At 39.7% G+C, this 144,179-nt stretch overlaps 4 protein-coding genes across 4 annotated transcripts in view; 2 read left to right on the plus strand and 2 right to left on the minus strand.

Moving 5' to 3' along the window:
• The first annotated feature begins 740 nt into the window (after nucleotides 1-740).
• Gmps (guanine monophosphate synthase) lies at nucleotides 741-50,217 on the plus strand. The gene is made up of 16 exons (XM_051198670.1): nucleotides 741-853; nucleotides 10,331-10,512; nucleotides 16,304-16,418; nucleotides 19,379-19,476; nucleotides 21,349-21,452; nucleotides 24,503-24,696; nucleotides 24,982-25,147; nucleotides 26,198-26,349; nucleotides 26,945-27,118; nucleotides 29,216-29,321; nucleotides 31,829-31,944; nucleotides 38,919-39,044; nucleotides 46,006-46,121; nucleotides 47,704-47,834; nucleotides 48,820-48,992; nucleotides 50,097-50,217. Exons 1-16 carry the CDS (start codon nucleotides 827-829, stop codon nucleotides 50,196-50,198), a joined length of 2,082 nt encoding a protein of 693 aa, XP_051054627.1. The 5' UTR covers nucleotides 741-826; the 3' UTR covers nucleotides 50,199-50,217.
• Nucleotides 50,218-63,011: 12,794 nt separating this feature from the next.
• LOC127232568 (vomeronasal type-2 receptor 1) lies at nucleotides 63,012-92,300 on the plus strand. Its single transcript, XM_051198665.1, has 6 exons — nucleotides 63,012-63,250; nucleotides 67,861-68,152; nucleotides 72,359-73,231; nucleotides 84,291-84,521; nucleotides 89,746-89,869; nucleotides 91,297-92,300. The coding sequence occupies exons 1-6, from the start codon at nucleotides 63,012-63,014 to the stop codon at nucleotides 92,277-92,279; spliced, it is 2,742 nt and encodes a 913-aa protein (XP_051054622.1). The 3' UTR covers nucleotides 92,280-92,300.
• A 13,948-nt stretch (nucleotides 92,301-106,248) lies between these two features.
• On the minus strand, nucleotides 106,249-106,787 carry LOC127232559 (60S ribosomal protein L24). Its single transcript, XM_051198658.1, has one exon. It carries the CDS (start codon nucleotides 106,749-106,751, stop codon nucleotides 106,287-106,289), a length of 465 nt encoding a protein of 154 aa, XP_051054615.1. The 5' UTR covers nucleotides 106,752-106,787; the 3' UTR covers nucleotides 106,249-106,286.
• A 30,351-nt stretch (nucleotides 106,788-137,138) lies between these two features.
• LOC127232570 (vomeronasal type-2 receptor 1) overlaps nucleotides 137,139-144,179 on the minus strand; it is a 12,362-nt gene continuing 5,321 nt past the window's right edge. Inside the window, exons 3-6 of the mRNA XM_051198668.1 lie at nucleotides 142,284-143,153; nucleotides 140,775-141,005; nucleotides 139,493-139,616; nucleotides 137,139-138,121 (exon numbers count right to left, since the gene is read on the minus strand). Coding sequence (XP_051054625.1) covers nucleotides 137,139-138,121; nucleotides 139,493-139,616; nucleotides 140,775-141,005; nucleotides 142,284-143,153 — 2,208 coding nt within the window. The remainder of the gene's footprint in view (nucleotides 138,122-139,492; nucleotides 139,617-140,774; nucleotides 141,006-142,283; nucleotides 143,154-144,179) is intronic.

Here is a 144,179-nt window from a genome sequence, read left to right on the forward strand (position 1 = left end):
ATGCTGGTTGGTATTCAGGAGTGAGCCAGGACACTTAGTGTTTTCCCTCATCCCTGATTCAGTCTTTCAGATAACCACTTAAAAGTAACACTAGCCCAGATGGGTGTCAAGGGGCTAGCTGGAGGAACTACATACAGTTCCTCCCCTGGAACAATCCTAATGAAACCACTGCTTGCTATGTTTGCTATACTGCGCTCCAGGACCAGCCAGTTTGTGCAGCTGCCAATCAAGTGCTGCTCTCAAACTCCTTTCTTTTTTGGAAATCCTGCAGGCGCTGTAGACCTTCTGATGAACTTAGACCTTTGCCTCTCCTATGTCCTGCAACTGGGTCCTGGCTACCTAAGAAGGCCCCGGGAGGCCTGTTCCTCTGTGCCACCAGCCTTTAGCTGCCACTGAAGTCAGGTGGCCCTTCACCGCAAAGGGCCTCCTGACTGTGTTTCTCTTGTAGTCTTGGTGACAAAACCAAGCAATGCCGTGGGTTCCTCCAAGAAGGCGAGCCAGGCGACAGCCACGTGGCGAACGCTCTCCTCCATTCGGGTAGGCGGGGTGGGGGGTGGGGGGACGGACTCACTTCCCTGGGTGACGGCAAGGGCGGGGCTTTGGTGGCCCGCCTCCGAGGGCGGGCCGGTTGGCGGCGGCGCGACGGAAGCTGGAGGCGGGAGTCGCGCTCGCTGCTGCTGTGCTCGAGAGCTGCCTCAGCATTCCGAGCTGCTGCTACGCTGCACGCTTACGGAGGTTATCTGGTCCCGGCGCAGTGCTGCTCGCCTCCAGGCCTCTCTAGCGCCGGCGCCGATTCTTTCGACGTCTTCCCGCCGCGACTGCCGCGATGGCCCTGTGCAACGGAGATTCCAAGGTCAGTCTGTGATTGGGGTCCCTGCCGCTCTCCGGAGGCGTGAGAGACCCAGGGGACCGTCCGTGTCCCTTGGCCGAGGCATCGGCGCTCGGCGTGTCGCAGCCCGGCCTGCGGCGCGGCTTCCCGCTATCGGAGGCGCCTTGTTGGCTTTGGTAGTGTGAAAATCCGAGCTGCGGGAGCGACCCCTGCGGCCGTGGGCGCCGAGCTCCAGTTCGGAGGCAACCTGGCCATGGGCCCCGGTTCTTAGGGACGCCGAGGGCCTTTAGCCGCAAGGCAGACTCGAGGCCTCGCGTGGGGCAATAACGCTGGCGGGCCTGTGGTCTTTTCTCCCGCCTGGGTGAGGGCCTCTCTGTTTCCCGCTGCGGTGGGGCCTTAGCGAGCCCTGCTGACCGCAGCCTCTGCTCCTGGTCCCAGGTGTGCTCCGTCGCCCGGCTCTCCCGCCATCCTCAGAGGGGAAGAGTGTGTGAGCAGGTTCCGTTACTGCGCACCCTGCCTCTTTTTTCACGTGCTAGTTTTGGGGGACCTGTTTTCCCGCTTCTGCGAGCCGGGACTCAACGAGTGCTGGAAAAGTTGACTAAGTGCGTAAGCCAAAACCGAGAGCATTGGGCCGTTGATGAGCTTCTCGTCGCCTTCAACTCCCAGCCTCATTAGACCTCTTTCTCGCCCAGGCTCGGAATTGGCTCCCCTTTCCCTTCCGAGTTAAAGTCATCTTTGGCCTGGACATCAGCCAGTTTTGTCAGCGGGAAACTGTAGTGTTGAAATGCGATTTACTTTAGCGAGGTGTTCATCACCCTCTGCGTTGTTGTGGCCTAGCTTTAGGAAACTGGTTAAATTTCTTTTCGCGTGTATGAAATTCCAAACTTTGGAGTGGGGATCGTGTTCTACAGCCATGAATGGAGTTTAAGTGTCACAGCTTCTTGAATGACGGTTTAATACTTAGTAATCGTTCAAAACCTGCATTGAACAAATGAATAAACATTGTGCGGTAGCTCCTATCTATATTCTTAAAGGCACCTGTTATGCTCTGAAGACTTAATCTCATCATATACTTACGTACATTTATTTGTCTTTAATTTTGAACCTTGGAATTAAGGAGAAGAAAGCATCTTTAGGTGCTTGAATCCGTTGAAGTATCAAAAAATTACAACCTACTTTACAAACTTTGAAAAATACATACTACGATAGAGTATTTTCATGAAATTAAGCCACACCAGAAAGTTAAATTTTCAGTCTTCAAATTATCTGAATAGTATGAGTGTATTTTTAAAAACTTTTAAAAAGAATTTTGGTCACCAGTCCCAAATGATCCAACGCCCTCTTCTGTCCCCTGTGGACACTGCATGCACATGGCACACACAGGAATGCACCCTTATGCTGGGCGTTGGTGGTGCACGCCTTTGATCCCAGCACTTTAGAGGTAGAGGCAGGAGGATCTCTGAGCCTGGTCTACAGAGCTAGTTCCAGGACAGCTAGGGCTGTTACACAGAGAAACGTTGTCTGGAAAAACAAAACAATCCCTTATACGGAATTAAAAAAATAAAATGAAAAACAAAACCCAAAACACCTAACGTAATTCTTGAGCTGGGCAATTAGAATTAACCGTGGAAGACGTTATCCCAGCGCTTTCCATTGTTAGTTGAAGACTAGCCTCCTCTACATGCACAAACTTTTAAAATGTTTATGAATGTTCTACCTGCATGTGTGTGCCCGTTGAGGCCAGAAAATGACACCAGATCGCCTTGAACTGGAATTACAGGCTCTTGTGAGCTGCCACATGGGTTCTGAGAATCGAACCTGGGTCCTCTGGAGGAGCAGCCAGTGCTCATAATCACTGAGCCTGCTCGGCTCTCCAGCCTGGATTTAAAACTTAAAAATTCTGTTATTTTATGTAAATGTGTGTTCTGGTGTTGGCCTTTTGTTATCTGGGAAGATGAACTCAGTTGAGAAAATCCCTCCCAAATTGTCTGTAGGCAAGTCTATAGGGCATTTTTTTTTTTTTTTTTTTGATGTAAGTGGAAGGGCCCCCACCTTGTGGCCAGTGCCAGCCCCATCCAATGGTCCTTGGTTGTATAAGACAACATGGGGAGCAAGCATTCTTCATTTATGGTTCTGCTTCACTTCTGGCCTCCATATTCCTGCCTTGGGGTTCCTCCCCTATTTCTCTGATAATGGACTACCACTGTAAACGGAAATAAACTCTTACCTTTCCAAGTCACTTTTGGTCATAATATCTTATCACATACAGCATTAGAAAGCTAAGAAACTGGTATTTTGCCTTCGTGGAGGTTTGGTTCCAATAGCTAGAAGAGGGTATTGTATCCTCAGAACTGGAATTATAGATGGTTGTGGGCCACATGTGGGTTCTGGGAACTGAGCCTAGATATTTTGGAAGAGCAGCCAATGCTCTTCTTAATGGTGGAGGCATCTATTGAGCCCTAATGTATGTGGTTTTGGAGACAGGGTTTCACACTGTAGTCCAGGTTTGCTTGGAAATCATGACAACCCACCAGCTCCAGTCTCTTCAATGCTAGGCTGGGATTAGGAGTGTAAGCCACAACACTCAGTTTACCTTTTATAACTTTTTAATATACTTGATACAGACAAAAACAAAACAAACAAAAACACCATGTAGGCTTAGGTTCCAAAAGGCCCTCTATGAATCAGAGACTGTGTCTTTGCAGTGGGCCAAATTGTCACCAAAAAAGGGGGGATGATCTCTTGTAGGTATGTGCCCATTCAATCATAATTCAGTAGATTTAATTTTTTTAAATCCATGAACATGATCCAGGAACTCAAACTTTGAATATGTTAACTTTCTTCTTCTTCTTCTTCTTCTTCTTCTTCTTCTTCTTCTTCTTCTTCTTCTTCTTCTTCTTCTTCTTCTTCTTTCTTCTCCTCCTCCTCCTCCTGCCTCCTCCTCCTCCTTCTTCTATCATCATCTCCCCCCCCCCCTTTTATTGGAGACAGCATTTCACTATGTAGTCCTGGCTGTCCTGGAACACAACTCTGTCTGTAGATCAGGCTGACCTTGAACTCAGATCCACCTGCCTGTGCCTCCCTGGTGTTGGGATTAAAGGCTTGTGCCATTGCCTGGCTGCTTTTCATTTTGTGTGTGTTTTATCTTTCAGTGTCTCATTATCTTGTGATATTAATTGTGAAGACATTTTACTTTGGAGGGGCTATGGTGTATGAAGGGAGAGGATCTCATGTATCTCAAGTCATTCTTAAATTCCTCCAGCCTTCATTTCCTGAGTGTTGAGATTACAGATCTGTGAATCCACCCAACTGATTTTTTACTCTGGATAATTGTTCTATATTAAATAAGTCTTTAAAAACACGTTTGAGTTATTTATTTACATTCAACAGCAGTACTGATTTTACCCAGATAACAACTCCTGGCCATAGGTGCTCAGCAAATTATGGTTTTTTACTATGTGTATAAGCTAGACCAATAAAGGGCCTTTCACATTGCAGACAAGTACTGCCTACTGAGCTACATCTTCCTCTTTTGTTTTCCCTGCTTCTCATCTCCTTTCTCTCAGCCCCTTCTCTTGATCCTCTCCCTAACCCCAGGTCTTGCAAATGCTAGTCAGGTACAACCTTAGCTCAGAATTGTGATTTTGCAGCAAGCAAACTGGCTATTAGATTTGAATATTGACTCTGGTAATGACTCTGACATAGAGTTTCATTATCTAATGCCATTGAAGATTGGGGGGGTGACAGTCATTGGTTGTGATAGCATCTTTTGGGTTGGCGAGTTAGGTAATAAGTTTGGAATTTTTAAAATTTTATGTTTATTTAAAGTAGATGTATTATGTAGTAACCTGTACAGATCTCTAAGTATGTGGGTTGAGTTTTTATAGTGTGTATCACTACTACCCCAGTTATTTTATATAAACATTTCCATCACTTCCAAAGATCCCTCATACGCTGGCAGTTATTTGTAGTGTTGCTTAAAGAATCAGTCATGTAGTGGTTGTAGCTCCCGTCACTCAGTACAGTGCATTGTTAAATGTGGTGATGGATATTACATGCCAGTGGTTGTCTTTTTTTTTTTTTTATATGTATGGGTGTTTTGCCTGCATGAATATCTAGACCACACATATGCCTGGTGATCATGGAAGTCAGAAGAGGGTGTTGATCCCCTGAAACTAGAGTTGGAGCTGATTGTGAGCTGCCATGTAGGTACTGGGATTTGAACCTGGGTCCTGTGTAGGGACAGCCAGTGCTCTTAACTACTGAGCCATCTCCTTAGCCTCTATTCCTCTTTATTATTTTGCTTTTTACAATGCATGTATACCTCAGAATTTGTCTTCTCCATTCACAATTTGATAGCTATTTGATTTTTGTGCTTAGTTTTTGTGGATATAGGCATTCATTTCTTTTGGATTAAAGCCAAGTGTTGAACTGCTTGGTCAGGATAGCTGTTATTGGTTTTGATACTTCCCATTTCCCAGGTTGGGATATATAGGTTATAGTCCTTAAAAGATGCTCATTTTGGCAAAAATAGCAAGACATCCTTGGTTTGTTTGTTTGGTTTTTTAGGCTGAGTCTCACTAGCATGGACTGGATTTGTAGTTGAGGATAGCTTTGAACTCCTGTTCTTGCCTACACCTCCCAAGTGCTAGGATTATTTAGTGTTTCACCACTATACCTGGCTAAAACTAGATTTAAAAACAAAACACAAACTTTGAAGACAGGTGTGGTGATGATCATGCTGATAATCTCAGCATGTCGATTGTGGATGTAATAAGGTTGAAAATTTATTTTGTTTTTATTTTAAAACAAGGTTTATTGTAGCCCAAGATAGACACCTGCTGTAAGCTGAGGATGACCTTGAAGGACCAGGCCTCTTGCATCTCACCCTGTACATCACAAACTTCTGTTCATGCCCCATTGGGGATTATGCTGTACAGGAGATTGAATCCATGTTTCTTCATTTCAGGCAAGAGCTCTACCAGATAAACCTCATTCCTAGCACCTAGGTTTTCTTTTTTTTCCTTTTTTAGTGAAGTAAAAGCTGTTTTCAATTATTTAATGTTACATTTTCTCTGTCATCTATTGGGCTTATCACCTTATGCACTGTGGAATATCGTTCTTGGATTTGTTAGGTTTACCTCTAGAAGTTATAGTCCCTCTAAGTGATTCCTTCTTTGTGATACCTTTCTTTTCCTAGTTAGTCTCTTATTAAGAAAGTGTGCATATAGTTTAATGTCCAAAGCTAAAGAATCAGTGTGTAGTGGGGCTGGAGATATGGCTCAGTGCTGAATAGCTTCCTCTGGCTGCTCTTCTAGAGGAGCTGTGTGCTGGTCCCAGTATCCAATGGCAGCTCACAACTGGCTAAAATCCCATCCTCTTCTGACCTCAGGCACCAGGCATGCACATGGTATACATACATCTATGCAGGCAACACTCATAAAAAAATTAAAAGAAAAAAAAATTCAGTGTGATGTATATCTTAAAGACCAGGTTACAAGCTACACCCACAAAAAGTCTCACCAACATGATTAACTGAACAAGACTTGAACAGTGAAAGCACCAATAGGTGTGCTAACTAATGATGCCTCAATCTCAGGCATCTAAGAATTCTGAATGTAGGAGAAATAGTCTTCCCTAGGGAAGAGTATACAAATTGGCCCTGAAAACATGTACATACAAATTATAATATATGGACTAAGCAGATTGCATTCATATACTTAGGGATGAACACACACACAAAGAAAAAGACCACTAATTTGAAAGAGAACAAGGGTTGGACACATGGGAGGGTCTGGATGGGAAGAGGCAAATAGTATGATCTTAAAAATAAATTTTTATTTCATTTGTATTCATGTTTTGCCTGCATGTGTATAAGTGGGAAGGTGTCTGATCTCCCGAAACTAGAGTTATATTCAGTTATGATCTGCCACATGGGCACTGGGAATTGAACTTGGGTCCTCTGGAAGAGCAGCCGGTGTTCTTAACTACTAAACCATCTCTCCAGACCCTTAAAAAGAAATTATTAAAAAAGAGATCACAGAGCTAACGATTAACATTTTGTATAGTTCTGACTAAACTGTATATTTCTGGTATATACCATTATGAAAAGCAGAATCAAAATCCTTTTCAGAAAGGCATTTGATACTTTTTATTTTTTAAACAATGCTATGGATAAAACCAAGGGCTTCATGTGTATGTACTACTACACTAAGTAATGATTTTTAATGTTAACTGTGACATCATTTAGCTATAGCACCAGGAATGGTAATTAGCAGTCACAAAAATAAGGAACTTAAAACTATCATTATTTCTTCAGAAATGTGTGCCACCTTTCATTGTCTAGCCTCTTTTTATCTTGTCTATTCTTGATGTTCCCTTAATGGTGGCAAAAGTACAAGAACCAAGTGTAAACATTAAGACTACTGAGGGCTCAGCACAGTATTGCTTCTGCTGTCAAGACAGTGGCCAAAACAAGCCTCACGCTCAGTGTCTAAGGTAAGGAAATATCAAGAGAAGTCTAACTGAAGTCAAGCCAGATGGCATACATAATAGGGAATGGTGAAGAATGAGTGATGTAGTCTGAAAAATTAGGGGAAATTATAAACAAAAGTGCAAGTGAAGAACCTAGTGAGTCTTTGGGCCCCTTACATCTGGGGCCCTCCGGCAGAGCAGCAAATATTCTTAACTACTGAGCCAACTCTCTAGCCTCTCCTTTGTTTTTTTTATAACTAAAATAATATATTAAGGGTTGGAGAGATGGCTCAATGGGAAAAATGTTTAAATTTCTAGAGCCCACTGACTCCCACAAGTTAGCCTCTGACCTTCACACGCACTGTGGCATGTACATGTATGTGTATACTCATACACTAAATAAATACAGAAATTTTAAAAAATAGTAATTTGTTAAAATAATTGTAATATAAGCCCATGCATTATGCACTCTGGTAAAGGAGGTAAAGAAATGATCTCAGATCCCGTGTACTATATTTTTACTGTAATTGGATATATAATGTCTAGTCTTTTCTTACCAACATTATTTCCTAAAGCTACTCCATGCATTATATAAGATGAGCAACTGTGTTGCTGTCACCTATAGTTAGCGTCATATGGATACACTAAAACACACCAAGATAGAATATAATCCTTCAGTTAGATCCAGAAAGGACTTTTATGTGGCTGTGTCCCGGTTCGTGCTTAGGTTGGCCTCAAAATTACTGTGTAGCTGAGGATGACCTTAAACTAATGATCTGCCACTATACAAAATGTTGGCATTATAGATTTGCTGTATATCTGCAAAGTACTGGAATTAAAGGCCTGTGCCACCCCGAATAATAAACTAGAAGAGTTTTTGCAGTATGTTGCAAATAAGTTTGAAAATCTAATTAAACCAAACTTGATGACTGCTTTGTCTGAAAGGAGTGTGAATAATACAGAGATTGACGAGAAAAGAACTTCCTTTCACTACTGGGTGCTGTTCTTTTTGAGTTACCTTAGTTGTTGAAAACTGTTGGATAGGAAAATTGGTAGTCAACGGTTCAGTGTCTTGCACCCACGTCATACAATTCACAAACTGCCACTATCTCCAGTTTCTAATGCCCCTTTTTGGCTTGGGTAGTATACATTGTTCTAGTTTTTTGTTGCTGTGGGCTCTGGGGATCCAAACTCAAGTCCTCATGCTTTTGTAGCAAGTGCTTTAGTCACTGACCAATGATGAGGTTCTTTTAAAAGACCACTTAGTACACTGTATACATTTTACACTCGGTTCCATTAATTAGCTCATTCACAGGTTTTTTACTAAGAGCAGCAAGTAAATAGACATTACAGGAAGGTTTTGGCTTTACGGTTCTGATAAGGAACAGCACTCTCCACTGCGTCCCAAGACAGGGTATCTCTGTGTAGCCCTTGCTGTCTGTAACAGTACTGTGTACACCAGGCTGGCTTCCATCTCAACAGAGATCCATCTGCTTCTGTTTTCTGAGTGCTGGGATTCAAGGTGTTTGCCACCACTGCCTAGCTGATTTGGTCATATTGTAAATGCAGTCCCAAGTGGATTTCCAGAACACAAGCATATTTTTAAAGCATTTCCATAGGTGAATTTGAAACACATAAAAAAAAACCAAAAAACAAAAAAAAAAAATAAATAAATAAATAAAAAAAACCCAAGATAAGTAGTACACTGGATTTATCATCAACTTGATTTTTGGAACATGGGAAATTTTGTTGCATCCATGCCCTTTCTACCTACTTTTACATTATTTTCCAGATAGATATTTCATAGAACATTTGTTCTAGTTTCCTTCTCTTGCTGTGATAAGGTATTCTGACCACAGGCAACTTGGTAAGGAAAAAGCACTGTCCGGTTTACACTGTAAGTGACAATCTATCATTGAGGGAAGTTAAGGCAAGAACCAGGAGGAATGTTGCTTGCTTCTTTCCTGGCTTCTTTCCAAACTTAAGTTTGGCTAGCTTTCTTTATCCCCAGGACCATCTGCCTAGTTATGGATGGTATCCTTACTGTGGGCTGGGCCATCCTGCATGAATTAGCCCTTGGACAATGGACCAATAGAGAAGCCAGACAGGCTAAATCAGATATAGGCAGTTGTGGTTCTCTCTTCCCAGGTGATTGTAGGTTTTGTTAAGTTGGCTGTAGAACCCAAACAGCATCTCTTTTTAGCTAAATTACTTTCTAGAAGTCTTAAAAATTATTGCGTGATAGTGATAAAAGTTTGAAAAATTTTAAAAAAATATATTAGTGTTCTAGGTTAGATATGTCTGTTGCAAAAGATTTTAATTTAAGTGAATGTAGCCATATTTAAACTTGAGTGGTAGGTTTTAACCACCTCATTAATATGCTTCTCAGAGGAATGGCATGCCTATTGGGGCAATCATGACTGACTGTCTAGAGGAGGCACAAGTAATATGAATGCTGGCATAACAGGCTGCTAGCAGAACAGGCCTGTTTGCCTGCAACATAGTTAACAAGTTTATTTCTGTGTGATTTTGGAGCTAACAATGACCCTCTGTTTTTTTAAGATGGTATAATTAACAAAATTGTATTGTGTATGTTGAGGCAGTGACAGTGCCACAGCATGCATAACTTCTTGTTTCTATATGTGTGTGTTGTGTGTTTTCTTTTTTCTTTTCTTTTCTTTTTTTTTTTTTCTTTTCTTTTCTTTCTTTCTTTTTTTTTTTTTTTGACACAGGATTTCTCTGGGTAGAAGTTCTAGCTGTCCTGAAACTCACTTTGTAGACCAGGCTGGCCTTGAACTCACAGAGTTCCACCTGCCTCTGCCTCCAGAGGGATTAAAGGTGTACACCACTACCTCCCAGCCCAGAGAACAATTTGTAGGAATGATTCTCTCCTGCTGTGTAGGCCTCAGGGATCAAACTCAAGTCCTCAAGCTTGGCTACAAGTCTTTTTCTGCTGAGCTATCTTACTAGCCCTAATAAGTAAAATAGCTTTTGTAAATAAGAATTTCTGTTTGTTTTTACTTGTAGCCAGAAAATGCTGGAGGAGACCTAAAGGATGGCTGTCGCCAGTATGAAGGAGCTGTTGTCATTCTGGATGCTGGGGCTCAGTATGGAAAAGTCATTGATCGCAGAGTGCGGGAGCTCTTTGTGCAGTCTGAAATCTACCCATTGGAAACACCAGCCTTCGCCATAAAGGAGCAAGGATTTCGGTAGCCTTTGACTGATGTTTTTTTTTTTTTTTTTTTTTTTTTTTGCATATAGAGTATTTTTTATTTAATTTTATATAACAAAGTCCAATTAAATGAAAACAAACATTTATACACAATATTTGGGAATTTGGGTGTCGTTCTTTCCAAACTACTTCCTGCTGGTAAGGGGCGCTGTCTTGGGGGATTCGAAGAAGATTCAGATATCCTAGCTGTAGTCTGTAGGGCTGTTTTGTCCAGCTGTTTGGAATGTAGGATCAGCTTGTACTCTGTTTCAGGCGGTCTGGTGTGATCAAACCACATTATTGACTGATGTTTTATGATTAGTTTACTTGGACATTGTGGATTTTTCTGTAAAAACTCAAAGTAGTTTTTAAAGAAATTTCCTATAGGTTTGATTTGGAATTGAAAAGGAATAATTTTTTTATACTTTCACTGAAAAAGATTAACTTGATGTCTTAATTCTTTTGTTTGTTTCGATGATGTTGGGGAGTTTACCTTGAGTTTCATTATATAGCTAGGTTTATATTTTATATGATTTGTGGGTAAGAGTTAGATGTGGTTCTAGTGGTCATTTGTTCATTGGCCCTGTAGCATTTAATCAAAAGAAAAATGTACAAATAATTGGGTAGAATAGCTGAAAGGGAGGAAGTATTTATACAGGATGTCCCTTTTGTTTCTAACTCTGAAAAACTGGTTGCTAAAGGACAAAACATTTCTAAGTCAAATAGGGCTAATTCAAGTGGCTCATATCCCTAGTGGTCAAAACAGCCAAGTTACATGAGGCGTTTTGGTTCAATCTTTAGCTAATGTTCTGCCTTTTCCTATGGGTTAGTGCTAGGTAGGTTTTTCCCTAAGTGAATGTATTATCTGTACTTAATTGACTCTTAGACCTTTACAGTGGGTGAATGAAAACAAAAAAGGAAGGACATGACAGCTCCTAGGTTTGGTAGAAGAGAAAGTTTACTGTAGATACATGGAGAGCATAGCCACTGGCAGGGATACCTGGGAGATTCCAGAGTGGACATGACCCGTAACAATGTGAGGAGAGTGGGCAGGGAAGAGGAGCCTGCTAAATGAGAGGGGCAGCTTGGGCCAAGAGACTGGTTAAGAAAGTGAAGGATAGACCAAAAGAGCAGATAACCAAAATGGCTTGGATTATGTAGGGAAGGACAGCTGGGGGAAGAGCAACCCAGCATTCCATTCATGCCTGATGCTTACAGAGGCCAGAAGTAGATAGGTCTCCTGGAACTGGAGTGACAGATGGTTTGAGCCACAGGGTGGTGCTGTGACTGAATCCATGTCCTCTGGAAGAGCAGCAAGTGCTTTTAACCACTGAGCTGTAACAGCAATTTTCTGAAAAACATTTTTCTTTTTAAATTGAAAAATGGTTAAAAGAATTCTTAAAGATTCTTAGACATATTTACTATATTTGGAGATTTGTTTTCTGAAGTAGAGGAAATTGCTAGTTAGAAAAGGTAACTTTAAATGTAAAGGCATTCTAGTCTCTTCCTCTTCCTCTTTTTTTTTTTTTTTTCCCTCCAAGATAGGGTTTCTCTGTGTAGGTGTGGTTATCCTGGTGTCCTGGAACTCACTCTGTACTCAAAGGGATCTGCCTGTCAGCCTCCGGAGTGCTGGGATTAAGGGCATGCACCACTGATACCTGTGCATTCTAGCCTTAGAATAAGGTTAAATGCACTTTGTTGGCCTGCTTGTTTATGGTGCTGGCATTGAAATGTATACATGCAAGGTAGTTGCTCTTCCATAGAGCTGTGCATGTTATTTGTGTGCACTGAGACAGTCTTACTCTGTAGGGTAGGCGGCCTCCAGACTTGTGGAAATATACCTCTATAAGCGTCCATGTCCAAGTGTGCTAGGATTGTAGGCATATACCACTATACCTGTCTTGGTGAGTTTCGTCATTATACATGTGCATCATTATACTTTGTTCTAATTCTATCCATTTTCCTGCCACTGCTCCTTTCTCCTCCATGCAGGGTTTCCTTCTGTATACCAGAGGACTGCTGCACACATTTTGTTCCCTACCCAGACTCCCTTCATATTCCCAGGGTAGCTAAGGTAGGGCTGACTTCCAGGTGTGTTGAGTGTGGAGAACAACTACTGTATTGAGATTTGTACAGACAAAGGGTCTGTATTTGTACTTTCAAGACCTCCTGTATGTAAATTAATCACCCTGTTGGAGGGCTGCAGTTGAGGTTATCAAACACCAGTGCCATTATAGTAGGATTCAATATAGGACTTAACAGCAGTGAATAGCAGGTGGCTTCAGAGTTTCATCTACCTGCTGGCTTCTGGCTTAGTTATCAAACTTGATAGTTATTCTCAGTGAGATCTGCTCTTGGCCATCCTTAAATACTTTATAGCTGGAGTCAGCCTTCACCCTTCTTTTCTATGTGTTCTTGTTTCTGTTTTTCCTACTCTCCACAGTTGTCTCTCTGGGGGCTTTTCTTGGACAGGGCTTCCTGACCTGTGGGTGAATGTTTACTACCCCAGTTCCTCGGCCTAGGCCTAGCTCAGTTACTTATTATTCATCGTGTATTTATTGAGTTGAGGCACATAGAGGTCAGAAAAAGTTTGAAAGATAGTTGGTTCTTCCCTTGGACTATGGTGATCGAAGGAATTCAGGTCACCAGGCTTGTATGGCAAGTTCTTAAAGCCTTCCCAGGAGTCGGTTTTTTTTTTTTTTTCTTCCAAGACAGAGTTTCTCTGTGTAGCCCTAATTGTGCTGGAACTCCCTCTAGACCAGTCTGGCCCAGAACTCAGAGATCCTGCCTCTGCCTCCCTAGTGCTGGGATTAAAGGTGTGTACCACCACCACCACCATCACCACACTAGTTGAATAGTCAAATTTTGACAGGAGAAAACTCAGTCCTTTTTTAAAATATAATTTGTTTTAATTTTATATCCATTGCATGTATGTTTGTGTCAGGTGTCAGTAGCTCTGGAATTATAGTTACATACAGCTTTGAACAGCCATGTGGGTACTGGGAATTGAACCAGGATCCTCTGGAAGAGACTTCAATGTTCTTTATTCGAGGTTCCAGCCCCCAAACTCAGTATTTTATATGCTATATCCTCAGTCTTGGTCTCCAGAGAGTTCTTCCTCTAACCCAATGGCCTTTATTCATGACCCTCCTGCGCTATTATGTATTACTGGGAATTCAGCTGTTTACTACCAGTGGATATCCTTTTGTTTATTTTCTGTGTATAGATGTTTGTCTTTTTGGTTTTTTGAGACAGGGTTTCCCTGTATAGCTTTGGAGCCTGTCCTGCCTGGCACTCACTCTAGCCCAGGCTGGCCTTGAACTCACAAAGATCCACCTGCCTCTGCCTCCCGAGTGCTGGGATTAAAGGTGTGTACTACCAAGGCCCGGCCTGATGTTTGCCTTTTGTAAGTGCACCATGTGCATTCCTGGTGCTCCTGCATCAGATCCATTGGGACTGGAGTTACAGATTGTTCTGAGCCATAATGTGGGTGCTGGGAATTGAACCTTACTCCCTAAGAGCCAATGCTCTTACTTGCTGAGCCATCTCTCAAGTCCTCAAAGCTGCTTTCTTTTTTCATTAAGTATTGAAAATATTTTTTTTCACATAATAAATTCTGATCATAGTGCCCCCCCAATAACAACAACAACAACAAAAAACCTCCCCTCCCATCCAACTCTACACCTTTCTCTTTAGGAAAAACAAAACATTAAAAATAATAATAATAATAAAAAAGAAAGAAAAAGCACAAGAAACAAAGAGACACAGACGCAAAAAAGCTCAAAACCCATAAAACAAAACTGGAAAGTATAATATTACAAGCAAAAGACTAATGAGACTTTAAAAATGCCTGAATAAAGCATTATGATTTTGTGCAGCCATCTACTGCTGGGCTTGGAGCCTGTCCTTCAGTGTGGTTTGAATACCACCATTGGAGAAACTTCCAGTTTTCCTTTGCAAGTGGTTGTCAACTGGAGGTAACTTCCTGGCTAGGGTCAGGGATAATAATGTCCATTTCCCTTCTCAGCTCTGGGACCCCATCTGGCTTGGACCTGTGCATGCTGCCTTAGTCTCTGAGTTCATATATGTGCCAGTCCTGTTGCTATCTGGAAGATACTGTTTCCTTGGTGACACTCATCCTCTCTTGCAATCTTTCTGTATAGTTCCCTGAGCCCCCTGGTGGAAGGGTTTGATGGAGATATCCTGTTTGGATTTTTTTTTTTTTTTTTTCTGTAGAAGTGGCATAGGTATTTATCACTGTGACTTTTATTTCTTTGATCCTTTCTGCTGGAAGTTATATTTGCCCATTTCTTTTTTGTTTCTTTGTTTTTGTTTTAGAGACATGATCTCTAAATTCAGTATGTAAACCATACAGAGATCCACTTGCCTCTCACGGCAGGGATTAAAGGCATGTACTACCACACGCAGCTTGACTGTTCTTTTAGTTAATTTTGTATCCTGACAAACATGTTACCCACTTTTTGTTTATGACCTTCACCTGCATGACACATATACCTTGTTGGTTATTTAAAAACTCAGAGTATGGTTAAATAAAGTTATTGAGGGTTTTCATAATTGGTTTTACCCTTATTGAATCTGTCTTCTTAAAATTTATTTTCTGTTTAATACTACTAAGATTCTTATAGCCTGAAGTTGTTTAATAGACAAGAATAGACTAAAATGAAGGATCCCAGGCACAGTGTTTATTGTTTTGTTGACAGGGTCTCACTACGGCTCTAGAGGTTATCTAATAGACTTAAATATGGAGCTTGCAAGATGACACAACAGGTAAAGGTGCTTGCCATTCAGTCCCGATGTGATCTGGATTCCATTCCTGCAATTCACATGAAGGTAGAAGGAGAAAACTACTCTGTGTGTTAGCTTCTGATTTCTACAAGTGCTATGGTATCTGCAACTCCCACCCGTCCTGCACATACACAATATTCAGAAATTAAAAAACAAAAATCTAAACACTATTGAGATCCTAGAGTTCCTGATTATTAAGTGTGCCTCCTTCTCCCTGCCTGTTCTCTTCTGTTGGTGCCAGGACTTTTTATAAGCTGGGCAAGCACTAGGCTTTATCTTTGTTAGGAATTAGGTTATATATCTGTTCTAGTGCTATCCTAAACTTTTTTTTCTCCTCTAACGTTTATATGTCACAGTACTGAACTGTACTCGGTCGCTAAGATTATTTTGTACATTTGGTTCATAGTGCCCCAGCTTCCAGCTTTTTGTTTCCCTGCTATCTAAAATAGGTACTCCTCTGTAGGCCTGTTTGGCATTCAACGGCGATCTTCTCAGATGCTGTGATTACAGAAATGCTGTGGATTACAGTGCTTGCTTGTTTCTGATTGTAGCTGTTCATAGTCATGCAGGAGTAAATGCTTAATGTCTAGCTACTTGAGGTAGTGTGTGCCTATTTCCCCAGCACTCATGAAGCTGAGGAGGTAGATAGTGAGTTCCATGTATGTTAGTTTTGGCAACAGTGGGACTGTATCAAAAAATTCCAAGTCAAAACAAACCAAATAGTAAAAGTTAGCTTTAGTTTTTAACCCCCCCCCCGAAATACCAGTGAACATGAATTTCTCATGGTAGTCCCATTCCTGAGACATTTTTAGGTTTTTAGAATATGCAGAATGTTTTGTCGCCAATTGTAACTTAGCTAAATTAGATGATAGTATTGGGCTAACCTTTAAGAACTGGGCATATGGTGCAAAATGGGACAGACGTTGAGGATATTAATTAAAGATTAGCAGTCACATTCTGTACTGACTCCTTTCAATCCACAGGGCTATTATCATATCTGGAGGACCTAATTCTGTGTACGCAGAGGATGCGCCCTGGTTTGATCCAGCAATATTTACCATTGGCAAGCCTGTACTTGGAATTTGCTATGGCATGCAGGTACAGCTGCAAATTGAATTTGGGAGTTGACTCAATGTTTTATTTTTGTGATTTAAACACTATCTCTTTAAGATAATTTGGGCATATTACTACTGTGTATTAATTGCTACATATTGTGGTGGAGTTGACCTTATAAGAAAACCTGTTTATAAGTAACTAGACTTCTTAACAAATCACCATCTGTCTGTGTGTCTGTGTATCTATCTGTTTATTTGAGATAGGGTCTCACAATGTAGTCCTGGCTAGTCTAGAACCTGTTATATAAACCTGGTTAGCCTTGAACTCAGAAATACCCCTGCCTCTGCCTCCCTAAGTTCTGGAATTGAATGTGTGTTCTACTCTGTCCCACTACTGTCCATTTTTGAACAGTGAGAGTTTCACTTGGCGTTGTGTTCTTCATTGGCCATTGTAGTCATTTACCAGACAAGTACAATATCATTGACTATGATAACAGATGTCATTAAGTGAAAACATGCTAAAATCTCACTTATCAAAAAAATCAGTTGTACTACACAAGTTCTAAAGGAATAGAAACATAAACTAGATAAAAATTTAAAAATTGTCCAAAAGATTATCGAATTTTAGTATTTAAACATTGTCTTGATTGGGTCATCTAGAAACAGAAAGCACCCTTTAATAATGTATTATGATTAGTTGCATATTAGTACATTTTATGTGCCTCCTTTCCCTTCCCTTTCCTTTCCATTCTCCTTTCCTTTCTCCCTCTATTCTCCTTCCCTCTTTCTGCTTGCTTAGGTACAGAACTTTTTGCTTCATAGTCCAAACTGTCTACAAGTCCTCTTGCTGAAGCCTCTTGAGTACTGTATGTAACATTTTCACTTAAAAAAAAAAAAAAAACAAAAAAACCCAAAACCTCTCACCCCTCCTTCCCCCTATTAGTCAGGGTTCTCTAGAGGAACAGAACTGATAGAGTGGATATATATGGAGTGGGAGAGACAAAGCGTTTCTTAGAGTGACTTATAGACTATGGTCCAGCTAATCCAACAATGACTGTTTCCCAGTGGAAAGACTGAGAATCTAGTAGTTGTTCAGTCCATGAGGCTGGATGTGATGTCTCAGCTGGACTTTAGTATATAACACAATCCCAAAGAAGTAGGCTCTAATGCTAGAGGTGAGCAGGCAAAGAAAAAAAATTTCTTTCTCCTTGTCCTTTATGCTTTATGCTGCCAGGAGAAGGTGGGGCCCAGATTTTGTGTGTGTAGGGGTCTTCAACCTCAAGTGGATTTAAGGTGGGTCTTCCTGTGTCTAATGATTCAGTTAACTACAAATTCCACACAGGTGTTCCCAGCAACTTGGTTTACAGTTAATTTTATTTGTAGTCTTAAGTATTTTTTCTATGTCAAGAATAGTCAAGCTGGAGAGATGATAAGTGGTTAAGAGCAGAGCACCTGGGTTTGAGTTCTAGTACCCACATGACGGTTTAAACCAGCAGTAACTAGTTCCTGGAAATCTGCTCACTCTTCTGAATTTCGAGGACACAGGAATGCATGTGGTACATACATGCATGCAGGCAAAACACTCACACATAAAAAAAAAAAGTTTTAAGAAAAGCCAAATTGATATATAACCATGGATTCATGTGTTCAGTTTATAAACTGTCTTTTTTCCCCTTTGAGACAGGATTTCTCTATGTAACAGTTCTAGCTGTCCTGGTGCTTGCCCTGTAGACCTTGAACTCACAGATATTGACCAGCCTTCCTCTACTTCCTGAATGCTAAGATTAAAGGCATGCACCAACATTCCCAGCTATAAATTGTCATCTTATGCTTTCCCTTTTGACTTTAGCATGTAATGAAGGAAAAGAAAGGAGAAGTTTTTATAGCAAATACACAGAATAAATATTATAAAAACAGGCTTTCATGGAGCTTATTCTGGCCTTAAAGCCTTTCCTTTGTGGCTAAGAGGACCTTGAACTCTTGATTCTTTGGCCCTAACTCTTTTTTAATGCATTTTTTCTAGCTATTGAAAGGGTAAAGATTATTCTTTGACTGCAGGGGAAGTTAAAACAGATTGAGTATACATACCATAGCTGACCAGTTTTGTGGTTTACAGATAAAGTTCATGTCCTTTATATTATTATTTGTAGTAGCAATATTATCCTCTCACCTTGCGCCCACCAGACAGGGTTTCTCTACATAGCAACCCTGGCTGTCTTGGAACTTGTTTTGTAGACCAGGCTAGTCACAAATTTAGAGAAATCCACCTGCCCTTGCCTCCCGAGTGCTGGTTTTAAAGATGTGCTCCACCATGCCTAGATGCCCTTTATATTAAATACAAGACTTCATTGCTTATCTAATGTCTAGTTTTGCCTCTCATCTGACATTTCTTTAATTCAACCATTCAAACTTGTTTTATCAAAGTGGATCATATATTTTTCCTTCATGCCTTTTAGGCATCTTTATAGAACTCCTGTGTTGATGCTATAGTTCTTATCGGCTGTGGTTTTTTAACTCTCGGAGTACCTTTGCAGGTGGTTTTAAATTAATTCTGACCTGAGGGAAATTTATATCTCTTTCTTTTTGAGACAGGGTGTCACTATGTAGCTATGCTATCCTGGAACTCAATTATGTAGAATAAGCATGGCTTGGACCCACATAACTTCAGTTGCGTCTATCTCCTGAGTGATGGGATTAAAGACATGCTACTACACCTGGCTGAAATTTCTCTTTCTAATGTAGATTAAAGTATACCAAATGGAAAGTCTTATCAGTGTTTAACAGAAATTGATATCAGGCCAATTCCTTGTCAAAATTTGCTGTAAATTCATGCCTCTTAATAATTTTATAATAGTGATTATAGTTACCTACATTTATTAAACACTATGTACTCAGATATATTTATGTTACAAAAAAAAGATTTTTGAAAGCAAAGGATATGAATAATTTTTAGCATACAAAATTCTTTTGACTCATTAACATTCATCTTTTTTTCTTCACTAGATGATGAATAAAGTTTTTGGAGGCACTGTGCATAAAAAAAGTGTTAGAGAAGATGGAGTTTTTAATATTACAATGGATAACACATGCTCATTGTTTAGGTATTATTTTTACTTACATTAATTTTTGTGTCGACTTATACATGTATGCCATGATGTGTGTGTATCAGAAGAGAACAGCTTTTGGGAGTTGGTTCCCACCTTCATTAGGCTTGGTGGCAAATGCCTTTTTCAACCCAGCTATCTTCTTAATCCCATATATTTTATTTATATAAGTATATATTAAATTTTTGTTATTTTTGTGCTTGTGTGTGTATATATGTGTATGTGTGTATGTTTATGTATGTATGTATATATGTGTATGTATTTGTATATGACATAGGGCATGTGTGGCTGTTAGAGGATAGCTGGGATTTGATTTTTTACTTCTATGTGGGTTATAGGGGTCAACCACTTCAAACACTGTGTTTCTTTTTTGTACTAGAGCTCCACCTTGTCTTCTGGTTGTATTCATTTCTAGGTGTTTTGTGAACAATCAGGCAATGTATTTTTTTTTTGAGTAATCAGTACATTTCTAATTGCTTTGAGAGATTATAGGATTTTCATCCTATTGTTTTGATTTCAATGCCTCTTGCTCTTAAGCTATATTTATTTGTGTGTGTGTGTGTGTTTGTGTCTATGTGTGTGTTTGTGTTTGTCTGTGTGTATGTATGTGTGCGTATGTGCTTACCTGTTGAGACAAGAACAGGTAGTGCTATAAGTGATTGTGAGCCATCTAATGTTGGTACTGGGAACCAAATGTGGATCCTCTTGAAGAGATGTGAGTGCTCTGAACCACAGAGCTGTCACTGCAGCCCCATATCTCTTACATTTAATCTGAAAATCTTGTTTACTGGCTACATAATAACCTGCATTTTACTGTACATATAGCTGCAGAATAACAGTATCAATATCATTTTAGGTGTGTATGTATTTGTGTGTGCATGCATAGGCACTGTATATGGTCTGTATAGTGTGTATATGCACACATGCACAGAAGCCAAAGGAGAATATTGAACACCCTACTCTCTGCTCTCTGCCTTATTCTCTTGAGCCAAGGTCTCTGACTGAACCTGGAGCTAGGCCAAGAAATACCTGTGACATTTCCTGTTTCATTAACCCACAGGAGTCCCAGATCCACATGTGGCTGCAACTGGCTTTTTATGTGGATACTGGGGATTTGAACTTAGATCCTTGTGATTACATTAAGTTACCGAGTGAGCCCTCGTTATCCATTTTAGTTGCCCTCTTTGAGATCTAAAATCCTTTATTGGCTTTACTTATAAAAATGTTATTTATATAAATATAAAAATAAATTATATAAGTTTATATATAAATTTAATGTTCATATAAATTTAATATATGTATAAATTCTAACAGTTGCATTGCTATGTAACTTTTGCCCCCTAAATTTTCTTAAGCTACCATATAATAAACTTCTATTTTTGAACAAAATGACTGTCTTAGGGTTACTATTACTGTGATGAAACACTATGAACAAAGAGACTTAGGGAGGAAAGGGTTTATTTACCTTAGGCTCCCACATCACTGTTCATGATCAAAGGAAATCAGAATAGGAACACATGCAGATCAGAGGCCTAGAGGCAGGAGCTGATGTAGAAGCCATGGAGGAGTGCTGTTTATTTCTTGTCTTGTGCAGCCTGTTGCCTTATAGAACCCAGGACAACCAGCCCAGGGATGGCACCGTCCATATTAAGCTGCCCTGCCTCCCCCTTAATCACTAATTAAGAAAATGCCCTACAGGCTTGCCTCCAGCCTTATGGAGGCATTTTCTCAATTGAGGTGCCCTCCTCTCTGATGACTCTAACTTGTTTTATGTTGCCATAAAACTAGCTAGTACGATGACTTGTTGATATGGTTCTTATTGAGGTATTTATGTGTACATTTGAAAAATCTTTGTTTTTATATGTTTAGGGGTCTTCAGAAGGAAGAAATTGTTTTACTTACACATGGAGACAGTGTAGACAAAGTAGCTGATGGATTCAAGGTTGTATCACGTTCTGGGAATATTGTGGCAGGTAAAAGTTTTAAATTTGGAGTTTCATCTAAAAAAATTTTAAGAGTAATCATGATGAGATACTTTCGTAATCTATGTGAGATACTTTTAAATAAGTTTTCATTTAAAATGTTTATTTTCAGATTTATTGTGTTTGAGGGTCAGAGGACCTGTTAAAGTTCTTGCTCCCCCTATTTGTATCCCACTGATTGAACTTAGTTTGTCAGGTTTGGCATCATGCTCCTTTACCCACTGAGCTATTTTCTTTCTTATTTTTTCTTAGCTGTTGTCAACATGGTAGAAATTATTCAGAAGTCACATAGTGCTTTAAAATATTTAAAAATAATTAATTTATTCACAAATGCATGTGTCAGTGTATGTGCCCAAGAAAGTATGAATGGTGGGAAAGAAAAATTAAAGTGACTGCTGTCTGGCTCAGGCATAAAAACAGCAGCAAATAACCATGTGTATAAAAAACCAGGTGCTTGGGTGTGGTTTGTGTCTAATCCACTGAGCTAGGGGTGGGTGGTGTCTCCTTATTTCAAAAAGCAAGCAGAAGTAGTGAGCCTTAGTGTGATTAGTGTTGCTACTGTTTTGAAGTGTTAATGGCAAACAGAGGTCCTGTGCTGGGACTATAGTGAGAAACACAAGTAGAATATGCATAATTTGAGCAAGGGTAAATCTGACACAAGAGTGAGGTAGTGGAGGCTTTGAGTGATTGTAAAATTTTGGCTTTATTCCTGGGTAAGTGGTGGTCTGAATAAAGGATAGTTATGATCTAATTATGGGATTATGTTACCGCGAGGAAAAAAATAGACTGATCATAGTAGAAACAGGAAGGTGGTATATTCTGGTGATCAGAGGAGAAAAGGTGAAGTTTAGAGCAGGATGGTAGAGCAGGATTGTGATAATGCTCTGAATGGATAGATAAAAGATTTGTTTCCTGGATTGAGTATGGAATAGCAAAGGTAAAACAATCAAGTTTTAAATACTGGACACCCCCCCTCCCCCCGAGTAACAGATGGGTATAATTTCTGTTTTCCTAATGGGAAAGAACTCAGGAGTTTAGGTTTGCACACAAAACTCAAGATGATGGGTTAAACACCAAAACAGGGGTGCCTTCAGAGGAGAAAGCTAGTCTGGAGGTATACAGATGAGCTTAAGAATGGAACATTAGGAACATTAGAATGTCGATTCATGCGTGTATGAGGAAGACGGCTTCCATGCAGAGGTAGGCCAGGAGAAGAGGGACGAGCAGCCAAGAATAAGAAGTAGCAAACAGTGAAATAAGTAAACTGAGAGTGGTATCCCAAAAGCCAAATAAAGTATGGAGTGCTTTGATCTTGAGCCTGCCATGTAGTGCCCGCCCTACGATCTGTTCCACTAATCGGGCGAAGGCCTAGAGATTGAAATAAAGACAAGACAGCTGGTCATTTGTTCAATGGCAATGTCGGAATGCCAAATGCCGAATGCCATTTATTAAGGGGAAAGAACGGGTTTAAATACTGACTTACAGCTCAGTGGAAAATTACAGGAATTTTAGGCTTAGCTCCTCCCCACGAAGTATGTGTTGCCATGAGGTGTGTGCTGTCAGTCACGAGGTGTGTTTTATCAAAACAGGAAGAGTACCAACAACAGCCTTGGGGCAAGGAGTTCCAGCCAACAGCTTCAGGCTTGCTCAGGCTGCCTGGGGGGAGGGGGTTCATGCAGGGTCCTACACTGCCAGGCACGAGTTAGTTACTTAAGAGTTGAGGCGAATTTCTTGATGCATGGATCATTAAATATGAATAGTAATGCCCATGTGAAATCCCTAGCTCAGCACCTGTTGCTTGATAGATGATTCATTAAGCACTATAGTCAAGTAGGTGAAATCAAATAGCAAATATCCCTAATGTGAATATCTGAAATAGTCCAAAACCATTTGATTACTGACTTGAATTCACAAGTTCCAAATTTTTTGAGTGCCCCCAAATCCAAGTTACAGTCAAAATGCAAGTACACTTAAAATACTGTGTTATTTTAGACCATTTGTCTATGATGCATATCAGTGACTTTTATGTTTATACTTGGGTCTCATACAAAAATTAATGCCAAACTATTTGTGTGTGACAAACTTTTTCTGATAAGACACACCATGCATTTCTACTTACCACAGATAGGGAATCCATGATACACCAAAGTATAAATAACACCAAAGTCCAGTTTAGTGAACTCATAAGTTTCACTGGATTATTACTACATTAATATGAGTGAGGTTACTTACAGGAACAGAAATGACTTAAACAGCTGCATCACCAAAGTCTACCCCAGCATGGGTGACACCTCATAAATCTGGGAACCTGGAGCACACTGCACACTTGTTGGCATCTCAGCAGGTTGGAGAGTGTCTGTTCTAGGTTCCTAAACTGTCTAAACATCTGTCCAGGCAGCTGGGTTGTTTTCTGCTTCTTCCAGGCAGCTGGCCGGGTCTCAGCCTTCTTTGCAGCTCAGCTTCTCCCATTTTGGAGGGACTGATTTTATTGCTTATTATGGCTGGTCTAGTCAGTCTGGTCAAAATTTCAGGGACTTCTGAAGCTGTTGAAGTTGTTTACCTTCCTGCTTAAGGTACTTCCTGTAAAATGGAATGTTTCAATCTTAGACATCTTAAACACTTCTGGACCCAAACATTTCTGAATAGGGTTGTTCAATCTGTATTTGTAGTTAATGAATCTCAAAAAGGAAATAATAGAAAATACTGAAAAGTTTGATGTGTGGTTTTTAGTTTGTTTGTTTGTTTGTTTGTTTTATGTTGGGAATTGGGGGTTGTCGAGTATATGTGGAAGCCAAGACTGAGTTGAAAACCAAAGTAATGGTAGAGAAGTGAGAATCTAGTGAAATAATCTCAATCCTGTCCTTCAGCTAATTTTTTTTTTGCTGTATACTTTATAAAGATTGTGACAACATATTTCTCTGTAATTAAAAGTTGAAGTAAGGCATGTACTTTTAACATAGGAGAAAGATTCTGAGGAATTGTGACTCTTAGTTGTCGTTTCTTCAACATAAAATTGTTTTGTGGCTGTTTTCTCCATGAAGGTATAGCCAATGAATCTAAAAAGCTGTATGGTGTACAGTTCCACCCTGAAGTTGGCCTTACAGAAAATGGGAAAGTAATACTGAAGAATTTCCTGTTTGAGGTAGCTGGATGCAGTGGGACCTTTACTGTGCAGAACCGAGAACTTGAATGCATTCGAGAGATCAAAGAGAAAGTAGGCACATCAAAAGTATTGGTAAGCAGTTCATCACCTGGGGCTCTAAAACTTAAGCCAGAAATACTGGAACCCAGTGCTGTGTTGCTTAACCTTGACAACTGACAAGATATATATATGTGTGTGTGTGTGTGTGTGTATATATACATATACATATATAGTGTGTTACATCATTTATGATGCATAGCTTTAAAATAATACTCTACATATCTTTATGGAGCACTTTTAAATACTTATATAAGGTGACAGTGTTTATTTCTTGTTTGTTTACCCTGTTTGATTTTTTTCCCTTCATTTTATTTACAGGTTTTACTTAGTGGTGGTGTAGATTCAACTGTTTGTACAGCTTTGCTGAATCGTGCTTTGAACCAAGATCAGGTTATTGCTGTACACATTGATAATGGATTTATGAGAAAACGAGAAAGCCAGTCTGTTGAAGAGGCCCTCAAAAAGCTCGGAATTCAGGTCAAAGGTATTACTTATATACCACACCATGAATTATCTCTTCAAGCCTACTTTTCCCTATAAACCTATAAAATACCTTTTCCTTCACATGTATAATGTTCTCTGTTTCAAAAAGGGCCCAGTCACTTCTTGGCCTTTTGATAAAGATTAAGTGTAGTATCAAGAAGTGTTCAATATAAGACTTAGATTTTACTGACTATTGTACCATTTTGCATCTACCATTCTATCCTCTTTCGTTTGTCTTCCCTATCCTCTCAAAATCTCCCTTCTCTCCCTGATTTCATAGTATTATTTTTGTAAGTATCTGAGCTCCTCTATAAATATAGGTTGTTTTGCACACAAGCTCAAACAGAGAAAAGTCTATAGGTAGCCAGACATGCTTATTGTGTGTATCTGTAATACTAGCTACTTAAGAGACTGAGGCAGGACAAGCATTTGATATGTTGACAGGAAGGAGCTTGAGGGTAACTTGACTAGGTTAAGAGGACTTACAGGTCTTTGGTGGACCCTAATTAAAATAGCTGGCTACTTACGGAAGCCTATCAGTAGTTATGTTCTATTACTAAATAGGGGTCATAGCTTTTACTCCTCAACTGCTTCCCATTTGACAGTACTGGGAATTAAATTCAGGGTCTTGTTTAGGCAAACACTTTGCCATTGAACTAGCATGATCTCTTGCTCTTGTGTAATAATAAATAAAGGGATATTCAGGTCATTCTAAATGTATGGTTATCAGCCTTTGAAAAAGTTTGGTTTCTGTGAAGGAGCCACTGCTTTTAACTGTCTTGGGGCTATATATATTGCTAAGGTGTTCATTTGTTCTAGTGGAACATTAAACAGACAAAGCAACCAGGACCATTGACAGTGTTGAGCCTCATCTAAATGTTACAGGATTCTCTTAATGTATGTCCAGATCTGAACTCTTACTGCTGATTTATTGCTAGTTATTTATTGAACACAGGGGCAAAATAAGGGATATCAAAGGGTCTATCATGGTTTTCTTTCTGTGCCTTCATATGTTTATGATGTAAAGAAATACTTCTCCCATCTCTCCCAGTGATAAATGCTGCTCATTCTTTCTACAATGGAACAACCACTCTACCAATCTCAGATGAAGACAGGACCCCACGAAAAAGAATTAGCAAAACATTAAATATGACTACAAGTCCTGAGGAAAAAAGAAAAATCATCGGTGATACTTTTGTTAAGGTACCTTCCTGTCTTTCTTTCTCTTTTGGTTTTCAAGACAGGATTTCTCTGTGTATTTCTGTCTGTTCTGGAACTTGCTTTATAGACCAGGCTGTCTTCAAACTTACAGAGATCCACCTGTCTCTGCCTCCCGAATGCTGGGATTAAAGGCAGGCACCACCATGCTTAGCTAAGGAACCTTTCTTTTAATGTGTGCAATGTTCATTGTTTTATGTGAATTTTAGTGTGTTTTTATGATATCAACAGAATTAGCTAAGATACACATAAAGTGTGTTTGTGTGTGTGTGTGTGTGTCTGTTTCCTACTGACAGAAACTATTTTGGTTTAAAAAGCATGCTTGTTACTATGATGACATTTTAGCTATTTGCTGGCCCTGCACTTCTCCTGGGTTTACCAGTGGCCATATTTCAGAGAGTGCTGAAGGGAATATTCACATATTTTTCAGTCACACACAATGTGTATTTTCAGAAATTTAGTTTTCCTAGTTTGATGGATCCAATTTTCTGGTTGGTACTGCAAAGATTCAAATTTCATTAACTTTGTTGAAAAAATTATTTCTTAGAAGACTGTTCTGTTCTGCTTTCATTGATAACAGATTGCCAATGAAGTAATTGGAGAAATGAGTTTGAAGCCAGAGGAGGTTTTTCTTGCCCAAGGCACTTTACGACCTGATCTAATCGAAAGTGCATCCCTTGTGGCCAGTGGCAAAGCTGAACTCATCAAAACCCACCATAATGACACAGAGCTTATCAGAAAGCTGAGGGAAGAGGTAAAGGCTTGTGAGAAATTTTTCCATAATGTGTATACAGGGAACATTTCTCTTTTCCTCTGTCCTTTCTTTCTCCTTCCCAGTACTTGCAAAGGTAACTAGCTATCACCACTAATTGCAGAACATGCTTATTCTCACAAGGAGCCCAGTGCATCTGCTCATTAGCAGTCATTTTTCTTTCTAACTGTACTCTACCCAATCTTCTCTTGTCAACTCTAGACAACAACTGTCCACCAGTTTTGTTTTAATTTAATTTTGGAGAAGTGGTGTTTGAATATAGCCCTGGTTGACCTGGGACTTGCTATTGCAGGTCAGGTGGGCCTCAGATTTAGAGATCTGCCTGCCTCTGCCTTCCACATGCTGGGATTAAAGGCCACTATGCTTTGCAAACCACCAATTTCTGCTTCTGTAGTTTTCCTTGTTTTAGACACCATGTGGTCTTTTATGATTGGCTTTTTGCTTTGTTTTTTTAAAGATAGTCTCATGTATCTCCTGCGTCTCACTGATTATATAGCTAAGGCTGACTTTGGTGACCCTCCAACCTCTACCTGCTGAATGCTATGGTTATAGACATGGTCAACCATGTCAAGCTAGTATCTTAACTTATATATTTTCAAGGTTCATTTATAATGTAATCTAACCTCCCTTTTTACAGCCAAACAGTTATGTATATGTGTTCACATTTTTCAGTTGGTGGACATTTATTTCCCATTTAGGCTGTTAGAAATGATGGTATAAATACTAGTTGCAAATTCTTCTAGACATTCATTTTCTTCTGGTGGATACCTAGGTATAGAATTGCTAGAATAGCATAGTGTAGTGCTGCATCCCTGTAAACCCATCACTCAGGAAGTCTAGATGGAGGATCTAAAGTTGCATGGTCATCTTTAGCTACATACTAAGTTAAAATCCAGGATTACTTTGTTTCAAAAACAAAGTAATTCTTAAATTATATGTAATGACTTCAACATTTTGATTTCCTGGTAGACTGTTGTCCAAAATTCTGAGTTTATACATTCCCACTGGAATGATTTAAAAGTTTTCTTTTTTCATATCTTGTCAAGACTTACCTGGTTTTTTAAAAAAAATGTTATAGAAAACATAAAATAAATCCCATCATCTAGAGCAGACTAGTGGACTCTTTGTAGAGATTCTGGGTAGATTCTGTAACCTGCTCTGCTTGCAGAATTCACACTTCCTATCAAATGCCTTCCCTTTGTTCCTCCCCTACAGCCTGATAACCAACCACCCTTCACAGTAAATTTCTATTTGACTACCTTATATACTTGATACAGTGCTATCATACAAGTGTCTTCTCTTTGCTCATATACTGTGTTTTAATTTGATATGAGTTAGAATTATTTTTTCCTGGGGCTGGAGAAAATGGCTCAGCAATTAAGAGCACTTGGCTGCTTCCAGAGGACTGGAATTCAATTCCCAATATGCACATGGTAGTTCACAATCCTCTGTAATTCCAGTCCCAGGGGATTTGATGGTCATGCAATTAGTACATGTACATACATGCAGGCAAAATACCTTGACAGATCAATATATATATATATATATATATCTGTCAATATGTATATATCCATCCATCATTTTTTTGGTACTGTTTAGAAAACTTTTTTTCCTTGTTTTTATATTTTTTCTTTTAGACAGGGTTTCTCTTTATAGATCAGGCTGGCCTAGAACTCAGAGATTTGCCTTCTTTTGCCTTCCAAGTGCTAGGAATAAAGGTATCCAGCTCATTTGGGAAAATGAATCACTAGCATTAATTTTTCCAATTGTTTTGTGTTATATAAGAAATAGATGAGAGCTTGGGGGTGGGGGGTTGTTTCCCAAATACTGTGTTTTTGAGATTTTCTATATGTGTTTGGGTATTCTGTCTATATGTATGTCTGTACATTGGTGAGCCATCTCTCTCACCCCTGAATTGGTTTTTGTTTATAAAACTTTCAAGGCTTTTACTTTAAAATCTGTTTACAAAGAATATAAATGCCACTAAAAATATTCACCTTATACCTTCTAAGTCTCATTGGAGAAAATATTTTAAATGAAAAAGTTCAATTTTTAATTGGTCCTGTTTTCTCCTTGTAGGGAAAAGTAATAGAACCTCTGAAAGATTTTCATAAAGATGAAGTGAGAATTTTAGGCAGAGAGCTTGACCTGCCAGAAGAATTGGTTTCCAGGCATCCTTTTCCAGGTAAAAACACCCTTGGGTTTTATTTGTCTGTACACCTTGTGGTGGATTCAGTTCAGACCATTCTGAGTCAATTGTCTTTTTCTGGACTATGTGACATGACAAAAGGGAAAGGATGACAGGGAATAAATCCTTTGAAGTGTCTACTGGGTTTGTATCATTATATGACTCATTTTCTTCTGTCTTGTATTTAGATACTGTGTGATTCCTGGGAGTCTGGCAGATGACATTGCTGCCAGATGAGGAGATAGAGCATAGACATATTTTGATAACATTTCTGTATAATTCTTAGTTGTAGATCTAGTGTTTTTATACCATAAATGATATATTGTAAAGAGTACTGTTTTTCTTCCCGCCACCTGGTCTTGTCCCGCCGCCACGCCAGCCCCAATTAACACACAGAAACTCTGTATTTGATATAATCCTGTTGGCCTGTTACTAGTTTCTTATCAGCTAGCTCTATCCTAATTATTAACCCATTTCTGTGTATTTCCACGTGGTCTTACCGAGATCGGAGGAATGGCGGTTCTGTTCTCTCCAGACTATCTTGACTCTCCTTCCTACTTCCTCTTTCCTCCTTGTCTCTTAGTCCCTCCTGTCTTCCTTTCCTATTGGCCAACAGTGCTTTATTCATTAACCAGTATGAGAAACAGAATGACCTCTCCCATCAATATATAGTGTATGTATCATTTATTTCATGGAAAGAAGAGAGAATTAAAATTTGTGTTCTTCCTCTCCCTCCTTTTAAGGATAGGGTCGTTAAAAAAGAATTTGTTCTCTTTACGGTAGGTTCCTGTCACCCCCACCTCTCCCAGGTTGCCTTGGATACCCTGGGTTCAGGTGTTCCTCCTACCTTAGCCTCTCATGTAGCCACTGCCAGATCCTCTCTCTTAAGTTTTCTTATGTAGCATCTTGTTTGAATGCAAGAACTTCTTCCTTCATATTGAAGCACTCTTTGCACTATGCTTGTTCTATGTTACTAATTCACGGACATCAAGAAAGTGTTAAATTGTTATTTATTGTATCAGAAAAAATAGTGATATTTAAAGGTAGCAAAAAATAGTGATATTTAAAGGTAGCATTGTGACACTTGATCTGTTTTATTTTGAGATGGTTTAAGACAGAAACCTGTTTAGCTCTCTATAATAGGTGGTGGAAGAATGGTCTAATTAATTAAAAACATAGTAGTACCCTAGCGTGATGGCATATTTCTTCAGTCCCTGCACTTGGGAGGCAGAGGCAGGCAGATTTCTATGAGTTGAGGATAACCTGGTTTACATACCAAGTTGTAGGCCACCCAGGGCTATGTAGTGAGACCCTGAAAAAAAAAAATAGCCTCGTAGTTTGGAAGTACTGTAACACATAGTGCTCAGTGATATTCTTAAAGTACTCTTTTACTTGATCCTCTCACACACAGAAAAACCTTACTTTATTGTGTTTCATGGATGAGAAAACTTCTGGGTGAGGCAGTTTTCTAAAAAGTTAGTCAGAAAGCACTATTTTAGAGTTTTACCTCTAACTGCCTTCATAAACCGTTTTAGAAATAATTAGCCATTGTTGTAAAAATCTAGTAATTCAATATCTTCAGTCCCTAAGTATATACCAACAGAAGATGGTAGGTGGAAGTTGGCCCTGTGCCTTTGGTCATCATTTTAGCTAGGCAAAAACATTTCAGCTACTTTAAAAACTAATCTTGATGTTTATTCTAAAACTAGAAATGAGACTGCAGACTAATAGCTTTCATTTTGATTATAGGCATCTCAAGTTTTTTTTTTTATTATTTATACTTTCTGTTTTTTGTAAAATTTATTTTGTTTTTGTGTGGTTTGACTACATGTACGTGCACCATGGGTGTGCCAAGTGTCTGAAGTCAGAATAAGTTAGCCTCTGAATTTGTGGTGCTGGGAACTGAAACCCTGTCCTCTAAAGAGCAACAGTGCTCTCAACTGCTGAGCAGTCTCTGCACCCCGCCATCCATCCATCCATCCATCCATCCATCCATGAATGACTTTTGTATTTGGTAACTAGAATTATATCTTGGCATTAGGCAATATTTTCAGTTTTATGTTTTTGTTTTCTAAATTTTAAACAACATATGAATCAAGGTTGCTCATTATTTCTTTTTAAATTTATGTATGATGGAAAATTCCCTTAATAAAGAGATTTTCAGTAAATTGGCGTATATTGTGTTAATTAAAATACTTGCTGAGGAAAATTTTTGTGAGACTATATAAGTTAGACAATTGGGATGGGAAATTAACACCAACACTTAAAATGAAATGCCTGTGTTTATTTGTTTGATTTCATTTGAGATTGAATCCTAGGTCCTTGTACATGCTAAACATTGGCTCTACCAAAGAACATTCTCAGCCTTGAAATTTAGTGCTAGGAGTCAATTAAAATTAAATACCTTGTGTTCATTTAGAGGGTTTTATGTGTTAGAGTTACTTTCAGTTTTCAATTCAAATTTCATTATGAATTTTATGTTCAAAATTGTTATTATTTTGTAGGTCCTGGTCTGGCAATCAGAGTAATATGTGCTGAAGAACCTTATATTTGTAAAGACTTTCCTGAAACCAACAATATTTTGAAAATAGTAGCTGATTTTTCTGCAAGTGTTAAGAAGGTAATAAATTATTTGATATATCTGGTCAATACAAAGAACAAAGTAGATGGCTGTTAATATTCTTGTTTTAAAATGAAGTTATTTGTTTGAAAATTCAGAACAATACTTGTAGTAACTGTAGAAAGTATGACACAGAGACTACTAGTGGGATCTGTCTGTCTAACCAAAATATTGTATTGCTCTTTGGGACCCTTTTCCTTCTCCTTGACCAGCCCTGATAGGACAGTTTGTAACCTGTTATGCTCTGTACAGATGATATACCTGGGAGGAGGCCTGTTCTTTTCTAAAGGGAAATGGTGGAGGAGTTGATGTGGGCAAGGGGAGGGTAGTGGGAGGACTGGGAGAAATGGAGGGAGGTGAAACTTAAGTTGGGGTGTATTGCATGAGAGAAGAATGAAAACAACAACAAAAAACCAGGGTACTCATTGTTTAGAGGGATGGCCATGGTGCACACCAAGCTGTCTTAAAGAACTAGAGCAATAAAGTCATGTATAGATAAGAGCATTTACTATCAGCACACCTTGACTTGAGCAATTAAAGGCACTGTTTTTTTCCTAATGTTTTGAAGTAATTTGAACGAGATGAGATTTTGTTTTTTGTTGCTCTTTTTATTCCTTTTTTCTTTTAAAATCTGTATTACAAAAACTTGGAATAATGAACATCATCCACTGAAAGTAATCAGACCCAATGTCTGTATACCTCAGTGAGTGAACTGTGTAATTATAATATCTGTTTTAAGGTTGTGGCTTTAGCCACTTATCTAACACCCAAAATGAAGTCCAGAACATCTAGAAAAACAGTTAACTTTATTTTTTTTAAAATATTTTATTTTCTTTTTTTTTATTTATTTTATATTACAAAGTCCAATTAAATGAAAACAAACATTTATACACAATATTTGGGAATTTGGGCGTTGTTCTTTCCAAACTACTTCCTGCTGGTAAGGGGAGCTATCATGGGGGATTTCGAAGAAGATTCAGAAATCCTGGCTGTAGTCTGTAAGGCTGCTTTGTCCAGCTGTTTTGAATGTAGGATCAGCTTGTACTCTGTTTCAGGCGGTCTGGCATGATCAAACCACATTAGTCTGGAAGGAATCCACATCTTTTCATTTTCTGTGGAAACAAAAATAGAAATCCTTTTCCCCAGTAACTTGTCTTTGAACTTAAATTTTTGAGTCAGAGCATTTTTTATATTTAATTTATTGTTTTACATGTCAATCCCAGTTCCGTCTCCCTCCCTTCCTCCTTCCCTCCCGTTTACCCTCTCTGCCTTCTCACATGCACTCTAACCACCCTCCCCTCCCATCCCCCACCCCAATTCATATGTAGGGGAATGCCATCCAGTTGGGGTCATGTAGATCTGACAGGTCATGTGAAGTAGGGACTAGGGCTTCTCTCCTGTCTCTAGATTAAGGCAGTTATCCCTCCATGGGAAATGTGTTCGCACATTTGTGCACCAGGGATACATCCTGGCTCCACTGTCTGAGGTCTCTTAGACTGCTCAGTCCTTCTGGCTGAGAAACATATTCGGGGGGGCTGAGTCAGTCCCATGCTGGCTTCCCAGCTATCAGTCTGGTGGCCCATTAGCTCCTTCTTGTTCAGGTAAGCTGTCTCTATGTGTTTCTGCCGCCTGGTCTTGTCCTCTCCATCTGCATCTGGGTTCTAGTTCGACTCAGTGTTTATGTATGGGTGTTTGATCCTGTTTTCAACAGGCATTAGTTGAGGGCTCCATGGAGAAGTTAGTTATTGATCTCACTCTCCGGGAAGGGCATTTATGATAGCCTTACCACGGAAGCTCAAATTGTTAGTTGGGAGCAGTCTTGTAGTTCTCTCGACCTTTCTTTGTGTTCAGTTTTATCTTCAAACCAATATTGGCTCCCTCTTTTATGTTCTGTCTCTGTCTCTCTCTCCCTCTTTTCCTGTCTTCTATTCCTAACCAGGCTCAATCTTCCTGGTCGCACATGTTTTCCTTTCCTCCCCCTCGTTTTCTCCTACTTCTCTCTCCATTCGCTGCCCCCCCCCCCCGCCCCACTTCCCCTGAGCTCTGGGGGACTTGTCCCTTCCCAGTTCTGTGAGGGACTTTATATGAATCTCTTAGAATACACCTTGTATCCTGGTTCCTCTGGTGGTGTGAATTATAGGCTGGTGATCCTTTGATCTAGGTCTAAAATCCATATATGAGTGAGCACATACGGTGTTCCTCTTTTTGTGACTGGGTTACCTCATTCAGGATGGTTTCTTCAAGTGCCATCCACTTGCCTGCGAATTTCAAGATACCATTTTTTTCTGCAGTGTAGTATTCCATTGTGTAGATATGCCACATCTTCATTAACCATTCTTCAATTGAGGGGCATCTAGGTTGCTTCCAGGTTCTTGCTATTACAAATAGTGCTGCTATGAACATAGTTGAACAGATGTCTTTGTTGCATGGATGTGAATCCTTTGGGTATATGCCTAAGAGGGGGATTGCCGGGTCCTGTGGTAAACTAATTCCCATTTTCCTGAGGAACTGCCATACTGATCTCCAGAATGGCTGTATGAGTTTGCACTCCCACCAGCAGTGGAGGAGTGTTCCCCTTTCTCCACATCCTCTCCAGCATGAGTCATCACTGGTGTTTCTAATTTTAGCCATTCTGGCAGGGGTAAGATGGTATCTCACAGTTGTTTTGATTTGCATTTCCCTGATAGCTAAGGATGTGGAGCATTTTCTTAAGTGTCTTTCAGCCTTTTTGATTTCCTCTATTGAGAATTCTTTCTTCAGTTCTGTACCCCATTTTTTAATAGGGTTATTTGGTGTTTTGTTGACTAGTTTCTTGAGTTCTTTGTATATTTTGGATATCAGCCCTTTGTCGGATATAGGATTGGTGAAAATCTTTTCCCAGTCTGTGGGTTGCCGTTTGGTCTTGTCCACTGTGTCCTTTGCCTTACAGAAGCTTGTAAGTTTGAAGAGGTCCCATTTATTAATTGTTTCTCTCAGTGTCTGTGCCCCTGGAGTTCTGTTCAGGAAGCGGTCGCCTATAGCAATTTGTTCAAGGGTACCTCCTAATTTCTTTTCTAAGAGGTTCAATGTGGCTGGATTTATGTTGAGGTCTTTGATCCATATGGGCTTGAGTTTTGTGCATGGTGAAAGACATGGGTCTATCTGCAGTCTTCTACACACCATCGTCCAATTGTGCCCGCACCATTTGTTGAAGATGCTGTCCTTCCCCCATTGTATTCTTTTTTGTATTGTTTTCCTGGTTTCTATTTTGTTGATTTCAGCCCTCAAGTTGATTACTTTCTGGCATCTACTCCTATGGGGTGAATTTGCTTCTCTCTGTTCTAAGGCTTCCAGTTGCGCTGTTAATTCTCTTATGTGACTATCCTCTATTTTCTTCATATGGGCACTTAGTGCAATGAACTTCCCATGTAGCACTGCTTTCAAGGTGCCCCATAAGTTAGGGTATGTTGTATCCTCATTCTCGTTGAATATTAGAAAGTCCTTAATTTCTTTCTTTATTTCTTCTTTGACCCAGGAGTGGTGCAATTGCACATTGTTCAGTTTCCATGAGTTTGCAGGTTTTCTGCTATTTGTGTTGTTGTTGAATTCCAATTTTAAAGCATGGTGGTCCGATAAGATACAGGGTACTATTCCTATTCTCTTGTATCTGTTGAGGTTTGTTATGTCACCTAGTATGTGGTCGATTTTAGAGAAGGTTCCATGTGGAGCAGAGAAGAAGGTATATTCTTTTGTGTTTGGGTGGAATGTCCTATATAGATGTCTGTTAACCCCAGTTGAGACATAACTTCTGTTAATTCTTTTGTTTCTTTGTTTAGTTTCTGATTTGTGGTCCTGTCTAGTGTTGAGAGTGGTGTATTGAAGTCTCCCACTATAAGTGTGTGAGGTTTTATATGAGCTTTGAGTTTTAGTAGTGTTTCTTTTACGAATGTGGGTGACTTTGTATTAGGGGCATAGATGTTCAGAACTGAGACTTTGTGTTGATGGATTTGTCCTGCGATGAATATGAAATGACCGTCTTCATCTCTTTTGACTAATTTTGGTTTGAAGTCTAACTTGTTAGATATTAGGATAGCTATGCCTGCTTGCTTCTTATTTCCATTTGATTGGAAAATCTTTTCCCAACCCTTTACCCTGAGGTAATGTCTGTCTTTGAAGCTTAGATGTGTTTCTTGTATGCAGCAGAAGGATGGATTCTGTCTTCGTATCTATTCTGTTAGCCTGTGTCTTTTTATAGGTGAGTTAAGACCATTAATGTTGAGGGTGAGTAAGGACCATTGATTGTTGATGCTTGTTTGATTTTGGTTTGTTGTTGGCAGTGGTATTGTGAATATATTAGTTCTGTTTCACCCTTGGTTTCTGGTGTAGTTGGATTATCTGTTGCCTACATTTTTGTGGGCGTAGTTAACTTCCTTGGGTTGGAGTTTTCCTTCCAATACTTTCTGTAGGGCTGGATTTGTAGATACGTATTGGGAAAATCTGGTTTTGTCATTAAATATCTTGTTCTCTCCATCTATAGTGATTGAGAGTTTTGCTGGATATAGTAGCCTAGGCTGGCATCTGTGTTCTCTTAATACTTGTTGAACATCTATCCAGGACCTTCTGGCTTTGAGGGTTTCCTTGGAGAAGTCAGGTGTAATTTTGATAGGTCTGCCTTTATATGTTACCTGTCCTTTTTCCTTCGCTGCTCTTAATAGTCTTTCTTTATTTTGTATGCTAGGTGTTTTGATTATTATATGTCGAGGGGTCTTTTTTCTTTGGTTCAGCCTATTTGGCGTTCGGTATGCTTCTTGTACTTTCATGGGCATGTCCTTCTTCAGATTTGGAAAGTTTTCCTCGATGATTTCGTTGAATATGTTTTCGGCACCTTTGAGCTGGGCTTCCTCACCTTCCTCTATGCATATTATTCTTAGGTTTGGCCTTTTCATGGTGTCCCACATTTCCTGGATGTTTTGTGTTAAGGATTTATTGGATTTATGACTCTCTTTGGTCGATGGATTATTTCTTCTAGTTTATCTTCTTCGCCTGAGATTCTCTCTTTCATCTCTTGAATTCTGTTGGTTATGCTTGTGTCCGTCATTGGCCCAGCTTTTCAATTTCCAGCATTCCTTCCGTTTGTGTTGCCTTTATTTTCTCTATTTCAGTTTTCAAGTCTTGAACTGTTTCCTTCACCTGCTTAATTGTTCTTGGCTTTCTGTACTTTTCTTAAGGAATTTGTTCATTTATTCCACATTGTTGTTTGTTTTTTCCACCATTTCTTTAAGTGATTTTCTCACATCTTCTTTGAGGGCCTCTATCATTTTTATGATGGTAATTTTTAAGTCGTTCCCTTCTGCTTCCTGGCCTCTATCATTTTTATGATGGTAATTTTCAAGTCGTTCCCTTCTGCTTCCTCTGCTTTGTTGTTGTGTTCCATTCTAGTTGGTGTAGATTCCCTAGATTCTGGTGGTGTCATGCTTGTCTTTCTGTTGTTTGGTGTTCTTTTGTATTGCCTTCTTCCCATAGCTTCTTCCAGTAGGTGTTGGTGGGGTCTCCCCCTATCTCTATGGTACTTCCCCGGTGGGCCTATTTGGGTCTGAGATTCAATATCTGTAGCTCTGTGTGGTCCAAGCTCTCTAGGAGGTTTCTCTGCAGACAGGGATCCAGGGATGGGGTCAAGGATGAGGATCCAGTAGAAGTTGCGAGCAGGTACTCACAGTGGTCCTGCAGCAATAGGCGGATCTCTGGGAGGGGACCAGGACTCCAGCAGAGGACTGGAGGTGGGGTCAGAGACCAAGCAGGTGGAAATTACAGGTGGTCCCACGTGGATAGTCAGGTCTCCTTTGTTCAGGGTTGCTCAGAGAAGTCTCTGAAGTAGGGTGGACTGTTGGCTCCACCCTCTGTCCCAGTGCTCAACCAGAGTTGCAGGACCGTGGGTAGGGTATGGCACAGGGTATGGGGGGGTAGGCTGGCGGTGGGGATGGTTGGGGGTGTATCAGAGCTCCAAGGGTGCTCTCTATGGGGACTAGAGACCAACAGTTAACTTTATATCTTCTTTCATTATTCATGTGCATTATCTGCATTTACTCCTTCATCTAGTATTTAGTCTTTCTCGTAGCAAAGAGGACAAGAAAGTCTAAATATAAATATTAATTATCTTATGAGATATAGTCATGGTCCTCTCCTTCCTTTTCCTGAGCGCTAGGACTCCAGGTGTGTGCTACATCTGGCTGTAAGAGAGCTTTTGAAGTATATGCTTGCCCAGCACTAGAATTTCTGACATTGTTAGTCTGGGATTTGTCAATTGCTTAAGAAATACCCCCAAGGAACTGGCTGTAGGAAGAGCATTGACAGAGAAGATACTCAATGTACTAGAGGTATTGATAAGCAAATAAAGTTATGAGTAATATGGTCACAAACTTGGACTTCATAAAATAGTTAACTACAATAATGTATTTATTACTTTTTTTGTTTGTTTTTTGTTTTTCAAGACAGGGTTTCTCTGTGTAGCTTTGTAGACCAAGCTGGCCTCGAAGTCACAGAGATCCACCTTCCTCTGCCTCCTGAGTTCTGGGGTTAAAGGAGCGCCCCACCCCTCATCCCGGCTTATTTATTACTGTTTAAAAACTAAGAAAATATAAAGCATTAAAAATGTTTGTATTGACAAAAGGATGGAAAGGTTGATTCTTTTTCAGAGTCCATATTAATACTTAAAGGGAACTGTATGAGTTGAAATCAAGGATCTAACTTCAAACTAATAAAGGAGAAATAAATAGCTGGGAGAAAAAGAGCACAGAGATAAAAAATAGGTGATAGAAAACTAAAAATCTCAATATATGTAAATTTAATTTCTATTTTTTATCCTATTTCTGGTGTAGTATGTAGCACAAAGAACACACTACATGATCTGCTCATGAAAATATTGGTACAAGTACATAAGATTATAGAGGCCTTATTTCTTGCAACGTGAAAAAAAAAATGTCTGTTTCTTTTCTCAGCCTCATACCCTGTTACAAAGAGTCAAAGCCTGCACAACAGAAGAGGACCAGGAGAAGCTCATGCAGATTACGAGTCTCCATTCACTGAACGCTTTCTTGCTGCCAATTAAAACTGTGGGTGTGCAGGTGAGTTAGTTCACTCACTGGGATGGAACTTCTGCTGCTTGTTTTCACACAGTTGGAATTTGGAATTTCTTTGGAGATTAAATGTAAAATTATATTCCAAGTGTAAAAAGATAAAAAATTTTAAAGATGGTTATAAAGTGAGTGAGCTCTAAAGAACTGAACACTTGGCAAAGATTTTGTACATTTTGTTGTTGTTGTTTTTCTCCTAGCCAAAAGTAAAACATACAGAGAACCATTTACTTCATTGGTGGCTGGTTTATTTTTCTTTTAGAAGCAGAACCAAGAGGTTAGGTCCTTATTTATGTGTACACTTAGGAGATACACTGTGGCTTGAGAAACAGATGTGTAAGTACATGTTTAGCTTGTGGTCTCTAAGCATAGACTGAGGATTGACTAAAACACAACACAAAAACATAAGTTTACTTTAAACTCTGGGGATTTTTACTATGGTTTTTAAGTCATTTTTAATTTTTGAGTGTGTGTACACAGTCATATGACTGTGTTACATTCATATACCACAGTATGTGTGTGTGTAGATCAATTTTGGCCCTCAGTTCTCTCCTTCCATGTTGTGGATTGGGTCCTTTGTTGCCACATTTCATACTTCAGGATAGCAGACTGAATGAGTGATTCTTTCCCATCTCCTGTAAGAGTGGGTTGATTACACATGAATACCACCATATTTATTTATTTTTTCATAGCACATGAATTCCAGGGATTGAGCTGAAGTTGTTAGGCTTGCATGGCTAGCCACTTTACCTGCTGAACCATCTCACCTGCCTCTGTTGTAATTTAATTGTCTGTAATTCAAATGTTTACTGTGTTGATGACAACTATTGGGCTGCAGTGTCAAAAGGTTGATATGCCTGAATGCTCTAAGGTTGTGATAGAAGGTTATCTAGGCCAATGTTATCTCCTCTTTGTGTCATCTCTTCCTAGATTTTAAGTTTCTATTCTGACTTTCTAATTGTAAAATACGTGAGATAATAGCTGGGTTTTGTAATGCTGTTCATGCAAACCATATTAAGTGTGACATCAGGATCCTTCAGGGAGTTTCTGGTCATAAGAAGCTAAAGAAGCTTCTTTGCTGTTACTTTGGTGTTCAGTGTAAACTAGAAAAATAGACGTAGCTCAGACTGGTACTTCCCTTATAGTTTTCTGTTGTGTGCAAGGTTTGTCCACATCAGCAGGAATCACAGCATTGGATACAGTTTTGTCACAGTGCTTTTGTAGTGGAATGATTTATAGAAACAGATTATATTACTATTTTTTTCTAATGCTGGAACTCTATCTTAGATGCATTGGTCTGAGTTTTAAATCCTTTATTGAAATCCATGTATAGTTTTCATATTAAAATGACAGTCCAGCAAGGTGGCTCAGGTAGTAAAGGCATATGCTGCCAAGCCTAATGTCCCTGCAACCAAAATGGTCAAAGAGGAAAACCAAGTGTGCTTTAGCATATGTTCACTTGCAGATAAATGCAAACAAAGCTAGCACGTTAAAGTTGTACTTGTCTAGTTTTCTTTCCTTTTAAAAAGTTGCACTTGCAGCTTAATGTTTTTAAATGACTATTAAGTATTAGAATTGGTTGACTGATTTTCTTTCAGTGGTTTATGCATTGTTTCATTTATCATACTTGTTTGTTTTGAGGTTTACTTTGATATTTACAGGCAGATATCTGCAATGTAAAAGTAAAAGTGTAGGTAGGTTTTTCTTTAAACTTTCTTCAGTTCTTATGTGACACATCAGGTTCAGTCCCAACATAGTTACCAATAGTAGTAAAAATTTGAACTCCTGAGTCTACTCAAGAAACTTACATATTTGCAACTCCTGCAAGATAAGGAATTGTGTTGAAATAGTTCCCTTTATGTTTTTTTTCAAAGTTTTTAGTTGTTAATATAATACTCATTTGATGCATTTGTTTGATGACTGATTTCTTTTTTAAAAATGTATTTAATATGTATGGGTGTTTTGTCTGCATGTATGTCTACACAACATGAATTCAGTATCCTCAAAGGCCAGTAGAGGGAGTTGGATCCCCTGGAACTGGAGTTCCAGGTGGTGGTTAGCTGTGTGTGGGTGTGGGAACTGGACCTGGGTCCTCTGCTATAGCAGCCAGTGCTCTTTAACCACTGAGTCGTCTCTCCAGTCCTTATTTCTTTTTTGAAATGAAACTTACTGGGCATGATGGCTCATGCCTGAGGTCCCAGCACTTCAGAAGCTCAGGCAGGAGGATTGTGAGGAATTTGAGGTTGACCTGGGCTACAAAGTAAGATTGTTTCAATGTTCCGTCTCTAAAATAAGAAATAAAATTTACTCAGGGTATTCTACAGTTCTTAACAAAGTTAAGTTGCTTTAGTTGTTAGGTACTCAATTTTATTGTTCAAATAATCCATGTAGGCCCAGATAAAAGTCATATGTCATGATTATTCTGGCATGGGTCCAATTTATTTTTTATAAGTGCCAAAGTTAACTGACTTTGTAAAAAACATAAATACATTAAAAAAAAAACTTGTATGCTATTGAGATTTTTTTTGTGTGTGCCTCTAGCAGTAAAGCTAAGATGGTATTGTAAATACATACCTCTTCCCCCCTTTCAAATCACATTCTTTCAAGAGAGTTGAGATTCTTGATGTAAGAGAAAACATGCCACATTTGTCTGCATTTGGTTTATTACACTTAATGTGAAGATCTTCACTTTTATATACTTTCCTGAAAATGTCATTGCTCATTCTTCATTACAGTAGAATAAAATTTCATTATGAGTAAATATCAAATATTCCTTTTTTAAAAAGATCTATTTAATATGTATGTAGTGTTCTGTCTGCATGTATGCCTGCAGGACAGAAGAGGGCAGCAGATCTCATTACATATGATTGCTAAGAATTGAACTCAGGATGACTGGAAGAGGGGTCAGTGCTCTTAACCATCAGCTTGCCCCCTATTCTTTATCCTTTCATCATATAGGTTACTTCTGTACTTGCCTGTGCATTGTATAGCATAAACATGGTTGTGTGAATATTTCTGTGATATTGTTGAGACAGGGTTTCTCTGTATAGTCCTGGAATTCACTTGTAGATCAGGCTGGCCTCAAACTCGTGTGGATCACCTGCTTCTGCCTCCCAAGTGATGGGACTAAAGACATACACACTACTCTGGGCTGTTAATGTAGTTTTAAAAGTTGGATTTAACTGATCAGTGATTATAATTCTCTGAAAATTGAGTTCAGTAACCCATTTATTGAGTGACTGATTTGTGGTTTGCTTTTTATATATAAGATATTCTACCCCATTCTATAAACAGTTTATTCATACCACTTGTTTCCTATATTGTATAGAAGCTTTTAAATTTAATACAGTCCCATTTGTCAGTTAATGGGGATTATTGCTCATATGTTGGGTCCTATTAATAAAGTTCTTCTCTGTACATGTAGCCACTTTCACCTGATAAATTTTCATCTGTGTGCACATGGATGGTCTTTCCACCTTTTGTTGTCTGTTTCTTTTTTTATTCTCTCTTAATTTTTATCATAGATATCCTTTATGTTCTTAGTTAGTTTGGTTCCTTGGTCCTTAATTTTTATTATAGATATCCTTTATGTTCTTGGTTAGTTTGGTTCCTAGGTATTTATGCTCTTTTGAAGTTACTGTGAATGGGTCATCATTGTCATTCCTATGGCCTACTCCCTATCCCTGATTTCCTTGTCAACAAGTTTATTTTTAGTTACTGGTTTTTATGTGTTGGTTTTGTATCCTGTTACTCTGCAAAAGTGTCGATCAGATCTGATAGTATTGTGATAGTCTTTAGGATCTTTTCAGTATTGGATCATCATTTCTAATTTGTTTTCAATTTGGTTCCTCATTGAATATTTCTACATGATTGCTGAGTTTTTCATCCCTTTTCCTGCTCTTTTTTTTTCTCTACATTGAGTACTTTTCCCCCTCTCCGGGTCCTAGATGGAATTCCATCAGCTTGCCTTGAATAGCCAGCCTAGTTTGTTTTGTCTTTGTGTTTTTTGTTTTTTGTTTTTTTTGACTAAGGAACTCATAAAGTCCAGGCTGGCCTTAGAGACTATGTAATGGAGGCTGTAGTTGAAATACAGCCATTTCCTATCTCTACTTGCAAATGCTGGGATTATAAACAAATGCCAGCACACTTAATTGAACAGCCTACTCTTGAGTCTATTCTAAGTACCACCTAGAGAACGAAAAAACTACTTATTGATTATCTGTATTAAATGGTACAATATATAAAAGTACATTTATACTTGAGTGAAGCCCATTAATATATCTTCAGTGATGATAAAACTGGGAAAAAATGGTAAAACTATTGTATAGTATGCCATGGAATTAAAATCATTTAGGGTAAAGGAAAAATAGTGAATGAGATAAAAAGAGGCAAGGAAAGGAGAAAACCAAAAGAAGTAAGGTTAAATAAAAGAGAGAAATAAGAAATAGAGAAGAATGTTGTGAAGCGGAAAAGCACAGAAGAGTATTTTTAAAATCAGCAAAGAAAAACCAAGAATAGATTTCCTAATAGTGAGGGGAAAGATGCATGATCAATTTTATATAACTAAGAGGGAAACTAAAAAACAAACAACAACAACAAAAACCCCAAGCAAACAAAAACAAAAGACTGGGTGGTGGTGGTCCTCTCCTTTAATCTGAATCTCTGGAGTTTGAGGCCAGCCTTGTCTATAGGACAGCCAAAGCTATATAGAGAAACCTTGTTGAGGTGTGGGGGGTTCATAAAAGCAAAGAAATAACAAGCCTGAACCCCAGTGAAACAAAATTGGAAAAACTACTATAAAACACAGGGACAAAAATAGAAGATACAGCTTTTTTAGTGGAACTTCCTAGGCAGTTGGCTATGTCAAGATGAAGCTGAATATATCCTTCCCTTCCATTGGCTGAAGTGGACAATGAGTGAAAGCGTCATATAGTCGATGAGAGGCGCATGACCACAGAAGCAGCTGCTGATGCTCTAGAGAAGAGTGGAAGGATTACGTGGTCTGAGTCAGTGGTGGGAATGGCAAATGAGGTCTTTTCATGAAGCATGTTATCTTGACTCACAGCAAAGTGTGCTAGTTGTTGAGTAAGATGCATTCTTGTTATAGACCAAGGTGAACCGAAGAGGGGAAATGCAAGTCTGTTTGCAGATGCATTGTGGATGCTAATCTGAGTGTTCTCATCTTGGTTATTGTGTTAAAAAAAGAGAGAGAAGTATATTCCTGGACTGACATACTATTGTGCCTTGGCAGTTAGGGTTCAAAAGAACTAGCAAGATCCAAAAGCTCTTTATCTCTGCAAAGAAGTTGATGTCCAACAATATGTTGTCAGAAGGCCCTTAAACAAACAAGGTAAGAAGCCCAGGACCAAAGTACCCAAAATGTATTGTCATATCACTGCATGTGTCCTGCAACACAAGTGCTAATGCACTTCTCGGAAGAAACAATGCACTAAGAAAAATAAGGAACCTGCAAAATATGCTAAACTTTTGGCTAAGAGAATGAAGCCAAAGAAAAACACCAGGAACAGATTGCAAGAGATGTAATGTAGCCTGTCCTCGCTGAAGAGCTTCTACTTCAAAGATCGAGTCCAGTTAAAAACAAGTCTTTAAAAGGAACAAATAAATAATTCCTTGAAAAAAGGGTATTAAAAATGTCTACTAAAAGTAAAAAGAAAAAATGGAAGCACCGTGGACAAATAAAAAAATAAAGATAAAAAATATTCCAGAGAACCCGAACAGATTCTGTCACTCTATTCAAGATGCCCTATAACTCTGTGGCCCCTGGAGGTTTCCCCCCCAGCCCCAACAAAAGTCATTTTAGGAAGATGAAGTATTGGATTATCAGTCTTGGTTTCAGTTTGGAGAAGAGTAGTTGCACATGGGAGGTGAAGCACTAAAGCATGTGGACTATGTCTCCTGTTCTTAAGCAGGTGTGGTACGCCGCTATACTTTGGAATTGGTCTAGGCAGGGTCTTCCACCCTCTCTTAGGTTCTTCATTGTACGTCATACGATGTTCTGGAATTCTCTCTCAAGTACAGATCTGTGCTGTGGAGGATTACTGCCTTCTTGCCACCATGCCCAGCTACTGCCATGTTTTGATACACATGCATATTGTATTTCAAATCTGCTCTTGAAACATTTTACTATTTCTATGTATTCGGGTTATTCAACTTTAACTTTGTGAGTTTATATCCTTGATCAACCCTTCCTTAACCTTCTTGAAGCTCCCTTCTTGCACCACTATTGTACTCTCAGTTTCTGTAAGAGAAACATTTAAGATTCTATGAGTGTGATCATGTGGTACTTAATCTTTTGGTGCCCATCTTCATATAATATAAAGATATTCAGTTTTACTCTTACTGTTTGTTACAAAGGAAAATTTTTTTTTTAATGGCTGAATAGCATTCATTGTGTGGAGGTCACTTTCTTAATCAGTTCAATTGAATAGTTCAGTTGCTTCCAATAGCTAAGTATTTTAAATTTACTTTTAAACAAAAGACTTATGTACTAAGCTAAATGTACTGGTTTGCCATAGTTGGGCAGCCATTTGGAATGACATCCAAGTAGACCTCTGACACGTTTCATATAAGTTCTTGAAATATCCAATAATTGTTCCTAACTTGATCCAGATTGAATTTTTGTTGTTGTTGTTTGCCGCTGAGACAGGGCTTCTCTGTGTAGTTTTAGAGCCTGCCCTGGCACTTGCTCACATAGGTCCATCTCCCTCCACCTCTCTGTCATTAACGGTATGAACCACCACCACCCAGCAAGGTAATTTTTAATAAAGGGTGTTTTAATTTGGGACTTACTTGTATCACTAGACAGATATCTAGAATATATTTTATATATATGTTTTAAAAAGCAAGACAAATTACTACTAATAGTGTCACTGTAGAAAATAGTTTCTAACCCATCTTTTAACTGTTAAAAATTGATATTTCTATTTTTCAGGGTGACTGTCGTTCCTACAGTTATGTGTGTGGAATTTCCAGTAAAGATGAACCTGACTGGGAATCTCTTATTTTCCTTGCCAAACTTATACCCCGAATGTGTCATAACATTAACAGGTATCTTCTGCATGTGTCAGAGGAGTTGGGTGTGTGTGGATGGTATAATGGAGGATGTGCATTTTAAGGTCTTTGGTTAAAGAAAGACTAAAAGGCTTGATGTACATGTATGTAAGAGATAACAGATGAGGGAGAATGATTCTGTAGTGTCAGCTCTTTGTAGTAATTATGCATGTTGGTTAACTTGCCTTTTTCTTGTGCTTTGGTTATGGTTAGGGGAATATTTAATATTCTATGTTTTGGCTTCATCTCTGTTTGAGTTCCTGCCCTGCCTGCCTTTGGTGATGAACTGTTACCTGGAAGTGTATGAAATAATCCCTTCCCTCCCCAAGTTGCCATTAGTTATGATGTTTTATCATAGTATTGGAAACCCTAACAAAGACAGCAGCAATTGGTGTATACTTGGGCTAGAGAACTAGGTATGTGGCTTTGGACCAGTGATGTTTGTGGTGTTGGCTATTGGAAAGCAAATTTAAATTGGGTAATGTTGAGAAAGGCAGGAAAATCTTTGTTTGGAATTGTGCAATGCTGTACTGTGAAAAAGAGAGAGAATAATTCGGTTAGATTTATTCTCCATGATCTGTTTGTTTAGGAAGCCATGACAGACCATAGGACTTTGAGAATCCCATCAGTACAACCTTGGAACAGCAGTAGTGGCTGCTGGAATTATGGAGTTTATTGTAAAAAGGGCTACTAATGAATAAGAGCCACTGTTTATTACAAAATAAATATCACATTTCTTTTAATGTTTACCATAATGTAGTTTGCATACTAGAGTTCAGATCATAAAAAGCTTACAGGACAATTTTCATTTGACAGATTTAAGTAAAATTGGCTTACAGTAAAGTGAATGTGATCTCTCAAAGTAGCAATCTTACTTCCATAAATACTATTATTCTTTTTGTAAGAGGAGTCTGGACTTCTGATACTCACCTCATCACAAAGATAGAGGATGTTATCTTAGATTGGGTAATATTCAAGTTTCTGTCATGGTTATGTCAATGTGCTTACTAATCCTTGGGAAGTCTCACTGTCTCAGAACCTGTGTGTCTGTCTGTGATGATTAGCCTGTCACAGGCAATGGTTAAAGGTGAGGTAGCATCTGTCTGTATTATTCTTGACTATGCCAATTTAATTAGAATCCCCTGAATTCAAAGTTCTTACTCTTACATACAGAAAGGCAGTTTAGTGTAGTGTGGTTTGTATGTAATATCAAATAGAGGATATTTAACACTTCTTACTAAAAAAAACTCAGTTTAGTTTCAGAAGTGCTGATTAAGTCCTGTTTTATAGTTTTTTTCTTTCCAGTTTTCTCATGAATATTACTTGCTTAACCAACATGAATTGCTTAGACTTCTTTTGTCTTTAGTTTGCTACAAAAACTTGAAATGTACTTGTTTGTGTGTGTGTGTGTGTGTGTGTGTGTGTGTGTGATTGGTGTATTAAAAGATAAGGAGAGAGTTGGGAAAGCCAGACTTCCAAATTCATGGGAACAAGCAACCCAGAACTGTACTGAGGTGAACCAAAGTCCCAACCACAATTTCTCACATTAGAATGTTTTCTCTGATGTTTTTTCATCTAGAGTTGTCTATATCTTTGGCCCACCAGTTAAAGAACCTCCTACAGACGTTACTCCCACTTTCTTGACAACGGGGGTGCTCAGTACTTTGCGCCAAGCTGATTTTGAGGCCCATAACATTCTCAGGGAGTCTGGTAAGTGGCTCATTGTGTCATCACTGTACACTATAACAACATTTTCAGATGTTTGACCTTAATTTCTAGTAGTAGGATATAGCTTTTGCTTTTTCTTATGGTAGGTTCCATAATGTTGCCTTTCAAATATAATTAATTTATCTTTGCGGTCATTTACAGACAGACACCCAGAGTAGAAAACAAATGTGTCTCACCATATATTTATTTCCAGCTGCTGAGGTGGACCACAGCAGTGCTCTTCTTGTTTCAGCTTGCAGACAAATGTTGTTGTTGCTGCCTACATGCTGTTGTACTTTTAACATTTTCAGGGGATTTTGTTGATGATTTTTCTATTGAAGTGATAGCTGGACCCCTAAACACAAGAAAGGTGTGGTGTACCTCATCTGAAGATCAGTGTGTTAAATTAAGTCAAGGCAGGTGTCATAGTTCCATTGGTTGTGAGTTCCATGTTGATGGATCTAAAATAAATCTTAAATTAGGTGTCTTTAAACAGAAATATACTTTAGCTTGGTTTTGCATAGACTAAAATTTGACTGGAGGTTTATAGGAACCTATCTTTATATTTCCTCTAGGAAAAGTGGGCTGGTGTTTACAGTATAGAATGTGGGACTACCTAGATAACAAAAATTTATTCTCCCTTCGTGTTTGTCTCTCATAGCTGCAATATTGCCTTATTTTCTTTTGTGATGAGCTCTCAGTATACAGTTTGGGTAGCTCTCACATTGGAAGTCTCTGTCTCTGTCTCAGCCTCCCACATGCTGAGAGTACAGATTTGAACTATCACATCTACATAAAATCCTGTTGCATTCACTTTCAGTGCTTAAGAGCATTTGAATTCATGTGTGATGAGTGTCTTAATGTTTGCATGTAGTAGGAGGAGAAAGATGGAGAGATGCTGGAGATGCTTTGTAGGGGTTTCTTGAGCTAGTTTAGAATATTTTCCCATAGTGTGGTGATGATAAACACTATGTGTTCCTTTCTCTAGGGTATGCTGGGAAAATCAGCCAGATGCCAGTGATTTTGACCCCATTACATTTCGATCGAGATCCACTTCAGAAGCAGCCTTCATGCCAGAGATCTGTGGTTATTCGAACCTTTATTACTAGTGACTTCATGACTGGTATACCTGCAACACCTGGCAATGAGATTCCTGTAGAGGTAATTTATGATACTTTTTCTAATATACCTGTCAGTGTCTCATACTACATAGTACAGTGTCACAGATAGGCTGTGACAAAGTTTATGTTTTTTGGCTTGATTCTTTATAAAATTGATTCTCTCATTTTTCCTTTCTGCCTCCACTTAATAGTATAGCTGAAAGGGACTTTAAAATCTAATACACTTCCTGATGTCTGCTCATTCTGATTATTACAAAGAAAGTAAACGAGTCCCACTGACTTTAACTGCTATAAATAGTTTTCTTAAAGGACATAGTCCTAGGAGTTGGGCTTTTTAAGAAATAAGAATGAGATTTGATGGTATTAACAATTATATTTTTTAATTTAAAGATGGAGTCTTATGTATCTTAGGCTGTTCTTGAACCTCTAGATGAGGATGATATTGAACTGATTCTCCTGTTTTTTCCTAAGTGCTGGGATTCTAGGCATGTACCACCTTGATGGGGATTGAACCTAGAGGGTCTTATGCATGCTAGGCAAACACTTCTAGCAATGGAACCCTACAATTCCTCTTTTTTTTTTTTTAAGCACTTTCCTTATCTTTCTACCAAAGTATGCAAAGGAGTTATTTATACAGCAGCAGGTGAAAAGTTGAACTGAGACTTTAATTAGTTGAACTCTTTTAGTGCACTAACATGGGGCTTAGGAAGGGTCCTGCTGGGTGGCAGGTTGGGGAATGTTTAGCATCTGTTTTTCTTAAGGCCACATTTGTCAGATCTTCAAGGCAGTCAAGTGATCAAGCTGTCCTTGACAGAGGTCATTATTAGAGTGCTTTGTGTGATATTTCGTAGTGTTGGAGTTGTATGTTTAAGCCATAGATAATTTATGAAGTATTGCATTAACATATAAAGCGACATGCTTGGATGCTATTGCAGTGTCAAATACTTTGAGGAGTACTGACTTTCAGTCACTGTTCCTATAGGGAGAATTGGATTACTTAAGTTTATGTAGAGCCATCCCTCTTATGTGAAGAATAATAGCCAAAGTAGTTCATTTTAATTTTAAGGTGCAAGTATAAGCCCTGTAGGATTATTGAACATGCAGTGGATTCTCACTCTTCTTGTAATCTTTGTTTTGCAAACAGGTGGTGCTAAAGATGGTCACTGAGATAAAGAAGATTCCTGGAATTTCTAGAATTATGTATGACCTAACATCAAAGCCCCCGGGAACCACTGAGTGGGAGTAATAAATGTGTTGTTGAAGAAGTGTGTGCAATGGAGGCTCATTAAAAACCACTAGTCAATGACACTGTGAAAAATGTTGCTGAAGCAGCTACTTCATACCTGAGTTCTCATAGCAGCGACACACAGCTTAAGTTTGGAGCTGAGAATGATCAAAAGGGACTGAAGAGTTTGTATGAATGGGTAAATAGTCAAGGCCCCATTGCCCCAATGCAGACAGATGGCTCTTGCTTTTGCCTCACTTCTTATTTATGAACTCTTGATGTCTGTCTATGATGATAGGTGACTGTGGCTTCTGTCTGCTTCCTATTAGAAATATCCTTTAATTACCAGTGTGATTTATTATGTGTACCTTTTGGAGAATCTGAATTTTCCCATAAGTAATTTCTCCAAAGGGTGAGAAAGTGCTGTATATAGCATAGAAAGATATAAGAAAGCTGTTCAGACACTTTTAGGGTAGGGTACTAATGGAAGTAAAATGTCAGATGCTTCAAAGTTGTAAAATACCAGGAGTTTATTATGGGAGTACTTAGAGTGTTATGATGTCACAGCCATGGCAGGAAGGAATTGAGTGCTATCAGTCTTTCAACCATGTTTCATACTTTTAACTGTCATCTTGTTACTATAAGCAAGGAGCTTTATCCTCCCAGCCTGTGTCACCTGATTCTATAGCTGTGTAGAAAGAATTCACACTTTTCCTGAAAGAGGCTGTCTCAGAAAAGGTGAAGATGAGAAGTTGCTCTTTTTGTTTGCCTGGCCAGAGAACTAGGTCACAGAAGCCATGATTTGTTCCCACCACATACAAGTGGGAGAGGAAATGTTTCTATTACGTAGGAAAAAACTGTAAAACGAGATACCTAGGTCTGATCCATGCTACCCTGTGTAGAAGTCTTGACTGATGTAAGGTATTTGCCAGTCCCCTTTTTCTACTTACTAGCTTCTGGAGAGGGTTCATGGCCAGTGCAGGACTTAGTGCCATTTCTAACAGTTCCTTACAGGCTCTTTATGACAGTCTTTCAAGCCTGAAAAGGGGAGTAAAAATAGTTAAATTGTAAAATATTACCATGTTTTCTTACCCACCTTTACCTAAGGTTGCTGTCTTATTTCTCTGACTAATTTCTATTTGGTATTCAGCGTTAAATGAGGCTATATGGCAGAAGTCATCTTGCCTGGCTAGTCCAGAGGATAGCCAGAGACTTCTGCTGAACCAAGAGGGAAAGATCCCTCTGTAACAACAGACAGCCAGACCTGAACAGAGTATTTTTCTTATACGGAAAGTCAAGTGTTCATTGTCTGTCCTCGTGAGGAAGCTCTCCCGGTGGACTTCTAACAGGAAGATGATAGATTTAAGCAGATTGAGAGTTGTGTTATTTCTGAATGGGAACTAGCAACTATAAAATGCTTAGCAAGGTGTCAGTATGTTTGATTACATGAAAAACCTTCCTATTGTAGCAAAAATGTCTGTGATGTAAACAGCAGTTATTAGGGAGGTTATGAATGTTTTTTCCCTGAGGTATTTGTGCCACACTGCTTATTGCCATGATCTATATAAAACTAATTAGTGATCACGTACATTTAGAAGTGCTGCTCATTTGTAATCTTTGCATTCTGGACATTGGTGATGTATGTGATATTCAAATCTTAGAGAGATTGGAGTTAAAATGTATTTAGTATTTTTTTAATACATTCTCTTAGACGTTTTTTTATGTAGTCCGTACTCTGAAAAAATTTTTTTTCTCCAAAACATACCTGCACATGACATAGAAACTGTCTGGGATTGAAAGATTACTATTTTCATGTTTACTGTGTGTGGTCATGTTTGCCTTGTATAGCTTACTTGATGACATCGCAGTACTTCATCTGAACTACTGAAAATAGTTACAGTGAAGGACACAAGCTCATCTTGGAAATGGTTACTAGTGACTTTTAAGAACCAACTGCCAAGTTTTCTTGGATGTAGCCATCCTTCTATTAAGTGTAATCTAGGCCTCAAATCATATGATCTTACGTGTTGTTTGCTTTTTTCCTTAGACTTTGTGCATAGTCACAGTTATAACTTGATAGCCTGGGCTGTTTTGACATATTCCACTACTTACTTGGGACACTTCTCTATGTAATTGTTTTTTGTTTCTTTATAACTATTAGAGGAAGTGAGACCAGTGAAAATGTAATTTATTCTAAAATGTGCAGACCAGGAAATTTCAACAACCAAACAAATAAATCCTTGCCTTGTCTTAATGGATCTGTCAGTGATGGTCAGTTGTTTTGGATGTAATAATAGCCTGACATAATTTCTGAGGACAAGTTTTTATATGTTTCTTAGTAATAGGATTGTACAGTTCTTTCTCTTTATCTTGGAGTAGCTGCATACAACCGTAAATCATAAAAGTTGATTTCCCTGTTGTCTTTGCATTTAGCTACAGATGGTCAGTTTTAGTGAATTCTACATTAAGACTGAGAGTATCATTTGAAATAGGAAACACTGTCTATCTTGCTTTTTGCCTTGCTGTTAAGTAAATATGTGGACCTAGACTAGTCATGTTTAATCCATTTGCCATGTCTTATGAAGTTTCAACATCACACCTAATCCTGAATATATTTTCTGCCACTTTGAAACAATTTATGTAGCTCAGCCTCAAGTTCCTCATGTATTTGAGGATGGCCTTGAACATCTGACCTCCACTTCCTAGTGCTGGAATTAGAGGTGCCCAGTTTATGCTTTGCTGGTGATTGAACCCAGAGCCATGTATATGCTTAGCAAGTACTTTATGAACTGAGCCACATGCCTAGGTGCATTCTTGTTATAAACAACAACAACATCATAACAGGAGACAATGGAAAGACTTATAAATTTTTAAACATTAAGCACAAACTCCTATTCACCCACCACCATCACTGCCAGCTAAAGAACCATTAAGATTTGGTCATGTCAGATTGTTGAAAATGCTCATCACAGTGTTTGCAGGGCAGGGCTGCCAGAATGTGTTTCAGCTTTGACAGCAAATAGTATGCAAACTATTAATTATTGGCAGAGCAGGAAGTGGAATTCACACTTTCTGATTCTGTGTTGAAAAGGTAGACTTCGTTGGTACAACTAATCAGAGATCAAGTGCTGTTAGAGCACCCAAGTATTACTTGGGTGCTGGAGGCCCTGTCCCATTACCTCTCACAAATGTTACCATATCTGAACATTTCTCACTCTCAGTGTTCTGAAACAGTGTTCTCTTGCATGACAACATCCCTCACCTCTCTTCTCTGAGAATCTCCAGAGTGCTTTTGGAAGGCAAGCCTTCATGGTTGCCTCAGTGGTGGGTAGGGTACTCCTTTAATTGGTCCAAGTCTAGATTTAACTGGAAACTGAGTACAGGTTAAATGGACTTGAGAATTCTCTTTTGTCTTAATTGAAATATTTGTATCAGGTGGCAGAGGAAAACTTACCACATGAGGCTTTTGTTGTAATAATGGCTTTATGAACATTTAACAGCTAGATGAGGAGTCCCCACAATGTGTAGACACACTATGTACATAAGAGTCATATTCCATGGAAATCTTGATCCCAGTCATGGTTGTTGTTGTCTAAGGAAGTAAACAAACACTCAGATGTGACTAAATTAGAGTAGGGTGGGGATGATTCCATCCCTAGTTTTAAGTTTGTCAGTGGGAAGAAATTACTACTAAGGGATATAGCCAGTCTCTTGTTAGAGTTTAAAGAGTTAGTCTGACAGGTGAGGAATGAAGATTGGAGTCTTGCTGAGATCCTCACTAAGTTCAGATCTCAGGACCACATTTCTGGATCTGATTGCATCTATACTCCAGATGTCAGGCTTACTAGCCTATGTGAGGATCTGTCCGACAGCTGATGCTTTTACCCATGTGAGAGGTGAATAAGCAACCTCGTGGACTCTCTTTCGTCACACTCCTAATTTTCTCTTGAAGATATCTACCCCTGTGTTGTAGCCATCTCCAGTTCTGAGACCCCTTTGTCATGAACTGAGTTATTCCTGAAAAAGCTTTGGGAGCTGTGCCAGGTGGTTATTAGCTGTTAAAACAAGAGATGCCTTCTCAGTTGGAGTCAGCAACAGTACTGTTGTAACTTACCTATTAAAATAGTTGTTTCCTGTGAACCTTGTAAATAATGTTATATTCAGAAGCACCAAAATACGAATTGTCTAGAAACCTGAATCTCCAGTAATCTAGTGAAGTTACATACCTCTGAAGAACATATTCTTAAGGAAGTTATGTCTTCTGTGGCTATTACAGCCTTGACATTTAAATGAAATGAGTGTAAACATCCTCTAAACATATTTTTTTTTATTGAGCAATATTTTATTAATTGAAATGAATAGTATGGTTTTTGTGAATCAGTCACTATGTAATTGTTAGTGACATGGTCTTTCATGTTGCAATGATTTGGTTATAAAACCAATTTGCTAAGTTAATATGCAATTACTTCAATCTCTTTTCTTTAGTAAACTTCATAAAAGAGGAAATGATTTCATAATTTGTTATTAAGTCTTGGTGTTTACAAAAATGGGAAGCAAGAGCAAAGAGGACAGATTGTCAAGAAATTGCATGTTATTAACAGGTCTGGGCAGTAAGCTTAATCAACTCCCCTTAGGTATGTAGGAACATGTCAACATCTTGTTCAGTGTTAACAGTGGATACAATCTTTGGGTATCTTCATTAAATGATCAGCTGAAAATGTTTATATGTGTACTTCTGAAATTAGTGACAAATATGATATTCTGAATATTCATCTTATGTAAGTGTTTAGTTTCTCACAATATAGATTACCCTTACTAATCTCTTTTGTAGTGCTGGGAGTTATACCCAGTATGTTTGGCCTGATATACAAGCTTTTGTCTACAGAGCTACATCATAAGTGTTGTGGTCTTTTCTTGTTGGAACTGTGTCATGTACAGTACAGAGCCATCTTGTTCAGAGAAGATTAGAGGAAATCATGGGCAGAAACATGGTTGAGCTGATGCTTCTGACAGCCACAGGGCTCTGCTGTGGTTGTGTTCCAGTCAGTGACCAGGGATGGCTGTCTGCTGTCTCAGAAATGAGTGCACTGAACTTTATTTTGAGAAGCCTTACTATTTTACTGCAGCTTAAAGATGAAAAATGTTTTGAGTTTAAATTTGAAGATTTCACAAATCAAAATTGTCATTCTCCATTTAAAAAAATACTACATTTAACACCAGGGTAAGTTTTTTGTTCATTTTGTAATATTTGTGACTTATATTAAGGAGTTTATGTCAATTAGATCCTAAGAAACGAATCCAGGCATCCTAATCTAACCTTGATACTATGTTTAATCTTTAGAGTGCTATGCCTGTGTCACATCATTGCCAAATTTCTCTTTAAATTAATGTTAGTGAAAACCACTTAAAAATTCCCACTTAATGTGGCTATGTAAAATGGTTGAAAACACAAGAGCCTTTTGTCAAGTTGCCTTTGTTTAATTACATTACAATGATTGTCATTTACTCTAAGAAAAAAATGTTTGTGGAATAAAAATGTATTTAGTTAAGTGCAAGAAATTTACATCTTGTGATTCTTTCCAATGCAGCTTCTGTTTGATTATGTGTGATGAAGACATAATAAATTGAATTAGATTTTTATAGCATTTTATTGGGGAGTACCAAGAATTACATACTTGCATGGACACACATATTTAGTGACAGTGTGTTCAACAAACTTCTCTAAAAATTTGGAAATTGTTAAACAAAAAGAAAATGTAACAGTTCAATTCAGATCAGGCTCCTATTTTTGTTATCAGGTTGAAAGATGAGAACTTAGTGACTGAGTAACCATGTGATACACAACTGGTGGTTCCCAAAGTTGCTAATCAGTTGGCAGATTTTTCAGATGATGCCATGCTTTTGTTCTGCTGTCTTTCTAACTTGTTTTTGCTCCAATTTTTTGCTGAAAGTAAAACAACAAACTATTAATTCATTATTGGATAAGAAACTTTGTTTTTGTGAGGCAAGGTTCCCATGTAGCCTAGGCTGGCCTGGAACTGGTTATATAGCCTCAGTCTAGCCTTGAATTCTTGATCCTCCTATCTACCTGCACCTCCCCAGTACTGGATTCACAGGCCAGTGCACTTGTGAAACATGTGGACTGATATCATGCTTTCCTTTTTTCTGATCAGGCTCTTTCTACTCTGTAGAAAGGTAGATGTAGAGGGGTTTCTAAATGGCTAGGAGTTCTGTTTACTAAATGACATTTCTGTCTTTATCTTATTTGGGATAGAGTGGGGATAGGGAGCAGTGTTGAATTACACCCAACGCTATTGATTAAGGCAGGCAATGTTTCTGTGTGAACTTGGAATATGCATCTTAATGTCAGCTGTTTGAGAAAGGCTTTATGTACAGAAAAAGAAAAAAAGGTTCATCTTTTGTGTTCTCAACCAGGGTTGATTACTAGTGGGGCATGTGTATCTTTTGGGTCCACATCTTATCAAGCCATTGCAATGTCATGCTGATTTTTGTAGTACCTTTTCTGAGACACAGAATAGCACTATTTGTATTTGGAGCTGCTGAGCAAAGTTATTGAGTTCTATGTGCTCATTAAAGCTTGGCCACTTCTTTTTAGAACCATAGGAAGACAATGAAGCCTGAATCCTAGTCCTCAGGGACAGTGAACTCAGAAGCAGCAGACTGGAAACAAAAAAAACAAAAACAAAGAAGATGCCATGGAGAAGACAAGTAGCTATACCCATGCCATTTATTGTGGGGATAAAAGACAGTTTTTTTGTTTGTTTGTTTGCTTGTTTTGTTTTCTGCCTCCACAAACTTTGGTTATAGGTTATAGTTAACAAGTTTACATTTGCTGTATAGAAGAGCCTTTCTTTAGCCAGGAACCCTTCTCCTTGGGGGAAAATTAAATGTGTGAGCTTTAAGTCACAGTCAAGTGTCTGAAGGGTTCCATATAAATTTTCATCTGGAAGTTTTGCAAATGTTTGATCTACCTACTGACAGTTTACAGAATGTGCTAAAAACTATTATAGTGTTTCTAAATAATGCTCTAAATAGAACTCTGCTTGAAGATACTTTTTTGTTTGCATTTTTAAATTAAAAACTTTAAATTTATTTTACATACCAACCACTGTTTCCCTTCTACTCTCTTCCCATTCCCTCTCCCTACCTCCTTTATACACCACCCCCCATTCACTCCTCAGAAGAGGAGAGGTTTCCCATTGGAGGAAAGCATGGCCTATCTAGTTGAGCCAGGACCAAGCTCCTCTTTTTCCTACATCAAGGCTGAGTAAGGCATCCCACCATAGAGAATAGTAAAATGGTAGCTCATGTGCCAGGGAACAATCCTGGTCCCACAAACAGACCAAACTACACAACTCAACCACATGCAGAGGTGCTAAGTCAGTACCATGCAAGCTCCATAGCAGAGTCCATGAGCTCCCATGAGCTCAGGTCATCTGTCTCTATGGTATCTTGATCCAGTCTTGCTTGTATAATTCCTCCTCCTTCTCTTCAACTGGACTCTTGGTGCTTGGTCCATTGCTTGGCTGTGGGTCTCTGTATCTGCTTCCATCAGTTACTGAATGAAAGTTCTATGATGACAATTAGGATAGTCACTAATCTGATTATAGGAGAAGGCCAGTTCAGGCACTCTCTCAACTGTAAGAGTAAGTGTAAGAGTAAGTGAGTAGCCTTGAATGCATTGACAGAAGAGACTACTTCTAGAATATAACACCAGTAGCAAAAACACTGAGATAAACTATATATGGGACCTCCTGAAACTGAAAAGCTTCTGTAAGGCAAAGGACATTGTCAATAAGACAAAATGGCAGCCTACAGAATGGAAAAAGATCTAGGGTATCTGACAACTTCACACAGACATACATGCAGGGAATACACCAATACACATAAAATAAAAAATTCTAAAAAAATGAAAAAAGCTAGATACTAAAATAACAAATAATCCAGTTAAAAATGGGGTACAGATTTAAACAGAATTCTCAACAGAAAAATCTCAAATGGCCAAAAGATAATTAAAGAATTGTTCAACATCCTTAGCTATCAGGGAAATGCAAATCAATACTGAATACAAATCTTATACCTGTCATAATGGCTAAGATTAAAACGCTAACAACAACCTATATTGGAGAGGATGTGGAGTAAGGGGGACACTCCCCCACTGTTGGTGGGAATGTGAACTTGTACAGCTACTTTGGAAATCAGTATAGTGGTTTCTTAGAAATTGGGAATCAATCTACCTTAAGACCCAGGGTGTATATCCTTGGGCACATACCCAAAGGATGCTCCATCAACCATAAGGATATTAGCTCAACTAGTTCATAACAGCATTATTCATAATAGCCAGAACCTGGAAACAACCTAGATGTCCCTCACCAGAAGAATGCATAAAGAAAATGTACATTTACACAATGGAGTACTACTCCAGTAAAAAAAAAAAAAAAAAAAAAAAAAAAAAAAAAAAAAAATTAATAACATCATGAAATTCACAGGCAAATGTATGGAACTAGAGAAAACCATCCTGAGTGAGGTAACCCAGACAGAAAGACAAACATTATATATACTCTTTTATAAGTGAATATTAGCTGATAAGTAAATGATAATCATATAACAATCCACAGACCCAGAGAAATTAAAGAGGAAAGATTTGGGGGGGGGGCACATGGATGTCCCTGGGAAGGGGAAATAGAATGATTTTGTGGGTGCACTGGGGGCAGGTGAGGATGCTAACAGGAGGGATCAGGTGAGGAATAGAGGGAGAGAATACAGGGAGAGACAAGAGGACTAGGGGGCATTTGGGACATGATGTGGAAACCTAGTGCTGTGGAAACTTCCTGGAACCTATGAGGTGACCCTAGCGAGGACTCCTAGTATAATAGAGGATATTGAGCATGAACTGACCATCTTCTGTAACCAGCATAGTCTTCCACTGTGGGACTGGGACACTAGCCCGGCAGTAAAACCTTTGACCCACAACCTGTCCTTCCTACCAGGTGTTATGGGGCATTGGTGGTTCAGAGTTTTGGAAGTGACCAACCAATGACTGGTCTAACATGAGGCAACCTATGAGAGGGAGTCCATACCAATACTGCCGGGATGCTCAGGAACCTGGGAAGACCTAGGGTAGAACCAGACTGTACTAATAAAAGGAAAAAAGTCAAATTCCTAATGATATTCTGTTATACTCACAGATTAGTGACTAGCCCAATCATCATTACAGAGGCTTCCTCTGGCAGCTGATGGGAGCAGATGCTGAGACCCATAGCACATTAGGAGGATCTCAGGGAACTTTGCAGAAGTGGGAAGGAAGGATTGTAGGAGTCAGAGGGGTCCAGGACACCTGAAGAACACAGAATCAACTAAACAGGACTCATGGAGGACTCACAGAGGCTGTGTGGGGCTGCACTAGGTCCTATGCATACATGCTGTGGTTGTTCAGCTTGGGGTTTTTATGAGAGTGCAGGTGTCTCAGACACTTATGCCTGCTGTTGGGATCCTTTTCCTCCTATTGGGTTGCCTCATCCAGCCTTAATATGAGGGTTTGTGCCTAGTCTTATTGCATCTTGTTATGTGATTTTCAGTTGATATCTCTGGGAGGCCTGCTATTTTCTAAAGGGAAAATGGAGGAGAAATTAATCTGGGGGGGAAGGGGTTGTGTTGGGGGCCTGGGTGGAGTGGAGGGAAGGGAAACTGTGTTTGGGGTGTAGTGTATAAGAGAAGAATAAAGAAAAAGAAAAATTGGGGGACTTGTGATGAAGAGCTTAAACAGGTAGGGGAGGTAATAGAAATGAAATGAGAGAGGGTAATAGAAATGAAAATGAGCAAAATGCTATAACATGTGTGACACTTTCAAAGAATAAGTTAAAAACCTAAAAGAAAAAGAGCCAAGATGGAGAATGGTGTGTTTCACTGGTGAAATTCTTTGATGGTTGATTTCAGAGTGTTTCACTTTTTTTTAGTGAAAATTCAAATTTCTTTTTTGTGAAGGTTGTCTCTGTTAAGATTTTGTTTTTAAACTGTGTGTATATGTGTGGGGTTATGTATGAGTATGTGTGAGTGCAGGACCCTTGGAGTTCAGGGGAGGGTGTCAGACCCTCAAGATGGGGTTACAGGGAGTTGTGAGTCACCAATGAGGGGGTCAGGAACCAAGCTCTGCAAGAACTGTGTGTGCAGTGAACAACTGACTAAAGCCGGGAAACAATGATATTCCACAGTAAAGAATAACATGCTCATTACTCTCCCCTGCTCTCTTTCAAATTCATGGCCTTTTGTTTTACTAATTGGAACAACACTTTTAATAAAAATTGAAACAAGAAAAAAAATGGCTGGTTGTAATTCTTAATTAAAAAATTTAACATTTTTGTCTGCCTCTATTTCTGGTCCATTCCCTTGTAATGCAAAATTAACCACTTCAATCTCCATATAGTTTTTCAATTTTTTAATTTTATCATATTAATTATGTATAGTAATTATCATATTAAATATGTCTGATGTGACAAAATACCATTGTAGACAGAAGTTTCTGTCCCGCAGACCCTTTAGCTCTAAATAAACACAGAAGCTTATATTAATCATAAATTATAATATGCCTATTGCTTAGGCATTTTATTAATAAGTTCTTACAACTTAAATTAACCCATAATTCTTATTTATGTTTAGCCATGTGGCTTGGTACCTTATCTCAGTAAGGTATTCTCTCTCACCTTGCTTCCTCTGCATCTGACTGGCAACTGTGTCTCTGCCTTTCCTCTTCCCAGTATTCTCCTAGTCTGGTAGCCCTGCCTATACTGCCTACCTGGCTACTGGCCAATCAGCCTTTTATTAAACCAATATGAGTGACAAATCTTTACAGAGAACAAGAGCATTATCCCACATCATACCATGACCAGTAACAACATAGAGAGGAAAGAATTTATTTTGGCTTACAGTTCCAGAGGGATGGAGTGGTTATTGTGGTGGGCCAACTCGTAACCCTGGTTCTAGGCCCAGGTAGTGGCAGTGTTGGTCAGGCCTCCAGCTCTCTTCATCCTCACCACCAGGGTGAGTGCTCCTGCACTGCCCCAGCTGGTTCACTCCTTGAATTAATGAACAAGGGGCAGGGCCAGTTCTACTTCCACACCCTCAGGGTGGGCTCTTTCATGCCTATACCATCAGGGGCTCTATTGTGTTGTTCAGGCGAGGTGCAGGGGTCATTCTCCTGCGTGCTGCAGCTGGTGAGGATCAGGAACAGCTCTCCTGCTTTTATGAACTCAGGGCCAACTTTCCCAACTCACCATAGATGGCTAGGGGCAGGGAGTGGGGAATTTGGGGAGGTGGGATATGGGGTAGTGGAGAGGGCATCTCTCCCCCACCCACACCATCACAGGGCAAATGAGGGGCTGGGCCAGATCTCTCTCATGTTCTCACGCTGGTTCACCTGCACCCAGTAGGATCAGCTCTATTCAGCTGCCCCGGTGAGTTGCAGGGCCTACTTTCCCGAGTGCTGGGGCTAGTAAAGAGGAGGGTACCGCCCCCCCACCTCCACCTCGCATGCCCACCACAGGTGGCAGGGGCAAGTGGCCAGGGCAATTTTCTCTCACCCTCACCACCACAAAGAAAAGGGAAATGGTATCGGCTATGCCCCTCTCATGCCCTCAGGACTGGCTTACCCACACCCCTATCTACAGTACAGAACTGCCTAGGGGAGGTTCAGGGCCCATTCTCCCGAGTGCTGCAGCTGGTGAGGGGTTACACTTTTTTTCTTAAGGACAAGATTTAAAAGGTTCTCCATTCCATCGTGTTACTAGATCATGAATGACTCAAAAAAAAAAAAAAAAAATCTCCTTTTAGCTTATTCTGTGTCAGAATACTCCCAGAGTACATCAAATTTGTATGGGTGTCTATTGCATCTGGGAGGAAAGTGCTTTGGAGAAATGTTACATGATAAAGGCGCTACACTGTTTTCAAGATCTAATACTTTGGGCTGTATTCTGAAAATACGAATTTTGTACTTGAAGGAGAGATGTTTGAAAAGGGGACAAGGGGGTAACTGGGGAGGAATAAGAAGAAGGGTAAATTGATCTCTTAAGAGAGGTCTTTCTCTGAGCAGGGGCCAGTAGGAAAGGAAACAGATGGACTAGAGGTGTGGCTCAGCAGTAGAATGGGGGAATACCAGGTATGACAGTAGAAAGGGGGAGTAGACCTACGAAGGGAAAGAGGAGAGGAGTAGAGAGGGAGAGAGGATGGAGGGAGAAAGGGGAGACTTTTTCAGAAGAAACCAGAGCTATGAGTCTGAATCTATAGAGTGGGTGTTGAGAGTATGGATGTGGTATTTAAAGGCAAAGGAAACAGAATGTATGAAATAACTTCATTAAATATATCTGGTAGTTTGTTAGCATCCCAGTCATCAATGAGGTAATGATACCGCTGTCATACTTTTGGTACCTCATGAGGAAGCAAGATGCTTTTCCCCTCAAAGAGAAAACCCCACAGGACTGGCTGCAGCATGACTCGTTGAAGCCAACGCTGCTAGATAAGAGAGGGACAGTTTCTACAAAATAAAATGACTTAATCTCAGAATCCATATTTCTGTCATTTATTTATTACAAAGCATAAGGGAATTTTTAGAAGTTTCTTCTCAAAGGGTTACTCAGCTCCCAGTTCAGATCCACAAATTGCAAATGATTGCAAGGCCTGTGATTGAGACATGAAAATTATGTAACAAGTAGTGGCAAGCCAAGTCCACTGGGACACATACACTCTAACGCTCAATCAAGATGCTTCACTAAAACGTGTGTGATTTCCACACTAGTCAGTTTCTTCAGACACCTTATTAATATGGCCATCAGAACAATATGCTTGGCTCTAGGATTTCTTGTATTTTTATGGGCTGAATTGGGAGCTCAGGACAAAACAACACAGGAACCCCAATGCAGGTTGATGGCCAAGTTTAATTTGTCTGGATATGTAGATGCCAAAAACCATTCACTTGTTATTGCAGGACTGTTTCCTATTCACTCCAGGATCATCCCTCTAGATGAATCTATTTTGGAGCCAGTATCACCCATGTGTGAAGGGTAAGCCATTCTTTAGTCTTCTTTTTTTTGTCAATTTAGACAGTGGGGAGAAGTCTCCAGACATGGGGCTTGGGTCTCCAGCAGGAGTCATTGATGTGGTACAGAATGGTTGCTCCTCACAGAGTGCTCTGTGGTTCAGCAGCAGCAGCAGCAGCAGCAGCAGCAGCAGCAGCAGCAGCAGCAGCAGCAGCAGCATGTAAGAGCTTGTTAGGCATGTAGAGTTAGAGGCTGCTTTCCAGACTTTCAGAATGAGAACCTATGTCTTGAGAAGACGTCTGTCTGTTGATTGATGTGCACACAGAGGTTTGAGAAGGACAGATGCAGAATTATGTAACACTGTAGCTTTACTGTTAATTAGCAAAGATAAACCTCTCTCCAGGAGAAGCACACTGCAGGGGAGACTGATGTATCTGAGCAAGACCTACCCTGCTGGGAGGCTTTTGCCCTTAGTGTTTGCACCTCCAAGTTGCCTTCCTCAGAAAATAGGATCCATGTCTGATAGTAGAATTTTTCAGTAATCAATTGTGAGACATGCAAAGAATGGATAGAACAACTATCTGTACATTACACACACACATACCACAACCACTTTAGTATGAAAAGAATGGCACAAATTGAAGAAAGCAAAGCAAATTACCAACAAGTTATTGTCAGAAAGCAACTTTTTATTTTTACATATATAATCACCTTTAAACAGTTATAATATAACATAAGCATTGTTTTAGCTGGGCCTTTTACCTAACACTAGGCATTTCCATGAAGCTTCATGTGCCTTAGAGTTGTCAGTGTACACTGTAAACATTTAGCAGTTTCTGACAGCTTCACATCTTCACTGATCACAACTTCTTTCCTTTGAAATGTTTCACCCTCCATATTTGAGGCATCATTGTGTGAAGGGTAATAATCACCTCTACATCTTCAGAAAATACAAAGATGTACAATGAATCCCTTCCTCAAGCTGGTGACTGTTTTCCATTCTGATAGTAAAGCAAAGGGAGTGCAGGAAGAAGACCAGATTTTACTTACAAATAGATTATTGTAGAATCAAGTTTTATTTATAATAGGAGTTTTCATTTCTTTAATCCCCAATAATCTGAAATGAACACTTAAGAGTTCACCATAATTTAACACATTGATATTTTATGAATGGAATTACTTAATTTGTTCTTCACCTTTCACTGAAACTTCTTCGAAGGTTACTCTCCCAGCAATGTTAGATGGTAAAGACAATACACAGATTTTAAAATATAAGTTTTTCTCCCTTAAAAATAATGTTACTACATCATAGTTGAAACAGTGGAGATATGTCCTATTTAAAATAATTATGCCCTATTGAAAATAATTCCCTGATTAGGGTTATTTTGGGATTTGTGTAATCATTGAATTAGGATTTGAGTGGCTACATCTTGGTCATATAATGTTAAAAATTACATTTCTTTAAATTGATATTTATGATTATTTCCCACCAGAATCTGTCAATAGTTCCTTCTGTCTACCCATCCCCAGTGTTCTCCAAGCCTCTTCCAGTTTTCCAGGATTCAACTTTTCCTTGCAATGCAATATGAGCTGTTCAAAATCCAGGGTCAAACTAAACAATATTAATTTTATTTTTTGAATCATAAACTTTAAATAATTGTTCAGAACTTCAACTTAGGATTTGGAGAAATTTTATTCTGAAATAAACAACTTTAACACAATAGTAGTTTCAGTAGTCCACTGTTAAAAGTACATAAAACAGGAAGACTGTATATATGAAAAGGAGAAAAGAAAGGAGTATTTAAGTTTTGTTTGTTAGTCATAAAATATGTCTATGATTTCCATGAAATATTGTTAACCTCATAATGAAAATTAATGAATGAAAGAAACTTTACCACAAATCCCATCTTTTTAGTAATTATCCTGTGATGATTTAAAATGATTTCACTGTTAATCCTTAAAATACCTTATGTGCAGCTTTAATTATAGAAAGTGTTTATATTGCCTGTTTCACGTATAATTGTGTTCTTACTACTGCATCATTTTTTTTGGATGATTATTTTGTAATGATGGAAAATATTCTCATACAGTTGAGGTTCTACCAGTTGACATATTAGTTTGTTCCAGTTTTCCAGTAATCTCTGGGGACTGCAGTAATGGTTCATTAGTTAAGAGCATCAGCTGCTCTTCCAGAGGACCTGGGTTCAATTCCCAGCATCCATATGGGAGCTCACAACTGTTTATAAATCTAGTTCCAGGGAACCCTACACTTTCACACAGATATACAAGCAAGTAAAACACCAATAAAATAAACAAACAATTAAAAATCCCTTTGTGTTGCCCTTTGAGGTTAAACAGTTTTCTTTATTAGATTTGCTTTCTCAGCTAACTTCTCAAGGGCTAGAGTTGCTGGTTCAAAGCAGACAAATATTTTTCTAGCTCTTGAAGTGAATAATTTTACTAAAAAATAAAAAAAAAATACTGCAACATTTATTTCAAAAGTTTGATGATGTCACCATTGTTAATCTGGAAACAGCAGCCTGGGCTGGTGCAGCATTTTCTGCTGTAATGTCTGTTGCTGTCTTCTTTCCTTCACTGTGCTGCTCCAACCCAGCCTCCCTTGTCCAATCACATCACTCTTTCCATTCCTTGACACTAACTAATGTATCCCCTTGTTGTAGAGCCTCAACTCATGGGGCTCCTTTTGCTTCTGTGTCATCTTTTAATCCTCAGATGTCTGTGAGTTCCTTCCAGGCTGGATGTCCCTTTGTTCCTCATCTACTCAGATGGCTGCTTTTAGCAAATCTTGTATTGTAACTGTTTGGCTATTTTCCTGATTCATAACCAGGAAGTGTTATACCTATTTTTTCACTGTTGTGTTACACTGTCTTAAGAAACAAAAGAAAATGAAAATTCAATCAAAGTGACATGGAAGAAAATTCCAATGTTCCAAAAGGGTTATTTGATGTTTAGTATTTTTTTTAAATTATTGGATTTATTTATTTCTTATGTTTGAATGTTTTTCCTGCCCTGCATGTATGTATGTGCACAATGTACATGTTTGCAGCCTGTGGAGGCCAGAGTTGGATATCAGATTCTCTAGAACTGGAATTATGGATGTTTGTGAACCTCCATGTGGGTGCTGGGAATTAAACCTGGATGTTCTGTAAAAGCAACAGAGCTCTTAAATTCTGAGCCATCTCTCCAGCTTCCTACTGTTGCGTATTTAATAAAATAATTACTGAAAAGACAAAGTTAAATTTCTACAGAAGACTTTAAGGCATAAAGTCATGTTGGAGTCCTTGCCTTAGGTAAGTTAAAATATGTTTTAACACTGAAGAGAAAAAGAAGAAAATGAAGAGTTACTTGTTATATAGAGGAGGAACTGAAAAAAATGTGGTATTGAACTGCAACACCTATTTTAATGGCTAGAGACTTAAAAGGATGATGTATTGTAATAAATAACCTTCAGTATTAAAAATTAAATTTCAGAAGAAGAATTATGCAATTGGAGATGTATTACACATAATTTTTGTAATGCTTTTTTTGTACTCCTGCTTTAAGTGCCTTAATTATTTTAGTGAATTCCTTAATTGTATAAAATATTTATTATTTATTTATCTTTTGTTTGTTTTTATATGCTGACCACAGTCCTTCCAGCCTCCCCCATCCCCACCCACTCCTCCTCCCCTGTTTCTCTTCAGAAAAGGGCAGGTCTCCCATGGATATAAGGCAGCCATGGTATATCAAGCTGCCCTGAAACTAGGCTCCCTCTCTCCTATTAAAGCTGCATGAGACAATCTGGCAGGAGAAAAGGGCCCCAAAAGCAGACAAGAGTCAGAGACAGCACCTGCTCTCATTGTTAGGACTGCCACAAGAAGTTACAAGTTACACAACTGTAACTTGTAACTAGGTCAGTCCTATGCAGGCTCCCTGGTTGTAGGTTCAGACTCTGTGAGCTCCTATGAGCCCATGTTAGTTGGTTCTATGGGTTTTCTTGTGGTGTTCTTGATACTAGTGGGCCCTACAATTCCTCCTCTTCTTCCACAGAATTCCTGGAGGTCCACCTAATGTTTGACTGCAGGTCTCTGCATCTGTTTCCATCAATTGTTGGGTGAAACCTCTCTGATGACAGTTGGGCTAGGCACCAGTCTGTTCTTCTGACTGCTCTTAATGTATTTTAGTAATTTTTATAATCAATAATAATGTTCAGAAAAACTCAGGTCAAGGTAAGGAGAAGAATCATATGGCCCCAGGGACTTCCCATGAGAGGAGAAAACGAACTGTTGTTGAAGAGAATTCTGACCAGAAGTATATTTTTGTGACAAAGAGATAATTGGCCATCTGAGAAAATAACAGCATATAAAAGATATATATATATATATATATATATATATATATATATATATATATATACACTTGAATATTTGAAGAGTGTAATGCCATGAGAGCCTAGGATTGAGGTACCAGCTGCTGCTTCAGCAGAAAGCTGTAATCACTTTGTAAATGAAGCTCCTTCCCAGGGAAGTCCCTCATTCTCATCCCAACCCCACTCCACCCCAACTCACACTCCCATTCCCATCCATGTCTCCAACACCACTGGTCAGTCACTCATAAAAGCTTTTCCTTTCCAGGTTTAACTTCCGGGGATTTCGCTGGATGAAAACCATGATCCACACCATCAAAGAGATTAATGAGAGGAAGGACATTTTGCCCAATCACACCCTGGGATACCAGATCTTTGATTCCTGCTATACCATCACCAAAGCAATGGAGTCAGCTTTAGTGTTTCTTACAGGACAAGAAGAGTACCAGCCCAATTTTAGAAACAGCACTGGATCAATTTTGGCAGGAATGGTTGGAGCAGGGGGATCATCCTTGTCAGTTGCAGCTTCAAGAATTCTTGGATTGTATTACATGCCTCAGGTATCTCAAAATGTTGTGCTGAGTACTTACTTATAAAGAAATAGAAACAGGGCCTGGAGAGATGGCTAAGAGGTTAAGAGCACTTGCCTTTCTTGCAGAGGACCTAGATTCAGTCCCCAAGACTCATATTGTGGTTCTCAATCTTCTGAAACTTTAGTTTTAGGGGACCTCAAGCCCTCTTTTGTGCACGCAGTGCACATAAACTCATGCAAGCACACACATACACTTAAAAATGGTGGAACTCACTCTTTAATCCCAGAACTCAGGGGTGGGGGTGGGCAGGGGCAGAGGCAGGCAGATCTCTTGAGTTGGAGGCTAGTCTGGTCTACAGACAAATACGGTTATACAAAGAAACCCCATTTTGAAAAACAAACAAAAATGTTTAAAGAATACAGTGTGTGGAAATTGTTAAAAAAATAAGGAGTGCAGGAGAGGTTGAGGTAAGCTACAAAGACATCCTAGGATGAGTGTGACGATGTCCTAAGTGACTCTTCAGCCATGAGAACTGAGGCTTTCTGAGATGTTATTTGGTATTACTCTGCCCACACTGCCCACAACATCCTTCTTGCACTGATGGCATCACCATGTTCCACAGTATTGGATAAACACTTGGTGGTTGATTCATACCTAGAATAAGGCACATGCTTTGGTTTTGGTCTCTGTTGATGCTTGTTTAATCATGACCTAAATCATCATACTCACAATCTGAAATGGGTCTGAGAATTTCAAAGAAAAATGGATATCCTACTGAAAGCTGAAACAACTTTACAGAATATTGCACATGACTGCCATGGCATCAATATGGAGGTCAGAGGACAACTTTAGTGAGTTATTTCTTGCCTTCAACGTAGTTGAGGCAGGCTTTCTCTTGTTATTGTTGCTGTCGAGTAAACTTGAAGCTAAGTGTCCTGAAAGCTTCTGACCAATTCTCCTTTCCCTGCCTCCCGTCTTGCTACAGAAGTGCTGAGATGACAGATGTGTCCCACTACATCTACCTTTTACCTGGATTTTGGGAACTGAACTTAGGTCATCAGGCTTGCATGGCAAGCACTTTCCCTACTGATCCATCTCCCCAGTCCCGTCTTTTCTTCTTAAAATGTTCTTTCCAGTAGATAGCTTCTATGATGTTGCTGCCTGTGTGACTCTAAAGAAGACCTTAAATGTTAGCCAGAAGATTAAGAATAAAACAGAAGGACAAGGAAAGAGGACATAGAATAGATTGACTTCATGAAGGAACAGACAGTTCTGGAACTATGGAATTGCAATACTTGAAGTGATGCATTAGTAACATGATAAAGAGAGTGAGTGATGTGGAGAGTTAAGTTATAGAAATACACAAAAACAGTCACCAACACATGGTGACCTAAGTTCCATTATCAAGACCCAAAAGATAGAAAATACATACAAGGATGACAAAAAGGACTTCTTTGTGTGCATAGTTATAGACATATAAAATGAGAATGTTGAAGAACTTTGTTGTAGAAAATGCTTGCTTAGATCTGAGCTTCTTACGACCTTTGTCAATCTATGTTTTAGTGTCTACTCATGCAGAGGTCCTGGCAGAATGAAATAATAACGAGAAAGATAAAAAAGAAAGAAAAGAACAAAATTAGTTGAAGTGAGACACTTCACAGCATTAAAACGCACCCCTAGTGATTGGATGCAGCTCTGTAGAGCCATGCTGAGTGGGGGTGACTACTTGCTCTGGAGAGGCGAATTTCACGAATTTTGCAAAGAAACCATGCAAAGTAATGCTGCTGCTGGATTTCCTGCTAGGAATTTAGATATGCTCAAGGGCATCGGGCAATGTGCTACCATTGCAGCTCAAATTATTTTTGACCCAGCAGTCTATGCTCAAATTGCTGCTGCTGCTACTAGAGCTTGGAAAGCCCTGCCTAATAAAGCTGCAGGAGATCAACTATCTAAGGTATTGCAGGGACCATCTGAGCCCTATTCAGAATTTGCAGACCGCCTCCTACAGCGTTTTTGGTGATGTTGAAAATGCCATGCCCATGGTTAAACAATTGGTATTCAAAAATGCAAACAAGTATTTTAAAGAGGCTTTATGTCTCCATAAGGCCAAAAGTCTTAATGACTGTATACACATATGTTGGGACATAGATGGTCATTACATTATGGGCCAGGTTATAGCTTCAGTTATGAAAAGAGTTGGGGACAATGGAGGAGCCAGGCCAAAGACTTGCTTTGGGTGTGGACAACCAGGACATTTAAAAAGGAACTACTGTGGCTCCAGAATGTAGTACTCAGTTTCTTAAATGGTCAGATGATGAAGGACATACAGATCTTTCTCAGCCTTTTGTATTAAGTCATATCCCTTATGATATGCTTCAGGCCATTGGAGCCATGCTTACTACTGAGCCTGTTAAAAATATGCTGGCTGACCAAAGTTATGTACAAGGGAAAGGACTGGGTAAATTCCTACAATGTGACCCTCAGTCTGTTGCATCTAAAAATTTAATTATCAAAAGAGCCAGAGATCGCTCTGGGCTGGGAAATTTTCCCTAGGGGCTATTGCTGTGCAGCCTGTTCCCATTCCTATTATCTGGAAAACTGATAACTCTGTATGGGTGGAGCAATGGCCCTTATCTATTGAGAAATTACAGGCTGCACATCAACTTGTAAAGGAACAATTAGAGGCAGGACATATTATTCCTTCAACTTCCCCATGGAATACTCCAATCTTTGTTATAAAGAAAAAATCTGGAAAATGGAGACTCTTACAAGATCTCCGAGCTGTTAATGATTGTATGCAACTTATGGGAGCAACACAACCTGGCTTACCTTCCCCTGTGGGTATTCATCAAGGCTATCATTTATTAGTTATAGACCTAAAAGATTGCTTTTTTTTAGCATTGCTTTGCATCCTCAGGATAGTGAACGATTTGCATTTAGTATCCCTTCTATTAATTTTAAAGAGCCTTATAAGAGGTATCAGTGGGTGGTGTTGCCTCAAGGAATGGCCAATAGTCCCACTATTTGTCAAATTTATGTATCGATGGCCATTGCCCCCATTAGAGAAAAATTCCAATCCCTGTATATTATACATTATATGGATGATATTCTTTTACCTGGCCCAGATTTTAAGGAAGTGAATGAGGCTTTTGGGAAATTGCAACATAATCTTCAACTAGCTGGCTGCACCCAGAAAAGGTGCAACAAGAATTTCCCTATCAATACCTGGGTCATCAATTGCTATATTCTGGTATCAGTCCTCAAAAGATTTCATATATTGGCTCCTTTAGAAATTGCTGCTTATATAGCTCTGGTCTCTCAGGTACAACAATTACTAGCCACACAAAGCCTACTATGAGGGCGCTATCATCCGCTTTTTGTAGGACATTTCCAGAGCACATTCTGATTTGCCTGGCTATCTCAGTCGGTAGAGCATGAGACTCTTAATCCCAGGGTCGTGGGTTCGTGCCCCACATTGGGCGCCATATGTAAGGAATAAGGTTTTTCCGCTTGCTGCCGGTCTTGTCCCGCCGTCGTGCCTGCCCCAATTATCACAACAACATTGATATACTGCTGTTGGCCAGGTACTAGTTTCTTATTGGCTAGCTCTGTCTTAAGTATTAACCCATTTCTATGTATTTCCATGTGGTCTTACCGGAGAGCGGGGACCAACGGTTCTGTTCTCTCCTTTCTCCCCATGCTGACTCCTCCTTCCTCCTTCTTCTTTCTTCCTTGTCTCCTAGTCACTCCTGCCTTTATTCATTAACCAGTATGAGAAACATATTTACAAAATGACATCTCCCATCAAGACACTGTAAGCAAAAGAAACTGGTGCTACCAAATGAATGGGGGGGTGGACTTCTTCCATCATCTTTGTGCATGAGATACTGAAGTTGATGAACAGTCTGGATGTTGTGACTCAGGGGAGTGACCTTATCTCCAGGGAGAATAAAGGAAAGGGAAAATGACCTGACTTTTAGTGTCATTCATGATAAACACTACATTGAATTTTATCAATAGTAGACTGCTCTAACCCCCTTGGAGTTGACAGCACAGACCAAACTTCCATCTGTAGGCCCACTCATTGAATATGAATAGTGAGTCTTTTTTTTTTTTTCAGGGAAAAATGTGAGGAAAAAGAGATTATTCAGTACTTCCCTCTCAGAATATTCTGAAGCTGTCATTTAAAATTGGCTCTGGCTTTCTAATCACTATAAATGTTTTCTATTTTAGGTGGGCTATACTTCTTCCTGCTCAATTCTTAGTGACAAATTCCAGTTTCCATCTTATCTTCGCACAATACCTAGTGATAAGATCCAGTCTGAGGCCATGGTGAATCTCATCAAACACTTTGGTTGGGTCTGGGTGGGGACTATTGCAGCTGATGATGATTATGGAAAATATGGAGTAAAAACATTTAAAGAAAAAATGGAAAGTTCCAACCTCTGTGTCGCTTTCTCTGAAACCATTCCCAAAGTCTACTCCAATGAGAAAATGCAAAAGGCTGTCAATGCAGTGAAGAATTCCACTGCCAGAGTTGTTGTGCTTTTTACTTCTGACATTGATCTCAGCCCCTTTGTGCTGGAAATGGTTCATCATAACATAACTGACAGGACCTGGATAGCCAGCGAAGCCTGGATTACCTCAGCCCTCATTGCAAAGCCCGAGTACTTTCCATATTTTGGTGGAACTATTGGATTTGCTATACCAAGATCAGTTATACCAGGATTAAAAGAATTTCTTTATGATGTACACCCTAGCAAGGATCCAAATGATGTCTTGACCATTGAATTCTGGCAAACTGCTTTTAACTGTACCTGGCCCAATAGCAGTGTGCCTTACAATGTGGACCACAGAGTGAATATGACTGGCAAAGAAGACAGATTGTATGATATGTCTGATCAGCTCTGCACTGGAGAGGAGAAGCTGGAAGACCTGAAAAATACCTATCTGGATGTATCTCAGCTCAGAACCACAAACAATGTCAAACAAGCTGTGTACACTATGGCCTATGCTCTAGATCACCTTAGCAGATGTCAAGAGGGACATGGGCCATATACTCCGAATAACACTTGTGCATATATACCTACCTTTGAGTTCTGGCAGGTGAGTTGTTTTACTTCTTGATTTAGCACAACATTTATAAGTATTCATGACCTTAAAACTATTTGCCGTTGCATTTGATAGTCACATTTCCTTGTATGACCTCTTAAATGGTTTGCCGATTTGACTTGGGTATATCTTTTGTTTGTTTGTTTCTTTTTTCTGAGACAAGCTTTTTCTATAACAGCCCTGTTTTGTCCTAGAACTCACTTTGTATACCAGGCTGACCTTGAACTCACAGAAATCCACCTGCCTCTGCCTTTTGAGTACTGCAATTTAAGGTGCGCACCATTAAAGCCTGGCTGGAGGTGTGTTTTAAGTCCCCATTTATTAACAGAGTGGAGTTCATGACCCCACAAAAATAACTCCTTTACTAGATAAGCTGAATTTTTAAAACATAAATAAAAGTTAAAAGTAAATATTCTAGGACTAACTGAATGATTTAGAGCCTTCAGTTTCTTCTAGTTTGCCTGTTCCTATGTTGTATTCTAGGATGCTCACATTTAAGCAACAAAAGGGAAGAATGGCACAAAGACCATTTCTGGAAATTATGTACAATTCTTCTTACACTCACATAGTCATATATTACTCATATGGTCTTATCTAGCTTTCAGGGAACTAGACTATAGAGGCTTCATGCAATGTGAGAACTGTAGGAGAACTGTAAAGATTTTGGGGTGTTACCTGGAAGAGTCATTTCTATGCCTTTTGTTTTTGGTCTCATGTTGGCTCAGAGTAACCTTGAGGTCAGAGGGCACACTTTTAATCTGGGCCACACCTTCTGTTGAAAGTGTGTTATTGTGCGGGTGGGCTTTGAAATCTTTTCTCAAGCTTCCCTCAGTGTGACAGTCAGTTGACTTCCTATTATCTTTGCGTCAAGATGTAGCACTCTCAGCTCCAGCATCATGTCTGACTGCATAGTTCCATGCTCTTCTTTATGATCATAATGGACTGTACTTCTGATACTGTAAATGGACCACCCCAATTAAATGTATTCTTTATAAGAGTTGCTGTGGTCATGGTGTTGCTTCACAGCAATAGAAAACTTTAAGTAAGACAATCTCTAACTTGTTACTTCTTCCTTGACTGATCATCATCACTTTACCCTTATATACCTCTCAATACAACAGAGGCTGCATGGCTGGGGCCATTGCATTTCTTGTTGCTTTCATTTTAAATTATTGATGTTATTATTAACTTTGGTGACTTGATTGTAGTGCTATCACCATTCTTTCTGTGGGAAATTGCCGTATTTCCCTTGGGAAGTAATCATTATCCTGTTGGGCAATATTTTGAAGCTCTGAAAATGTATTGCTTTATACTTTTTGGCCTACTTGCTTTAGCACTCATTGACAATTATTCTTTATTTTTTGTTATTATTATTGTGTATGTGTGCCTTTCTTGTGGAGTCAGTTCCTTAACATGGAGGCATATGAGTAAAAAGACAATAACAAGTTCCCTGATATGGCCCACCACCAAATTTGGCTGTCTTATAGAAGTAGAAATATATTTTAACTAAAGGTAAGTGACTACTTCAGTCCCAAAATAACCTAGAAGACCCCCTGAATAAACAGATCTAAAATGAACTCTTAGAACTCAGTTGGGTCTTGTTTATTAGGACACTGAATGAGTAAGAAAGAGAAAGGACTTGTAAAATTAAAGCTTAGAGAGCTGAGGGAGCAGCCTACTACTCATGGAGGTGTTGGGGTGTCTGTGGATAAGTTTCACCTAGATCTTTCCAGAAGAAGAAACAGAGCTCTCCAAGAGTCTCAGAGGAAGATTTTGTCTGAGCTTCTGAGTGGGGAATAGTTTTAACTCAAGACAGATGACTTCACAGTGATAGCCCTTGCAGCTTAAGAAAGAAGGAATATTTGATAAGGTCCCATTCACATGGCTTTGAGTGGTCAGTTATCATACAGGGCCATTTTAAGATACATCTAGACTCCTAAGTTAATGTAAGGAGGTTATCCTGAAAAAGTGAAGTCATACTTGTATCTGTTCTTGTCCTGGCACTCAGTGACAGTCTTGGTTATCTATATGAAATCTATAACATACTGAAACAGATAGTGAATTCTGGGTGTAACAAGAGGTCTGACTGGAGGAAGGAGCTACCATAAAGGTCTTAAATGAGGTTGAGATAGGTTGTAGACTTCGGAGTAATATGGGATCATTATAGTACAAATAGGAGAATGGGCCAAGAATGTTGTTTTGAGTGGAAGTTTAGTAATCTATCTCCCAAGAGTTCAACTAGCCCTTTCTACCTTCCTGGAAGACAGAGACTGTCAGCTATGGTGGCTTAAGCCTTTAATTTCAGTACTTGGGAGATAGAGGCAGGTTGATCTCTGTGAGTTCTAAGACAACCTGATCTACAAAGCAAGTTGTAGACAAGCCAGGGCTATATGGTGGGACCTTGTCTCAAACAAAACAAAGCCAACCAACAAACAAAAAACCCACAAACATGTGGATGTCAGGATTAGAGATAATACTTAATTTTGAGAGTGATATTAGCTATATATCTGGGTGATTTTCTTTGGGGACCAGAGGAGCCCACAGTGAGGGATAATATATCCTATGAGGATGATGGTGATCTCTGATGTCCTTTTTGATTTTTGTGGAGTATGCCTCTATCCATGTGGTGAAGGTATTCACAAGAACTAATAAGTATTTGAGTCACAGAGGTAGGTGAATGAACTCTATTTTCTAATCTTCCTCTGGCATGTTTCACTATGTAGGACAGGCTGTAAAAGGAAAGAGTACTGAGGACTTCTTAAGGATTTGTCAGACAACATGTTAGAAAAGCTTTGGAAATGGACCAAGAGGAACTCTGTAAAAAAAAGCTCAACTAGAATTTGGATGGTCTTAGTCCCCTGCCTCCCTACCAAAAGTGTGGCATGATGCAAACAAAAGTCTTCTGCTGGGGAGAATCCATGGAGAAATAGGTTGTGTTCCGGGTTTTGCAACCATCTTCCAGGGTGCTGGGAAGCCCTGATCTATTCTGTTGAGTCCACTAAGGGATGCAATGAGGATGTTGGTGAATGGGACTGCGAATTAAGGCAGCCTCAAGGAGAAGCTAAGTTTGTTTTGCCTGTTGACCAGTTTGTTTGTTACCCAGAGAAATGCCCGAGTGTCCCTTTTATGGTTCTTGAAATATATACTGGCCACCTGAGTTGTAAGCCTGAGTAGGACAGTTCTATGTACACGGGGTTAATATAAGTCCAAAGAGCTAGACCTTTTGGTTGAAATATTTGGGTCTTAGAAGAAAAAAAATTCATATCTACATGCCATTAACTTTTGAAGTGTTAGAATACTATTTTGATATGAAGTACATGTGCCTGGGCTGCAGCCAGATTTATAAGTCATCTATACACTGAAGGGCTACTCCCATAAAAGAGTTTAAAAGGGGCTAGTACTGATTCAAAGAGGTAGGGGTTATCTCAAGAGCCCCTAGAAGGAGGGGTCTACCCTTTGGCGGCAACTATTCTTTGAGAACATGGAAGGATGGGAATATAAAAGAACACAGCTTTATTCAGAGCTAATATTGTGAATTAGGAGTGAACAGAGGGGATTTTTTCCCCCAAGAAGATGGAAAGATTGAGATCTATGTGTGAAGTTCATTTATAGTCCTCAGTTCATAGCTGATTCTGTAGTATCTGATTTTTTTTTTTAACTGCCATGCTAGGTATGTCACACAGAATTACTGGGACATAGTGGCCCAGTACTCAGAAATTTATGAATGTGTCTTCAGGGACAACTTGTGTTACATTGGGATCTATAGTAGAGACTATAAGGAGGGCCTTTGAGGCTCTAGATGGCTCTGGGCTGTGATAGGACCATGGACTTGTATTAGAAGCTTCAAAGAGTTTAGATCAGCCTGAAATGTAGACAAGCCATTTCTACTTAGGAGGGGAATGGGACAATTGTTTCAGAGCAGAAAAGAAAGATTTACATATGTTGCAGGTAAACAGGGGTATAAACTCACTGGTTGGAGCTTGCCATCAATATCAGTGAAGAGGATCTGGGACCGGAGGGATTGAACCAGAGAAGGTGGTAAGGGCTGAAAAAATGATGGCAATATCTAAAATAAAAGTAATTTTCCTCCTTGCCACATCTAGGATTGCCTTAGTCTCATCCCTAGAGATGGAGAACATAACTTATAGAGTCCCTGAAATCTGTTAGCTCTCAAAGGGAGGAAATTCTCTCCAGGGCTCCTCAACGTCCCATGGAATAGTTTATACTCCAGGAAAAGAATCAGAAATATTTGTCCTTTCACAGGTTTGACTACACCTGTGCTTCTTGAATGAATACTGACTGGCCTTCCTTCATGAAGGCTGATTATTAGTCAAATTATTAGAACATTTTTTCTCTAGTACACTTTGCAGATTGGACATGATTCTGGTGGATGTCTATTATTCCATGACCTGGGGTATTGCTGGCTTGAATTGTTCCAGCTAGTCTTATACTGAACTGATGGCTACTAGATGGGAGATGAAGAACTTCTCAAGATGGGTAGGGAGGCTTATTGCATTGTCATTAAACATATCTGCCTATTGTCCCTTTCTTCCTCTACTTTGACCCTCCTAGTCCTTGAAGTCTTTATTTGGTAATTAAAGGCCTTTAAGGCCCATGCTTAATAAGGAAGACAAGGTAGTCTGTGGTTCTTGCCATAGTTTTTGAAGCTCTTGTTTCATATATAGAGAGGCTTGGCTTATAAAATGTACAGACAAGATGCCTTGGTCTCTGGACTCTCAGGGTCTAGATTAGTTCACTTGAATATCATTTCAGATAGTCTAAAGTCAAAGAGGGAAGAAAGGTTCTTGAAAGACCCATAGTTTACTTCCTGTGGTTTATGATTAATATAATTAATATTAGTCTTCATGATTCACTTTAGAAGACAAGTAATCATCTAATATCAGCAAATCCTTCCTCTTTATTTCCTAGATTGGTGGCCTAATATAGCTAACAGGGTTCTGTGTCAGTTACAGCAAGGGAGCTTGACCAGCCTGTATTTGGGTTATGTGTATGAACCTCATTTGCCCAAGCAAGAAAGATCAGATGCAGGTCTTTTTAACCATGCATGCATAATATGATCAGCATGACATAGGTATTCCATCAAGTTAGCTCAAAAGCCACAGGAGCCTTTGGAATTTACTAATGAAGTTGGAGGAATCCTGGATAAATGACCCTAGCTTGGAGTTCATTTAGTACAGGTCAGACATGGGAAAGGAACACTTGGAGGGTATCCAGGTCCTTCTTAGCCATCTTGCAAAGAGGAAGAATGTTTTTTTTCATTTTTTTAAAATTTAAATTAAAAACAATCTTGTTTTACATACCAATCCCAGTTCCCTCTTCCTCTGGCCCCCCCATGCTCCCCACCAACCCCCCATATCCCTCATCGACTCCTCAGGGAGGGTGAGTCCTCCCATGGGGTTCTTCAAAGTCTATCACATCATTTGTGGCAGGGCCTAGGCACTCCCCATGTACCTAGGCTGAGTGAATATCCCTCCATAAGGAATGGGCTTCCACAGTCTATGCACTAGGGATAAATACTGGTTCCACTGCTAGAGGTCCCATAGACTGCCTTGGTCTCCCAACTGACATCCACGTTCATGGAATCTGGTTTTGACCTATGGTGGTTCCCCAGCTATCAGACTGGGGTCCATGAGCTCCCACTTGCTCAGGCCAGCTGTTTCTGTGGGTATCCCCAGCATAGTCTTGACCCCTTTGCTTATCCCTCCTCCCTCTCTACAACTGGATTCCAGGATGTTGGCTCAGTGCTTAACTGTGGATCTCTGCTTCTGCTTCCATCAGCTACTAGATGAAAGCTCTAGGATGGCATTTAAGTTAGTCATCAATCTCATTATAGAAGAAGGGCATTTAAGGTAGCCTCTCCACTATTGCTTAGATTCTTACTTGGGGTAATCCTTGTAGATTCCTGGACATTTCCCTAGTGCCAGATTTCTCTTTTAACCTATAATGGCTCCCTCTATTAAGGTATCTCTTTTCTTGTTCTCTTTCTCTATTATTCCCTAGCCTTGATCTTCCTGTTCCCTCATGTTCTTCTCCATCCCTCCTCTTCCTCTTACCTCTCTCTCCCTCCCCTAAAGAGATCTTCTCCCTTTCCCCCTCTCCAGGGAACTATATATGTCTTTCTTAGGATCTTCCTTGCTTCCTGGCTTCTCTGGAGTTGTGAACTGTAGGCTGTGTAGGCTGGTTATCCTTTGCTCTGTCTAATATCCACTTATAAGTGAGTATATACCATACTAAACTTTTAATGACTGGGTTACCTCACTCAGTATGGTTTCTTTTAGTTCCATCCATTTGCCTGCGAATTTCAAGATTTCATTTTTTTTTTTCCCAGCTGAGTAGTACTCCATTGTGTAAATGTACCACATTTTCTTTATCCATTCTTCAGTTCAGGGGCATCTAGGTTGCTTCCAAGTTCTGGGTGTTAAAAATTATGCTTCTGTGAACATAGTTGAACAGATGTCCTTGTGATATGAGTGTGCATCCTTTGGGTATATGCTTAAGAGTGGAATTGTTGGATCTTGAGGTAGACTGATTCCCATTTTTTTTCTGAGAAACTACCATACTTATGTGCAAAGTGGCTGTATAAGTTTGCACTCCCACCAGCAACAGAGTAATGTTCCCCTTTCTACACATCCTCTCCAGCATAAACTGTCATTGGTGTTTTTTATTTTAGCCAGGAAGAATGCTTTTTCATAGAGGAGGTGGTTGTTTTTCTTTGTTCTCTGAGTTCCCTGTAGGAAGTTTCCAAATGAGAGTGTATCTTGGTAGGGGAATGGGAGAAAACTCATGGAGCTGGAAGAAGGGAAGGAGAAACAGGATGAGGAGAGGTTGTAGTACAGAAAGCAGGGCCAGTATTAAGCAGAGCTGAGGCTGAAGGCCTGATCTGCAGCTACAGAGAAGACAGTTGAGTGGGGACTTGTGTGTGCACAAGGATGGGTCCATCAGCCTTATTGTGAGGCTGTGCAGCACTACTGATCTCTGGTGAGTTGGTGATTGCACTAGGAACTTTGGTTGGAAAATTCAAGAATAGCATGTGATGCTAAGGAAAACTAAGGATATGTCCCAGGGTGATGGGTTATTTCCTCAGAGAAATTCCAGTTGCTGTCCATCCATTATCCTGGAAGTGTAACATCACTCCCACATACTGTTGTGCTTGGGACCCTGACTTCTGCACACCCTTTCCCCTGAAACACTATGGAACTAAAGGATGGAAAGCATTTCCTTGTCAGTATTTGTCAGGCAAAATCCTACTAATTTTTTTTCGGACAGGGTTTCTCTGTGTAGCACTGGCTGTCCTGGAACTCACTCTTTAAACCAGGCAATCCTCAAACTTGAAGATATGCCTACCTCTGCCTCTAAAGGGCTAGGATTAAAGGGGTGGGATACCACTGCCCAGAAAATTTCCTTTTTCCTCTTAATTCAAGTTGCTTTTTTTTAATTAATTAATTTATTTTATATAACCAAGTCCATTTAAATGAAAACAAACATTTATAGACAATATTTGGGAATTTGGGCGTCGTTCTTTCCAAACTACTTCCTGCTGGTAAGGGGCGCTGTCATGGGGGATTCTAAGAAGACGCAGAAATCCTGGCTGTAGTCTGTAAGGCTGCTTTGTCCAGCTGTTTTGAATGTAGGATCACCTGGTACTCTGTTTCAGGCAGTCTGGCTTGATCAAACCATATTAGTCTGGAAGGAATCCACAGCTTTTCATTTTCTGTGGAAATAAAACTAGAAATCCTTTTCCCCAGTAACTTATCCTTATATGACTCCCCTTTTATTTCATTTAAACTGAATCAAACAGACCTAGTTACTGTTATGTTAATTACATGTTTCATTTTGGCATTTTCATACATGCACAGTCATATTCACCTGATTATCTTCTCTTGTCCCTCTTTTTACACATCTACTTTGATGTCCTGGTGTGTGTGTGTGTGTGTGTGTGTGTGTGTGTGTGTGTGTGTGTGTGTGTGTGTGTGTGACCCAGTGTTTCAAGGGCTCTTGGTAAGATAGTTGAGGGTTCGTTCACAGAAGCGTTACACTTGCCAGTGGCTGGCCTACTGAAGGATAAATAAGACCATCAAATATCTATATATCCATAGGAACGATTGGTAATGCATGAGCCCCTCTCCCTTCCATAATAGGGGTTAGTCCAGCTTTGTGCAGATCTTGTTCAGGTGATAGTAGCTGATGGGAGTTTAAGAGTGCCATTTCAAGCCAGGAAGGCAGCATTCCTTATCACATCCCACAACTCCCTCCAAGGTCTTGTGTTTTTGTTTTGTGGTCTGAATGTCTCTTCCTTTACTGGGCTACTGATAAAGGTTCAATCCCCAGTAACCACTCAGTGAGGAGAATTCAAACTGTTGTAACGGTAATACAATGAACCCATTAAAGGTATAGAAATTTGCAAGGTATCAGTTGCAGTCTGGTGATCTACCATTATTGAGCATAAACCTAAAAATGGAAAAGCTACTAAGGAATATACTATAAGCAAAAAGTACTATTTAGGGCGGGTGTAGAATCTGTGAATGGATGAGATATAGGAAGTAGTCAGAGAAAGTGAAGAAAGGGAGGAGAAATAAGGTTAGGTGGAAGAAAAGAAAGCAAAGTGTACAGAAAATCATATAGAGGGGAAAGAGAAACAAGGAAGAGATTTGAAAAAAAAAAGAAAATAACAACAAAGCCCAATAATGAGTAACTTCAAAAACAACAGCAAATAAATAAGAGTGGGCATTAAAATTACAAAATAAGAGTACTTAAAAAATAGTAAAGTGAAAATATTAAATGTAGAGAGGGTGGAAAAAGTAGAGATAAAGATAAACATCAGTAACCTGCCAACCAACCAAGCAAAAAACAAGTGCACATACACAAAAAGATACCAATGAAAAGATTAAAATAACAACAAAATAACAAAAGCAACCCCAATAAGGAAAAGTTTTGTAGACAAATGAAATACATTATCACAGGGAATAACTACTAGAAACATAAAAAATTTACATGATACAGTAAAGTAACAAAAATGATGAAAACATAGAAAATAAGAAAAAAATCAAGAGAGAGAATGGAGAGAGGAAAGAAAGAGAGGATATAGAGGAAGAAAGAGAAAGAGATAGATAGATAGATAGAGAGTATTCATGCAGCTTCTTCTAGAGACATCCAGCCATATGTGATGGGAGATGTCATTCTGTAAATATTTTTTCTTATTGGTTAATGAATAAATCCCTGTTGGCCAATAGGAGAGCAAAATAGGTGGGATGAGGAGACAAGGAAGATTTAGGAATAGATGGGGAGGAGATTCAACATGTAGAACCCAGAGAGAACTCCGGACCCTCTTTCTGGCAAGATAAGACCACGTGGAAATACTTAGATTGATAGACATGGGTTAATATTTAAGACAGAGTAGTCAATAAGAAATGCTAGTAACAGGCCAACAGAATTATATTTAATACAGTGTCTCTATTGTTATTTGGGGCTGGTGCAGCTGTTGGACCAGGCTGTTGGGAAAACCTGCTCGTAACACGTATGCATAGGGCAAAATGTCACTTGAATTTGTAGACTTTTCCTTTCCTATGGTTATGATGTTATGCTGTTGTGGTCAGTAGTGGACAAGTGTCTTATACCCATCAGAGCTGTCTTTACCTCACTAACATCCATTCTTTGCTTACAGGAGCCTCTGCTATTTATACTTATTTGCATTCGGTAGGCTGGGGAGGTACTCTGTGTCCCCTCCCCTGCTCCCAGACTTCCTAGATTATGTTCTCTATGGTGGCTTATGCTTTAATCAAGGTGTGTCCTATGTGCATTGCCAGTGTGGGAAGCAACTGTGGTACTGAGGTGATACAAAGGATCTGTGTTCACATCTTCAAGGAATCCTAAATCTGAGTCTCCTTTCTGGAAGGATGCAGCTGTGGGTATCATATATACCCCTGGAACATCAGTCCTACAACCAAAGAGAACAAATAGGTGGCTCCAGAGTTTGATATATCCCCTTGCTGGGCAGTGGTGGTGCCTTTAGTCCCAGCACTCGGGAGGCAGTGGCAGACAGATCTCTGGGAGTTCAAGAACAGCCTGGTCTACAAGAGGTAGTTCCAGGACAGCCTCCATAACCACCGCGAAACCCTGTCTCAAAAAAAAATTTTTGATATACCCACTGACTTCAGCCAGAGAACTGTCAAACTCCAGGGTCAGTCTCAGCTGATAAAATCTGCTCTTGCTAACGTAGATTGGGAGTATCCCTCCCTGTGCACTTCTTAGCCAATGCTGGGGCTCCTGCTTTGTATTCTTGTTTTCACCAGCTACCCTGCTCTACACAACTATCTCCTTGATCGCCTCCTCACTCAGGAGCTGTGACAGACCAAGTCCAATAATGTGGTTGTTCCCTAATCTTAGCCTCCCAGGGTGGTTCCATTTGAACAACGGGTCCCCTCTGGATACGGTACTCAGGTGTCTGTCTCAGAGACACATAGTGTGACAGAATGGACTTTTTCTCCACCACTAACCAGGAGGAATACATGCTACAGCCTGGTCCTGAGAGGAGGACTGCATTCCTCTCAGTCTCCCTTAGGAAGTAGCTTCCTCGGTCCACACAAGGTGACTTCATGGTGGGAGCTGTGTTTTTTCCTGTGTTGCTAATCTCTTTTCTTTGCACTTTTTATGTATTCGTTCATTTCCTGTCTGGATTTCTGAAGGCCCTCTTTGTTTTTGGTATGAAGTTCAACCTCCTCACCCCCATTCTGACTTTCACTAGTTTACTAGTGGCAGCTCCCACCCTGCCTTCTTATCAGAAAGTTCTTACTGAAGTCTTTGTAACCTGGTGTACAGCACATTTTCATGTGGCCAACCATGTTTCAAGTTTGATTTGCATATGTGGCTATTGGTTATTATGGCAGATAAGAAATAGAGAGACCCAGAGGAAGCATTACAATTTCATGAATTAAATATGAATTTGAAATGATTTTACAAAATATTTTCTAGACAATTGAATTTTTGCAAATTGTTTTCATTTTCTCTTTTTTTCCCCTCCTGTGTTGCTTTCTAGCTGATGTACTATATGAAGAGAATTAAATTTAAAACACATGATGAAAAATGGCTAGTGCTGGATGAAAATGGAGATGTACTACATGGGCACTATGATATCCTAAACTGGCAATTAGACGACAATGGAGAAATTTCCTTTGTGACAGTTGGGAAATTCAACTTCAGAGATACTATGTTTGAGCTCTTTATTCCAAAGAATTCTACAATATTTTGGAACACTGAGTCATCAAGGGTTAGTTGCATTGATATATTATTTTATTTGAATTTATATACTTTTAAGGGTACCAACGAAATTATTCTAATTATAAATCAGTTTTCCTTGAATACAACACATTTTAAAATACATGAAAATTCATACTTTTAAATTTTGGAATATTTTCTTGGATTTCAGTATTAAAGATTAGTTTCAGTACATTATCTTCTCAAGTACTTTGATCATAGTTATTTTGACCACTTTTGTGTCCTATTTTCGTTTTTCTGTTTATATAGTAGTTAAGGATGTGCGTGTATGTATGTGATACACATGTGTGTCTTTGATTGTATGTGTACATGCATGTGGGGACAAGAGGCCAATGTTGGGCTCTTCCTCAGTCACTCTTCATGTTAAGTTTTTTGAGACAGGATTGCTCACTAAACTTGGAGCTTGCCTATTTAGCTAGGCTGGTCAGTGAGCACTATGATTTGCCAGATCTCTCACCAGTTCACTGCTCAGGGCACTCTCTTTTAGTATAGTTTAGTTGATATAAAGACTTTTTTAATGAATGAGAAGCCTTCCATGTTTATTGACTTTGTAGTTAATCTAGTTTCTGTTGGATTTTTAGTTCACCTTTTTCTACTTTTTTTTAAACCTTTTTACTAATACCAAAACCACTATTTTCCCTCTTTATGCACTTTCTAGTCCTTTTTCTGTACTTTCAGAAGTTGTCACACTGAGTACTTCCCTGCCAGCCAGAACATTGCTTTCCCTAAGAATGACTTGGCTGGCTATCAGGAAACCTCAGGTTCTCTATTCCCTTTCACCATTTCCTGTATAGCTCATTTTTAGTCATTTCCTGCATATCCAGGCTTGCAGATGGGGTATCTGAGGTAACTGTCTTTGGAATTTGACAATGGTTTTCTGATTACAGGTACTTAGAAGTCTGTGACATCCTCAGGCTCTTTGTTGATACTGTAGTCTTGGGCTGTGTAGGCGTTTCTCTCTTAAATCCATGCAGTTTTGCAGAGGCTGTGTGGAAAAGCCTCAGAACAACAGGTATCAACACCCTCTGGCCACTCTGGATCCCCCCAAACAGTTCTTCACAGTATCCTGTGACAATGACGGGGGATTTGTAGGTTCCTAAGTTTAGACACCAATCACCAATTACAAGGCTGTTCTATATATGGATGCATGTACATGTTAAAAAAGTCTTAATTATCCAGTAAAAAAAAAAAAAACCTATATTGAGATGTTAAATGAGAAAGAGTTGAGATTAAAACTTCCAAAATTCTTTATAAGATTTTTCTGAGAAATAATAGATTATGATTTGTTGTATTTGTGTTTATGTAAATAGCTTATGAAAGAAAGACTACTTTTACTGCTATTATTATTATTTACTACACCTTTATCCCCATCCCCATTGAGCTGGTAAACATTTAACTCAGGACTTCATGCATGTTGGCAAGTGCTTTCCCACTGAACTACATCACCAGGCTCCCTCCTTCCCCTTCTATAGGAAGAGGGGTCTGTTGATGCATAGAGCTGCAGCTCTGAACATTCTGCTGTGGAATTAGGACCAGAGCTGTACTGAAGGGCAGCCACACATGGTGGTTTATATAAGACAGCACTTGGGAACCTGAGTCAGGAAGAGCTTGAATTCCAACCCAGTCTTTGTCACATAACAAGTCCCTGTTTGTAAAAAGAGACGTTGGAAAAAGCTCATCAGAAACTGTGTCACCAAGCTGAGAAAAAACACCACCTTGGATCATGTATTCAACTCTTTGCCTTTAGTAAAATATGAATTTGGGGAAAGTTGCACGAAAGAGTGTAACGAGTATGGGTTTTTCCGCCTGCCGCCGAGTCTTGTCCCGCCGCTGCGCCAGTCCCAAATAACACACAGAGACTCTGTATTTGATATAATCCTGTTGGCCAGTTACTATTTTCTTATCGGCTAGCTCTATCTTAATTATTAACCCATTTCTATGTATTTCCACGTGGTCTTACCGAGAATGGAGGAATGGCGGTTCTGTTCTCTCCAGGCTCTCCATGTTGACTCCTCCTTCCTACTTCCTCTCTCCTCATCTCCTAGTCCCTCCTATCTTCCTTTCCTATTGACCAACAGTGCTTTATTCATTAACCAGTATGAGAAACATATACAGAATGACATCTCCCATCAAAAGAGTTTTGACAATATAATTAAGTGTTTCCTATTTAGTGACTTGTGTACAAGTGACACGGAAACACCGACAATTTAAATCTTCCAATGGAATCTCAGGATGGAAGACTGGGAAAATTATAAAGGATGAAAGTAATTTCACTGGGGCCAGAGGGAATTCCTGCTTTGGGAGCTTCTTTTTGTTTGTTTTGTTTTTTTCAATACTGGATTTCTCTGTGTAACAGTCCTGGCTGTCCTGGAACTCACTTTGTAGACAAGGTTGGTCTCAAACTCATATAGACCTGCTGGCCTCTGCTTCCTGAGATCTAGGATCAGGTACATACATACCACCATTCCCTGCATCTCATTTCTTTGTTCAGGAGATGTTTTGTCCAACCCAGAAGCCCCTAACTATAGTTAGCTTTTCAAATATGCATTTATTACAACTGAGCTATATACTGCTTATCTGGTATGCTTGAGGCCTAAAGTTTCATCTCAGGATCACACACAAAAAAGTAAATAAATAAAAATGAAATAAAATGGAAAATTTGGTTGCTTAGCTGCATTAGCTATATCAAGGGCTCAAAAGCCATAGATTGCCAGATACCATGTAGGCCAACACAGAAATACGACTCTTCTATAACTGCAGGAAGGACAGAGCTGCCCTAAGCCTAAACATCTTCTGTGGTGCCAAACTCACTGCCTGGATGGTTAAGTACTTTATAGATGGATCCTGACACTTTGTTTTCATGTTCCTTTAGCTAGGTGCCCAGTACATTGAATGAAAATGTTTGCCCAAACAAGGTTTGCATGTACCTATTCTGCTAACATTGAAAGAAAACTAATCAAAGTATACTACTATATTTCTATTTTAATAAGGTTTCAGTATAGTCATTTTAATTCTCTTCTCTATTAAGATTGATGTTATACTTATATAAGGGAGTGCTTCAAATGTAATTCAACAGTGACTTACTAAGCATTTACTAATAGCTCCAAACATATATGTTTATGTTTTAGTGATAGAAAGCCTTATAGAATTACAATTTTCTGCTTTCTGAGACATGACCTGACTATCGGCTCAGACTTGCTTCAAATTCATGATCCTCTTTCTTTGGCCCCCCCCAAATTCTGAGATTACATCTAAGTATTATTACTCTTTCAGAAAGAGTACTTTATCCAGAGCCCTGAGGGGAGAGGTTTGATGAAGACATCTCATTTAGGACTAAGTGTTCCAAAGTCTGTCACTCTCTGCACATTGTCCAGTTGTGTATCTCTGTGTTCGTTCTTGTCTACTGCAGGGGGAAGCTTCTCTGATGAGGGATGAGTGAGAAACAGATCTATGAGTATAGTAGTATGTCACCAGGAGTCATTTTTATTTTAAACAGAATAATGGTAGTAGATTTTCCCCTAGGCCCATGACCTATCTAATTTCAGGCTCTTGGCCATTTCAGCAGTGTTAGGCATGAGTTCCATCTCATGGACTGGGCCTTAAATCCAATCAAAAAGTGGTTGGTTATTCTCATGACATTGGTGTCACGATTGCACTAGTATATTTTGCAGTGAGGTTGATGCTATAGATCATAGGGTTTGTAGCTAGGTGATATTGATAGTTACTTTTTACCTATAGCAGCATGCAGAATACTTCCCAGCACCACAAATGCTAGTCAGTAGGGGTAAAGCTTCTAGCTTGGTACCAGCTCTACTTTTCTAAGTTTGATAGCTTAAGTGTTGTCTTCAACAATAGGGCCTTCCTTACCATTAGATTGTGGAGAACAACCAGTAGTCTTGGCAATAGCTTGTGGTATTTGATGGTTCATGGGATCCCTTAGGCCAACAGGGATCTATGTAGAAGAGGAGCTGAACAGATTTTAAGAGCCAGAGGTGGTGGATGACTCCAAGAAGTGACCCTTCCAGACACAACATGTCTGATGTATATATAAACTCACAGAGACTGAGGCACCACACATGGGAACCGGTTCAAACCAGATGGGATCCTAGCACAGAGAGGGAAGCAGGTATCAAGTCCATCCCTTACCAAAAAAAAATTTTTTTTTTTGCAATTGATATGTGCTGGCAAAAGGAAAATCTATTTTCTCCAGAGGAGTGTCACTGGGTATATCAAGCACATTTCAGGGCAGGTCCCACGCCCTGAAGTAAATGACCAATACAAGATGAACTCCATTTTGTGTGTGTGTGCATGTGTGTGTGTGCGTGTGTGCGTGTGTGTGTGCGTGCGTGCGTGTGTGCGTGCGTTCGTGTGTGTGTGTGGGGGGAGGGGTTTTAAATTTTATATTAGAATTTATTTCTTATTGATTTTTTTTGTTGGTTTTGACTTTTATTTTTTCTTTCTTAAAAAAGAGAAAGAGAAAGAGAAAGAACATGGGTTAGGTGGGTAGGGAGGGGAGAAAGATCTGGGAACAGTTGAGAGGAGGGTAATACACCATCACAATACACCATATAAAAAAAGTTAAGCACCCTCCTATTCCAAGATTAAGATATAAATTTATCTGCAAATACCATGATTATTCTGTATTTCAAAGTATAAAATTCTTTGTAAGATATACGATATGAGAAAGAAACAAGTACAAACTTTTTAAAGCAATTTAGCTAGAAAATATTCCTAGACTACCCCTCTTCTGCAATTTCTTTATGTCTTTACAATTTTCTCCCTTAAACTAGCTTTTAATTTTTTTGTTATTTTCATACCATTTAGGAAGCATCTTTAATTTTAATATTATGTTGAAATGATCTTACTGAGAGATTTTCAGGATAATTATTGAAGTTTTATGTTCTTCCAAAACGGGAGCAGACTTAGCAATTTGTCCCATCAGCTGCATCTTGTGTGAACTAGCTTAGTAAGATGACAAAGAACTGTCATTAGAGTTAGCATTTCTAGAGTCAATCACAAGATGGTTCTTCAATAAAAGTTGTTTCTAGGATTTTCATATTGTCATGTTTGTTTTCTATCTTCACTCACTATCCTGGGTTCATCTCCTTTATAAACAGGACACATGTCTCCCTGGAAATACAATTGGAAACTTTCTCAGTTACACAAATGGAAAAGTTTCAAGGCTTTGTTACACCAATTGTCTTTTTCTTTGCTAGCTTCCCTATTCAGTCTGCACAGATGTATGTCCTCCAGGGACCCGGAAGGGGATTCGCCAGGGGGAACCCATATGCTGCTTTGATTGCATCCCATGTGCTGATGGATATGTGTCAGAGAAACCAGGTAAAGGTGGCCACTTTTTCATTAGATTAAACACATACTGACAAAAAGAGGCCCTTAGGAACACTTTTTTTAAAAATGAAAGTTGTAAGCAGTGTATGGCAAAAATGATTAACATCTATCAAATTATTAGATGTTTTGTGTAATGTGGATAAAGGATAACATTGTTTTTCACTACTGAAACTACTATAGCTGGGAAAGGCCTACAACCATGAAGTTCATTAGAAACACCAAATAAAATACACAATCTGTGAAATATGAATAAATTTACAGTCTTCACATTACTTGTTTATGAACGAGATTAAACATTAACTACAGTTGGAGAAGGGTCACCGCTTATCCTAAGGTTGTAAGTACTAAGAGCACATGCATTGCTCAGCTGCTGCTGCATGAACTCCTGCAACAGCCCACTCAGTCACTGCTCTCTGGAGCTGACTTAGACAGCTCAGTTTTGAGAAGTGTGTGGAGAAGGTTCATTTATGTTTCTACTTTTTGTTGTTGAAGGAACAAAACTGCCTTGTCACATGTCTCTTAAGAGTAACCATGTAAAAGGATAAAATGGTCTGCAATGAAAACAAGCACCCTATAACCTGCACAACTCCCCAGCTACAGGTCCCGAGTCTCCACCCATAATTTCATCCAGAGATGTCCAGACCAGGAGTCAGGGTGACTGAAATGAAACACCAGCCTTTACATGCATCTTTACCTTAACATTGAGAAGACCCATTCCATCCTTGGCCATAACTTCACCTCAAGTAGCTTTCCCTTGTTCACCAATGCTTCCTCTTAGAGCCTTCATCCATCCAGACTTAGCTTTCTTAGATTCAGGGACCAGAGTTGGTGACTTTAGTTTTCTTCCTACCCTCATTCTCACCAATCATTCAAAAGAGCATCTGGAGATGGGGGGCATTTGAATGGGCACATACACGATTCTTCTCCCAGAGGGGTATTAAATGAGGGATTGAAAACACAGGGGGTTCAACCAGCTGTGTCCAGTCCTTTTGATTGTTTTACCTCAGTGGTTGTAACTTTCTCACTGATGGGTGGTTCTGGAGTTAATAAGGACACATGCCTCTATCCCCAATAGACAGATAGAGAAGAAAGAAAAGGACAGACACATCACTGGATCCATCAAGAAAGCTGGGATTGGGAAGAAATGCTCAATTCCTAAAATTGAAAACAACTCTCAGTCTGTCACAGCATCATCTGGAGGCAATTTTTACTCTCTCTCTCTCCCTCCCTCCCTCCCTCCCTCCCTCCCTCCCTCCCTCCCTCCCTCCCTCCCTCCCCCCCCCCCCTCTCTCTCTCTTTCTTATACACACACACACAGAGGCATATACATTGCTAAGTCTTTAACTGTCCTGGACTGTTCACAGTTAAAATTGACAACTGGATTCTCTTGCAGTAAATTCTCTGCTCTTTCTCAATAGGTCAAAGAGAATGTAATGCATGTGGGGAAGATGACTGGTCCAATGCACAGAAGAGCAAGTGTGTGCCGAAGGAGGTGGAGTTTCTTGCTTATGAGGAGGCCCTGGGGTTCACCCTAGTCATCCTCTCCATCTTTGGGGCACTTGTGGTCTTGGCAGTCACCGTGGTGTATGGGATGCACAGGCACACTCCCCTGGTAAAGGCGAATGACCGGGAGCTGAGCTTCCTCATTCAGATGTCTCTGGTCATCACAATCCTCTCATCCATGCTCTTCATAGGCAAGCCATTGAACTGGTCTTGCATGGCCCGCCAGGTCACTCTGGCACTAGGCTTTTGCCTTTGTCTGTCTTCCATTCTCGGAAAGACTATTTCACTCTTTTTTGCCTACAGGATCTCCAAGTCCAAAACTAGGCTTATATCCATGCACCCCAGTATTCGAAAACTCATTGTGCTGATCTGTGTTTTAGGGGAGATTGGTGTATGCTCAGCTTACTTGCTGTTGGAGCCTCCGAGGGTGTACAAGAACATTGAACCTCAAAATGTCAAGATCATCTTCGAATGTAATGAAGGTTCTATAGAGTTTCTGTGCTCCATATTTGGGTTTGATGTCCTTCTGGCCTTGCTGTGTTTTCTTACAACCTTTGTGGCTCGCCGGCTGCCAGATAACTATTATGAGGGGAAATGCATCACCTTTGCAATGCTGGTCTTCTTCATTGTCTGGATCTCTTTTGTCCCTGCTTACTTGAGCACAAAAGGTAAATTCAAAGTGGCCGTGGAAATATTTGCCATTTTGGCATCCAGCTATGGCTTGTTAGGGTGCATATTTCTTCCCAAGTGCTTCATTATTTTGCTGAGGCCAAAGAGGAACACTGAGGAAACTGTTGGTGGGAGAATCCCCACTGTAGACAGGAGCATCCAGCTGACCTCAGCTTCTGTGAGCAGTGAGCTCAACAACACCACAGTGTCCACAGTTCTGGATGAGTAGAGTCCGGAGTCCCATGTGATGTACAGAGTTTGATGATGGCCTGGCTCAACCTTCCCTTGCAGGTTGCTTCTGAAGCAGATGCTCTGATGTAATATTTAGTTTGTGGCCGTGTTAGTGTAAGGTTAACATGGTGAAATCTCACCTGAAACATGCCATTTAGCATGGATTAGAATGCCATTTATGATTGAAATTGGCAACTATTTCATTAGAATTTTAAAGTAGAGGGCATACATGAACATAAAATTATCCAAAATGGCAGTAAAATGGCTCAGGAATATTTTTCTTAAATATGAGAATCTATTCTAAAAGTTTACATTAAATAAAACATTTGAGTTGGACAAACAGAGACCTTTCCTCATCTTGTTCATGCCTCCCTGAAATAGACTGTTCTAGTTTTTAAAATTACAGCTCTGATGGCTGGGGAGATAGCTCAGTTTTTAAGAGTGTTGACAGCTCTTTCAAATGGCTCAGGTTCAGTTCCTAGCACCTACAGTTTGGTTCCCAACTGTTGTAATGATAATCCAGTGAGCCAATCCTGTTTTCTCATGATTCTGGGTACCAGGCTAGCAGTAATACACAAACATACATGCAGGCAGAACAATAAATACATAAAATAAAAGAAATAAAGAAACTGCAGCTCTGAAATCTTTCCTGGGAGCAGACGCTTTAGTGAATTCTTGGAAGATAATCTGTGCTTTGAAGGACTCAGATTGAGGGGAATGAAATTGTTAATATTGATAAATTTTTTATTGATAAAATTCAGTTTCTTCTTAAGCTATTAGTGAGAACAGATTAGCTTCTTCAAGGCAAGATATGATCCTGCTCCAGGTTTTCTTGGAAGAGTATAAGTTGTAACACATCAGAGTTTCAAAACATTCCTTTGCTTGAGAAATAAATACAAAGGGAGTTGAGATGCTAGCCCAGCTCTAAGTAGTACATGGTAACAACCCACAGCAAAGGAAGCCTCGGTCAGGGATTAGAATGCAAGAGTTTAAAAAGAGATTTTAAAAATATATATAATGATAATCTACCCACTGATTGATTACACAGTACTGGAATTTATTTCACATATGTAAATATCATAACATCTTTTTAGTCTCCTTGACATGAAACTTAACGACTTTCATTATTTATGTGCATATGAGTTAAATGTGTTGCAAACATAACTTAAAGAAATGTTAAAGGTCTAAAACTGCTTGTGTACATTTCACTGTAGAAGAACAATAGGACCAGTATGTGCACTGTTTTCAAGAGAGCTTAAAACAGATGAAGATAAGGAAGGAATTAGAATTGGGTGGGATTGGGGTTTATGATGTGAAACTCCCAAAGTTTCAATTAAAAAATTATGTTAAAATGAGTTATGTGTTTAGTTTTATTTTAATGTGGGCAGTTAAGCAATATATTTACTTTATTAAGCAAACGTATAAATACCCTGCTGATAATTCTCTGTTCATTTTCATCTGGGCTCATTATACCTCTCTTGTTTCTAAGTCAACAATTCCCTTATTCCAGTTTATATGGGCCTGCTTGTATAGATTATGCAAGAAATAAAATGTGACTTGAATGAAAACATTTTCAAAATTCATCCTTGGTTGATTGTATTTAGAAAATAAAAATTAAGTACAGGTTAGACCTAAATTGGTGTGAAACAGATGTGGGGCAGGAAGAAACCTCTGGATACTATCATAAACACAGCTGAAAGTCATCTGACATCACTGTACATCGATCTTTAGAAGGATGAGGGAAATAGGGATTGCAGTGTGTGTGTGTGTGTTTGTGTGTATCTTTCATTTGGTAGTCAACAAAAGGACCACCAAAACCACTGCAATGTAAGAAACACAACTATGCCACCAAAGCAGCCATGGCTTTCTGAAGAGAACTGGAAAGAGAGTAAGGGTAAGGCAAGGAGGTAAGGGTGGCACTGAAGTTGATCCTCCAGGCTGGGAACAACAGGTGTAAAGCTTGAACCCACTGAACCTTTCAATACCTAAGAAAGCACAACCGCTGGCCATTCTCAAAGAGAAGCCTCAAGCTGCCGGAAAGTAATATATTAGAGGTTACACCAATTAATAATTTGTGAGGAAAAAATAAAAGCCTCAGGAAAGCATCCATTAGACAGTTACACTAAAGTCAGAAGAGGGGATTGGAGAAATGGAGCAGCAGTTAAGAGTACACATGGTAGAGTACTGCAGTCTAGCAGTCCAGTTCCCAGCACCCAGCACCCACACCAGATGGCTCACAGCCACCAGTCAAGTTCACGGGAATCTACTATCTCTGGCATCTATATATACCAGTGGATACTAAATCCCACATGCAAGATACCCACATAGACACAATCTTAGTGTTAATTAAAAATAAATTAAATCATTAACTCAGACAAAGGACAGAAGACCTGATAGATACCTCGGATGTTTCGGAAATTTCTTACATGTGAGTGATTTAAGAAGGCAATTTGATCTTTTTGTTTCTTACCTAAGTATCACACAGTGGCTTTTCATAGTCAGCTCCAGAAACCCCCAAAGAACTCTCTGTACTGTTTCTTAACTTCATTCCCCCATCCCTCCCCTCTCCTGGAGAGATCGGGAAACTTAGATGAGAACAAGGAGGAGGAGGTGGGGGAGGAGGAAGGTTTTTGCTGGAGAGTTGGCTGCCTGCTCGTGATCTCCCCTAGTGAACAGATACTGGAAGTTTGGAGGCAAGAACTCTGATGAATTCAGACTTGTTGCTCAGGGAACATCTGGTGCTCATAGATTTTTGTTGTTGTTCTAACATTTGGATTACCATACACAATAATGGTTTTCATGATGAAATTTTCATATGCATATACATAAATATGTAAATATTATTGGAGTTTGTTTCTCTCTCTCTATGTATTTGAGTTTCTTGCTGGGTCTACCTTTGTGCCAATATCATGTGATTTTTGTTACAATGGCTTGTTGTGATATTGTAATAGTCACAGTTCTCTGACAACTTCCTTCTGTACTGCTTTCAGGTATGCATAAACTATTCAGAATGAAGAAAACCTAACAGACATGACTGTAAGGTAGAGTGGGGTCCAATAGTGGATCCCTACCACATCCAACTACTAGGATAAATGTGTCATACCAGACACTACTAGCTTATCTGGAAGATAACCTCTGGTCTGTACTCAAGGTTAAAATTGGGCAGTGCCACACATATTTTGAAGTTGGAAATTGGATGGGAAACCAATTATTATTAGAAACTTTATTATTAGAAGGTTTTGAAGAATTCTCAGCCACACTGTAAGCAACTTACTCTCAAATTCCTTGGAAACTTAAATGGTACCCTGGGTGTGGAGGGTAAGCATGTCACTTCTTTTCTCTAAATTTGAAAGTATTTTCAATAATAACATTTCAAATAAACCTAATTAATGAGTCAAAGGAAAAAATATATTCTTGGGGAAAGCTGGCAATGAATTGTTTGCTTGTCTTTTCTCTATGAGCCACTGTTCAGAATCCTCTGTGCTAGAGAACTTCTGGACATAGAACATTTGCCCTGTGAAACCTAAGTGGGTTAGGGTATAATACACCTACTAGAGCATCAGGGCATCTCAGAATCCTCACTGTGTTCCAGTCATAATATCTCATTTATTACTATAGAAATCCCCCATTGTCGGATAATGCTGTAGTTTCATTTAGCTCTGGTCTAAGATTGTCTGAATGAAGTTCCTGCTAGCCGAATTCTGAGAAATGGATCACTTACTTTCTAAAACAGTGTTCTGTAGTGAGAGGAAAATCCACAGAGAAAATCAATAAGCTTATCTCTTTTGTAAAAATGTATTTGGGTCAGAAAGAGAAGTGCTTGTTGCACAACATGAGAAATGAAGGTCAATTATACCCATATAAAAAGCCTGGAGGATGGCTACAATCCCCATGCTGGGAAGGCAGAGAACAGATGATCCATAGGGCTTACACTTAGTACACTATCCCAGTCAATGAATTTCACATGTTAAAGGACATAGTAAGACAAGTTCTGGATAACAGATGACCTTACTTAAAATAGTCAGATAGAGAGTGATTTATAAAACATTCAAACATTGACCTTTGACCTACACACACCCACACATCCACACTCACACATGGATCGAATTCCTGAGTCATAAAAAACAGGCCTCAAGCCTGGCAGTGGTGGTGCATACCTTTAATCCCAGCACTTTGGAGGCAGAGGCAAGGCAGATCTCCAAGTTCAAGGCGATCCTGGTCTATAGATTGATTTCCAGGACAGCCAAGGCTGCTTAGAGAAACCCTGTCTCCAATAAAATAAAATAAAATAATTAGATTTCAAAATCTCTATTGTTTTTAAATAGACAACTGTGATTGAAGAAAATACAGTTCATGTATCCCAGTGATATTCTCACCCACTAAAGTAATATGTTTTTTTTCCTTATAGTGACTAAAGCAACTTTTTTAAATTTAATTTTATATAACAGTCCAATTAAATGAAAACAAACATTTATACACAATATTTGGGAATTTGGGCGTCGTTCGTTCTTTCCAAACTACTTCCTGCTGGTAAGGGGCGCTGTCTTGGGGGATTCGAAGAAGATTCAGATATCCTGGCTGTAGTCTGTAGGGCTGTTTTGTCCAGCTGTTTGGAATGTAGGATCAGCTTGTACTCTGTTTCAGGCAGTCTGGCTTGATCAAACCACATTAGTCTGGAAGGAATCCACATCTTTTCATTTTCTGTAGAAACAAAAATAGAAATCCTTTTCCCCAGTAACTTGTCCTTCAACTTAAATTTTGGAGTCAAAGCATTTTTTTTTTAGTTTAATATATTATTTTACATGTCGATCCCAGTTCCCTCTCCCTCCCTCCAACTTTTAACCTAGAAAAATCATCAGCAGAAACTTCAAAACCGATTGAATTTTAGTCCCCAAAGCAGTGCTTGTATTTAAATGCTAAGGCATTTTTTTTTAAAACTTAAAATGACACCACCAAACTATACATGCTTTAGATGTTCTACCCCATCACCTAAGAACAAAACATGATGAATTAGCCACCTTTGTTATACTTCCCATGTCCTCTACCAGCAGCCTATTCCAATTTCAAATCACACACATTGAGAACCCCGTCCATCTCAGTGTCATCTACATCCCTCTAGAAACTTTACAAGAGAGGAATGGACAGCATAGGCCCCCACGAGTGACCCTAGTTATACTGGCTTGAGATCATTCATGTTAGAGAATCTCAATGCAACCCCTGCATATGCAGGACTTTTCAAACAGGCCCAAGTATTCCATGCATCTCACGGAAAGAGCAGGCCATAGGAACTCATGGGGAAAGGTGTGTGGTTCAGGGGGTACTGGGAGGACAACGATGAGCTCAATTTTAATACAAAATAATGTTCCTCTTCTCCACTTCCTCAGCTCTGTAATGTTATGGAAAGCAGAACAGATTGCCTTCCTGGTGCCTCCTATATGCCCCTTATCATGACTGACATTATCCTGTTAAGTGAGAGGGAGGAAAATAAGAAGGGAGGAAGGAAAGGCCCACCAACAAATCTTCCTGTGGAGACAACATGTACTCACTATGACAGTACATGAGGAGGTGTGAGCAGAGTAAGAAGTGCACTCCCCACCAATCCTTGGAATTTCTTCATTTAGACATCGATGGAGACCAATGTTTCCTGTCACCTTGAGATAACTGCAAAAACCTCCCACATGAAAGAAGTGTTCTTATTTGGTCTAAATGATAAAAACCTGGAGTTAGATAGAGGAAAATGCTGAGAGATCATAGAGTGGAGGCAAACCATCACAATACCTGACCTCCTTAGTGTCTCTGCAGAAGAGAGAATGAGTTCCTGTTTCTCCTTGCTTGTATCCTCTTTCTGCCCTGCTACCTCACTTCCTGTCTGTCTGTACAGACCTCCAGACCTCTATGGTTAGCTAGTGGCAAGCTCCATTCTCTGATCTTCAGGTACACTTTTTTTTTTTTTTTACAGGCACTTTATCATCACATGAAGTGTTTCTCAGTTGCTTTTTTTTTCTTGTTTGTGTGTATACATTATTATAATTTTAGTATCCTTATTTATGATTTTGTTTTAACTTTTTCAGTTAATTCAGAAGGTAATGGATATCAATGTGGCATTTTATACACATAAGACATTTAATTTTTCATTGTTCTCATTCATCTCCCTCCTTCATTGCCCTCTTTATCCTGGTTTATATTTTGCTGCTCCCAAATGCTTCTCCCTTCTGTTTTCATAGTACATCTTACCCCCAGACTTCATTCTTTGTCTTAACAGTTAAATATCTAATTTCATCAACACACACACACACACACACACACACACACACACACACTTACTTTAAATGTACATTCCTCAAATGAGCAAATCCATATGGTGCTTGATTTTCTGGGTCTGGCTTCTTCACTTAGAATAATGATCTTCAGTGTAACACAGTTTCCTGTATATAATATGATTTCATTTTTTTTGTGGTGGCTTTATAAAACTTTATTGAGTAAGTTTACTGTATTTTCACTATTCATTCATCTGTTAATGGACATCAAGGCTAGTTCCATTCCCTAGATACATGAACAATGCAAGAGCAAACATGGGTCTACGTGTGTGTGAGTGTGTGTGTGTGTGTGTGTGTGTGTGTGTGTTATGGTTGTATTGGGTCTTAATATATACCCAAAAAATATATAGCTTGGATGTATGTTAGATAAGTTTCAATTATCTAAAATTTCCACATAAACTGACATAGTGCTTGCTTGAGTTTAAATTTCTTCCAGTGATGTAGAAAGGATCCTTTCCCCTCAACATTCTTACCAGAATTTTTTTTTGATTGTTATTTTCCTTATGATAGCCAGTTAGAGCAGGGTAAGACAGATTCTTTTCTTTCTGATTTTTTTATTTGTATTTTTCTCGTTTTACATATCAACCCCAGTTCGTTCTCTCTCCCTCTTCTTTCGACTTCCCTACTTCCCACTCCCATTCACTCCCCAGAGAGGGTAAGGCCTTCCTTGGGGAGTTCAGAAAATCTGGCATACCAAGTTGATGCAGGAATAAGCCCCTTCCACCATGTTTAGGCTGAGCAAGGTATCTCACCATACCATAAGGAATGGGCTCTAAAAAGCTACTTCATGCAACTGGTATAGTTCCTGGTCCCATGGCCAGCTTTTCCCACTTCCCCCCAACTGATCAAGCAAGCAATATAACTGTCACCTATATTCAGAAGGCCTAGTTCAGTCACAGGCAGGTTCCCCAGCTACCAGTCCAGAGTTGGTGAGTTCCCACTAGCTAGGGTCAGCTGTCTCCTTGGTTTCCCCCATCATACTCATGATGTCCCTTCTTGTTCATTTGATCCCTCCTCCCTCTCTTCGACTAAACTCTAGGAGTTCAGCTCACTACTTGGCTGTGGATCACTGCATCTGGTCCATCAGTTACTGGATGAGGTTCTATGATGACAATTAAGCTAATCTGATTACAGGCGAATTTCTCTAGCATCAGGTTTCTCCCTAATCCCATAATGGTTCCTTCTATCAAGATATCTCTTTCATGCTCTTCCCCTCTGCTCCTCCCCCAACTGGGTCTTCTTGATGCCTCATGTTCACATCTCCCATCCCTTTCCTTTTATCCCCCTTCTAGTTTACCCAGGAGATCTTAACTAGTTTCCCTTCCTGGGACCTTCCATGTGTGTGTCCCTATTAGAGTTTGCCTTTCCTCTAGGCATTTCATGTTGTATAAATTTCTTCCATCCCCTAAGTTTATTTTTATCTACTTGAACTATATGCATTTGGGCTCCTTACACATCTCCAGAAACAAAGTGTTTGGAGGTAATTAAAGATAAATGAATAGCCTTTCAACTAAAAGCTTTGCTTTCTAGATATAAAGTCAGGAAAATATACCCAAATCCAGCCTTTCACATGATATTGGATGACCCATAAGATACAAATGACCTTATTCTATTTAATGTTTATTGTGGAAAATTAAAATGAAATACTTTTGGAAAGGAAACAAAATTCAAATTTCAATATCAATAAATGTGAGAATACAGTACATATGTATATATACATATATAGTCATTTTCATATTCTCTGTACAAAAAATTCAATAGTTGTGTTAAAAACTAATATAAGCCCCAAGCCTAAATATTCATTCTCTAGCTTTTTCCAGAACATTCTTGTTAGACCTTGGACTAGATCATTATACATTTTTTGTTTACTCCTGCAATTATTGTATATAAAATTGTTTCAAAGATCCAGATTTGCTGCTTCCTACCTCAGACTAGATATATTTTCAACTCTCCCTCAGAGAATGCATGGTGACTGGGCTATTGTGTAGCTATTGTCCCCTCACTGAAATGGTTCTTCCTAAAGGAGAGAAGAGGTACATAAGACTTAGGAACTTAGAAGATTCCCCAGGACTCCCCTGAGGGTCTACATGGGAGTGCACAGTGGCTGGGAGAGCACACTGCTGGTGGGGATGCAGAGAGCTCCAGTGATGTACTGTTGTGAGTCATCATCCATGGTGATGTGTTTCAGTAAGTAACACTATCAGCACATTGGTTAGCAAATGAAGACATCAGGCCTATAATTTCTTGACCTGTTGTTAAAGACTAAGCTGTGTTGACTAGACATTAGTTCATGTTTCCTGGGAAAAGTCATACAGCAAAATTGGCACCTGAACAGGGAGGGACAAACACATGCACAAGGTAAGTTTGGATGAAGTGGTATCAAAGTCCCTGAAACATATAAGATTTTCAAGACACATGACAAGGTGTACATGATCAGCAAACAATGCCTGGGACAGATGAAAGTCTTCTATAGTGCTCCTTAAACTGTGAAGGGAATTTTAGTTGTATAGCTTTTGAGAGATGCTTCCCATATTAGAGTGGACTTCTCAATAATACATCTTTGCGAGTCACCAATATTTCTATAAGTATCCCTTTTCACATAACATTGTAACTTATATAAACTCACTGGGTCACCAATCTGGACTTGGGTAGACTGTTTTCTTTGTTATGTTGTCAGGTCCTCATTTGGGGTAAATAGAAATTTTTTCATATCTCCCCAGGGGGGAAAATCACCCCAAAACACCTATGATCTCTGTCCTTGGAATATTGAACCAGAATGATTACATGTATTGGAGACCAATCTGAGCTACATAGCGACTTCCTGTCTAGCCTAGAATAGTTAGACTGTAAAATACAAAATCAGAAACAGCAAACCACCCATGACTTGGTGTATTTTTACTGTCTTTGGTGTTGGTGTGTATTTAATGGCTGCCTCAGAGTTTAATAGTATGTAATAGATACAAAAACTTCCTGACTTTCTATCTTTTGCTGGAAATGAACCAAACTAAAATTAGCTTTTAAATTATACTTCTAAAGAGTCTTGTAAATCAACAGGAAGATATGTACACCAATACAACCAACTTGACATAAACAAATGCTGTTGGTTTCTTTTCTTTTTTACATGTGTTGTCATGTTTACTGATACTGCCCTCTCCTAATTAACCTTAGTTTATAGAGCTGTGTCTCCATGGGAACACAACCTAACACTCCTTTCTAGATGATAGAGGACCCAAGCACCACGTCCAGGGCTGAAGGCTGCAATGGCATTTTCTCTGAGTAGGAAGAAGACAGCAGCTTCCCTTGCTCCCAGACTGCAGGGCTCTGAAGCTCACATTGAACCCACATGGACTGTGCGCTGCTGTAATGTGTCATTGCCTTTTCCTCCTGAGAATAATCTCTTATAATCTGTGTCAGTTGACAGGCTCACATCTTTCCTCACCCTCAGACTAACAAAAAGATGCTGTAGGGCAAGAAGGAAGAATACCTGAATTTAGTGAGTGCCTATATCGTGTTAAGTATCCTCTACATCAGTTCAAGTTGTTGTCCTTTCTAAGACCTGCCGTGGCCATGCTGTTTCTTCACAGCAACAGAAACCTTAGTTGAGATACATGCATTGAACCCTGTTCTGACTTCTGAAAGTAATCTTAGTTTGGAATTGGAAACTGAAGCCAGAGTTGGTAGAACTGAGAGGGTGGAACTATGTTGCTAAAGCGGGGCTGGAAGAGTGTTGTGACTGACTAAGTGAATTCACACAAAGATCATCAGAATGCAGTTCAGCTTCGTCTTCCTGTTCTTTTGCACTGATACTCTGCAGGTGCTGCTATGAGACACCTATCTGCCTGTATCCCATTGGGACCACCCACAAGCATCACACCTCTTTATATTACCATCATCTCTTTGTTGTTTTCCAAGCCACACTAGGGTTTAGTTGTATATAATGAGATTAAGCAGGTACACATTAGAGTGAAAATATAGCCCAGTGGTAGAATACTTGCCTCATATGGACAAGGCTGTGTTCAATCCCTGGCATTGTTGGGCAGGGAATGGAGGGACATGTTTAATATGGCTAGTATTAATTATCAACTTGATGCATAAGAGGCAGGCCTATGGGCATACATGTGAGGAATTGCCTAGGTTAAGATTGGCCTTTGAGAATGTTGGCAAGATATTGTTTTGATTAATTTATGTGGGAAGATACATCTTAACTGTGTGTGTGTGTGTGTGTGTGTGTGTGTGTGTGTGTGTGTGTATTCCCTGATCAGGATCCTAGATTGTATAAAGTGAAGATAGCAAGCTGAACACTAGAGTGCATATGGTAATTCATTGCTTTTTGCTGTTGGCGCTGGATATGACATGACTAGCTTTTCCAAGGTCCTGCTGCCTTGATTTTCTCCATAGAGATAGACTATAAAAGAAATTATGGGCTCCATAAGCTCTGAAATTGCTTTGTTGTAGTGTTTTTACACAGCAAAGAAGTTAAGACATTGTACCAACAAAGCATAATTAATAAAATAGTGCCTTTGTCCTTAAGGAAGTCTTGATAGAGTAGAGAGGCCCCTAAACATTACAAAACAATGCTATGTGGACTGGGATAAAGAATAGCAACGATATATCTGTAGTCAATGTGAGAAGGAGCAGGTGATAACAGATGCCCTTAAGGATAAGGTCAGCCTGAAAGGAAAAGGGTGCTGGAGCAGAGTTATCTCAGAAGTTTGCACACCAGCAAGGCATGCAACCTTGCACTGGTCATTGTTTACTGATACTTTTATAGAAAATCCCTCCTTTTATGCCACATTTTATTTTCTGAGAAAAAGCACCAGGCTGATTTGTTCTTCATCCAACAAGAGCCTCCCACATTTGACCTTTAAGTACCTATGTAAAAACAAGGTTTGGAAACTGCAAGGAACTCCCCATATCCATGGTCACTGACCCTACCTACTCTGTTACCGTACTCATCTTCCTTCTACACATTAACCAAAGGGTCTAGAATGTTACAGAGACAGGGTAAGGAGTCTGGTATGCAGAATAGCATCATGAAAAGCACACCTCAGCCAGGAAACAGAGGCTTGCAAGAGACATTTTGATTTTCTATTCAGCAGCAACTGCTGAGAAGTCTTGCTGGGAGTATTCCATCCAAACCTGTCACATCTTCATCTTCTGGGTAATTAACATTAATCTAAGAATATCTGAGCTTTTAACTAGAGCTAAAGAAGCATTAGAAACTAACAGACTCAGTTGTTTTGATCTTTACTAAGGAAGCAGACACCCACTGCTGGCAGCAGTAAGTGCTCAGTTATTGTAGGGGATCTTAGAACAAAGCACAACTTCCCTACATGTGGGCTCAGGGGTTAGGTGTGTAGTGCTTCATCCTTGTCCCTCTTCTGTGACCTGACTTCTCTCTATATGTTTATCTTCTTTCTCTGAAAATTAGTGAGAAAATGAATACCATCTCTAGAGTTAAATAAACTAGATCATTCTATGTATTTAAATCTACAAATATACCAGGCTTCCCCTTGGAATGCCACTATACTGAACGATAATTGTGAATGTTTAACAACTGACCAAAGTTCCAAGGCAATAACAGATAAAAATGATCTGTTGGAATGCCTGCAGGTCTGCTATGAAGAGAAATGGTTGTTGCCTTTGTTAACATTGCTTATGACATAATGCTCTGTTTGGCTAAGAAACTAAAACATATAAACTACCAAGGTCCCATGGACATTTTTGAGAAACTATTCTACATACTTTTCTTTTCAAAAATCTCTAAGGATTATCTCAAGATAAACATCAACGTGGGGTAATCTCAGGACCTGAGACTTTCCCAAGTATACTGAGATGTTACTACAAAGAACAACAACTGAGGGCTTTTTTTGGGGGGGGGAGGAGGAGAACTTTTCCTAAACTTTGTTAGACAGAACACAGCCAATAATCAAATGAACAAATAAGATATCACAAATTCTGGGAGAACACCTCAATTCATGGTCTAAATGTCCTCTCTTGGTTGTAATCTACATAAGACTGACTCCCTTATTTTATATTCCTCATCTGAGTAAAGATGAAAAGTAGATGAAAAAATATTAGGGCCTGAGAGCCTGTAGACATTTGCATCAATGAGAGGCTACAGAGAGAAGGAAGGGCAGAAGTAGCACAAAAACCCAGATCCAAAACTCATCTAGCAAACACACCCTCTGAATTTCAAGGCAGAAAAATTTCTATATGTCTTAGTAATCCAAGCACAATTTATTAGCCAAATCACTGGCATTTACCAAGATAAACTGGAGTTGACAAATTGTTGATTTAGATTTAAAAGTCAAGATAAAAATACAGTTGCTTCATGTTCTCTGTCATATGGAATCTAGATGTAATGCAAGAGATGACAGAAATGTGTATGAGAGAGAGGAGAGAGAGAAAAAGGTGGAGAGAGTGAAAGAGAAGCGAGAGACAAAGAGATAGAAAAGCTATTTGTAGAGGGTAATGGTAACATATGTAAGAGTGGGAGACATAATAATGCAACCAAATAACAATGATATACCTATACATAAAAGTGCCATAATAGTTTTGTAAGCTCACTAAAACCATTAACAATAAAATCATCAAAATAAAGCCTGTTGGAAATTTCTGGTATTGGGAAAAATCAGTTGAGCAACAGTTTTCATCTCTGACAATGTCAGCGAATGAAGCCTAGTTCTGTACATGTAGAAATACTATCACCTGGGGCCTAGGGAATCAGTTCAGTTGGTAAAGTGCTTGCCTACAAACCTGAGGACCCGATTTTAAGTCCCAGAAATCATATGTAAGGAAAAACAGCCAACAACAAAGCTGTGTCTGGTGATACACAGTTGCAATCCAGAGCTATAGATCCCCAAGGCTCATTGGCTGCACTCTCAGTCTAATAGAATACTCAATGAAAGAACATGTCTCAAAACCAGGTAGATGGCACCTGAGTAATACAACCCAAGGATGTTCTCTGTTTCCCACACTTGTATACACATGCATATGCACACACATACACACCACACCAACCACACCACACCACACCTCACAACACAGGAATGAATTTTTTTTTTTCCTCAGGTCTCCAGTCTGGTGGTTGGGGCAGAGCATCAGTTTGCTCCTTTGTTGCAGACAACGTGTTCCTTTCCTATGCCTTGTCCTGCCCCATCTACTTCCTCAGTCATCTGTTCATTCTTAGGAGTCTTGCTGAAATGGAGCATATTGTTCTGGGAGTATGCCCAACAGTAGAGGGACCACCTACCATGTATGAGGCCCTAGCTTCAATATACAGTATTTTGAAGGAGCATGTCTGTAGTTGATGGTTTCATTACTGTTTAGTCTTTGTGGGGCCCAGTTCCCAAAAACACACACAGAGGCGTATTCTTTTTTATAATTGCCTGACCTTCTTGGCTTATTTCTAGTCAGCCGTCCTTAACTTGAATTATCCTGACTACCTTTTGCCTCAGGGCTTTTATCTTTCTCTATTTATGTATATCTTGTTTTTTTTCCTCTTATTCCATGACGGGCTATGTAACGGGGTGGCTGGCCCCTGACCTATTCCTTCTCTGTTTCTCATTCCTAGGTCCTTTTATCTCCCAGGTTTTCCTATTTATTCTTTTTTTTTTTTTTTTTTTTTTTTTTTTTTTTTTTTTTAAGCATAGTTAGATCTTTATTCGAAACTCCAATCTACCAAGTTAGAGTTTTCCACCAACTCGGGGAGCGGAGACCTTCACAAGCTTCATGATCTTTTGTTTAGATGCTGCTTTTGTAGAGGCCATGGCAGCAGTCATTGCTGTTTTCTTGGATGCCTGCTTAGACTTTTTTGCTTCCTTAGCAGCCCGGATAGCCTGGGCTTTCCTGACTTCGGGTTTCTGATTCCTCTTGGCCATGATATCAGCAAGGGATGCACCCGTGATGGCACGCTGGAATTTGACTGCTCGGCGAGTTCTTTTCTTTTGAATTTCTTCCGACTGTCCTTTCTTGTGTTTTCTTCTGTAGAGGACAGTCCAGTTCATCTGCCAAGGATTCCTTTTGGAAAGGAATGCGGACTCGCATTTTGAATTAAGAAACTGGAAAACCTTCCCGTCGGTCCTGGCGTAGCGCTGCCTGTGTCCCGGGTAGATCTTGTACCTGCTGAAACTGCACAGCTCGACCTTCATGGTGACTGCTGCCGCCCAGCCCGAGGGAAGATGGCGAAGAGCTCCTCCTATTTATTCTATCTGTGCCAGCCCTGCCTGTCCTATCTCCTGTCTTGCTATTGACCGCTCAGCTCTTTATTAGATCAATCAGGTGTTTTGGACAGGAAAATGTAACACAGCTTCACGGAGTTAAACACAGCATAAAAAAATGTGATGTGTTTTTGCATCATTGAACAAATATTCTACAGTATAAACAAATGTAACACATTGACAATTTAATAGCACAATAACTGGCATTTACGAAGACAAACTAGAATGGTTTATTTTCTGGATTAAGCTTCCTGGAAAGACCTCCATGGTTTATGTTGCTGTCTGAGGCCATGTTCATGGTCTGGGCTGCCACCAGGGTCTATGTTCATGTCCATGATCCATGCTGCCATCAGAAATCATGATGATGTCTACTACCTATGCTGCTGTCAGCTGCTATGGGCAGGAAGTCTCTTTTGTAGGGGTATCAATGACTGCAGACTCATAGCTGAGAATGAGAAACATTGAAAGCTCTGTAACACCTGCCCCCATTGAAAAAAGAAACACTCCAGAATTGAAGCTATTGAAGAGAATCCTTATAATTTGTGATAAGGATGCTAAAGTTGATGGCTTCTGGTGGGGGTGAGAAAGGACTCAGTTATCTTTAAGAGAACAGCAACTGAGAGTTTGACCATGCTCCAGTGTGTATATGAGCATCACAAATTGGACTTGGTGTATTTTTTCTTTTGTTGGGGTGGATACAAAAATGGGAGGGGGTCCTGGGAGGAATGGGAAGCAACTGTGATAGGAATGCTTTGCACCCAAATAATTAATAGAAGTATTATGTTGGGGAAAATGCTTTAAAAACACACTAAAACATTACATTTATTTCCTTTGGGTAATTCACCAGATGCAATATAAAATATTTCAAAAAGGTTTAAACATTGATATTGTTCAACAAGCAACAGCTGTTTGAATAATCAGTTATATCTTTCAAGTTTGTTTGTGGATTTCTCATTCTAACAACTACAGATTCTGGGACCAGGGTTAATAATTCAATAGCTCTATGGATAGTATGGTTCATACCTTTTAAAAGATTATTTACTTATTCTATTTTATGTGCATGATTGCTTTGCATGTATGCATGTATGTGCACCAGTGCCCTTAGAAATCAGAAATGTGTGTCAGAACCCCTAGAACTGTAATTAAGGGTCATTGTTAGTCAACATGTGGTTATTAGGATTCAAACATGGATTCTGCGCAAGAGAAGCAAGTGTTCTTAAGAATCAAGCTGTCCTATAGCCCCATCTTAATTCATACTTAATGTTCATTGCTGTAGTCAAATAAGGTTACGATACAAAATGCACTTTGGGTTCTGAGGTTTAAGAAGTATTTCAAATGGAAGTTTCACACTAAAATAAAGTCACTTAAACACAAACTATTTTTGTTTTCTCGAGACAGGGTTTCCCTGTGTAGCTTTGGAGGCTGTCCTGGAACTAGCTCTTTTAGACCAGGCTGGTCTTGAACTCACAGAGATCCACCTGCCTCTGCCTCCCCAGTGCTGGGATTAAAGGTGTGCTCTACCACCACTCGGTTCACAAACTAATTTTCTAACTAATTATTGTTCAAATGCCTCATTCTCTCTCTCTCTCTCTCTCTCTCTCTGTCTCTCTCTCTCTCTCTCTCTCTCACACTCACACACACACAAACACACACATTTATTGACAATAATGATTCATAGAAGGAATACCAAACACCCTACTCTTGTTCTGGTTAGTTTTTGTGAACTTGTCACAAACTAGAGTCATTTAGGAAAGAGAAACCGCAACTGAGGAATTTCTCCATCCTATTTCCCGTGGACATATGTATAAAACATTTTCTTTTTTTTTTTTTTTTTTTTTTTTTTTTTTTTTAAAGTAAGCAAATACTTTAAAAATTATTATCAAAGTTCATTAGGATATACTATACAGTTAATATTTTCTTTTTTTTTTTTTTTTTTTTTTTTTTTTTTTTGTTTTTTTGCATATAGAGTATTTTTTATTTAATTTTATATAACAAAGTCCAATTAAATGAAAACAAACATTTATACACAATATTTGGGAATTTGGGCGTCGTTCTTTCCAAACTACTTCCTGCTGGTAAGGGGCGCTGTCTTGGGGGATTCGAAGAAGATTCAGATATCCTAGCTGTAGTCTGTAGGGCTGTTTTGTCCAGCTGTTTGGAATGTAGGATCAGCTTGTACTCTGTTTCAGGCGGTCTGGTGTGATCAAACCACATTAGTCTGGAAGGAATCCACATCTTTTCATTTTCTGTGGAAACAAAAATAGAAATACTTTTCCCCAGTAACTTGTTCTTCAACTTAAATTTTGGAGTCAAAGCGTTTTTTTTTTTTTTTTTTTTTTTTTTATTATTATTTTACATGTCGATCCCAGTTCCCTCTCCCTCCCTCCCTCCCTCCCCCCAAGCCCTCCCTCCCTCCTTCCCTCCCTTTTACCCTCTCTACCCTCTCCCATGCACTCTAAACACCCTCCCCTCCCAACCCCCCACCACAATACAATATGTAGGGGAATGCCATCCAGTTGGGGTCATGTAGATCTGACAGGTCCTGTGAAGTAGGGACTAGGGCTTCTCTCCTATCTCTAGAATAAGGCAGTTATCCCTCCATGGGGGATATGTTTGCAAAGTCCTTTTGTGCACCAGGGATACATCCTGGCTCCACTGTCTGAGGTCTCTTAGACTGCTCAGACCTTCTGGCTGAGACCCATATTCAGGGGAGTCCGAGTCAGACCCCTGTTGGCTTCCCAGCTATCAGTCTAGTGGCCCTTAGCTCCTCCTTGTTCAGGTAAGCTGTCTCTATGTACTTCTACCGCATGGTCTTGTCCTCTCCATCTGCTTCTGGGTTCTAGTTTGACTCAGTGTTTATGTATGGGTGTTTGCTCCTGTTTTCAACAGGCATTAGTTGAGGACTCCATGGAGAAGTTAGTTGTTGATCTCACTCTCCGGGAAGGGCATTTATGATAGCCTTTCCACGGAAGCTGAGATTGTTAGTTGGGAGCAGTCTTGTAGTTCCTTCGACCTTTCTTTGTGTTCAACTTTATCTTCAAACCAATATTGGCTCCCTCTTTTATGTTCTCTCTCTCTGTCTCTGTCTCTCTCTCTCTTTCCTATTTTCCATTCCTAACCAGGCTCAATCCTCCTAGTCGCACATGCCTTCCTCTCCTCCCTCTCATTTTCTCCTACTTCTCTCTCCATTAGCTGTCCTCCCCCACTATACCTGAGGTCTGGGGGACTTGTCCCTTCCCAGTTCTGTGAGGGACTTTATATGAATCTCTTAGAATACAACTTGTATCCTAGTTCCTCTGGTGATGTGAATTATAGGCTGGTGATCATTTGATCTAGGTCTAAAATCCATATATGAGTGAGTACATACTGTGTTCCTCTTTTTGTGACTGGGTTACCTCATTCAGGATGGTTTCTTCAAGTGCCATCCACTTGCCTGCGAATTTCAAGATACCATTATTTTTTTCTGCAGAGTAGTATTCCATTGTGTAGATGTGCCACATCTTCATTAACCATTCTTCAATTGAAGGGCATCTAGGTTGCTTCCAGGTTCTTGCTATTACAAATAGTGCTGCTATGAACATAGTTGAACAGATGTCTTTGTTGCATTGATGTGAATCCTTTGGGTATATGCCTAAGAGGGGGATTGCCGGGTCCTGTGGTAAACTAATTCCCATTTTCCTGAGGAACCGCCATACTGATCTCCAAAGTGGCTGTATGAGTTTGCACTCCCACCAGCAGTGGAGGAGTGTTCCACTTTCTCCACATCCTCTCCAACATAAGTCATCACTGGTGTTTCTAATTTTAGCCATTCTGGCAGGGGTAAGATGGTATCTCAAAGTTGTTTTGATTTGCATTTCCCTGATAGCTAAGGATGTGGAGCATTTTCTTAAGTGTCTTTCAGCCTTTTTGATTTCCTCCATTGAGAATTCTTTCTTCAGTTCTGTACCCCATTTTTTAATAGGGTTATTTGGTGTTTTGTTGACTAGTTTCTTGAGTTCTTTGTATATTTTGGAGATCAGCCCTTTGTCGGATATAGGATTAGTGAAAATCTTTTCCCAGTCAGTGGGCTGCCGTTTGGTCTTGTCAACTGTGTCCTTTGCCTTACAGAAGCTTCTAAGTTTGAAGAGGTCCCATTTATTAATTGTTTCTTTCAGTGTCTGTGCCCCTGGAGTTATGTTCAAGAAGCGGTCTCCTATACCAATTTGTTCAAGGGTACCTCCTACTTTCTCTTCTAAGAGGTTCAATGTGGCTGGATTGATGTTGAGGTCTTTGATCCATTTGGACTTGAGTTTTGTGCATGGCGACAGACATGGGTCTATCTGCAGTCTTCTACACACCCTCATCCAATTGTGCCAGCACCATTTGTTGAAGATGCTGTCTTTGCCCCATTGTATAATTTTAGCTGTTTTGTCGAAAATCAGGTGTTCATAGGTGCATGGATTAATATCAGGATTTTCAATTCGATTCCATTGGTCTACCTGTCTATTTTTATGCCAATACCAGGCTGTTTTCAGAACTATAGCTCTGTAGTAGAGCTTAAAGTCAGGAATGGTGATGCCTCCTGATGTTCTTTTATTGTATAGGGTTGTTTTGGCTATCCTGGGTCTTTTGTTTTTCCATATAAAGTTAATTATTATCCTTTCAAGGTCGGTGAAGAATTGTGGTGGGATTTTAATGGGGATTGCATTGAATCTGTAGATTGCTTTTGGTAAGATTGCCATTTTTACTATGTTTATCCTACCTATCCAAGAGCATGGGAGGTCTTTCCATTTTCTGGTATCTTCTTTAATTTCTTTCTTTAGAGTCACAAAGTTCTTATTATATAGATCTTTTACTTGTTTGGTAAGCGTTACACCAAGATACTTTATGTTGCTTGTGGCTATTGTAAAGGGTGATGTTTCTCTGATTTCTTTCTCTGCCTCTTTGTCGTCTGAAAAAAATAGGGCTACTGATTTTTTTGAGTTTATCTTGTATCCTGCTAGTTTGCTGAAGGTGTTTATCAGCTGTAGGAGTTCCCTGGTAGAGTTTATTGGGTCGCTTATGTAAACTATCATATCATCTGCAAATAGAGACAGTTTGACTTCTTCCTTTCCAATTTGGATGCCCTTGATCTCCTTTTGTTGTCTTATAGCATTAGCTAGAACTTCTAGTACGATATTGAAGAGATATGGAGAGAGAGGACAGCCTTGTCTTGTTCCCGATTTTAGAGGAATTGGCTTAAGTTTCTCTCCATTCAGTTTGATGTTGGCAGTTGGTTTGCTGTATATTGCTCTTATTATGTTTAGGTATGTTCCTGTTATCCCTGACCTCTCTAATACCTTTATCATGAAAGGGTGTTGAATTTTATCGAAGGCTTTTTCTGCATCTAGGGAGATAATCATATGGTTTTTCTTTTTCAGTTTGTTTATATGGTGGATCACGTTGATAGATTTTCGTATGTTAAACCATCCCTGCAATCCAGGTATGAAGCCTACTTGATCATGGTGGATGATTTCTCTGATGTATTTTTGAATTCGGTTTGCCATTATTTTATTGAGTATTTTTGCATCGATGTTCATCAGGGATATTGGTCTGTAGTTTTCTTTCTTAGTTGTGTCTTTGTGAGGTTTGGGTACCAAAGTTATTGTGGCCTCATAAAAAGAGATTGGCAATAAACCTTCTGTTTCTATCTTGTGGAACAGTTTGAGGAGTAGTGGTATTAGTTCTTCCTTGAATGTCTGGTAGAATTCTGCACTGAATCCATCTGGCCCTGGACTTTTTTTCGTTGGAAGGCTTTCGATGACTGCTTCTATTTCATTTCGGGTTATAGGTCTATTTAAGTTGTTTGTCTGTTCTTGATTTAATTTTGGTAAGTGATAGTTATCCAGAAACTTGTCCATTTCCTTTGAATTTTCAATTTTTGTGGAATACAGATTTTCGAAGTATGACCTGAAAATTGTCTGGATTTCCTCTGTGTCTGTTGTTATGTTCCCCATTTCGTTTCTGATTTTGTTAATTTGCATGTTCTGTCTCTGCTTTTTCATTAATTTGGATAAAGGTTTATCAATCTTGTTGATTTTCTCAAAAAACCAACTCTTTGTTGCATTGATTTTTTGTATTGTTTTCCTGGTTTCTATTTTGTTGATTTCAGCCCTCAAGTTGATTATTTCCTGGCGTCTGCTCCTGCGGGTGAATTCGCTTCTCTCTGTTCTAAGGTTTTCAGTTGCGCTGTTAATTCATTTATGTGACTATCCTCTGTTTTCTTCATATGGGCACTTAGTGCAATGAACTTCCCTCGTAGCACTGCTTTCAAGGTGTCCCATAAGTTCGGGTATGTTGTATCCTCATTCTCGTTGAATATTAGAAAGTCTTTAATTTCTTTCTTTATTTCTTCTTTGACCCAGGAGTGGTGCAATTGCACATTGTTAAGTTTCCATGAGTTTGCAGGTTTTCTGCTATTTGTATTGTTGTTGAATTCCAATTTTAAAGCATGGTGGTCCGATAAGATACAGGGGACTATTTCTATTCTCTTGTATCTGTTGAGGTTTGTTATGTCTCCTAGTATGTGGTCGATTTTAGAGAAGGTTCCATGTGGAGCAGAGAAGAAGGTATATTCTTTTGTCTTTGGATGGAATGTTCTATAGATGTCTGTTAGCCCCAGTTGAGACATAACTTCTGTTAATTCTTTTGTTTCTTTGTTGAGTTTCTGATTTGTGGTCCTGTCTAATGTTGAGAGTGGTGTATTGAAGTCTCCCACTATAAGTGTGTGAGGTTTTATATGAGCTTTGAGTTTTAGTAGTGTTTCTTTTACGAATGTGGGTGGCTTTGTATTAGGGGCATAGATGTTCAGAATTGAGACTTTGTGTTGATGGATTTCTCCTGAGATGAATATGAAATGACCATCTTCATCTCTTTTGACTAGTTTTGGTTTGAAGTCTAGTTTGTTAGATATTAGGATAGCTACGCCTGCTTGCTTCTTATTTCCATTTGATTGGAAAATCTTTTCCCAACCCTTTACCCTGAGGTAATGTCTATCTTTGGAGCTAAGATGTGTTTCTTGTATGCAGCAGAAGGATGGATTCTGTCTTCGTATCCATTCTGTTAATCTGATGGGAGATGTCATTCTGTATATGTTTTTCATACTGGTTAATAATAAAGCACTGTTGGCCAATAGGAAAAGAAGATAGGAGGGACTAGGAGACAAGGAGGAAATAGGAAGTAGGAAGGAGGAGTCAAGATGGAGAGTCTGAAGAAAGCAGTATGCTGCCAGCTCCCCGGTAAGAGAAATACATAGATCAGCTGAAATGGGTTAATAACTAAGGCAGAGCTAGCCAATAAGAAACTAGTAACTGGCCAACAGGATTATATCAAATACAGAGTCTCTGTGTATTATTTGGGGCTGGCGGCGTGGCAGTGGGACCAGACAGGCAGCGGCAGGCGGAAAAACCGTACTCCTTACAGATGGCGCCCACGTGTCTTTTTATAGGTGAGTTAAGACCATTAATGTTGAGGGTGAGTAAGGACCATTGATTGTTGATGGTTGTTTGATTTAGGTTTGTTGTTGGCAGTGGTATTGTGAATATATTTGTTCTGCTTCACCCTAGGTTTCTGGTGTAGTTGGATTATCTGTTGCCTACATTTTTGTGGGCGTAGTTACCTTCCTTGGGTTGGAATTTTCCTTCCAATACTTTCTGTAGGGCTGGATTTGTAGATACATATTGGGAAAATCTGGTTTTGTCATTGAATATCTTGTTCTCTCCATCTATATTGACTGAGAGTTTTGCTGGATATAGTAGTCTAGGCTGGCATCCGTGTTCTCTTAATACTTTTAGAACATCTATCCAGGACCTTCTGGCCTTGAGGGTTTCCATGGAGAAGTCAGGTGTAATTTTGATAGGTCTGCCTTTATATGTTACCTGTCCTTTTTCCTTCGCTGCTCTTAATATTTTTTCTTTATTCTGTATGCTAGGTGTTTTGATTATTATATGTCGAGGGGTCTTTTTTCTTTGGTCCAGCCTATTTGGGGTTCGGTATGCTTCTTGTACTTTCATGGGCATGTCCTTCTTCAGATTTGGAAAGTTTTCCTCGATGATTTTGTTGAATATGTTTTCAGCACCTTTGAGCTGGGCTTCCTCACCTTCCTCTATGCCTATTATTCTTAGGTTTGGCCTTTTCATGGTGTCCCACATTTCCTGGATATTGTGTGTTAAGGATTTGTTGGATTTATGGTTTTCTTTGGTCGATGAATCTATTTCTTCTAGTTTATCTTCTGCGCCTGAGATTCTCTCTTCCATCTCTTGAATTCTATTGGTTATGCTTGTGTCCGTGGTTTCCGATTTTTTGCCCAGCTTTTCAATTTCCAGCTTTCCTTCCATTTGTGTTGCCTTTATTTTCTCAATTTCGGTTTTCAAATCTTGAACCGTTTCCTTCACCTGGTTAATTGTTTTTTCTTGGCTTTCTGTACTTTCCTTAAGGAATTTGTTCATTTCTTCCACTTTTTTGTTTGTTTTTTCCTCTATTTCTTTAAGGGATTTTCTCATATCTTCTTTGAGGGCCTCTATCATTTTTATGATGGTGATTTTTAAGTCATACCCTTCTGCTTCCTCTGCTTTGTTGTTGTGTTCCATTCTAGTTGGTGTAGATTCCCTAGATTCTGGTGGTGTCATGTTTGTCTTTCTGTTGTTAGGTGTTCTCTTGTATTGCCTTCTTCCCATAGCTTCTTCCTGTAGGTGTTGGTGGTGTCTCTTCCCTCTCTCTATGGTCCTTCCCAGATGGGCTTATGTGGATCAAAGATTCAATGTCTGTATCTCTGTGTGGTCCAAGCTCTCTAGGAGGCTTCTCTCTGGCCAATAGCCGGGAGAAGAGGACGAGGGCTGGACTGGAACTTGAGAAGTTTTTGCAGGGTAGTGGGATCTCACTGGAAACTGGCGCTCTCCAGCTGAGACCTCGTTCTTTGGCAGGGCCCGGATTTGGGGGTCAAGGATCTTGCCTGCAGGAACTCCAAGTGGACCCGCAGAGATAGGCGGATCTCTGGGAGGGGCCTGGGACTCCAGCAGAGGACTGGAGGCGGGGTCAGGGACCAAGCCGGTGGAAATTACAGGTGGTCCCACGTGGATAGTCAGGTCTCCTTTGTTCGGAGTTGCTCCGAGAGGTCTCCAGTAGGGTGGACTGTTGGCTCCACCCTCTGTCCCAGTGCTCAACCAGAGCGGCAGGACCGTAGGTGGGGTAGGGCACAGGGTGGGGGGGTAGGCTGGAGGTTGGGATGGGTGGGGGTGTATCAGAGCTCCAAGGGTGCTCTCAAAGGGGACCGGAGACAGGAGCAGCAGGATCAGGGGCCAATCCAGGGAGTTCAGGCGGGGGAGGGGGGTAAAGAGGTTGAAGGGGACAGGCAGCCCGATTGGGCCCAGACTCACCTCTGGCCAATAGCCGGCAGAAGAGGACAAGGGCTGGGCTGGAACTTGAGAAGGTTTTGCAGGGTAGTGGGATCTCACTGGAAACTGGCGCTCTCCAGCTGAGACCTCGTTCTTTTGCAGGGGCCCGGATTTGGGGGTCAAGGATCTTGCCTGCAGGAACTCCAAGTGGACCCGCAGAGATAGGCGGATCTCTGGGCATAAAACATTTTCTTGATTAATTATTTTTGTGGGAGGGTACAGTTCCTATGGGCAGTGCCACCCCAGGCACAAAGTCCTGGGTTAACACAAGATGAACAAGCTATGGAGAGCAAGCCAGTAAGCAGCATTCCTCTGTGCTCTCTGCTTCAGCTCCTGCCTCCAGTTATTAACTTGGGTTCCTGCCTTGGTTCCCTCAGTTATCAATTGTAACCTGAGAGATGTTAGATGAAATAAAACCTTTCTTCCTCAGCTGGCTTTGGTCAGTGGTTCATCACAGCACCAGAAGCCAGAGGCCTTGAATCTGATCAACAAAACATTACGTAATGCACATTTGCAAGTACAGCTGTTTGGACACAAGGGCATACTGCATGATACATGGCAGCTCCCAGGGCCACTAAGACAAATGAAGAGACAATGGCGAGGTGGGGAAACATGGAGGAGCTAAGTGATTTCTTTATGTTTTTTAAATTTATTATTCCTATTTATATTTCTTATTTCTCATTTTTATTATTTCTTGTTAAATTTTCCTTTGGTGGGGAATACTACAAAGGTAAAGGGCAGATACAGAGGGACTCAGAAATGGGTGAGATTAGGGTGTGTGATGTGAAATTCCCAAAGAATCAATAAAAATAAAGTAAAAATTAAAAGATAAAAATTTCAAGTAATAGTATTAATTAAAATAGAAGCAACCACCACAAAACAAAAAACCCAACACACACGCACACATACAAACACCAAAAATACCAAAGCAAGCAAGCAAACACACAAAAAAGCAACCAAAACCCCACTTTGCTCCTCCCTGTTTTCCCATCTCTCCATCGCCTCTTCATTAGTCTTAGTGACACTGGGAGCTGTCGTGTATCATGAAGAAAAGTCCTTTGTTCAAACTGCTTTTGCCTGCAGTGTTCACTGTATAATGTGTTGGTCAGATTCAAGGCCTCTGGCTTCTGGTACACCATCATCAATAGTGGACCCTCACCAAAACTCCTCTGGGATATCCTGTTGCCCCAAGTCATGGAGATCCTGCAGCCATGATTCCACAGGACCAGTCCCTTCACATGCTCTAGCAGGTCATGGATGGATTAAATGCTGGGGAGTGCCAAATCAAAGACCTCCATGTGTGCCTGGGTGGTAGCTCAGGTGGTTACTCTAGGCTGCTGGGACCATCCCTTTCAGATGAGGGGCAAAGCCAGCTCTCCCTCACTCATGGTGAGGGTTAGGGCTAACTTTCCTAAGTGCAGGGGCCAGCTCTCCTGTGATGGTATAATGGGGCCTGCTATCCCAGGGTCAGCTAGGGGTTGGGGTTGTAGAACATTATTTTAACTAGGCAAGGAAGTGCTACATTTGTTTGTGCTGCATTTGTTTGGTTATGAAAAGATGTATTGCATTGTTTCACCTCACTTGCCTAAGGCACCTGATTGATCTAATAAAGAGCTGGATGGCCCATAGCTAGGCAAGAAAAAGGGTAGGCAGGCAGAGAGAATAAATAGGAGGAGAAATCTGGGCTTGAAAAGAAGAAAGGGAAGAATGAGAGAGAAGGAAGTGAGAAAGAGGGGCATGCCCAGGGATGAAGCCAGGTAGAAAGCAGCCAGCCAGACATAGAGAAGCAGTGAAAGTAAGAAATATAGAAGTAAGGAAGGTAATAAGACCGAAAGCAAAAGGTATATAAAGAGAAATAGGCAATTTAAGTTACAAGAGCTAGCCAGAAATGTGCCCAAGCTAGCTGAATATTCAAAACTAATAAGTCTCTGTGTTATGACTTGGGTGCTGGTTGGCAGCCCAAAAGAAAAAGCCTGGCACATGGAGTAACCTCTCTGGTGTGGAGGGGTGGCTCTCACTGGGCCCTCGTACTTCATTCAACACATTGTTCACATGGGCCACTTGAACATTAACACAGACCCGAGCTGCAGCATGACCAAAGACTCAGACATGGTCATCAACAGTAGCATGGGCCCACATGTCACCATGGCTCCAAGTGTCAGCAGAGGCCACTCAGATTGACATGGCTGTGCCTGGCAACAGCTCATCCTGCAGATCCCAACATGGCCATAGGTAGCAGCCTAGAACCTTGGCATCCTTGTGGTCTTTGATGACCACACTGGCCATGGGCATCAACACAGACCCTGGCTGAGATAGGACCATGGACTCAGACATGGTCAACAGCAGCAGCCCAGACCTGGATATCACCATGTCCTTGGTTACCAGTGAAGGGCACTCAGATTGGCATGGTCCCTGTAGCACCTCATTCCTCAGGCACCAACATGTTCCCAGGTGGTGGCCTAGATCCCTGGCATCAACAAAGTCTTCAAAGGTAACAGGAACCATGGATATCAACACAGACATGCTTAGGCTGCAGCCTTGGCGTGGTTGTACCATGGCTCTTGGTGATAGCATAGGACACTCAGATCAGTATATCCCCAGAAGCAGCATGATCTTTGGATATCCTCATGGCCTCTGGGGTTGGCACAGACTTCAAACATCTGGATAGTCTTTGGTACTAACAGGGGTCATGAACATTGACACAGACTGAGACTGCTATAGGGCCGTGGACCCAGATACAGCCCTTAGCTGTAACTCAGAGCCCAGATGTTTTGATTGCCCCAGGTGGCAGCACAGGTTACACAGCTTGAGATGTGGGGCACCAACATGTGGCGGCCCAGACCCTGGGAATCCTCATAGTCTTTGGTGGTAACAGAAACCACAGACTTCAACATAGACAGAAGCTGTGTTAGGGCCACTCACACAGACATGGCCTTTGGCAGCAGCCCATGCCCAGATGTCACCATAGCCCCCAGCTGCAAGTAGGCCACCCATATCAGTTCATTCCTCACCACCTTCACCCCTTCAGATCTGCCACCTTCACAGGACATGGACCATTCTGGTTCTCTCCCTTTCCCATATACCATCATATATTTTCTCACCATAATGGAGACTAACTGTCCGGCACTGCAAGCATCCTGGACATGGAGGCATATATATGTCCCTTTCACCCACTTGGTCCTAATGGTGCCAGGCAGGCCCATGGTTTCTTCTCACCCTGGACAGGCTTGTGTGTCCTTCCTCACATAACTTTCTTTAAAAAAATGACATAGTTTTCAGTTATTTTGGCCTGGATATTGAAATATCCTGGGAATTTACAGGATCCCAGAACAGTATGTTTTTGGGATGGCTGATTTTCAGTGTTAGGGCATAACCATTCTTGAAAATTTTGTACCTGGGGTAGTTTCATTACTTTCAAAACGCTGCTTAAAGACAAGTTGAACAGCAAGAGCTTGTTAAAGTATGATTATATTGGATATTTTAAAGCAATAACATTCTATTTGGGGGTATTATGTGACTCTAAATGTTTCTATGAGTTTTAGGTCTGTCAGCTAATTAATTTAACCATCTGCTACTTGCCCAGCAACACTAGCCACTGCTAAAATTAAGTACTTCTCTAATCAGATCCCACCATTAGTGGTTCCCAATCTCCTTTGTCCTGAAAGTCTTGAGAGAACCATGGTCTTATATTCGTTGAGTATTCAGTGGTTGATGCATCCATCAGTTTAGAGGGGAGCTGGAGTTACTCACAGTTGTTATTAAGACATGGAGACACTGTGATTGGTAATATCTCTCCTATACAAAGTGCTATCTATGAAATCTTGTCACATTCTTCCTGCTGATGACTCAAAAAGAGGCCATTTACCAGCCAGAATCAGGATATCTCCAGTAACTCTTACCCCTGGGTTGAAAATGTTTACTGGAAAGCATTACCTCAAGATATTTTATGTTGTTTGTGGCTATTGTAAAGGGTGCCTTGGGGTAACGCTTACCAAACAAGTGAAAGATCTATATTATATAAGAACTTTGTGGCTCCAAAGAAAGAAATTAAAGAAGATTCTAGAAAATGAAAAGATCTCCCATGCTCTTGGATAGGTAGGATAGATAGAGTAAAAATGGCAATCTTGCCAAAAGCAATCTACAGATTCAATGCATTCTCCATTAAAATCCCATTAAAATTTTCACTGACCTTGAAAGGATAATACTCAACTTTATATGGGAAAACAAAAGACCCAGGATAGCCAAAACAACCCTGTACAACAAAAGAATTCAGGAGGCATCACCAGCACTGACTTTAAGCTTTACTACAGAGCTATAGTTCTGAAAACAGCCTGGTGTTGGCACAAAAATAGACAAGTAGACTAATGGAATCGAGTTGAAAAATCCTGATATTAGCCCACACACCTATGAACACCTGATTTTTGACAAAACAGCTAAAAGAATACAATGGGGCGAGGACAGCATCTTCAACAAATGGTGCTGGCACAATTGGATGATGGTGTGTAGAAGACTGCAGATAGACCCATGTCTGTCGCCATGCACAAAACTCAAGTCCAAATGGATCAAAGACCTCAACATCAATCCAGCCATATTGAACCTCTTAGAAGAGAAATTAGGAGGTATCCTTGAACAAATTGGTATAGGAGACCCTTCCTGAACATAACTCCAGGAGTACAGACACTGAGATCAACAATTAGTAAATGGGACCTCTTCAAACTTAGAAACTTCTGTAAGGCAAAGGACAAAGTGGACAAGACCAAACGGCAACCCACAGACTGGGAAAAGATTTTCACCAATCCTATATCCGACAAAGGGCTGATCTCCAAAATATACTCAAAAGAACTCAAGAAACTAGTCAACAAAACACCACATAACCCTATTAAAAATGGGGTACAGAACTGAAGAAAGAAAACTCAATAGAGGAAATCAAAAAGGCTGAAAGACACTTAAGAAAATGCTCCACATCTTTAGCTATCAGGGAAATGCAAATCAAAACAACTTTGAGATACCCTCTTATTCCTGCCAGAATGGCTAAAATTAGAAACACCAATGACAACTTATGCTGTAGAGGATGTGGAGAAAGGGGAACACTCTTCCACTGCTGGTGGGAGTGCAAACTCGTACAGCCATTTTGGAGATCAGCATGGCGGTTACTCAGGAAAATGGGAATTGGTTTACCACAGGACCCGGCAATCCCCCTCTTAGGCATATACCCAAATGATCCACATCCATGCAACAAAGACATTTGCTCAACTATGTTCATAGAAGCATTATTTGTAATAGCAAGAACCTGGAAGCAACCTAGATGTCCCTCAATTGAAGAATGGATAAAGAAGATGTGGCACATCTACACAATGGAATACTACTCTGCAGAAAAAAATAATGGGATCTTGAAATTCACAGGCAAGTGGATGGCACTTGAAGATACCATCCTGAATGAGGTAACCCAGTCACAAGAAGAGGAACATGGTATGTACTCATTCATATATGGATTTTAGACCTAGATCAAAGGATCACCAGCCTATAATTCACACCACCAGAGGAACTAGTATACAAGGTGTATTCTAAGAGATTCATATGAAGTCCCTCACAGAACTGGGAAGGGACATGTCCCCCAGAGCACATGGGAAGTGGAGGGGGCAGCGAATGGAGAGAGAAGTAGGAGAAAGAGAAGAGAAGGGGAGGAGAGGAAAGCTCGTGCGACTAGGCAGATTGAGTCAGGGTAGGAACAGAAGACAGAAGACAGAAAGAGAGAGAGAGAGAGAGAGAGAGAGAGAGAGAGAGAGAGAGAGAGAGAGCATAAAAGAGGGAGCCATTATTGGTTTGAAGAGAAAACTGAACCCAAAGAAAGGTCTAGAGACCTACAAGACTGCTGCCAACTAACGATTTGAGCAACCGTGGAAAGGCTATCATAAATGCCCTTCTCTGATAATGAGATCAACAGCTAACTTATTCACCATCATAGAGCCCTCATCTAGTACCTGCTGGAAACAGAGGCAAATACCCATACCTAAACACTGAGTTGAACTAGAATATAGATGCAGTCGGAGAGGACAAGACCTGGTTGCAGAAACACATAGAGACAGCTGACCTGAAGAAGGAGGAGTTAACGCCCCCGCCCCCAGACTGATAGCTGGGAATCCAGCATGGGACTGACTCAGGACCCCTGAATATGGGTCTCAGCCAGAAGGACTGAGCAGTCTAACTGACCTCATACAGTGAAACCAGGATGTATTCCTTGTGCACAAAAGGACCTTGCCCACACATATCCCATGGAGGGATACTGCCTTAACCTAGAGACAGGAGAGAAGTCCTAGTCCCTACTTCAAATGACTTGACAGATCTACATGATCTACATGACCAGGATGGCATTGCCCTACATGTGGAATTTGGGTGGGGGAATGGGAGGGGAGGGTGGTTAGGGTGCCTGTGAGGGGGCAGAGAGGGTAAGAGGGAGGGAGAGGGAACTGAGATCGACATGTAAAATAATAAAATAAATAAATAAAAACAGAAAATGTTTACTGGAGAGCTTGATCTTGGGACTGCCACTGAGGGAGGGGGTCTGCCCCCTCTCCTGGATCTGCAGCACTCTGATTGCATAGGGAATAACAAAGGAACTAAATCCTACTGGTTGGTATTTATTCAAGACAGAAATAACAGCACCAAACTAAGAAAACCATTCTATAAACTCAGCTGGGGAAGTAAAAAAACTTATGTGGTTTGAAATATGTAACTAGTTGTAGAAGGCTTGTCATTAAGTCCTTTCAGAGAACTGGTTATTTTATTTAAAAGTTAGTGTACAAAATGATGAGTTTCATTGTGACATTCACACACACACACACACACACACACGCATGTCATCATGTTTCTTAGCTATCCTCCTCCCACACTATTCTGTTCTATCACCCTGAAACCTATTTTGCTGGTCCCCTCCTTGTCCCTTTCTGCTTCCACCCCAAATGAATTCCATTACTTTCTCTCTTCATCTTCCTGCTTGCTTCATCATGATGACCAGCCCCCTTTCTACCAGCTCTATTCTGCTGGTTTCCTTACTGTAGCCAAACTGAAGGCAGTGTTTGTTATTGTTTTGAGCATATACAATCAAACAGTACCATGTGGTAGTTACATTCAGCACTGTGATTTTATTTTTATTTTTCCATCAAAAGTTTCAATTCATTTTATAGCATGGATTATTGAGGATATTGCCTTTTCTCTCTGTGGCTAGTTTGGCAAAGAAGAAAGTAAATGTTACCTTCCTTATGACTGGTGATCTATAATGAGTCTTTAAATAGGAAGAATTGCACCACTGTGCTCCCATGTCTGGCATGTTTCCAGAGATGAACATGACTGATGGTGAGGGGATGAAGAAAAGACAAACACAGACAGAAACATGGGCTATGCAGAAATTTGGGAATCAGGTGGACTGGGCCCTTAGATGCATAAAGCTCAGCACCCCAGATGCTCAGCATGCTTATTGTATACAATGGAATGGGGTTCAGAAAGGTGAAGCTATTGCTTACAACAGAACGAGGAGGTGAGGTTATTGCATACAACAAGGCAGAGTTTATGGTGTATAGTTGGATTAAGGAGACAAGTTTAGCTAAACTTGGTAGGGGCAGCCTCTGTAGGGGATCAGCCTTCAGGCTATCAATATCCAGTGGGGAGAAAGCTAGGGTGGACATTTTTCTGCATACAATGTCTACACTTGCACTTAGTCCATGGAAGAATACTTTGTCATCACTCTGACCCTCATGCCCCTCCTCCAGGGAGTGAGGTTGTAGTGGGGATGGTTTTGATATTCCACCATTGGTCTGAAGTTCTGGGGTCCTTGGTATGATCAGCTTGTGTCAACAGCATATATATTTGTTCAGAACTTTATCTTCCCCCATCAGTACAGTGGTCTGAACACTGACAACTTTGCTGCTTGCTGATGCTAACAGGCATGTGGCAGTGAATGATCAGTGACCTGTGTAGGTCACAGGACCTAATAAGAATTTGCAGTGTGCTTAGCAGGGGAGTTAAGACAGGAAGAAAACAGCATAGGTGAGCAAAGCAGAAGAGATTGAAAAAAGGAGCTTCTTGTGTAGTCAGGTGGACTTTATGTTATGTGATGTACATATTGAGTTCATAATTGACCAAAATTTAGCATTACATTTTATTCCTTTGGTTGGCAACCCAATCACTTCATGTTATATTGTTATATTTACCTATCCTCTTTGGAACAAACAATACTTTGTTATAGTTACTGGTTAATGTAAAAAGTGTGTGTGTGTGTGTGTGTGTGTGTGTGTGTGTGTGCTCATGATGCACATGCTTGTGGAGAACAGAGGATAACCTGGTGTCATTTCAGGGGAACATCACCTACTGTATTTTCTTTTTTTTTTTTTTTTTGCATATAGAGTATTTTTTATTTAATTTTATATAACAAAGTCCAATTAAATGAAAACAAACATTTATACACAATATTTGGGAATTTGGGCGTCGTTCTTTCCAAACTACTTCCTGCTGGTAAGGGGCGCTGTCTTGGGGGATTCGAAGAAGATTCAGATATCCTAGCTGTAGTCTGTAGGGCTGTTTTGTCCAGCTGTTTGGAATGTAGGATCAGCTTGTACTCTGTTTCAGGCGGTCTGGTGTGATCAAACCACATTAGTCTGGAAGGAATCCACATCTTTTCATTTTCTGTGGAAACAAAAATAGAAATACTTTTCCCCAGTAACTTGTTCTTCAACTTAAATTTTGGAGTCAAAGCGTTTTTTTTTTTTTTTTTTTTTTTTTATTATTATTATTATTTTACATGTCGATCCCAGTTCCCTCTCCCTCCCTCCCTCCCCCCAAGCCCTCCCTCCCTCCTTCCCTCCCTTTTGCCCTCTCTACCCTCTCCCATGCACTCTAAACACCCTCCCCTCCCAACCCCCCACCACAATACAATATGTAGGGGAATGCCATCCAGTTGGGGTCATGTAGATCTGACAGGTCCTGTGAAGTAGGGACTAGGGCTTCTCTCCTATCTCTAGAATAAGGCAGTTATCCCTCCATGGGGGATATGTTTGCAAAGTCCTTTTGTGCACCAGGGATACATCCTGGCTCCACTGTCTGAGGTCTCTTAGACTGCTCAGACCTTCTGGCTGAGACCCATATTCAGGGGAGTCCGAGTCAGACCTCTGTTGGCTTCCCAGCTATCAGTCTAGTGGCCCTTAGCTCCTCCTTGTTCAGGTAAGCTGTCTCTATGTACTTCTACCGCATGGTCTTGTCCTCTCCATCTGCTTCTGGGTTCTAGTTTGACTCAGTGTTTATGTATGGGTGTTTGCTCCTGTTTTCAACAGGCATTAGTTGAGGACTCCATGGAGAAGTTAGTTGTTGATCTCACTCTCCGGGAAGGGCATTTATGATAGCCTTTCCACGGAAGCTGAGATTGTTAGTTGGGAGCAGTCTTGTAGTTCCCTCGACCTTTCTTTGTGTTCAACTTTATCTTCAAACCAATATTGGCTCCCTCTTTTATGTTCTCTCTCTCTGTCTCTGTCTCTCTCTCTCTTTCCTATTTTCCATTCCTAACCAGGCTCAATCCTCCTAGTCACACATGCCTTCCTCTCCTCCCTCTCATTTTCTCCTACTTCTCTCTCCATTAGCTGTCCTCCCCCACTATACCTGAGGTCTGGGGGACTTGTCCCTTCCCAGTTCTGTGAGGGACTTTATATGAATCTCTTAGAATACAACTTGTATCCTAGTTCCTCTGGTGATGTGAATTATAGGCTGGTGATCATTTGATCTAGGTCTAAAATCCATATATGAGTGAGTACATACTGTGTTCCTCTTTTTGTGACTGGGTTACCTCATTCAGGATGGTTTCTTCAAGTGCCATCCACTTGCCTGCGAATTTCAAGATACCATTATTTTTTTCTGCAGAGTAGTATTCCATTGTGTAGATGTGCCACATCTTCATTAACCATTCTTCAATTGAAGGGCATCTAGGTTGCTTCCAGGTTCTTGCTATTACAAATAGTGCTGCTATGAACATAGTTGAACAGATGTCTTTGTTGCATTGATGTGAATCCTTTGGGTATATGCCTAAGAGGGGGATTGCCGGGTCCTGTGGTAAACTAATTCCCATTTTCCTGAGGAACCGCCATACTGATCTCCAAAGTGGCTGTATGAGTTTGCACTCCCACCAGCAGTGGAGGAGTGTTCCACTTTCTCCACATCCTCTCCAACATAAGTCATCACTGGTGTTTCTAATTTTAGCCATTCTGGCAGGGGTAAGATGGTATCTCAAAGTTGTTTTGATTTGCATTTCCCTGATAGCTAAGGATGTGGAGCATTTTCTTAAGTGTCTTTCAGCCTTTTTGATTTCCTCCATTGAGAATTCTTTCTTCAGTTCTGTACCCCATTTTTTAATAGGGTTATTTGGTGTTTTGTTGACTAGTTTCTTGAGTTCTTTGTATATTTTGGAGATCAGCCCTTTGTCGGATATAGGATTAGTGAAAATCTTTTCCCAGTCAGTGGGCTGCCGTTTGGTCTTGTCAACTGTGTCCTTTGCCTTACAGAAGCTTCTAAGTTTGAAGAGGTCCCATTTATTAATTGTTTCTTTCAGTGTCTGTGCCCCTGGAGTTATGTTCAAGAAGCGGTCTCCTATACCAATTTGTTCAAGGGTACCTCCTACTTTCTCTTCTAAGAGGTTCAATGTGGCTGGATTGATGTTGAGGTCTTTGATCCATTTGGACTTGAGTTTTGTGCATGGCGACAGACATGGGTCTATCTGCAGTCTTCTACACACCCTCATCCAATTGTGCCAGCACCATTTGTTGAAGATGCTGTCTTTGCCCCATTGTATAATTTTAGCTGTTTTGTCGAAAATCAGGTGTTCATAGGTGCATGGATTAATATCAGGATTTTCAATTCGATTCCATTGGTCTACCTGTCTATTTTTATGCCAATACCAGGCTGTTTTCAGAACTATAGCTCTGTAGTAGAGCTTAAAGTCAGGAATGGTGATGCCTCCTGATGTTCTTTTATTGTATAGGGTTGTTTTGGCTATCCTGGGTCTTTTGTTTTTCCATATAAAGTTAATTATTATCCTTTCAAGGTCGGTGAAGAATTGTGGTGGGATTTTAATGGGGATTGCATTGAATCTGTAGATTGCTTTTGGTAAGATTGCCATTTTTACTATGTTTATCCTACCTATCCAAGAGCATGGGAGGTCTTTCCATTTTCTGGTATCTTCTTTAATTTCTTTCTTTAGAGTCACAAAGTTCTTATTATATAGATCTTTTACTTGTTTGGTAAGCGTTACACCAAGATACTTTATGTTGCTTGTGGCTATTGTAAAGGGTGATGTTTCTCTGATTTCTTTCTCTGCCTCTTTGTCGTCTGAAAAAAATAGGGCTACTGATTTTTTTGAGTTTATCTTGTATCCTGCTAGTTTGCTGAAGGTGTTTATCAGCTGTAGGAGTTCCCTGGTAGAGTTTATTGGGTCGCTTATGTAAACTATCATATCATCTGCAAATAGAGACAGTTTGACTTCTTCCTTTCCAATTTGGATGCCCTTGATCTCCTTTTGTTGTCTTATAGCATTAGCTAGAACTTCTAGTACGATATTGAAGAGATATGGAGAGAGAGGACAGCCTTGTCTTGTTCCCGATTTTAGAGGAATTGGCTTAAGTTTCTCTCCATTCAGTTTGATGTTGGCAGTTGGTTTGCTGTATATTGCTCTTATTATGTTTAGGTATGTTCCTGTTATCCCTGACCTCTCTAATACCTTTATCATGAAAGGGTGTTGAATTTTATCGAAGGCTTTTTCTGCATCTAGGGAGATAATCATATGGTTTTTCTTTTTCAGTTTGTTTATATGGTGGATCACGTTGATAGATTTTCGTATGTTAAACCATCCCTGCAATCCAGGTATGAAGCCTACTTGATCATGGTGGATGATTTCTCTGATGTATTTTTGAATTCGGTTTGCCATTATTTTATTGAGTATTTTTGCATCGATGTTCATCAGGGATATTGGTCTGTAGTTTTCTTTCTTAGTTGTGTCTTTGTGAGGTTTGGGTACCAAAGTTATTGTGGCCTCATAAAAAGAGATTGGCAATAAACCTTCTGTTTCTATCTTGTGGAACAGTTTGAGGAGTAGTGGTATTAGTTCTTCCTTGAATGTCTGGTAGAATTCTGCACTGAATCCATCTGGCCCTGGACTTTTTTTCGTTGGAAGGCTTTCGATGACTGCTTCTATTTCATTTCGGGTTATAGGTCTATTTAAGTTGTTTGTCTGTTCTTGATTTAATTTTGGTAAGTGATAGTTATCCAGAAACTTGTCCATTTCCTTTGAATTTTCAATTTTTGTGGAATACAGATTTTCGAAGTATGACCTGAAAATTGTCTGGATTTCCTCTGTGTCTGTTGTTATGTTCCCCATTTCATTTCTGATTTTGTTAATTTGCATGTTCTGTCTCTGCTTTTTCGTTAATTTGGATAAAGGTTTATCAATCTTGTTGATTTTCTCAAAAAACCAACTCTTTGTTGCATTGATTTTTTGTATTGTTTTCCTGGTTTCTATTTTGTTGATTTCAGCCCTCAAGTTGATTATTTCCTGGCGTCTGCTCCTGCGGGGTGAATTCGCTTCTCTCTGTTCTAAGGTTTTCAGTTGCGCTGTTAATTCATTTATGTGACTATCCTCTGTTTTCTTCATATGGGCACTTAGTGCAATGAACTTCCCTCGTAGCACTGCTTTCAAGGTGTCCCATAAGTTCGGGTATGTTGTATCCTCATTCTCGTTGAATATTAGAAAGTCTTTAATTTCTTTCTTTATTTCTTCTTTGACCCAGGAGTGGTGCAATTGCACATTGTTAAGTTTCCATGAGTTTGCAGGTTTTCTGCTATTTGTATTGTTGTTGAATTCCAATTTTAAAGCATGGTGGTCCGATAAGATACAGGGGACTATTTCTATTCTCTTGTATCTGTTGAGGTTTGTTATGTCTCCTAGTATGTGGTCGATTTTAGAGAAGGTTCCATGTGGAGCAGAGAAGAAGGTATATTCTTTTGTCTTTGGATGGAATGTTCTATAGATGTCTGTTAGCCCCAGTTGAGACATAACTTCTGTTAATTCTTTTGTTTCTTTGTTGAGTTTCTGATTTGTGGTCCTGTCTAGTGTTGAGAGTGGTGTATTGAAGTCTCCCACTATAAGTGTGTGAGGTTTTATATGAGCTTTGAGTTTTAGTAGTGTTTCTTTTACGAATGTGGGTGGCTTTGTATTAGGGGCATAGATGTTCAGAATTGAGACTTTGTGTTGATGGATTTCTCCTGAGATGAATATGAAATGACCATCTTCATCTCTTTTGACTAGTTTTGGTTTGAAGTCTAGCTTGTTAGATATTAGGATAGCTACGCCTGCTTGCTTCTTATTTCCATTTGATTGGAAAATCTTTTCCCAACCCTTTACCCTGAGGTAATGTCTATCTTTGGAGCTAAGATGTGTTTCTTGTATGCAGCAGAAGGATGGATTCTGTCTTCGTATCCATTCTGTTAATCTGTGTCTTTTTATAGGTGAGTTAAGACCATTAATGTTGAGGGTGAGTAAGGACCATTGATTGTTGATGGTTGTTTGATTTAGGTTTGTTGTTGGCAGTGGTATTGTGAATATATTTGTTCTGCTTCACCCTAGGTTTCTGGTGTAGTTGGATTATCTGTTGCCTACATTTTTGTGGGCGTAGTTACCTTCCTTGGGTTGGAATTTTCCTTCCAATACTTTCTGTAGGGCTGGATTTGTAGATACATATTGGGAAAATCTGGTTTTGTCATTGAATATCTTGTTCTCTCCATCTATATTGACTGAGAGTTTTGCTGGATATAGTAGCCTAGGCTGGCATCCGTGTTCTCTTAATACTTTTAGAACATCTATCCAGGACCTTCTGGCCTTGAGGGTTTCCATGGAGAAGTCAGGTGTAATTTTGATAGGTCTGCCTTTATATGTTACCTGTCCTTTTTCCTTCGCTGCTCTTAATATTTTTTTTCTTTATTCTGTATGCTAGGTGTTTTGATTATTATATGTCGAGGGGTCTTTTTTCTTTGGTCCAGCCTATTTGGGGTTCGGTATGCTTCTTGTACTTTCATGGGCATGTCCTTCTTCAGATTTGGAAAGTTTTCCTCGATGATTTTGTTGAATATGTTTTCAGCACCTTTGAGCTGGGCTTCCTCACCTTCCTCTATGCCTATTATTCTTAGGTTTGGCCTTTTCATGGTGTCCCACATTTCCTGGATATTGTGTGTTAAGGATTTGTTGGATTTATGGTTTTCTTTGGTCGATGAATCTATTTCTTCTAGTTTATCTTCTGCGCCTGAGATTCTCTCTTCCATCTCTTGAATTCTATTGGTTATGCTTGTGTCCGTGGTTTCCGATTTTTTGCCCAGCTTTTCAATTTCCAGCTTTCCTTCCATTTGTGTTGCCTTTATTTTCTCAATTTCGGTTTTCAAATCTTGAACCGTTTCCTTCACCTGGTTAATTGTTTTTTCTTGGCTTTCTGTACTTTCCTTAAGGAATTTGTTCATTTCTTCCACTTTTTTGTTTGTTTTTTCCTCTATTTCTTTAAGGGATTTTCTCATATCTTCTTTGAGGGCCTCTATCATTTTTATGATGGTGATTTTTAAGTCATACCCTTCTGCTTCCTCTGCTTTGTTGTTGTGTTCCATTCTAGTTGGTGTAGATTCCCTAGATTCTGGTGGTGTCATGTTTGTCTTTCTGTTGTTAGGTGTTCTCTTGTATTGCCTTCTTCCCATAGTTTCTTCCTGTAGGTGTTGGTGGTGTCTCTTCCCTCTCTCTATGGTCCTTCCCAGATGGGCTTATGTGGATCAAAGATTCAATGTCTGTATCTCTGTGTGGTCCAAGCTCTCTAGGAGGCTTCTCTCTGGCCAATAGCCGGGAGAAGAGGACGAGGGCTGGACTGGAACTTGAGAAGGTTTTGCAGGGTAGTGGGATCTCACTGGAAACTGGCGCTCTCCAGCTGAGACCTCGTTCTTTGGCAGGGCCCGGATTTGGGGGTCAAGGATCTTGCCTGCAGGAACTCCAAGTGGACCCGCAGAGATAGGCGGATCTCTGGGAGGGGCCTGGGACTCCAGCAGAGGACTGGAGGCGGGGTCAGGGACCAAGCCGGTGGAAATTACAGGTGGTCCCATGTGGATAGTCAGGTCTCCTTTGTTCGGAGTTGCTCCGAGAGGTCTCCGAAGTAGGGTGGACTGTTGGCTCCACCCTCTGTCCCAGTGCTCAACCAGAGCGGCAGGACCGTAGGTGGGGTAGGGCACAGGGTGGGGGGGGGGGTAGGCTGGAGGTTGGGATGGGTGGGGGTGTATCAGAGCTCCAAGGGTGCTCTCAAAGGGGACCGGAGACAGGAGCAGCAGGATCAGGGGCCAATCCAGGGAGTTCAGGCGGGGGGAGGGGGGTAAAGAGGTTGAAGGGGACAGGCAGCCCCGATTGGGCCCAGACTCACCTCTGGCCAATAGCCGGCAGAAGAGGACGAGGGCTGGGCTGGAACTTGAGAAGGTTTTGCAGGGTAGTGGGATCTCACTGGAAACTGGCGCTCTCCAGCTGAGACCTCATTCTTTTGCAGGGGCCCGGATTTCCACCTACTGTATTTTCATAGAAGGCCTTTCATCTTATTTTTGAGACAAGATCCCTTATTATTATGGGGCTCAGCTATCAGACCGGGATGGCTGGCTAGCAAGCTTTAAAGATCACCTAGCTTTGGCCATAAATAAGTAGCAGAAATGATGAGGAGGTGTAATGGCACACACACACACACACACACACACACACACACACACACACACACACAAATATGGTAGGCTTTACTTTGATGTCAAAACCACCCCAGACAACTAAGGAATGTTCAGAGCAGGAGCAATTCCCAGAAAAGAGCACATCAGTTGTTTACTCAATAGCAAATGGGAAGTCCTGAAGACATACATACAGATAACATTACACAGAACAAACAGGTTGTATTTATGTGTTACATATACACACACATATATGCACATGTATGTATGTAACAATAATTAAAGAGAAAGGCCATGGATTTGAAAAAAAGATCAAGGTGGGTGCTACCTGGTAGGGTTTGGAACATGGAAAGGCAGGGGAGAAATGATGTAATTATATTATAATCTCAAAAAGAATAAAAATCCACCCTCATGATTATGCCACAGATGGCATCTGTTTGGGGGCATCATTGGTATTTACACAAGAAGAGGCTCTAAGATATTAGCAAAGGGGAGCCAGAGATGCATTTGAGATCAGATTGTAATATGAGGACCTACAGAGAGATGTTGGCTTATATGCATTTTTCCCATTTCAAGTAGTCCGAGATCCCCATCAGGGAACAGTATCATCCGTGGTGGATTGTAAGCAAAAGTTTCTATTCCACAGCTGCTCTCTAATAACCAGAGACTTAATATTATTTGTAAATTCTCAGCTAATGTCTGAGGCTTATTATTAACTGGCTCTTACAACTTAATTTAATCCATTTCTATTAATCTATGTACTACCATGTAACTCATGGCTTTACCTGTCCTTCAGAATGTATTGCTCCCTCGAGACTCCACTGACTCCTCCCCTCTTTTCCTCAGAATTCTCAGTTTTTCTGTCCTGTCTATACTTTCTGCCTGGCTACCAGCCTCAGTTCCTTATTGACCAATGAGAGTAATACATATTTATAGTGTACAGAAGGATTATTCCATAGCAGTGGGTGAATCTTCCAATATCAATTAATGGATTTAAAATAATACCTTACAGGCATGCCTAGAGAGGTTCATCTCTAAGACTCTAGATTCTGTCAAGTTGCCAACATTAACCATGACAAAGCCTCTTGTATCATAGGGCAGAGTTGGGAGACAGAGAATAGACAAATAGAGAACAGCAGCATCCTTGTCACTGACTGGAGGGGGCCAGGCAGAAGAGGAGCCTGGCCAATGGCATGCGCATAGGGGTAGCATGAGATGTTGATCTGCAAAGATCTGGGATATATTGGTCTATTCCAACTTTTATATTATGACTTTTCTTTCTGAATTTGTTTCATAAAAGTGTCAGGGATAATAATAATCTTCTAAAATGTAAAATGATGAATCTTAATGATTTTTACAGACCTGGTTAGTGATTTTATCTAAATAAATGTTATAAGTACTCTGCATTTAGATGCCCAAATACACTCTGTTCACAATGGCCATCAACGGGGAGGAGGGTCAAAGGAGGTGGAGAGATGTAGTGATATACTATTTATGATCTAATAAAGTCCGTGAAGATCAAAATGCAAAGCCAACCACACTAGTTAGTCATAGAAGCTGGGCAGTTATAGTGCACAACTTTAATACCAGGATTCAGGAGAAAGATATAGATGGATCTCTGTAGATTCAAGGCCACCCAGATCTACATGAGACTGAATCAGTTCAAAAGAGAAACAGAACTCATACTTTTCATCCCAGCACTTGAGATGGCAGACTTTTAATCCCAACACTAGAGAGGAATATAAGGCAGGAGCTCAGTGCATTCTCAGGGCAGTCTGTGGTTTGGTGGAGAACACTGCAGTCTGAAGTCACACTGAGGACAGAATTGCCCCTTTAGGTCTGAGCCTTGGTAGAGGTAAGAACTCTCCAGTGCTTTAGCTGCTTTGCTTTTCTGATCTTTAGCTTGAACCCCAATATCCATATCTTGGTTTTTATTATTAAAACCAACTAAAATTTGTGCTACAGAGGCTCATCTGAGATGTCTTACTTCTTCTATTAATATATTCAATTTTATTGGAAATTTTCTTCCAAGAGTTAACTACAAAAGAATTAACTGAAAGGATTAATTATATGAGATTAGTCTGTGGGTTTAGGTAGTTCAACAAAACCAAACAAGACATAAAGCAAAACTCTATCCTGCATTTATTTAGTTAGCCCTAAGGAAGATGTTTTGTATCTTCATGTATTTAATATATAACTGTCATGTTTTTATATAACTGTTCATGCTATTTCTCATGACACCAAACACATAATTTTGATGCAAAATGCTGAAATTAATTCTATGCTGCTCCCTAATGTCCAATGCAATGTCCAAGCAAGTGGTCACACACAGCAAGTGAATGTATTCACCATCATATTCTGAGATTCTATTACATGACAAGTTTAGATAGAATTTTCTGCCAAAGAGAAAATATCTTTCAATACTGCAAGCCTTTTTCTTTGTGTGTCTGTGTTTGAGACATGGTTTCTCTTTATAATAGCTCTGGCTGTCCTGGAACTTGCTTTGTAGACCAGGCTGGCTTTCAGCTACAGAGATCCACCTTGCCTCTGCTTCTTGAGTGCTGAGGTTAAAGGTGTGCACTACTACCACTCAATGCAAGACACATTTAATATTTAGTAACTCATTTGTTACAAAAATAAAATAACACTTTAAATTAGACTTTCATCATTTCTACAAGAAGATTTATTTTAACTGTCATAAGCCTTTTTTTAATAACAATGAATATGTGCTAAATCAACAAGGGGTAGCTTGACTTAAACTGTACTTTCAGACTATAGAGTTGTACAAGTAAACAGTACCATTTCACCTGCAGATACAATTGACATTTTGTTGTAGAACCCACTGTTAATCAGTGCAAAGGTCATATATCAGATGAGATAGTTTTAATGCAATGTGGTATGAGGAGGTAATGGAATCTTTGATATTAAACAGATAGACTATTGGGATACTCTTTTTTACAGACTATAAGTTCAATGATCAGCATCTCAGAAAAGAAATGGACATTGACATATTTTGAGTTTATAAGCAACCAATTTGTTAGACCTACGCCAGTTACCATCTTATTTTTAACCTCAAGATGGAGACTTGAGAAGGCTCCAGTTATATGCCTAACACAAAAGTGGCCATATCCTCATTTTTAAAATTATTTTCTAGTTTCAAGAAATCATCCTTTCTTTTCCAAAGTATATGCATGTGAATGAAGTATTGAGTAAATAAATGGAATTAAGAAATATCCAGAGAACTAGGGAAATGTCCAGAGATCCACAAAGATAACCCCAACTAAGAATCTAAGCAATAGTGGAGAGGCTACCTTAAATGACCTTCCCATATAATTAGATTGATGATTACCTTAAGTGCCATCCTAGAGCCTTCATCCAGTAGCTGATGGAAGCAGAAGCAGAGATCCACAGCTAAGTACTGATCTGAACTCCTGGAATCCAGTTGTAGAGATAAGCAAAGGGATAAGCAAACATTTCAAAACCATGCTAGGGAAACCCACAGAAAGAGCTGACCTGAGTCAGTGGGAGCTAACTTATTGACTCCAGTTGGACAGCTGGGGAACCAGCATATGACTGAAAGAAGCCTCCTGAACTTGGGCGTTAGTTAGAAGGCCTGGGAAGTTTATGGGACCTCTGGCAGTGGAACCAATTATTTATTCCTAGTGCACAAATGGACTTTGGTAGCCCATTCCCCATGGAGGGATATGCTCTCAGCTTAGATAGACAGGGGAGGGCCTAGGCCCTGGTCCAAATGATGTGACAGACTTTGATGATCTTCCGTGGAAGGCCTCACCCTCCCTTGGGAGTGTGTGTGGGGTGGGATGGAGGTTGGTGTGGGGCATGGGAAGATGTCAGGGAAAAGGGAACTGGAATTGATATGTAAAATAAGATTGTTTCTGAATTAAATTTAAAAAAGAAAGAAAAAGGCCAAAGAAATCAATTCCCTTACTCTTTATATAATTGTATAAGTGCTCATCTACAACTATCTCACTATAAGGGCTATGCTGCAGAGAACGGGGAAAGAATTGGGGGATAGATGAGTGAATAGATGTATACCCAGAAAATAATGGTGTTCATTTTGCCTCCAAAAATATCATCACTTTTGAAACTTGCTATCCCTTGACATGAACTCATTTAAATTGTAGGAAGCTCATTCCTTTTACTTGATCTTGAACGATTACCTGTAAATATCAGTAAATAGGTTTTGAACTTACTCTGGTAGACTAGCCATCCTAGTCCCACACTATGCTCCAACATGCCTGGATGAGTCTGTCCAGTTTGGTTAAGAGAGATTCACAAACATTAGTAAGCTCTCTCAAATACAGAGAACTTTCTGTTCCTCATGGCATTTTTTTGACTCGAATATTCACTTATATTTTCGTTTGGTTAGTATTTTTACAAATTACATTTTCTACCTGTTTAATCTATCTATTCATCTGTCTGTCTATTATCTATTTACCTACCTATCTATCTGTTTATAATCTATCTATCCATCATCTATCTATATTCCATTGATCTAGAAGAATATATTGAAAATATTTTATAACATTACCACAAAGGGATTAAATTCTATTTAATTCAGTGTAGTGGCATGGCAAATATCACTAAATTTTCCCCAAATCAAACATCTTATTACTTGTCCTGTGTTAACTTTCTTTGAAGTAAAAACCTTTACCATAGAATATATTCAACTTTTATGCTGGTGCATTAATTCCATTAATTTTTGTTTTTGAGATTTTTTTTCAAACTGACACTTTTTATTGTTCTCTAGGAAATCCCGGGGCAGGCATCATCACTTAGAGAATTTTTCCTATTTCTGGGAGGAGATAAAGAAGAGAGTAAGTTTGTTAAAATGGTCCTAAGCATTTTATTGCCATTTTGGACAGGTTGTATCTGTCATATCCTTTACTCTAAAAATCTCAATGATATGTCCTAGTGAAATAATTTCCAATTACAATGAGGTCATAGTATACTCCTTGACAAATGGTTTTTTACCGATTAAGATTTTACTCACTGTAGTAAAACTACATTAAGGGCCAAATCCCCAATATTTCTCCAGAACAGCAAGCAGCTGCTTCAGAAGCAACCTGAAAGGAATGGTTGAGCCAGGCCATCATCAACCTCTGCACATCATATAGGACTCCCGATTCTATTCATCCAGAACTGTGGACACTGTGGTGTTGTTGAGCTCACTGCTCACAGAAGCTGAGGTCAGCTGGATGCTCCTGTCTACAGTGGGGATTCTCCCGCCAACAGTTTCCTCAGTGTTCCTCTTTGGCCTCAGCAAAATAATGAAGCACTTGGGAAGAAATATGCACCCTAACAAGCCATAGCTGGATGCCAAAATGGCAAATATTTCCACGGCCACTTTGAATTTACCTTTTGTGCTCAAGTAAGCAGGGACAAAAGAGATCCAGACAATGAAGAAGACCAGCATTGCAAAGGTGATGCATTTCCCCTCATAATAGTTATCTGGCAGCCGGCGAGCCACAAAGGTTGTAAGAAAACACAGCAAGGCCAGAAGGACATCAAACCCAAATATGGAGCACAGAAACTCTATAGAACCTTCATTACATTCGAAGATGATCTTGACATTTTGAGGTTCAATGTTCTTGTACACCCTCGGAGGCTCCAACAGCAAGTAAGCTGAGCATACACCAATCTCCCCTAAAACACAGATCAGCACAATGAGTTTTCGAATACTGGGGTGCATGGATATAAGCCTAGTTTTGGACTTGGAGATCCTATAGGCAAAAAAGAGTGAAATAGTCTTTCCGAGAGTGGAAGACAGACAAAGGCAAAAGCCTAGTGCCAGAGTGACCTGGCGGGCCATGCAGGACCAGTTCAATGGCTTGCCTATGAAGAGCATGGATGAGAGGATTGTGATGACCAGAGACATCTGAATGAGGAAGCTCAGCTCCCGGTCATTGGCCTTTACCAGGGGAGTGTGCCTGTGCATCACATACACCACGGTGACTGCCAAGACCACAAGTGCCCCAAAGATGGAGAGGATGACAAGGGTGAATCCCAGGGCCTCCTCATAAGCAAGAAACTCCACCTCCTTCGGCACACACTTGCTCTTCTGTGCATTGGACCAGTCGTCTTCCCCACATGCATCACATTCTCTTTGACCTATTGAGGAAGAGCAGAGAATTTACTGCAAGAGAATCCAGTTGTCAATTTTAACTGTGTACAGTTCAGGGTTAGGTGTATGCATGTGTGCCTTGCGTGTGAATTGTACGTGTGTGTGTCTGTGAATGAGACCTAAAAATTAATAGTGGGAAAAAGGCCTTGATGCCTACAGGTGATGCTGTGACAGACTGAGAGTTGTTTTCAATTTTAGGAATTGAGCATTTCTTCCCAATTCCAGCTTTCTTGAGTAGGTGATTTCTAGTGATGTGTCCCTTTCTTTCCCCTTTGTCTGCCTATTGAGGAGAGAGGCATGTGTCCTTATTAACCCCAGAAGCTCCCATCAATGAGAAAGTTATAACCACTGAGGTAAGACGATCAATAAGACAGGACACAGCTGGTTGAACCTCCTTTGTTTTCAGTTCCCTCATTTAATAACCCTCATGGAGTAGACTCATCTATGTGTCCATTCAAATGCCCCAACTCCAGATGCTCATTTGAATGATTGGTGAGGATGAAGGTAGGAAGAAAACTAAAGTCACCAACTCTGGTCCCTGAGTCTAAGAAAGCTAAGTCTGGATGGATGGAGGTTCTAAGAGGAAGCGTTGGTGAACAACAAGAAGAAACTACTCGAGGTAAAGTTATGGCCAAGGATGGAATGGGTCTATTCAATGTTAAGGTAAAGATGCAGGAAAGGGTGTTTCCTTCCAGTCACCCAGACTCCTGGTCTGGACATCTCTGGATGGAATTATGCATGGCGACTGGACTGTAGCCAGGGAGTTGTGCAGATTACAGGCTGCCTGTTTTCATTGCAGTCCATTTTGTCCTTTTACATGGTTACTCTTAAGAGACATGTGCCAAAAGAGAAGTTCATTTTTGTTCCTTCAACAACAAAAAGTAGAAATATAAATGAACCTTCTCCACATAATTCACAAAACTGAACTGCCTAAGTCAGCTCCAGAAAGCAGCGACTGAGCCAGCTGTTGCAGGAGTTCATGCAGCAGCAGCTGAACAATGCATGTGCTCTCAGTGCTTAGAACCTTAGGACAAGCGGGTGACACTTCTCCAACTATGGTTAGTCTTGAAACTATTTCAGAAACAATAGTTTTAAGATTTTATGAATTTATTCCTATTTTACATGTCATGTATTTTGTTTGGTGCTTCCTTGGGAACTTCATGGTGGTAGGTCTTTTTGACTTCAGAAGTGAAAACTAATATTTTCTTTCATTCATACGAATATTGTATAATTTAGGGGTTTCATGAATTTTGTTATAGTCTGTTTATATTTTTCATAAAAAAGATTTCATGGATCCCTCTGTGCACACTTGGTTAATCTAGTTGTGTTACTGCCAAAGAGAAAATGACCACCTCTACCTGGTTTCTCTGACACATATCCATCAGCACATGGGATGCAATCAAAGCAGCATATGGGTTGCCCCTGGCGAATTCCTTTCCTGGTCCCTGGAGGACACAGTTTTGTGCAGACTGAATCTGGAAGCTAGCAAAGACAAAGACACTAGGTAAAACAAAGCCTTATTTGTGAAGCTAAGAAAGCTCTCAATTGTATTTCCAGGGAGACACGTGTCCTTTTTATAAAGGATGTGAACCCAGGATAGTGAGCAAAAGATACAAGATAAACACGACAATATGGGGAGCCTAGAAACATCTCCTACTGAAGAACTACCTTATGATTGACTATGGAATTGCTAAAACAAAGCAAAACAAAAAACTCTAGTGACAGTTCTTTGTTGTGTTGGTGATCAAGACCAAACTAATATCACATTAGATGCTGGGAGAGGACAGTTCCTGTTTTGATGAGACTCATGACCACATAATCATTCTCAGGTCCTGAAGGGTATTTATGTCAGTAAAAGTATCCCAAAATATTATTAAAGTTAGACATTTAGTATAACTGGCTGGCAGAAAGGAAGAAATATAGGTCTGTTGCACGAGAACAACCATGAAGGTCAAAAGATTACATAGAGAGGGCATAGCTTGGGATGTTTTCTTGGTAACTATGTTTAAAAATTTAGAAATTTCAGTAGTAATCACAGGTCTCTATATTTTTATATTCTACATGGATGTGCAGCTTGAATCCAAAATAAACCTGACATAATTAATTATACATGAATCTGGGAAGATACTTATTTACAGCATAGATGAAATAAGTTTTCTGAGCCAGGCATAGTAACAACTTGAGCTACTTAATAAGACCCCAACTAAGAAACCTAAAACAAACAAACACAAACCAAAGCAAAACTATAGAATATTTAAGCCTTCAAAACCATATACACTTTAAGACCTAGTATGCATGTTTGGTGCCATTGGCAAATTTTAAATTTGTTTTAATTACCCATAAAACACCTTCATTACATAACTCCATTTTAATAGAAGAGATTAAAGTAAAATTACTATGTTCTATTGTAACATTCTCAAAATATCAATACATTAATAAATTATGTTAAAATTCTCATGAATTTTAGTGCAACATGGATTCTTTACACTCTAAGTAGACAAACAACAACATCGAAAATCATGTGCTGCACTCAGGAAATTGCCTTGGAATGTGACAAAAACTTTAGATGTTTCAAATTTATTTAGTATCTAAAAATTTTCTCTATATACATAAGTTAAAAAATGTTGCAGGTCAACTAACCCTTGAAGATTCAGTGTTCCAAAATAATGTTGAGTTCTTTGGAAGGACAAGTTCAAAATTTGATTGTTGGAATTTGTATTCTCCAACTTTGACAAAGGCAATATCTCCAGCATCATCTATTTGCCAATTGAGGATATCATAATACCCACTTTCCAGATCTCCATTCATATCAAAGTGTATTTCCCTCCCATCATGGTTGGTAAATTTCATACTTCTTAAGTACACCAATAGCTTAGAAGGATGAGGGAGGGAAAAAATGGAATATGCATTTTATTAATGAGAAAATAAAGACATACAGAAAGTATAGTTGAATTCATATGTAATTAAGGAATTTATTTTATTTCATTGCCACCCCCGTTTTGTCACCAACTCTGATATCATCTAGGCATAGGAGGCAATTCAAACATATAAAGTGGTTGACTAAATTGAGAAGTGCTCTGCATGTAACATTCATACTAAATTATAGAGGTATAAAAAGAATGGAAACAACCCCATTAATAATTCACATTATTATTTTATTACCATGATAACACATTAAATTATGATAACATGTTAACCAGTATTTTAGATACACTGAATTAAATAATTTGCTTAATTTAATTTTACCTGTTTTTCCTTTACTTTGATCACTGGGCAATTTTAATTTACATCTAATGTATGTTAAATTTGTATATGTTTTTATTAGAATAATGTAAATTATAGAGGCTTAGCAGTATTATTTCTCCACATTAGGACACAGGAGAATATTTAGAAAATTTGAATTTCTTTTACCCACTTTCCCCATGAAAATTACAAAAATCCAGAACTATTGCTATCCTTTGAATCTTGTGGAGAGACTAGACCATTAGGTATTGCAAGTTAAATTCAATAGAGTTTACATTGTTGTTGGCAGCACTGATTTACTTCAAAAAAGGATGACGGGCACCAAAGAACCTCCACATGGAGCTTGCTTTCTTTCTTGAAAGTAGCAACAGGGTAAAATAACTGCTTTTGCTTGGGCTGACAGAATCCTGTTCCAATTGGAAAATCAGGACACAAAAGAAGGTGACTACCAAATTGAATTATATTTTAGATGCCAAAGATCTCATGTTACAAGTCCTTCAAATACCTTTGTCATGAGAGAATACTCTTTTATGCTGAATGATGATCCTTTAGCTATTCAGAACCCTGAAATGCTAAATTTAAGTTTGCTCAAATTACTATAACAATTACTGTAAGTTAAATAGGCTATAACAGTGGTCTAGAGGCCACATAGCATCAAGATGAAAGTCAGTAGTTGTTCAGAGCTAGGGTTGCCCATAGAACCACAGGTAGGACAAGGTTTTTAATCATTGGCAACAAACTTAATAATCTGATAATAAATGAGAATGTAAAATGAACAATCAAGCCATTATGCTAAGTGTTGATGCTATAAAATTGTATGGAAGCAAATCAGCTGCTTAATGATATCAACTTGGTAGAAAAACCTTGATTTTTCCTCATGTTACATTATAGAGTAAAACAACTTACCTCCCTGGGCTCAAAGTCAGGCATGTGTGAACAGTTTGTATCTTCAATTTTTGTTGGTGGTAAGTCACATCTGCTGAGACGATCCAGGGAATAAGCCATAGCATACACAGCTTGTTTGACGTTGTTTGTGGTTCTGAGCTGAGATACATCCAGATAGGTATTTTTCAGGTCTTCCAGCTTCTCCTCTCCAGTGCAGAGCTGATCAGACATGTCATACAATCTGTCTTCTTTGCCAGTCATATTCACTCTGTGGTCCACATTGTAAGGCACACTGCTATTGGGCCAGGTACAGTTAAAAGCAGTTTGCCAGAATTCAATGGTCAAGACATCATTTGGATCCTTGCTAGGGTGTACATCATAAAGAAATTCTTTTAATCCTGGTATAACTGATCTTGGTATAGCAAATCCAATAGTTCCACCAAAATATGGAAAGTACTCGGGCTTTGCAATGAGGGCTGAGGTAATCCAGGCTTCGCTGGCTATCCAGGTCCTGTCAGTTATGTTATGATGAACCACTTCCAGCACAAAGGGGCTGAGGTCAATGTCAGAGGTAAAAAGCACAATGACTCTGGCAGTGGAATTCTTCACTGTATCGACAGTATTTTGCATTTTCTCATTGGAGTAGACTTTGGGAATGGTTTCAGAGAAAGCGACACAGAGGTTGGAACTTTCCATTTTTTCCCTAAAGGATTTTACTCCATATTTTCCATAATCATCATCAGCTGCAATAGCGCCCACCCAGACCCAACCAAAGTGTTTGATGAGATTCACCATGGCCTCAGACTGGATCTTATCGCTGGGTATTGTGCGAAAATAAGATGGAAACTGGAATTTGTCACTAAGAATTGGGCAGGAAGAAGTATAGCCCACCTACAATTGAAAATGTTTATAATTATTAGGAAGCTAGAGCTAAACCTTAAATGACAGCTTCAGAATATTCTGAGGAGGGATCTGAACATTTCTCTCTTGGCCCTCACATCCTTCCACAAACAATGAATTTTTATGGGTGCTTTTCCCTGGTGGTTGGGGGCCATTCTGTGTAACACTTTGGTTGCCCTATTAACTTAAAAAGTGTAAGGGCTTTAAGAGGAAGACCGCCAATACAATTTTTGTGTGTGTGGGGCACAACATTGACAGGGAGGCCACTTGCACTTTCCTTTATCCTCCTGGACACTGGTGACTTCTCTGAGTCAGGATATTAGGACTCTTCATCAGCTTTAGCATCTCATGTGCAGAGATGATGGACTGAGTCTATGTCTTTGTCTTGTGTCCTCTCCTGCTCTCACATCTGCTCCTTTAATTCCCTTCTTTTCTTTTTATTCTCAGTTAGTTTCCTTCTGGAGGTCTCCTGTGTACATAGGTCCTAAAAAGTTTCCTGAGAGATGATAGAAGGTGCTAACAGCCAGAAGTCTAAATACCATTCTCCAACAGAGTGATCAGGACTCTTTTTAATGCACATAGCTCAAAAAATGAAAAAGTGTGCTTTCCTCACTTGGTCAATAGTCCTTATTTGTATTTAGCATTTAAAGGAATGTAATCATGGAGATCATGCTCATACTTTTGACAATATGTCATGCATTTTTACTGTAGCCTACCATCCATGTTACTGACTTGAACCTCAAAACATGTTACCTTTCCCCCATCCAATTTCATCACACTAATGCATCACCTCCAGTCTGAGCTTCTTTAACTCATAGCCCCAAACATTTGATTCCTTCATTGATGCTGCCTTATTCCTGTTCTCCACCCTCCCTTTTTTAACTGTTTTTATTTCACTGGGTAATGTTTGAATTTTCCATTCTAACCACTCATACAGAAGTTCCATAGGAGGTATTATGTAGCAACAAATCTCTTTGAGAGGAAATGACATTAGATGTCTAAGGTTTGATAAATTAT

This window comes from Phodopus roborovskii, unplaced genomic scaffold (genome assembly GCF_943737965.1).
Source record: "Phodopus roborovskii unplaced genomic scaffold, PHOROB, whole genome shotgun sequence".
Lineage (NCBI taxonomy): Eukaryota > Metazoa > Chordata > Mammalia > Rodentia > Cricetidae > Phodopus > Phodopus roborovskii.

Excerpts from the sequence above, each read along its gene's own strand:
- Gmps (XM_051198670.1), top strand. The coding sequence starts at position 827 with ATGGCCCTGTGCAACGGAGATTCCAAG. Across the intron at positions 10,513-16,303 it reads ATAAAGGAGCAAGGATTTCG|GGCTATTATCATATCTGGAG; the intron begins GTAGCCTTTGAC and ends TTCAATCCACAG. Across the intron at positions 16,419-19,378 it reads GAATTTGCTATGGCATGCAG|ATGATGAATAAAGTTTTTGG; the intron begins GTACAGCTGCAA and ends TTTCTTCACTAG.
- LOC127232568 (XM_051198665.1), top strand. The coding sequence starts at position 63,012 with ATGGCCATCAGAACAATATGCTTGGCTCTAGGATTTCTTGTATTTTTA. Across the intron at positions 84,522-89,745 it reads GGAACACTGAGTCATCAAGG|CTTCCCTATTCAGTCTGCAC; the intron begins GTTAGTTGCATT and ends TTTCTTTGCTAG. Across the intron at positions 89,870-91,296 it reads ATATGTGTCAGAGAAACCAG|GTCAAAGAGAATGTAATGCA; the intron begins GTAAAGGTGGCC and ends CTTTCTCAATAG.
- LOC127232559 (XM_051198658.1), bottom strand. The coding sequence starts at position 106,751 with ATGAAGGTCGAGCTGTGCAGTTTCAGCAGGTACAAGATCTACCCGGGA.